We start from the raw sequence: 107,500 nt of genomic DNA, 5'->3' as shown, positions 1-107,500 counted from the left end.
CTTGTTAGCTGTGTTCTGGTGTAACTCTCGTACCTTGTTAGCTGTGTTCTGGTGTAACTCATCACCTTGTTAGCTGTGTTCTGGTGTAACTCATCACCTTGTTAGCTGCGTTCTGGTGTAACTCTCGTACCTTGTTAGCTGTGTTCTGGTGTAACTCTAGTACCTTGTTAGCTGTGTTCTGGTGTAACTCATCACCCTGTTAGTTGTGTTCTGGTGTAACTCTCGTACCTTGTTAGCTGTGTTCTGGTGTAACTCATCACCTTGTTAGCTGTGTTCTGGTGTAACTCTCGTACCTTGTTAGCTGTGTTCTGGTGTAACTCTCGTACCTTGTTAGCTGTGTTCTGGTGTAACCCATCACCTTGTTAGCTGTGTTCTGGTGTAACTCTCGTATCTTGTTAGCTGTGTTCTGGTGTAACTCATCACCTTGTTAGCTGTGTTCTGGTGTAACTCATCACCTTGTTAGCTGTGTTCTGGTGTAACTCTCGTACCTTGTTAGCTGTGTTCTGGTGTAACTCTCGTACCTTGTTAGCTGTGTTCTGGTGTAACTCATCACCTTGTTAGCTGTGTTCTGGTGTAACTCTCATACCTTGTTAGCTGTGTTCTGGTGTAACTCATCACCTTGTTAGCTGTGTTCTGGTGTAACTCTCGTACCTTGTTAGCTGTGTTCTGGTGTAACTCATCACCTTGTTAGCTGTGTTCTGGTGTAACTCATCACCTTGTTAGCTGCGTTCTGGTGTAACTCTCGTACCTTGTTAGCTGTGTTCTGGTGTAACTCTAGTACCTTGTTAGCTGTGTTCTGGTGTAACTCATCACCTTGTTAGCTGTGTTCTGGTGTAACTCTCGTACCTTGTTAGCTGTGTTCTGGTGTAACTCATCACCTTGTTAGCTGTGTTCTGGTGTAACTCTCGTACCTTGTTAGCTGTGTTCTGGTGTAACTCTCGTACCTTGTTAGCTGTGTTCTGGTGTAACTCATCACCTTGTTAGCTGTGTTCTGGTGTAACTCTCGTACCTTGTTAGCTGTGTTCTGGTGTAACTCATCACCTTGTTAGCTGTGTTCTGGTGTAACTCATCACCTTGTTAGCTGTGTTCTGGTGTAACTCTCGTACCTTGTTAGCTGTGTTCTGGTGTAACTCTCGTACCTTGTTAGCTGTGTTCTGGTGTAACTCTCATACCTTGTTAGCTGTGTTCTGGTGTAACTCATCACCTTGTTAGCTGTGTTCTGGTGTAACTCTCGTACCTTGTTAGCTGTGTTCTGGTGTAACTCTCGTACCTTGTTAGCTGTGTTCTGGTGTAACTCTCGTACCTTGTTAGCTGTGTTCTGGTGTAACTCATCACCTTGTTAGCTGTGTTCTGGTGTAACTCTCGTACCTTGTTAGCTGTGTTCTGGTGTAACTCTCGTACCTTGTTAGCTGTGTTCTGGTGTAACTCATCACCTTGTTAGCTGTGTTCTGGTGTAACTCTCGTACCTTGTTAGCTGTGTTCTGGTGTAACTCTCGTACCTTGTTAGCTGTGTTCTGGTGTAACTCTCGTACCTTGTTAGCTGTGTTCTGGTGTAACTCATCACCTTGTTAGCTGTGTTCTGGTGTAACTCTCGTACCTTGTTAGCTGTGTTCTGGTGTAACTCTCGTACCTTGTTAGCTGTGTTCTGGTGTAACTCTCATACCTTGTTAGCTGTGTTCTGGTGTAACTCTCGTACCTTGTTAGCTGTGTTCTGGTGTAACTCTCGTACCTTGTTAGCTGTGTTCTGGTGTAACTCATCACCTTGTTAGCTGTGTTCTGGTGTAACTATCATACCTTGTTAGCTGTGTTCTGGTGTAACTCTCGTACCTTGTTAGCTGTGTTCTGGTGTAACTCTCGTACCTTGTTAGCTGTGTTCTGGTGTAACTCATCACCTTGTTAGCTGTGTTCTGGTGTAACTCTCATACCTTGTTAGCTGTGTTCTGGTGTAACTCATCACCTTGTTAGCTGTGTTCTGGTGTAACTCTCGTACCTTGTTAGCTGTGTTCTGGTGTAACTCTCGTACCTTGTTAGCTGTGTTCTGGTGTAACTCTCGTACCTTGTTAGCTGTGTTCTGGTGTAACTCATCACCTTGTTAGCTGTGTTCTGGTGTAACTCTCGTACCTTGTTAGCTGTGTTCTGGTGTAACTCTCGTACCTTGTTAGCTGTGTTCTGGTGTAACTCATCACCTTGTTAGCTGTGTTCTGGTGTAACTCATCACCTTGTTAGCTGTGTTCTGGTGTAACTCTCGTACCTTGTTAGCTGTGTTCTGGTGTAACTCTCGTACCTTGTTAGCTGTGTTCTGGTGTAACTCTCGTACCTTGTTAGCTGTGTTCTGGTGTAACTCATCACCTTGTTAGCTGTGTTCTGGTGTAACTCTCATACCTTGTTAGCTGTGTTCTGGTGTAACTCTCGTACCTTGTTAGCTGTGTTCTGGTGTAACTCATCACCTTGTTAGCTGTGTTCTGGTGTAACTCATCACCTTGTTAGCTGCGTTCTGGTGTAACTCTCGTACCTTGTTAGCTGTGTTCTGGTGTAACTCTAGTACCTTGTTAGCTGTGTTCTGGTGTAACTCATCACCTTGTTAGCTGTGTTCTGGTGTAACTCTCGTACCTTGTTAGCTGTGTTCTGGTGTAACTCATCACCTTGTTAGCTGTGTTCTGGTGTAACTCTCGTACCTTGTTAGCTGTGTTCTGGTGTAACTCTCGTACCTTGTTAGCTGTGTTCTGGTGTAACTCATCACCTTGTTAGCTGTGTTCTGGTGTAACTCTCGTACCTTGTTAGCTGTGTTCTGGTGTAACTCATCACCTTGTTAGCTGTGTTCTGGTGTAACTCATCACCTTGTTAGCTGTGTTCTGGTGTAACTCTCGTACCTTGTTAGCTGTGTTCTGGTGTAACTCATCACCTTGTTAGCTGTGTTCTGGTGTAACTCATCACCTTGTTAGCTGCGTTCTGGTGTAACTCTCGTACCTTGTTAGCTGTGTTCTGGTGTAACTCTAGTACCTTGTTAGCTGTGTTCTGGTGTAACTCATCACCCTGTTAGTTGTGTTCTGGTGTAACTCTCGTACCTTGTTAGCTGTGTTCTGGTGTAACTCATCACCTTGTTAGCTGTGTTCTGGTGTAACTCTCGTACCTTGTTAGCTGTGTTCTGGTGTAACTCTCGTACCTTGTTAGCTGTGTTCTGGTGTAACCCATCACCTTGTTAGCTGTGTTCTGGTGTAACTCTCGTATCTTGTTAGCTGTGTTCTGGTGTAACTCATCACCTTGTTAGCTGTGTTCTGGTGTAACTCATCACCTTGTTAGCTGTGTTCTGGTGTAACTCTCGTACCTTGTTAGCTGTGTTCTGGTGTAACTCTCGTACCTTGTTAGCTGTGTTCTGGTGTAACTCATCACCTTGTTAGCTGTGTTCTGGTGTAACTCTCATACCTTGTTAGCTGTGTTCTGGTGTAACTCATCACCTTGTTAGCTGTGTTCTGGTGTAACTCTCGTACCTTGTTAGCTGTGTTCTGGTGTAACTCATCACCTTGTTAGCTGTGTTCTGGTGTAACTCATCACCTTGTTAGCTGCGTTCTGGTGTAACTCTCGTACCTTGTTAGCTGTGTTCTGGTGTAACTCTAGTACCTTGTTAGCTGTGTTCTGGTGTAACTCATCACCTTGTTAGCTGTGTTCTGGTGTAACTCTCGTACCTTGTTAGCTGTGTTCTGGTGTAACTCATCACCTTGTTAGCTGTGTTCTGGTGTAACTCTCGTACCTTGTTAGCTGTGTTCTGGTGTAACTCTCGTACCTTGTTAGCTGTGTTCTGGTGTAACTCATCACCTTGTTAGCTGTGTTCTGGTGTAACTCTCGTACCTTGTTAGCTGTGTTCTGGTGTAACTCATCACCTTGTTAGCTGTGTTCTGGTGTAACTCATCACCTTGTTAGCTGTGTTCTGGTGTAACTCTCGTACCTTGTTAGCTGTGTTCTGGTGTAACTCTCGTACCTTGTTAGCTGTGTTCTGGTGTAACTCTCATACCTTGTTAGCTGTGTTCTGGTGTAACTCATCACCTTGTTAGCTGTGTTCTGGTGTAACTCTCGTACCTTGTTAGCTGTGTTCTGGTGTAACTCTCGTACCTTGTTAGCTGTGTTCTGGTGTAACTCTCGTACCTTGTTAGCTGTGTTCTGGTGTAACTCATCACCTTGTTAGCTGTGTTCTGGTGTAACTCTCGTACCTTGTTAGCTGTGTTCTGGTGTAACTCTCGTACCTTGTTAGCTGTGTTCTGGTGTAACTCATCACCTTGTTAGCTGTGTTCTGGTGTAACTCTCGTACCTTGTTAGCTGTGTTCTGGTGTAACTCTCGTACCTTGTTAGCTGTGTTCTGGTGTAACTCTCGTACCTTGTTAGCTGTGTTCTGGTGTAACTCATCACCTTGTTAGCTGTGTTCTGGTGTAACTCTCGTACCTTGTTAGCTGTGTTCTGGTGTAACTCTCGTACCTTGTTAGCTGTGTTCTGGTGTAACTCTCATACCTTGTTAGCTGTGTTCTGGTGTAACTCTCGTACCTTGTTAGCTGTGTTCTGGTGTAACTCTCGTACCTTGTTAGCTGTGTTCTGGTGTAACTCATCACCTTGTTAGCTGTGTTCTGGTGTAACTATCATACCTTGTTAGCTGTGTTCTGGTGTAACTCTCGTACCTTGTTAGCTGTGTTCTGGTGTAACTCTCGTACCTTGTTAGCTGTGTTCTGGTGTAACTCATCACCTTGTTAGCTGTGTTCTGGTGTAACTCTCATACCTTGTTAGCTGTGTTCTGGTGTAACTCATCACCTTGTTAGCTGTGTTCTGGTGTAACTCTCGTACCTTGTTAGCTGTGTTCTGGTGTAACTCTCGTACCTTGTTAGCTGTGTTCTGGTGTAACTCTCGTACCTTGTTAGCTGTGTTCTGGTGTAACTCATCACCTTGTTAGCTGTGTTCTGGTGTAACTCTCGTACCTTGTTAGCTGTGTTCTGGTGTAACTCTCGTACCTTGTTAGCTGTGTTCTGGTGTAACTCATCACCTTGTTAGCTGTGTTCTGGTGTAACTCATCACCTTGTTAGCTGTGTTCTGGTGTAACTCTCGTACCTTGTTAGCTGTGTTCTGGTGTAACTCTCGTACCTTGTTAGCTGTGTTCTGGTGTAACTCATCGCCTTGTTAGCTGTGTTCTGGTGTAACTCTCGTACCTTGTTAGCTGTGTTCTGGTGTAACTCTCGTACCTTGTTAGCTGTGTTCTGGTGTAACTCTCATACCTTGTTAGCTGTGTTCTGGTGTAACTCTCGTACCTTGTTAGCTGTGTTCTGGTGTAACTCTCGTACCTTGTTAGCTGTGTTCTGGTGTAACTCTCGTACCTTGTTAGCTGTGTTCTGGTGTAACTCATCACCTTGTTAGCTGTGTTCTGGTGTAACTCTCGTACCTTGTTAGCTGTGTTCTGGTGTAACTCTCGTACCTTGTTAGCTGTGTTCTGGTGTAACTCATCACCTTGTTAGCTGTGTTCTGGTGTAACTCTCGTACCTTGTTAGCTGTGTTCTGGTGTAACTCTCGTACCTTGTTAGCTGTGTTCTGGTGTAACTCTCGTACCTTGTTAGCTGTGTTCTGGTTTAACTCATCACCTTGTTAGCTGTGTTCTGGTGTAACTCTCGTACCTTGTTAGCTGTGTTCTGGTGTAACTCTCGTACCTTGTTAGCTGTGTTCTGGTGTAACTCATCACCTTGTTAGCTGTGTTCTGGTGTAACTCTCGTACCTTGTTAGCTGTGTTCTGGTGTAACTCTCGTACCTTGTTAGCTGTGTTCTGGTGTAACTCATCACCTTGTTAGCTGTGTTCTGGTGTAACTATCATACCTTGTTAGCTGTGTTCTGGTATAACTCTCATACCTTGTTAGCTGTGTTCTGGTGTAACTCTCGTACCTTGTTAGCTGTGTTCTGGTGTAACTCATCACCTTGTTAGCTGTGTTCTGGTGTAACTATCATACCTTGTTAGCTGTGTTCTGGTGTAACTCTCATACCTTGTTAGCTGTGTTCTGGTGTAACTCTCGTACCTTGTTAGCTGTGTTCTGGTGTAACTCTCATACCTTGTTAGCTGTGTTCTGGTGTAACTCTCGTACCTTGTTAGCTGTGTTCTGGTGTAACTCTCGTACCTTGTTAGCTGTGTTCTGGTGTAACTATCATACCTTGTTAGCTGTGTTCTGGTGTAACTCTCGTACCTTGTTAGCTGTGTTCTGGTGTAACTCTCGTACCTTGTTAGCTGTGTTCTGGTGTAACTCATCACCTTGTTAGCTGTGTTCTGGTGTAACTATCATACCTTGTTAGCTGTGTTCTGGTGTAACTCTCATACCTTGTTAGCTGTGTTCTGGTGTAACTCTCGTACTCTTCTCTGTGTCTGGCACGCTCGGGCTCCTGGACAAAAAGCTCTCTGTGAAGTGTTTGGTTGGAAAAACCACAGCGAGGCCGAGCGGCTCCACAGAATGTGAGTCAATACAGGAACATGACTTTAAAACAACACTCAGCGCCGAGGGCCAAACTGTGCACGACAAGTCCTGCTTTAGACCGGTTTTAGACCTGGTTTAGTCCTGGTTTAGACCTGGTTTAGTCCTGGTTTAGACCTGGTTTAGTCCTGGTTTAGTCCTGGTTTAGACCTGGTTTAGTCCTGGTTTAGAGTTGACATGAACCTGGTCTGAAGGACACATGTTACTCATATTATCACCAGAGGTGGGTAAAGTATTTAGTAATAGTAACTTTACTTCGAAGTGTCTAAAAAATTGCAATATTTCTGTTTCTTTTGTTCATTTCATGAATGAACTTGATCCATGACAAGTCATGTGACGTGAGGCTGGAGCGCCACACGCTGGAGAGAGGCTGTTACTGCAGACACTCACCAGCTCCTGCTCATGTGCATATGAACCTAACACATCCACGATATGAACACGGAACGCAAACATATCACATTTCACATGATTAATGTAAAGAGCCAATAAGACAGTGGGCGGAGCCTGTCAGTGACCAGTGAAAAGTCTGAAAAGTTTGCTCACCTCTAAAAATCCTGTCTTTCTACATTCTGGCTCTCTACTTATTCTAAAATAAAAAAAATGTGGCGCATTTGTACAAATAACACATTATGAGACAAGAATTGGCAAAAAAAATCAGATTGTAGAATCATGAAATGAGGCACAGACGTAGATGGCGACAAGGGAAGTATAAAATATGATCACGATCCTGGATAATGGATAAAAATGTGCTAATCATGACTCTTTTACAAGCCTGAAAAGCTGAAATCTTGATGAAGAGAACATTATCACACAGTTGTTTTAAGTAAAAACACAATTTATTAATTTATTTTGAATTTTTCAATTCCACAGTTGTGTTTCTGTGAGGACAGAACTTCCTCCTCTAAGAGGATTTCCCTTCACACAAAACAAACCATTTGTATCCAGGGAGTTGTTCTGTCTTTCGCCCTGTTTATCGGCACGTTTACTGGTCACATTTCTTGTCCGATCGGCGAGAACGGTGGAACTTTGGTGCTTTGTGACATCGTCATAGCGACGGTACAGGACATGGCCGTTACCCAGTCACTGGTTTCTCTCAGTCTGGACCCTCAGCTGATCCTCCAGAGCTGAGATCTGATGCAGAAGTCTGGGTCGTTCTAAGGTCATTTGAGAAATCGCGTCTGAATTGTCACTATTGATCTTTATTTGTGCAGTGAATTCTTCAGACACGTCTTCAGACACGTCCAGAATGTCCCGCTCAGAGTCAGGGAGAGCGGCGCCCTCTCGAGACTTATTCTTCTCGGTCTGGAACCTCAGCCGATTCTCCAGAGCCGAGATCTGACGCAGAAGTCCGGGACGTTCCAAGTCCAGTTTTGAAATCACCTCAGATTTGTCTCTATTGATCTTTATCTGTGCCGCCAATCCGTCCTCCACGTCTTCGAGAACGTCCAGAACGTCCCTTTCAGACTTCAAACCCTGGAGAGGATCGTCTGATGTCAGTCCCGCACTCTCTGCAGCCGCTTCCTCCTTCTGAAGCCCACATTTGTCCTCCTGAGCCTGGACCATGTTCTTTTGTGTTTCTAATGCTTTGCTCTTAGAACCAATCTGACTTTCAAGGGACGTTTCAGTCGCGATGAGCTCCTGGTTTGTAGATCGGAGCAAATCGATTCTTTGCTCCTCCACCATGTCCCTGACGACCTTCTGGTCCAGTTCCAGTTCAGATTCTGTCTCTTGCACTTTTTGCTTTAGGCGTTTGTTTGCGTTCAGGTTCTCGAGTGTCGTTTCCAGCTGGGCCATCTTGGCGTCGCCTTCTTCTTTTTTGACTTGAAGGGTTCTCAGGTGCGTTTGGGTTTCAGCGACGTCCCGCGTTGGGGATTCGAGAAGATTTTCGTCCGCGGTCAAAGTGTTGGTGGCTCCCAGAAGGTCACTTTCCTCTTTCTGGATCCTCAGCTCCTCCTCCAGGTCCTGAATCCTCCTTTCACAGTGTCTACAGCGCTCCCCTGTGGCTTGGAGGTCGTGCATCACCTTCAGCTCTGATTTGGACTTCTCAGTTTCACGCTGACACATCTCTGCTTCGTCCTGTTCTTTCTGTGACTCTAAACGTTCAGTCAAAGTTAATTTGTTTGCTTCATGTCGCTCTTTCTCTCTCAAGAAGCTGATGAGGTCCACGTCTTCACTTTGGCCCTCCTGGTTCATTAATAAACGTCTTTTGGGCTGCAGAATATTTTCCACCACGGACTTGACCGTCTGGGCAAATGTTGTGGTGTTTTTGGGGTCTGTTTGGAGGAGATTGGTTTCTTCATCACAGGTTTCGTGATAATCCCGATCTTCCGTTTCAGATGGGGCGGAGCCACTGGAACATGCCATCGTTTTGTCTTTTTCCACCTCGTAAAAGCTGCTGATTTTTGCAGTGGATCTTTTTTGAGTTACATCAACTAAAAATACTTTATAAGCCAAAATATGTAGTAACTTTTCTGTGTAGTTGTACGTCTTCTGTATTTGTACTTGTTCTGTAGTTGTACGTCTTCAATTAAAGCTTTTTCTTTTTCTTCTTTGGTGTTTCATGGCGGTTGGTATTTAGACTTTAGACTTTCAAGGCCACATCCTGAACAGTTGCCAAAGCTTCATTTGTTGTTGTTGTTGTTGTTGTTGTTGTTGTTTTTTGGCGGTTTGTATCAAAGTGTTACATTACCGCCAGACTTTATTCCTCAGACTTTATGTTGTAAAGTAATTTGTTGTTGTTGTCGTTGTTGCTGTTGTTGTTGTTGTTGTTGTTGTTTTATGGCGGTTGGCATCCGAGTGTTGCATTACCGCCATGTTGTTTTATGGCGGTCTATGGACTTTTGACTGCAATCAAAGCTCGTCTAACATGGTTCTCTCAGTCAGTGGTGATGATGATGTCATCACTTGATGATGTCAGAACCAGAACATAATGATGTCACCCTTCCCCCGGTCACATGACTGCTGGCGGCCATAGTTACCATGGCGACACTACTACACACTCGAGGAAACATTTTTAGGTCCGAGCGCCACAAGCTGGTGAGAGCTCTATTAGTTCTTTAGGCCGTGTGAACACTAACACTCCTGACTCCTGCACGCCCCCTGCATCTGATTAGAAGTAGAACAATTGAACATTACCGTTGTAAAGTGAGCACGAATGTCCCAAAGTCCCTCTATTGTCCCAAAGTCCCTCTAATGTCCCTCTAAACCACAAACGCAGGTGTAACTCGGTCAAGGACGATGGAGGAATCTGGCAAACAAGATGAACCTTTGGGCACGTTTAACTCACTCCATCAGTCTGTGCTCAAAACGTCAGCACACACACACACACACACACACATGTACACACACACACACACACACACATGTACACACACACACACACACACACATGTACACACACACACGCACACACACACACACGCACACACACACACACGCACACAGACACACACACACGCACACACACACACACACATACACGCACACACACACACACACACACACACACACACAGACACACACACACAGACACACACATGTACACACACACACGCACACACACACACACACACACGCACACACACGCACACAGACACACACACACGCACACACACACACACACACACACATACACGCACACACACACACACACACACACACACAGACACACACACACAGACACACAGACACACACACACAGACAGACACACACACAGACACACACACACACAGACACAGACACACACACACACACACACACACAGACACACACACACACAGACACACACACACACACTCTGACACACACACACACACACACACACACAGACACACACACACACACACAGACACACACACACACACTCTGACACTCACACTTTGACTCTGTTTTCCCGGTCGTGTCGTCTAAGTCTCGTCGCTCTCTGAAGCCGTTGCTGCTGCAGATGTCGGGCTGCGTGTGCGTTTCCGTGCGGGCGACGTGTGGGCGACGCGCACTCTCACAGCTCCCATTATTTCACATGTGCAGCTCTTTACGACGCAGCAGCAGGTACGGACCGGCTTTACGACCAAATGAAGTGTCTGCGTCTGTTTAGGTGCTTTGTGAGTCCAAGCTAAGGTCATTTTGAACTCGCCGCAGAAAATGTGTCGTAAAGGAGCGTGCGTATGTTCAAAATGTGCGGTTTCTACTGGTGCAATCGCTTTCTAGAGTAATAAGCCACCCAAAACACTTTTTTTCCCCATCGTTAAAGGCGTTTCCTGCTGGATTCTGTGTATTTGGAGCACAACTAATTCACATCGAGTCTTAGCGGGCGTCGGTGGCACCTGCCGTTACTCCGGAAACGAAAACGATCGTTCTGTAGATGCTAAAATACATGGTGGCGCTGGCTAACGCTAGCATTCTTGAATATTGATACAGATTTGTGCTGCTCTTTATTCTTCCATTTGGTTAAAACGCACAGAAGCTTCTGGAACTCGTCGCCTCCATCTGAGAGCGAGCGATGCATTCTGGGACATTTGATCTGTTGTTGGATTGCTGATGAGGTGCTCCCTCTGCTGGTGATCCGTTGTTGGTCTTTATTTAACCATATTTTGTCATGACACTCACACGGGACATTTTACGCACACTGTGAACCTTCTGTCGCTTCCGCCCGGGAACGACACATGGAAATGAGCTATTTACGGTGCAATGATCCTGTCGAAGCAATCAATCAATCAATCAATCAATCCTAAAGCTCATGTAGTTATGCCATTTTCAATTTGCTCTATTTTCATGGGTCTCAAGTGACGTCACACACTCGTTGCTGCTGCCATCTTGAGGACAAAAGCTGCATGTTCACTGTGGGCTGTGCCAACGAAAAGTCTCTTCTGTCACGTCCCCAAAGACCCTTTTGTCCAGAAATGTGTGACTGTGGTCAGGAGGGACCAGTGGACTTACAGAGATCACTCCAGACTGAGCTGTTTGTTTCAGGTCATTAGCAGCTAATGCTAATGCTAGTGGCTATGCTAATAAGATAAGATAAACCTTTTCAATAAACGTTAGCCCACTCACAGACAGTTTTAAGGAGCCGGGTGTTATATTTTAGAATCAGACTCAAAGTCAGTGCTTTTGAAAGCTTTGGGGGCATGTCCGGTTCAGAGGGCGTGTCCGGTGCAGAGGGCGTGTCCGGTGCAGAGCAGAGGAAGAGCAGATGGAAATGTCCACTCAAGTCTTCTTCAAGTATCAAACCTTCTCAGTTTTCACTTTTATGTTTGTCACGACTCTCGAACAGCGAGAGGCGACGGCGCGCGTGACGTCATGTGACAACAACTAAAACCCATAACGCTTTGAAGAGCATTCAAAGACATAATTGTTTTTTAATTATTAATTGCTATGGCAACTGTGCTAGATTTCCATCACTCTGAAACCCAATCAGTCTGAACCAACCATAGAAATAACTGGGACGGTGTAGCTTGTCTTAAATCTGGCGGCCATGTTGGAAACGCCCGGGCCGACGCCCACAAAGGCCCGTTTGAGGAGCCGCCCGCGCGCTCGTGTCACGCACAGTTTGTCCACACGGGGGCAGAAGACACAGGGGAGTCTTTATGACACTGTCCCGCGGATGGAAATCACAGAATCCTGGCTCGGCTTTAGAGGCCACGGGAAAACAAACCGCTCTGGCTTTGATTTAACTGCAGCGTGTCACGTTTGGGGCGTGGCCTGCTTCAAGCGCTGGAAAAAGCTCTGAAAGCGTGCGCGGGCGTCATGGAAACGCACAAGCGCCGCCGTCATACACTCAAAAGACTCACCGTTAATCCGTCTTGTGCGCCTCCTGCTGGTCCGTTTGAGTCCGAACACAATACATACTTTCAAAATAAAATGACTGTAGTTTATTTGTGTTTCAATGTGGTTTTCAAATTAGTAAAAGTTAAAGCTCAAAATGGTTCTAAAACTCAACTTTGGTCCTGTTTATGTGACTTTTTAAGTGCAATAGTTTCATTAGTTTTTTATCGAGTCATATCTTATTTTCTGTACTTTTAACAACTCTTTTTACTGTCTTTTCCTCATTTGGAAATATTAACAGCAATTAAAATAAAGGTAGATTAAAGAAAACAAGACGGATGGTCCAGGCGTTTGTCCAGATACAGGAGCAAAAGAAAATACCCAATAAAAAGTAAAAGTAGCACGCAAAAAGATTTAAATCACCCCTTCAAAATAGTACTTTAAGAGAAAAAAGTCAAATGATTTCATAGATATCTTGAGAACCGTTGGAGCGTGACGTTACTTTGTGAAACATTTGTGCTGATCAACAGTGGCAATTCCCATCGATTTGTGAGTTTTACGTTTATTTCTTATGTTTGCGCGAAGCTCGTGTTAAAGTACAAATACACAATTATTACTTTGACAGGTTAAACTACACATTTCACTAAAACACAATCATATTTCAGATTTGACAAAAAATTTACCCATTGGTTTTTACCATTTCTGTAAAGTTTATAGTTGTACTTCCTGGTTGGACGTGAGCAAATATGACACAGGTGGAGGTCATTCCACAGCTGTTACTTAGCAACCAGACTGTAAACAAGAGCCAAACTCCACATAAATTACACAACAGTTCTGATCTGACACACAATAACACCATAAAATACCTTTATTTAGTCCAACGATGGTTTAAACTGTCAGAAAAGTGTGTCAGTGTAAACTGTCTCTGTGTCGCACACTGATGACATCACAGAGGGATTCAGCTCGACTTCCTGTCACTCTTATTTTTCAACATTTCTTCACAAACTGTAACTTAACGGATTTTAAAACTGTGATAAATATTTAACGCAGGTTCTACACCATTAAACTACGTCAGAATTAGAAAAACAGGACAATTTTCACATGGAATTTAAGTAAAAAAACATGTCAATAATGAATAAAGTCAAGCGAACACTAGATTATATGTTTAAAGCATAAAATGAGAGGTTTGAAAATCAAGACAATAAAACTGAACAAATTCCTCTTCTTTCTTGCAGAATATCGTCGCTCTGCCGTGGCCCGGAGCCTCTGACCGGACCTGGCGCTGGACCTGGCGCTGGTTCAGTTCCGGAGCGTAACCCCGGGTCTCTGAAGCCCCGGCTGTCGCCCGCTCGCCAAACCGCCGCCCCTCGTTCCGCCACGATGGCGGCCAACAGGGATCAGCAGGTGCGTCACATGACCGGCTTCCCGCGCTCCATGTACCCCTTCAGCTTCAACTCCATGAGAGGCCACTCCCCCTTCGACCTGCTCGCCAGCGCTCACCTGTTCGGCCGGTTCGGAGCCGACCTGCCCAAGGAAATGGCCGCGCTGTGTAAGTCACAACACGTTTGTACGCATTTCTCACTTATGTTCACTTTTTAATAGTCTTGATTGATAGTGTTTTATGGATATGGACGTAGACAATTCTCTATCTCGATCACAATTGGCTAATGCTAACTGGAGTTAAAGTACGTCCGATTGAAAGGTAAACTATATAACGTGTTTATTTTATGGTATTTGTGTCATTTATCTGCTAAAAGAGGGCGTTTAGTGTCACTAGAATCTTACCAGAGGCAGAACAGAAATATGAACGTAAAGTCAGTTAGCCTTTAGCTTAGTTGTGTCCGTTTTACCCGCTAAAATTACACGCAACTGTTTATTATCTAAGCATAAGATTTACACACTTGCAATGACTTTTAGGACGAGGCTTTGATCTAAATGTGCTCGATGGGTTTGTACCAGCCGCAACACTGTGGGCTAATGCTAACGGTAAATGCTAACGGTTATCGTAAAAACACTGGCTCCTCAAATCATACCAGACTAGCTGAGTTGCTAACTGATCTACTAGTTTGTAAAATGTGTTTCTTGGCTTTTTTCTCCCCTCATTTTCATCCATAGAGCTGTTGTTTCACTCAAATTATCTTTATACTTTATATAGCTTTTGTAGAGCTAAACTAGCTTGTTTTTGTTAACGGTCTCTATCAGTGGTAATCTTTAGCGTAGCTGTGATGTTCCTATTGTTTATCTGCTTCTCTACAACGGTTTACTTGCTTGTATTTTTTTAAGATGTCAGCTACAAACTAAACATTTAGCAGAGTTTTAGATTTTTATATTTGTTCTTTGACGTGTTTTGAGCTTTTACGGGAGAAAATGTCGTCACTCACAGCTAAACATCAGACTGTCTCGATGTCATCTGGAGCTAATGTTTCCACACCAAAAATCTAATGTGTTCATCATCTGATTCCTGGAGAAATCAGATTATTGAATGACATATAAACAGCTGCATTTAATAAACTGCAAATATTGTCAAAATAGGACCTGAAGAACATTGCTGCACAGATACAAATACAATGTAGTGTCAAAACTAGCTGAAATATTCCTGTTTTTGTGGTTGATTTCCCCCAAAAAGATGGCTTACAATCAACAACGATTAATCAAAGTAATTAAAACAGTTTGTCCATCTGAGGTTTGTGCGGCGGAATAAAAGGTAACGAGAAAGATAACGACACAAACTTAGAGTGAAGGGGGGAAAGCATTAACCCCTGTTGAGCCATAGGGGGCACTGTTGCTCTTAATGCCACGTCGGACTCAGAGACTTGACAAGAATGTTCACGAGTCAATGGGAAACGGTGCGACACAGGCCGAACATAACAAGGGTTTTTTAATAATCCTCCATAAGCTTTATTAGACAATTTAATTGCATTGTGCTGCAGAAAACACTGATTCACTGACGCATGTCACAAGGTGTTTTTGATGATCACATTTCGCTTGTGCTGGAAAAATCACATCTAATTGTTGGATTATCTGATTATGAACTGCCACAGCAACAAAAGGTCAAAAGTCCTCAAAATGAAAAAGTCCTCATAGCATGAAACTTACAGTGCCTATGTTTAACTATTTTACAAAACCACAGTTCAAATAAATAAATCAACAATGTTACTGTTTTTTATTTATTTTTATTACGTTTTTATTTTTTAAGTTTACTTCGCGCTCGATTTCGTGCGCACTACGTGCGCACTTTCGCAGCCGTGCTTTGCACGGCCTTACGAGATTAATAGGCCTCTCGCCAGCTTGTGGCGCTCGGGCCTAATAAGTCACTCAAGTGGATCGAGTTTCATCAGAGTTTCGCTCAAATGTAAACGTGGATCTGGAGTATTTTTCCACCGCGAACACGTTGTGCTTCTGCCAGTCGCGTCTTGTTCTTTGTGATGAGGCGTTCAGGTCTGCGGAGGGGCGGCTCGTGGGAGGGGGGCTCATGTCTGGGGGGGGGCTTGTGTGAGAGAGGGGGCTCTTGTGAAGGGGGGGCTCGTGTGAGTAACATGAAGCCCCCGGCGAACAGTGGGGCCGCTCCATGTTGTTCTTTGTGTCTGTCATCGCAGTTCAAACGCACACATAGACACACTGACACACACACACACACACACACACACACACTGACACACACACACGTACGCACACAGACACACACACACATGGACACACACACACAGACACACACACACACACACACGTACGCACACAGACACACACACATGGACACACATACACACGTACGCACACAGACACAAACACACATGGACACACACACACACTGACTCACACACACACACATACGCACACACACAGACACACACACACATGGACACACACACACACGTACGCACACAGACACACACACACATGGACATGCAGACACACACACACACTCACACACATGGACACGCACACACACACATGGACACGCAGACACACACACACACACATGGACACGCACACACACATGGACACGCAGACACACACACACACACACACACACATGGACACGCACACACACACACACATGGACACACATGGACACGCACACACACACACACATACACACACACACATGGACACGCAGACACACACACACACACACACATGGACACGCAGACACACACACGTACACGCAGCGTCACATTTCCACATACCACAGCTACGGAGGCTGGCGCGGGACAATCCACAGGGTCAAACCATAGACGCTGATGAGACTCTGTAAAAACACTGAGGGGAAATGGAGAGAAAAATGTTGGAATTTTAAGTTGTATTCACTGTAAAAATGTACGAGCTGCACGTGTTAAAAAGCTTCACTCTGGATATTTATTTTAGCCATTCATTCAGTTTTCATAGTCATGTGCAATACTGTTATAATCATGTGCAATACTGTTATACTCATGTGCAATACTGTTATACTCATGTGCAATACTGTTATACTCATGTGCAATACTGTTATAATCATGTGCAATACTGTTATAGTCATGTGCAATACTGTTATAGTCATGTGCAATACTGTTATAATCATGTGCAATACTGTTATACTCATGTGCAATACTGTTATACTCATGTCCAATACTGTTATACTCATGTGCAATACTGTTATACTCATGTGCAATACTGTTATAGTCATGTGCAATACTGTTATACTCATGTGCAATACTGTTATACTCATGTGCAATACTGTTATAGTCATGTGCAATACTGTTATACTCATGTGCAATACTGCAATACTGTTATACTCATGTGCAATACTGTTATACTCATGTGCAATACTGTTATAGTCATGTGCAATACTGTTATACTCATGTGCAATACTGCAATACTGTTATACTCATGTGCAATACTGTTATACTCATGTGCAATACTGTTATACTCATGTGCAATACTGCAATACTGTTATACTCATGTGCAGTACTGTTATACTCATGTGCAATACTGTTATAGTCATGTGCAATACTGTTATAGTCATGTGCAATACTGTTATAATCATGTGCAATACTGTTATAGTCATGTGCAATACTGTTATAGTCATGTGCAATACTGTTATACTCATGTGCAATACTGTTATAGTCATGTGCAATACTGTTATAATCATGTGCAATACTGTTATACTCATGTGCAATACTGTTATAGTCATGTCCAATACTGTTATACTCATGTGCAATACTGTTATAGTCATAAGATAAGATAAGATATTCCTTTATTGTCCCACATGGGGAAATTTCATTGGTGCAACACAGGTAGATACAGAGGTAGATACAGAAGAACAGATCACTTATAGGAAGTCTGAAAAACACTTTCAGTAGAAGATCTCCTATAAACAAATAAAAACTCCCATAGACAAATAAATACATACATAAATACCATTGCATGTGATCACGACAGTAATTGCACATGAATATGTGTCACGACAGCACATAGATTGCACATGAATTCTAACAGTAATTGCACATATGACAGAATTGCACATCAGTATTAGGTTAGGTCAGTATTGCGAGTGTTCAGTACTAACAGTTTTTGTTATAAAGTCTGACAGCAGCAGGAAGGAAAGACCTACGGAACCTTTCCTTCACACAGCGAGGGTGGATCAGTCTCTCACTGAAGCTGCTCTCCAGAGTGGACAGAATGTCCTGCAGGGGGTGACACTCATGGTCCAGCATAGATGTGAATCTAGCCAGGACCCTCCTGTCCCCCACCTCCTGCACCGAGTCCAGAGCACAGCCCAGGACGGAGCTGGACTTCTTGATGACGCTGTCCAGCCTCTTCCTCTCCCTCTCTGTGATGCTGCTGCTCCAGCAGGCCACACCGTACAGGAGGGCTGATGCCACCACAGAGTCGTAGAAGGTCTTCAGGAGTGGCCCTGTCACTCCAAAAGACCTGAGTCTCCTCAGGAGGTAGAGCCGACTCTGGCTCTTCCTGTACAGTGCGTTTGTGTTATGAGTCCAGTCCAGTTTGTGGTTCAGATGAACACCCAGGTACTTGTATGAGTCCACTCTCTCAATGTCCCGTCCCTGGATGTTCACTGGTGAGGGGGCAGTGGGGTGGCGTCTGCGGAAATCCACCACCATCTCCTTGGTCTTCCCCGCGTTGATGAGGAGGTGGTTCCGCTGACACCAGTCCACAAAGTCCTGCGCCAGTCCTCTGTACTCCTCGTCATCGTCGTCCGTGATGAGTCAGATGATGGCAGAGTCGTCAGAGAACTTCTGCAGGACACAGCTGTCCGTGTCATGTCTTAAGTCTGCAGTGTAAAGGGTGAAGAGAAAGGGCGCGAGGACAGTGCCCTGGGGCGCCCCCACACTGCAGGTCCGAGTGTCAGACACACAGTTCCGGGCTCTCACAAACTGGGGTCGGTCTGTGAGGTAGTCCAGGATCCACTCTGCCAGGTCATACTCCACACCAGCCGTCTCCAGCTTGTCCCTCAGGAGCAGCGGCTGGATGGTGTTGAAGGCGCTGGAAAGATCGAAGAACAGAATCCTCACAGAGCTGCCAGGCTTTTCCAGGTGAGAGAGAGAGCGGTGCAGCAGGGAGATGACAGCGTCCTCCACTCCGATGCCAGACCGATATACAAACTGCAGCGGGTCCATGGCTGAGCTCACGGTGGAGCGGAGGTGGTCCAGGACCAGCCGCTCCAGTGTCTTAATCAGGTGGGACGTGAGAGCCACTGGCCTGAAGCTGTTGAGGTCTTTGGGGCGCGGTGTCTTAGCCACAGGTACCAGACAGGAGGTCTTCCAGACCTGTGGTACCACCCTCAGCTTCAGGCTCATGTTGAAGACATGCTCCACAACTCCACACAGTTCATCTGCGCAGGACTTAAGGAGCCTGGGGATGATGCCATCAGGTCCTGCTGCCTTCCTCACTTTAATCCTCTTCAGCTCACTCCTCACCTGTGCTGCTGTGACAGTCAGTGGTTGGCAGGGGGACCGTGTGCTGGGGGGATGGGTGAGTCCAGGCGAAGTGGGGAGCTGATGGTCCGGGGCAGATAAGCGAAGAGGAACAGATGCAGGGCATTGTCCAGCTGTGGAAGAGGGAGCATGCAGCTGTGCAGGGGGAGGGGCGGGTGACCGATCAAACCTCAAGAAGTGAGCATTTAAATCATTCACCCACTGTAGATCCCCCTCTGTCTGGGCAGGGGGGATTTTGAAGCCCGGGATGGTTTTCAGGCTCCTCCACACTCCCTGAATGTTCTTTTGCTGCAGCTGCTCCTCCATCCTCCTCTTGTAGCCGGCCTCAGCCTGCCTGATCTTCCTCCTCAGCTCCTTCTGCACAGTCCTCTGCTCCTCCTTGTTCCCTGACCTGAAGGCTCTCTTCTTCTCCTTCAGCAGAGCCTTCAGTTCACCGTTAATCCATGGCTTGTTGTTTGGAAAACACTGCACCGTCCGGGAGGGAACAATGTTCTCAAAACAGAAGTTGATGTAGTCCGTGATGCACTCTGTGATGGTGTTGATGTCCTCCCCATGTGGGTCATAAAGCTCAGTCCAGACAGTGGTGCTGAAGCAGTCCCTCAGAGCCACCTCGCTCTCAGCAGTCATGTGCAATACTGTGACTGTGAATACTTGTTTTTTTACTTCTGTGCCTAATCTTATCTTATCTTTTTTTTTTTTTTTTTTTACATTTTGATAAGCTTGGATTTATTTAATTTGTTGATATAGATTTCTGGACTTTAAAAAAGTGTATGACATCATAAGCAAACACTCAATTAAAATTATATTTTTTAAAAAGAGAAGAAAAACAGGCTTATGGCGCGTAAGTTTCAAAATGATTTTCCCATTTAGTCCAAATTGTTTTAAACTTGTCCGTTTCCACGTTGAGTCTGCGTGTGGAGTAAGACATTCAAAAAGTTAAAAATAAAATGGTAATTCTGGGACGTACGACTGTGATTGAAACCAGAAAATAATAAAAATAACATTGAATCTAGTCAGAAAAATACCAAAACAAAATCACCTCAATAAATAAACTAATAAACCTAGATTAGACTCAAATAATACGTTTTTAACGAGCTTTACAGCGTTTCCTCATCATTTGTTCCTGTTTGTTTGAGTTAATCCCGTTTTGTCCCGTGACTGGGGCTCAGAAAATACCCGTTTCCACACACCCCCTATCCCCGCCCACTCCTCTGTACTTACATGTGACTGTCTGAAGACTCCGAGTGACACGTGAAGAATAAGACAAACAAAACAAACACAAAAACAGCATAAATGACGATCTGCTGGCTCGGCCCCGCCCACTTTCCCACTTTTCAACAGGAAGTCAACGAACCTGCTTCTATTATTGTGGCATTTTTGATTAATATCGCGGTTTTACGATGACCAAAATGTTAAAGTTCAATATTGATACGTCTCCTTTAACATGAGAAACTGAATATTCTGTTGTTCCGGAGCGTTCCAGAGCCTCAGCAGTGACAGGGGCCCGGCAGTGACAGGGGCCCGGCAGTGACAGGGGCTCTGAGTCAGGCACATAATCGTCTCAAGGTGTGGATGGAGCGGGCCGCGGCGCCCCCTACAGCGCGCTCCAGTGCACTACAGACACACAAACATACAAACAAATGAATAAAAGGAGATGAATAAACAAGAAACTAGAAAGACTTTAACGTCGGCGTCTTTTGGGACTCGGAGCAGCGGGCGATCGAAAGGGGGAGGGAGGGGGAGAGATAGAGCCCCACCGGGGGGAGGGAGGGGGAGAGATAGAGCCCCACCGGGGGGAGGGAGGGGGAGAGCCCCACCGGGGGGAGGGAGGGGGAGAGCCCCACAGGGGGTTCTCTCCAGAGTTCATAAGCACCAGAAGAGAAGAGAGAGAGCGAGGGAAGGAGAGGAGGAGACGAGGGGAAGGAGCAAGGAAACGAGAGGAGGAGAGAAGGATAGAGGAAAGGACAAACAAAAGGAGAGAGAGAGGAGAGGGGAAAGGAGAGAAGGGGGCGAGTGGTAAGAGAGAAGAAAGGAGTGAGGAAAAGAGAGAGGAAATGAGAGGAGGAGGAGAGGAGGAGGAGGAGGAGAGGGGGAGGAGAGGAGGAGGAGGAGGAGGGGCTGTGCAGTGTTGACAGTGAGGACAGACGTCTGCAGAAGAACGACTGAAGGAATGAAACAAAAGAAAAGTTCAGAACGTTAAGAAAAGTTGTTTTTATGAGTTTTTCAGAGTTTTCTTTAGAAGATGAAACAGTGAAACTCATTTCTTTAATCAATTCTTTGAGACACATTAAAGCTCTGATCGCTAGAAGTAGTAGTAGTAGTAGTAGTAGTAGTAGTAGTAGTAGTAGTAGTAGTAGTAGTAGTAGTCTCTTGTCTAGTTCATTAAAGATGAAACTAAATAAAACTGTACACTTGCAGTTGGATCTCGTTCACTCAAACACTAAATTAAACCAAAAGAATGTCCACAAAATGAATCAAGAATATGTCTCAAATATGTGCAATTTTGGTGATTTTCACACATAAAAAGTCTTATTTTGAAACACATTCAGCTTTAAAAATATCCTCATAACTTCAATAATACTTCACTTTACAGAGTTTTACAGTATCTTCAGGACAAGCTAATTATTATTTACCTTTAATGACGTTTCTCTGTGTTGTTTGTTTGTTTGTTTGTTTGTTGTTGTGATGTTTTACTCTTGCGACTGTCCAAAAAGGAAAAAAACACAAATTAAATCAAAGTTAGAATCAAAAGTGAAAGTTGAAGTTTGGGGCAGCAGAGGTTTTTCAAGCCTCCGATTTGACTCCAGAGGAAAAAACCAGGGAGGGAAACGCGGCCACGCCCCCCCGGACCAATCGGCTCCGCTTCCCCGCCTCAAACCCCGCCCCCCGTGCCCAGTAACCCCGCCCCCTGCTGCTGTGAATCCCTGGTTCAGTGGAAGAGGCCCTCAGTGCTGGCCAGGGGGGCGGTCGGATCACTTACCGCTGCGTCTAGACCTGAAGACCATGTTCGACTGCCTCTACGACGTCCCGGGACAGGGCTCGTGCCTGCTCGCCAAGGCCACGCCGTACTTCACCGGCCTGGACCACTACGCCTGGACCGGGCCGGGCGCCAACGGGCTCCAGTGTGAGTCCAGCCTGTTCAAGTCGTTCTGTTCAAGTCGTCCTGTTCGAGTCGTTCTGTTCGAGTCGTTCTGTTCGAGTCGTTCTGTTCGAGTCGTTCTGTTCGAGTCGTTCTGTTCGAGTCGTTCTGTTCGAGTCGTTCTGTTCGAGTCGTTCTGTTCGAGTCGTTCTGTTCGAGTCGTTCTGTTCGAGTCGTTCTGTTCGAGTCGTTCTGTTCGAGTCGTTCTGTTCGAGTCGTTCTGTTCGAGTCGTCCTGTTCGAGTCGTTCTGTTCGAGTCGTTTTGTTCGAGTCGTTTTGTTCGAGTCGTTTTAACGTCGTTTTGTTCGAGTCGTTTTGTTCGTTTTGTTCGTTTTGTTCGTTTTGTTCGTTTTGTTCGTTTTGTTCGTTTTGTTCGTTTTGTTCGTTTTTTTCGTTTTGTTCGTTTTGTTCGTTTTGCACGAGTTGTTTGTTAAAGTCGTTGTATTAAAGTCGTTGGCTAAAGTCGTTTTATTAAAGTCGATGGTTAGAGTTGTTGGTTAAAGTTGATGGTTAAAGTCGATGGTTAAAATCGTTGTATTAAAAGTTGTTGTATTAAAGTCGCTGGTTAAAGTCGTTGTATAAAGTCGATGCTTAAAGTCCCTGGTTAAAATCGTTGTATTAAAGTTGTTGTATTAAAGTCGCTGGTTAAAGTCGATGGTTAAAGTCGTTGGATAAAGTCGATGCTTAAAGTCCCTGGTTAAAATCATTGTATTAAAGTTGTTGTATTAAAGTCGATGGTTAAAGTCGTTGTATTAAAGTTGTATTAAAGTCGATGGTTAAAGTCGATGCTTAAAGTCGTTGGTTAAAGTCGTTGGTTAAAGTCGATGGTTAAAGTCGATGGTTAAAGTTGTTGGATAAAGTCGATGCTTAAAGTCATTGGTTAAAGTCGTTGGTTAAAGTCGATGGTTAAAGTCGTTGTATTAAAGTTGTATTAAAGTCGATGCTTAAAGTCATTGGTTAAAGTCGTTGGATAAAGTCGATGCTTAAAGCTGGATTCTTTCTCAAGCTGTTTGTTTATGAGCTTAAGGAGCGAGAGCTTTGTTTACTCATCAACTTGTTTGTTGTGATTATGAATGGCTCGACGTGATTGACAGATGAGAGGCGAGTGGCGTACGGTGAGTGGCGAGTGGCAAGTGTCGAGTGTCGAACGGCGAGTGTGAACGTTCTGGAGATAAAGTTGTGTTTTGATGTCATGGATTATAAACACTTTAGCTTCAGCTTTAGCTTCTGGAGCAGTGTTAGCGGTGCGTTTTGAGACGGCGTTATGAATTGAGGGTACATTATATTGACTCATTTGAACAATTTCTTAAAACTTAAAATTTAAAACTTTGACAGTTTTAGAACAAACACATTTTCAAATTAAACTTTTCCTGCCCTGTTTTTTTGTTTGTTTTTGAAGTGTTTTTTTGTTTTGTTTTTGTAATTGTGAGAAGAAGAAAAAAAAGAAGAAATTGGATTGAATTTTTCTTTGGATAAAATTTTTCTTGCAGCAAATTTTCAAATTCTTATTATTTTTCCTCTCTGATCCTGCCCTTTTTTATTTTTTTTTAAATATTTTTTTTATAGTGAAAAAAAAAGAATTAAAAATGAAGAAGAAAACGCTCCACACAGTTTTGTATTTGATTATATGTATTAAATGAGCAGGTGGCATTTAAATATTTTATTTGAGACTTTTTGAATTGTGTTTCTGACTGTTTTTGTTTCTTATTACATATTTTTATCAGGTTAATTTGAAAAAGAAAAAAAGATAAAACTGGCATGTAATTTTATTTTAAAATATCATCATCACAAATAAGAGTTTAAAAAGTATTTTGAGAATTGATACATAATTCTGCAGGTGAAAAAAAGAAAGTACAAAACAAATCATATCTGAAGTTGTAAGACGTTCAAATTACTGCAATTTCAGCTTCAAAACTACAGCTAAACTACAACTAAACTACAACTAAACTACAACTACAATTAAACTACAACTAAACTACAACTAAAACTAAACCACAACTAAACTACAACTAAACTACAACTACAACTAAACTACAATTAAACTACAACTAAACTACACCTAAACTAAACTACAACTAAACTACAACTAAACTACAACTACAACTAAACTACAACTAAACTACACCTAAACTAAACTACAACTAAACTACAACTAAACTACAACTAAACTACAACTAAACTAAACTACAACTAAACTACTACTAAACTACAACTAAATCACAACTAAACTACAACTAAACTACAACTACAATTAAACTATAACTAAACTACAACTAAACTACAACTAAACTACAACTAAACTACAACTAAACTAAACTACAACTAAACTACAACTAAACTACAACTAAACTACAACTACAACTAAACTACACCTAAACTACAACTAAACTATAACTAAACTACAACTAAACTACAACTAAACTACAACTAAACTACACTTAAACTAAACCACAACTACAATTAAACTATAACTAAACTACAACTAAACTACAACGAAACTACAACTAAACTACAACTAAACTATAACTAAAATACAACTAAAACTAAACCACAACTAAATACTACTAAACTACAACTAAATTACAACTAAACTACACCTAAACTTAACTACAACTAAACTACACCTAAACTACAACTAAACTACAACTAAACTACAGCTACAACTAAACTACACCTAAACTAAACTACAACTAAACTACAACTAAACTACAACTAAATCACAACTAAACTACAACTACAACTAAACTATAACTAAACTACAACTAAACTACACTTAAACTAAACTACAACTAAACTACAACTACAATTAAACTATAACTAAACTACAACTAAACTACAACGAAACTACAACTAAAACTAAACCACAACTAACTACAACTAAATTACAACTAAACTACAACTAAACTACAACAAAAATACAACTAAAACTAAACCACAACTAAATACTACTAAACTACAACTAAATTACAACTAAACTACACCTAAACTTAACTACAACTAAACTACACCTAAACTAAACTACAACTAAACTACAACTAAACTACAGCTACAACTAAACTACAACTAAACTACAACTAAACTACACCTAAACTAAACTACAACTAAACTACAACTAAACTACAACTAAACTACAGCTACAACTAAACTACAACTAAACTACACCTAAACTAAACTACAACTAAACTACAACTAAACTACAACTAATCTACAACTAAAACTAAACTACAACTAAACCACAGCACAATTTATTTTTAAAAGTTACTCACTCGTTTCAAAAATGCCGAAAAGAAAAACAAAAGGTACAATAAGTATTTGATCTTAATATTTCTAAAACTCTAAGAGCGAGACCAGACTTTAAAGGGGAGTTTAAAGGGGAGTTTAAAGTTGACTTTAAAGGGGACTTTAAAGGGGACTTTAAGGGGGACTTTAAAGGGGACTTTAAAGGAGAGTTTAAAGGGGACTTTAAAGGAGAGTTTAAAGGAGAATTCAAAGGGGAGTTTAAAGGAGAGTTTAAAGGAGAATTTAAAGGGGAGTTTAAAGGGGAGTTTAAAGGAGAATTTAAAGGGGAGTTTAAAGGGGAGTTTAAAGGAGAGTTTAAAGGAGAATTTAAAGGGGAGTTTAAAGGGGAGTTTAAAGGGGAGTTTAAAGGAGAATTTAAAGGGGAGTTTAAAGGGGAGTTTAAAGGAGAGTTTAAAGGAGAATTTAAAGGGGAGTTTAAAGGGGAGTTTAAAGTTGACTTTAAAGGGGACTTTAAAGGGGACTTTAAAGGGGACTTTAAAGGAGAGTTTAAAGGAGAATTCAAAGGGGAGTTTAAAGGAGAGTTTAAAGGAGAATTTAAAGGGGAGTTTAAAGGGGAGTTTAAAGGAGAATTTAAAGGGGAGTTTAAAGGAGAATTTAAAGGAGAGTTTAAAGGGGAGTTTAAATGAGAGTTTAAAGGAGAGTTTAAAGGAGAGTTTAAAGGAGAGTTTAAAAGGGAGTTTAAAGGAGTTTAATGGAGAGTTTAAAGAGGATTTTAAAGGGGCGTTTAAAGGGGAGTTTAAAGAGGATTTTAAAGGGGACTTTAAAGGGGACTTTAAAGGGGACATTAAAGAGCAGATAAGTCACTTCCTTTTCCTCTTTTCTCATTGGAATTTCCTCAAATAAACGATCTTTTATCAAAATCACCTTTAACGAGCCTTTGACCTCATGTTTCCTCATCATTTGTTCTCTCAAAAGTCGTGTTTTGTCAGATTCCTGCAGGTTTGACTTAATCCTGTGTTTTGTCCTGCAACTGAGGCTCAGAAAATCTCTGTTTTCACCCACCCCCTGGCCCACCCACTTTTCAAAATAAAACACATCAGTAAATCTGCTGCTTGTGACGGTGAAATGTCAATATCAAGAGGCGGGGCTTATCGCTCTCTGGCCCACACTCTCTTCCACAGTCTGGCCCACAGTCTGACCCACACTCTGACCCACAGTCTGGCCCACACTCTGGCCCACAGTCTGACCCACACTCTGACCCACAGTCTGGCCCACACTCTGGCCCACACTCTGGCCCACACTCTGGCCCACACTCTGACCCACACTCTGGCCCACAGTCTGGCCCACAGTCTGGCCCACACTCTGACCCACACTCTGGCCCACACTCTGGACCACAGTCTGGCCCACAGTCTGGCCCACACTCTGACCCATACTCTGACCCACACTCTGGCCCACACTCTGACCCACACTCTGGCCCACACTCTGACCCACACTCTGACCCACACTCTGGCCCACCCTCTGGCCCACACTCTGGCCCACTGCTCTACTGTCTCTTGCACTCGCGTGTCACTTAACGAGGCAGTCGCTGTGTCCCTCTCCACTCCTCATTTATCTCGCCTAATTACTCGGATACCTGAGCGGGGCGACGGGGGAGCGACGGGGGAGCAACGGGGGGAGCGACGGGGGAGCGACGGTGCACGCGGCGGCCTAATGATGATGGATGTGAGGCTGCGGGTGACAAACGGTGCAGCGTGAGCCTGTCCCGACTTGCACCGCCGAGCTGGGCCACATGCCGGGCCCCGGGTGACGAATGTCCACCGGCCCAGATCCATCACGGGACAGTTCTGCTGTCTCGACGAGCGCTTCTTGATCTTCTTCTTCTTCTTCTTCTTCTTGTTCTTCTTCTGCTTCTTCTGCTTCTTCTTCTTCTTCTGCCTCTTCTTCTTCTTCTTCTTCTTCTTCTTCTTCTTCTTCTTCTTCTTCTTCTTCTTCTTCTTCATGCTTGTTGTGTTTCCCCCATGGCAGACCACACCCTCTGATACGACGCACACCACGCACCTTTAAGGTTACTACCTCTGCGGTTGTCGGGCTCTTGTCGGGCTGTTGTCGGGCTGTTGTCGGGCTGTTGTCGGGCTGTTGTCGGGCTGTTGTCGGGCTGTTTTCGGGCTGTTTTCGGGCTGTTGTCGGGCGGTTGTCGGGCGGTTGTCGGGCGGTTGTCGGGCTGTTTTCGGGCGGTTGTCGGGCTCTTTTCGGGCTGTTTTCGGGCTGTTTTCGGGCGGTTGTCGGGCTGTTGTCAGGCGGTTGTCGGGCTGTTGTCGGGCTGTTTTCGGGCTGTTTTCGGGCTGTTGTCAGGCGGTTGTTGGGTGGTTGTCGGGCTGTTGTCGGGCTGTTTTCGGGCTGTTTTCGGGCTGTTGTCGGGCTGTTGTCGGGCTGTTGTCGGGCTGTTGTCGGTCTGTTGTACGATCAGACTAATCGTCGACGAGTTGACTGCTAAAATAAGGGTCAGTTTCAAAAGCATAATCGATGTCTTTGCTCTTGTAAATAAACGCTTTTAATAATTCAATTTCATCCCTAATGATGAGCTCAGGAGACGGCGCGTGTGAAATGGGATTAGCCCGAGCTCCTGTGCCACGGGGCAAAGCCAGTGTTCACGCCGAGGATGAGGAGGATTTCAGAAGGACGCTTGACTTTGAAAAGGTGTTTCAAAGCGGCGCGAACAATGGAATCACTCCGGGCACAAAGGCGAGACGCTGGACTGGAGGTCGTTTACTCCAGAGAGAAAAGAACTGGAGGCTGTTTACTCTTTTTAAGAATATAATATGATGCAATTAAATATAAACGATAAACCGATAAATACAAATCTTTTTTACATTTTTTTTGTTTTACAGTTTTACATGAATTAACCTAAAACACACACAAAATTAAGAAATGTTGACCTACATACAACTATAGTATTACATCTATATTATTTCATTTGCATCACATTATATAATTAAACTATTTTAATGTAATAATTTTAAGTTGACCCAAAGCAAAAACATTATTTATTTCGGGTCAACATTTAATAGTTCTTCATGTAAAAGTGCCTCCAACGGCTGAAGTTCATCCCAAAGCTAATGTGCTAATGTGCTAATGTGCTAATTACCATGAGAGCAGCAGGGACGGAGCCAGCAGGGCCGATGTGGGCTGATGAGGGCTCATGTGCTTTTCATCAGCTGCAGTAAGTTCAATACCAGACCCGTTTGGCCCGTAGGCTTTGTTTGACAGCACCGTGCAGCATGAAATGGGAATGAGACTCGGGAAGGACATGCAACACAGCTCTGTATCCCCACGTTTAGATGTTCTATTGTTATTCCCACATGAACATAGAGCTGTGAACATGAACATAGAGCTGTGAACATAGAGCTGTGAACATAGAGCTGTGAACATGAACATAGAGCTGTGAACATAGAGCTGTGAACATGAACATAGAGCTGTGAACATAGAGCTGTGAACATGAACATAGAGCTGTGAACATAGAGCTGTGAACATGAACATAGAGCTGTGAACATAGAGCTGTGAACATGAACATAGAGCTGTGAACATAGAGCTGTGAACATAGAGCTGTGAACATGAACATAGAGCTGTGAACATAGAGCTGTGAACATAGAGCTGTGAACATAGAGCTGTGAACATGAACATAGAGCTGTGAACATAGAGCTGTGAACATAGAGCTGTGAACATGAACATAGAGCTGTGAACATAGAGCTGTGAACATAGAGCTGTGAACATAGAGCTGTGAACATAGAGCTAACCACAATAAAAGGTCTCAATTGTTCAAACGTCGAACATAGACGTGACTAAAATAGTGCAAGCGAAGTCTATTTTTGTCTCTGTAAATATTGACTTGCGGTTGCGTTGGAGGCGGGGCCAGGAGGCGGGGCCGGGACGAGGACTTTGGGGGTTTTGTGTTTTTGGGACGTTGGGCCAGTTTGTCCCGTCCACTTGTCACGGTCCAAACAACACTGCGTTTCATTCTGACACCGCAGTAACCACGGCGACATCGCTCATGTCAGCCACGCCAAATACCACAGCAGAAGAGACACGCACAATAGGGACGTGGTTCTAGGTCTGTTTAGACCGGCTTTAGACCGGCTTTAGACCGGCTTTAGACCGGCTTTAGACTGGGTTTAGACCGGGTTTACACCGGGTTTAGACCAGCTTTAGACCGGCTTTAGACCAGCTTTAGACCGGCTTTAGACCGGGTTTACACCGGCTTTAGACCGGCTTTAGACCGGGTTTAGACCGGCTTTAGACCGGCTTTAGACCGGGTTTACACCGGCTTTAGACCGGCTTTAGACCGGGTTTAGACCGGCTTTAGACCGGCTTTAGACCGGCTTTAGACCGGGTTTACACCGGCTTTAGACCGGCTTTAGACCGGGTTTGGACCGGCTTTAGACCGGCTTTAGACCGGGTTTACACCGGCTTTAGACCGGCTTTAGACCGGGTTTAGACCGGGTTTAGAAGACCGGCTTCAGAATGTTCCACAGTGTTCTTTGCTGCTTCAGAATGTCCACAGTGTTCTTTGGGGCTTCAGAATGTTCCACAGTGTTCTTTGGGGCTTCAGAATGTTCCACAGTGTTCTTTGGGGCTTCAGAATGTTCCACAGTGTTCTTTGCGGTATCAGAATGTCCACAGTGTTCTTTGCGGTATCAGAATGTCCACAGTGTTCTTTTCTGCTTCAGAATGTTCCACAGTGTTCTTTTCTGCTTCAGTGGCTGTTGTAACTTGAGACCTCTGTATTTTCCCATTCCCTCGTTTTTTTCCGCTGTTTGGAACGATCCTGAACTTCCTTTGTTCCGATGCGCTCACTTTTTTTTTTTTTTTTTGCAAAACATTGTTTTTAGGTTTTGGCCAGTTTGCTCACTCAACACATCCTTTTTTATGTTAAATTTGTGTACAATTTTTGTTTGTTTTGTTTTTTGTTTGTTTTTTGAATGTTTTGTACATCACATTTATGTAGATAAACTATAGAAGTTTGACTTTTACATTGAGGAGAAACTCAAACTTGGATTTGACTAATATTTAAATTAATGATTACATTTATAATAATAATAATAACTTTTATTTATATAGCGCTTTTCAGTGACCCAAAGACGCTGAACATAATAAAAAAGGGGGGGAGGTATTTACAGACAGGGGGGGACAACACGTACAATACACATTAATATACAGATAAAATGAACAAGACAGAAGAAGTAGAGAGAAAAAGATGGGGATGTAACAGGGGGAAGAAGAGTAGACAGTGGGGTAGAGGAGGCTAGGGGTAGGGGAGGTCATAGGCTTGGGTGAAGAGGTATGTTTTTAGGCGGGATTTGAATGTTGTGAGTGAGGGAGAGTGGCGGACAGGTTGGGGGAGGGAGTTCCAGAGTCGGGGTGCTGTTCGGGAGAACGCTCTGTCGCCAAAAGTTATGAGTCGGGTGCTGTTGGTGCAGTCAGGGTGAGAGAGGAGGAGGATCGGAGAGCTCGGGTGGGGCGGTGGGGGATGAGGAGGTCAGACAGGTAGGGGGGGGCAAGGTGGTGAAGAGCTTTGAAGGTGAGGAGGAGTATTTTAAAGTTTATGCGCTGCTTGATGGGGAGCCAGTGGAGAGAGCGGAGAACGGGAGTGATGTGATCACGGGACCGGGTGTGGGTGAGGAGGCGGGCAGCGGAGTTTTGGACCATTTGGAGTCTGTGGAGGGAATGGGAGGAGATGCCAGTGAGGAGGGAGTTGCAGTAGTCGAGGCGGGAGGAGATGAAGGCATGGATGAGGGATTCAGCAGCGGGGAGGGTGAGGCAGTGTCGGATTTTGGCGATGCGGCGGAGGTGGAAGTATGAGGTCTTGACGATGTGGCTGACATGGGGAGTGAAGGAGAGGGTGGGGTCCATGATGACACCGAGATTGCGTACCAGGGTAGAGGGGGTGATGGTCGAGGTGTCGATGCTGAGTGAAAAGGGACCAGTTTTATTGAGAGTGGATTTGGTGCCAATGAGGAGGAGCTCTGTTTTGTCACTGTTCAGTTTGAGGAAGTTGAGAGTGAGCCATGATTTTATTGTAGAGATGCAGGTTTCGATGTGGCTGAGGGGAGGGTTTTGGGTGGATTTGGTGGTGAGGTATATCTGGATGTCGTCAGTGTAGCAGTGAAAGTCCAGGTTGAGTTGGCGGAGGATGTGACCAAGGGGGAAGATGTAGCAGATGAAGAGGAGGGGGCCGAGGACTGAGCCCTGGGGGACCCCTGCGTTACTGGGGAGAGGGTGGATGAGTGACCGGAGAGGGAAATTAACTCTTGCCTGTTGGTGAGGTAGGATGTGAGCCAGTCAAGTGCAGAGCCCTCAACACCCAGTTGGCGCAGCCTTTGTAGGAGGATGGAATGGTTTATAGTGTCAAAGGCTGCGCTGAGGTCTAGTAGTAACAGGATGTTGAGGGCCCCAGAGTCTTCAGAGGTGAGGAGATCGTTGAGTACTTTGACCAGGGCTGTTTCAGTGCTGTGAAGTGGGCGGAAGCCAGATTGGAGGGGTTCATAGAGGTTGTTTGACTGGAGGTGGGTGTGAAGTTGGGCGGCGACGATGCGTTCCAGCGTTTTTGAGAGGAACAGCAGGTTGGAGATGGGGCGGTAGTTGGAGAGGTTGGCGGAGTCTAGGGTGGGTTTTTTGAGGATGGGGGTGATGGAGGCCAGTTTGTAGATGGAAGGAACATGGCCGAGGGATAAAGACTGGTTGAAGAGGGTGGTGAGATGGGGGATGAGAGCAGGGAGGCAGGCCTTGGTTAGAGTCGTTGGGAGGGGGTCGAGAGAGCAGGTGGTGGTTTTGGAAGCGGTGATGAGGTCTATGATATGAGAGGAGTTAACAGAGGAGAAGGTGGTGAGGGGAGGGAAGGGTGGGTGGTCAGAGAGAGGGGGGGCGCAGGGGTGGGGGTGGTGATAGAGTTAATGGAGACGGCAGTCATGAAGCTGTTGATTTTGGAAATTTTGTCATTGAAGGCAAGGAGGAAAGAGTTGCAGAGGTCAGTGGAGGAGGGTGGAGTGATGTCCGGTGGCTGGAGCAGCTTGTTGACGGTGGAGAACAGGGTGCGAGGGCTCCGGTGGGAGCTGTTGATGAGGGTGGAGAGGTGGGCAGATTTGGCGGCTTGGAGAGCGTCACGGTAGGAGGAGATGTGTAATTTGAAAGCTTCGGCGTGGACGGTGAGGCGGGTTCTTTTGAGGAGTCGTTCGAGTTGGCGGCCAGTCTGCTTCATGGTGCAGAGTTCAGGGGTGTACCAGGGGGCGGGGTTGATGTATGAGACGGAGGAGGTTTTCCAGGGGGCTAGGGAGTCAAGGGAGTTGGAGAGGGTGGTGTTGAGCATGACAGCATAGTCGTCGGGGGAAGAGGGGGGGGAGTCAGGGGGGAAAGCAGAGGATATGAGCTGGGAGAGCGTGAGGGGGTTGACTGACTTGATATTGCGGTAGGTGATGGTGCGTTTTTTGGGGTTGTGGGGCGAGGGTAGGGGGGCGGAGAAAAGGATGCAGAGATGATCAGAGAGTGGGAAGGGGAGGGGGTGGGGCTTAGATGTGGGTAGGAGAGAGGAACAGACTAAGTCCAGAGTGTGGCCTTTGGTATGGGTGGGGAAGTCAATGTGTTGGGTGAGATGGAAGCTGTCCAGGAGAGAGAGGAAGTCGGACGTCAGTGGGGCGTTGGGGCAGTCAATGTGGATGTTGAAGTCGCCAGTGAGTAGGAGGCGGGCAGAGAGAGAGGATACAATGGTGAGGAGTTCAGACAATTCAGTGAGGAAAGAGGGGTGGGGCTTTGGGGGACGATAGATCAGGATAGCGGTGATAGAGTTGGGGAGGGAGAAGGCGAGGTATTCAAATGATGAGATGGATGGAAGGTTGAGGTTCAGTTCAGTGATGGATGTAGATTTTTTATGAATAACAGCAAGACCTCCCCCACGCCCGGAGAGGCGGGGTTTGGCAGTGTAAGTGTAGTTGGAGGGAGTGGCTTGGTTGAGAGCATAGAAGTCCAGGGGCTGTTGCCATGTTTCACAGAGGAGAAGCAGGTCAATGTTATTGTCCAGTAGCAGTTCAGATATAACAGGTGATTTGTTGGAGAGGGAGCGGCAGTTCAGTAGTGCAAGGGAGATGGATGGGGGCGCGGAGATGGATGGGGGCGCAGGGGTGGGGGGGCGGAGGTTGCTGAGGTTGGCAGTGCGGCAGGTGGGGGTGACGGGGGGGCGAAAACTAGTCCAGAGTGAGGGGATAGGTGAGCCGTCGTTGGAGTGGTGGTTATGGGAGAGACCAGAGCCCCTGTGGATGTAGCGGGGCCGGCAAAGGATCCCAGCTGAGCTAGCTGCAGAGGCAGCAGCAGCTGGGAGACGGTGGTTATGGTTGAGGAGGTGAAGGTCAGCAGCGGTGTAGGTGAGTAGGCGAGAAGTTGGTGGAGCGGTGGCCTGGAGGCGCGGGAGTGATAGTCCGAGGAGGAGATGGAACGTAGCAGCAGATGAGAGTAATCCAGTTAGTATGTTGGCGGTGGCTAGAAGCTGGTTAACTAGAAGCTGGTGGGCAGAGAGTTGTGAAAAAGCAGCAGTGGACCGGGTGTTGAAGCTGGTGGAGTGAGTGGCGTTGGTTGCCCCAGACCTTGTCTGCACGGCAGGGAGGCCCAGCGATACCATGACGGACCTCAGCAGGTGTTAAGCCAGCTGTTAGCTGGCGGCTAGGGCAGTAGATAGTCCAGGAGTGAGGGAGGAGATGAGTGATGGACGGTGCAGTAATGTCCGATGAAGTTAAGGAACAGGGATGTAGACAGAAGACAACACAGAGACGCGGGAACAAAACAAAACAATGGAAACGACTAACAAAACAAAGACGTTGGGACAGAAGCGGCAGTCCACATACCAGACGCCGGCGTTGCTCTAGCCCAATCAAGACGCATTTGAGTCCAGTTTTGTGACCAGATCGCCCCCGTCTGTGGAGCGGGGAAAGCAGAGAAACGGGGCTGTACCTTGGTTGTATGGGGCTGCTTTTCTCCGGGTGGAGCCGGTGCCCCGCTCTCCGTGTCTGCTCCTGTGGCGGGCTGGGGCCACACCTTCGCCCAGGTACAGACCTCCGGGGCGGCGGGTGCGGGAGCGCGGAGCCGGTGTTCGGGCGTGGAAACGCCGGTGCAGCGGAGGAGAAGCGGAGCCGCGTGCGGCTCGTGGCGGTGCGTGCCGCTCGTGGTGGAGCCGGTGATCGGACGTGGAAACGCCGGTGCAGCGGAGGAGAAGCGGAGCCGCATAGAATTTATAATTGTATTCAATGATGCTTTATTCAATCCTCCCATGATTCATTTAGTTAAATATGTAAATTGTCTCATTCATTTCATTTCATTTTGGCTTCTGTCAGTGTAAATACAGTATAAACAGTGTCTTGTCCATATAAGGGCTTCTTCCTGTGTCCGGGGGAGAGCACAGGTGTGAGGAAGGTGAGGGGAGGGGAAAGGGGCGTGGCCAGGCCAGTGTTTACATAGCAACAGTAACAAGGTAAAAATGGAAACGAGAGCGACAGAGAGGCGCCAAGAAGAGAGAGAAGAGTGACAGGAAGAGAGAGAGGGGGAAAGAGAGAGGGAGGGGAGAGAGGGGGAGGGGGAGAGAGAGAGAGAGAGAGGGGGGGAGAGAGAGAGAGGGGGGGAGAGAGAGAGAGGGAGAGGGGGAGAGAGAGGGAGGGAGAGCCAGTAGTAGTAGTAGTAGTAGTAGTAGTAGTAGTAGTTGCAGTAAAGGTAAAAGTATTGTCATCGTAAAATTTAAATGTAAAAGTAAAAGCTATTTTTTAAAACAATTGAAATCATGTTGTTGTTGTTGTTCATGTTTATTTGAGTCATTCTTTCATACCATGTGGTCTTCTAGTCCTTGTACCATGTGGTCTTCTAGTCCTTGTACCATGTGGTCTTCTAGTCCTTGTACCATGTGGTCTTCTAGTCCTTGTACCATGTGGTCTTCTAGTCCTTGTACCATGTGGTCTTCTAGTCCTTGTACCATGTACCATGTGGTCTTCTAGTCCTTGTACCATGTGGTCTTCTAGTCCTTGTACCATGTGGTCTTCTAGTCCTTGTACCATGTGGTCTTCTAGTCCTTGTACCATGTGGTCTTCTAGTCCTTGTACCATGTGGTCTTCTAGTCCTTGTACCATGTGGTCTTCTAGTCCTTGTACCATGTACCATGTGGTCTTCTAGTCCTTGTACCATGTGGTCTTCTAGTCCTTGTACCATGTGGTCTTCTAGTCCTTGTACCATGTACCATGTGGTCTTCTAGTCCTTGTACCATGTGATCTTCTAGTACTTGTACCATGTGGTCGTCTAGTCCTTGTACCATGTGATCTTCTAGTACTTGTACCATGTGGTCTTCTAGTCCTTGTACCATGTGGTCTTCTAGTCCTTGTACCATGTGGTTTTCTAGTACTTGTACCATGTGGTCTTCTAGTCCTTGTACCATGTGGTCTTCTAGTCCTTGTACCATGTGGTCTTCTAGTCCTTGTACCATGTGGTCTTTTAGTCCCTGTACCATGTGGTCTTCTTGTCCTTGTACCATGTGGTCTTCTAGTCCTTGTACCGTGTGGTCTTCTAGAACTTGTACCATGTGGTCTTCTGGTACATGTTGGTGACCCTTGAGGCGAGCGTGGAAAAGTATCGTCTCTTATGTTTGTCTTTTAAATCCTTTGAGTCAAAACCTGGTCCGTGTTTCTTCTTAATGTGACGGCGGCCTTGAATCTGTTGCCGTGACGATGATGCACGACCTCTTTAGCTTCACCTGCAGCGCTTTCGGGCCCCGAACACTCATATTTCCAACAGACACGTTAAACCCGCATTAATATCTCTGAGGGCCGCGGCGGGACCTTAAAACAACCTTGAAACGGCCCAAAAGTATTGTGTCACGGCGGGACAAATGAGCAGCGCGGGACAAAAGAGCAGCGCGCGGGACAAATGAGCGGCCCTGAACCCTGGCACAGACCCTGGCACAGACCCTGGCACAGATCCTGGCACAGATCATGGCACAGACCCTGGCACAGACCCTGGCACAGACACTGGCACAGACCCTGGCACAGATCATGGCACAGACCCTGGCACAGATCTTGGCACAGACCCTGGCACAGACCCTGGCACAGACCCTGGCACAGATCCTGGCACAGACCCTGGCACAGACCCTGGCACAGATCATGGCACAGACCCTGGCACAGACCCTGGCACAGACCATGGCACAGATCATGGCACAGACCCTGGCACAGATCTTGGCACAGACCCTGGCACAGACCCTGGCACAGACCCTGGCACAGATCCTGGCACAGACCCTGGCACAGACCCTGGCACAGATCATGGCACAGACCCTGGCACAGACCCTGGCACAGACACTGGCACAGACCCTGGCACAGATCTTGGCACAGACCCTGGCACAGACACTGGCACAGACCCTGGCACAGATCTTGGCACAGACCCTGGCACAGACCCTGGCACAGATCCTGGCACAGATCATGGCACAGACCCTGGCACAGACCCTGGCACAGACACTGGCACAGACCCTGGCACAGACCCTGGTGCTGAACTGCAGGAGTGACATTGAAGGACGGGTTAAAAACAGACCACATGTTCCTGCTGAAGTGTGAAGGGCTCAAAACACGTCACAATTTCATCTAAAACATGAAAACGCTGCTAATATCTAGTTTGTACCTGACATTTGACATTCCTACACTGCAGCCACGCCCACTTTCACCACCGACACGGACGAGATCTTTTGATAAGATGTGGCTGAATCAGTCTGTTGTGGAAAGTGAGCTGAAGTGTCCTTTATCTCCCTCCGGTGTCAGCAAACACGCTCGCTTAGCTCGAGCAGAGAACGACAGAGAACGACCGAGATTGACAGAAACACATCTCTTCAATCGTTCTCCCTCGTCTGAGAAAACTACGTCGTCACATTCTTGAACATGAGAAAGAGAGTCAGAATTATTGAATTATTGAATTATTGAATGGAAAAAGTCCTCTAAATGTTGCGTAAAATCGGATGCTGAAAGCCACAAAGAGTCAGTGTTAGAAATGATCAGATTAAAGCACCCCCTACAGGTCGCACACCCCCTATAGGTCGCACGCCCCCTATAGGTCGCACGCCCCCTACAGGTCGCACGCCCCCTATAGGTCGCACGCCCCCTACAGGTCGCACGCCCCCTATAGGTCGCACGCCCCCTACATGTCGCACGCCCCCTATAGGTCGCACGCCCCCTACAGGTCGCACGCCCCCTACAGGTCGCACGCCCCCTACAGGTCGGACGCCCCCTACAGGTGGGACGCCCCCTACAGGTCGCACGCCCCCTGTAGGTCGCACGCCCCCTACAGGTCGCACGCCCCCTACAGGTCGGACGCCCCCTACAGGTGGGACGCCCCCTACAGGTCACACGCCCCCTACAGGTCGGACGCCCCTTACAGGTCACATGCCCCCTACAGGTCCCACGCCCCCTACAGGTCGCACGTCCCCTACAGGTCGCACGCCCCCTACAGGTCGCATGTCCCCTACAGGTCGCACGTCCCCTACAGGTCGCACGTCCCCTACAGGTCGCACGCTCCCTACAGGTCGGACGCCCAATACAGGTCGCACGCCCCCTACAGGTCGGACGCCCCCTACAGGTGGAACGCCCCCTACAGGTCGCACGCCCCCTGTAGGTCGCACGCCCCCTACAGGTCGCACCCCCCCTACAGGTCGGACGCCCCCTACAGGTGGGACGCCCCCTACAGGTCGCACGCCCCTTACAGGTCGCACGCCCCCTACAGGTCGCACGCCCCCTACAGGTGGGACGCCCCCTACAGGTCGGACGCCCCATACAGGTCGCACTCCCCCTACAGGTCGCACGCCCCCTACAGGTGGGACGCCCCCTACAGGTCGCACGCCCCCTACAGGTCGGACGCCCCCTACAGGTCGAACGCCCCCTACAGGTCGCACGCTCCCTACAGGTCGGACGCCCCCTACAGGTCGCACGCTCCCTACAGGTCGGACGCCCCCTACAGGTCGCACGCCCCCTACAGGTCGGACGCCACCTACAGGTCGCATGCCCCCTACAGGTCCCACGCCCCCTACAGGTCGCACGTCCCCTACAGGTCGCACGCCCCCTACAGGTCGCATGTCCCCTACAGGTCGCACGTCCCCTACAGGTCGCACGTCCCCTACAGGTCGCACGCCTCCTACAGGTCACACGTCCCCTACAGGTCGCACGTCCCCTACAGGTCGCACGCTCCCTACAGGTCGGACGCCCCCTACAGGTCGCACGCCCCCTACAGGTCGGACGCCCCCTACAGGTTGCATGCCCCCTACAGGTCGGACGCCCCTTACAGGTCGCACGCCCCCTACAGGTCCCACGCCCCCTACAGGTCGCACGTCCCCTACAGGTCGCACGTCCCCTACAGGTCGCACGTCCCCTACAGGTCGCACGCCTCCTACAGGTCACACGTCCCCTACAGGTCGCACGCCCCCTACAGGTCGCACGTCCCCTACAGGTCGCACGTCCCCTACAGGTCGCACGTCCCCTACAGGTCGCACGCTCCCTACAGGTCGGACGCCCAATACAGGTCGCACGCCCCCTACAGGTCGGACGCCCCCTACAGGTGGTACGCCCCCTACAGGTCGCACGCCCCCTGTAGGTCGCACGCCCCCTACAGGTCGCACGCCCCCTACAGGTGGGACGCCCCCTACAGGTGGGACGCCCCCTACAGGTCGCACGCCCCTTACAGGTCGCACGCCCCCTACAGGTCGCACGCCCCTTACAGGTGGGACGCCCCCTACAGGTCGGACGCCTCCTACAGGTCGCACTCCCCCTACAGGTCGCACGCCCCCTACAGGTGGGACGCCCCCTACAGGTCGGACGCCCCCTACAGGTCGCACGCCCCCTACAGGTCGCACGCTCCCTACAGGTCGGACGCCCCCTACAGGTCGCACGCTCCCTACAGGTCGGACGCCCCCTACAGGTCGCACGCCTCCTACAGGTCACACGTCCCCTACAGGTCGCACGTCCCCTACAGGTCGCACGTCCCCTACAGGTCGCACGCTCCCTACAGGTCGGACGCCCCCTACAGGTCGCACGCCCCCTACAGGTCGGACGCCCCCTACAGGTTGCATGCCCCCTACAGGTCGGACGCCCCTTACAGGTCGCACGCCCCCTACAGGTCCCACGCCCCCTACAGGTCGCACGTCCCCTACAGGTCGCACGTCCCCTACAGGTCGCACGTCCCCTACAGGTCGCACGCTCCCTACAGGTCGGACGCCCAATACAGGTCGCACGCCCCCTACAGGTCGGACGCCCCCTACAGGTCGGACGCCCCCTACAGGTCGCACGCTCCCTACAGGTCGGACGCCCCCTACAGGTCGCACGCCCCCTACAGGTCGGACGCCCCCTACAGGTCGCATGCCCCCTACAGGTCGGACGCCCCTTACAGGTCACATGCCCCCTACAGGTCCCACGCCCCCTACAGGTCGCACGTCCCCTACAGGTTGCACGCCACCTACAGGTCGCATGTCCCCTACAGGTCGCACGTCCCCTACAGGTCGCACGTCCCCTACAGGTCGCACGTCCCCTACAGGTCGCACGCCTCCTACAGGTCGCACGCCTCCTACAGGTCACACGTCCCCTACAGGTCGCACGTCCCCTACAGGTCGCACGTCCCCTACAGGTCGCACGTCCCCTACAGGTCGCACGCTCCCTATAGGTCGGACGCCCAATACAGGTCGCACGCCCCCTACAGGTTTGACGCCCCCTACAGGTGGAACGCCCCCTACATGTCGCACGCCCCCTGTAGGTCGCACGCCGCCTACAGGTCGCACCCCCCCTACAGGTCGGACGCCCCCTACAGGTGGGACGCCCCCTACAGGTCGCACGCCCCTTACAGGTCGCACGCCCCCTACAGGTCGCACGCCCCCTACAGGTCGCACGCCCCCTACAGGTGGGACGCCCCCTACAGGTCGGACGCCCCCTACAGGTCGCACTCCCCCTACAGGTCGCACGCCCCCTACAGGTGGGACGCCCCCTACAGGTCGGACGCCCCCTACAGGTCGCACGCCCCCTACAGGTCGCACGCTCCCTACAGGTCGGACGCCCCCTACAGGTCGCACGCTCCCTACAGGTCGGACGCCCCCCACAGGTCGCACGCCCCCTACAGGTCGGACGCCCCCTACAGGTCGGACGCCCCTTACAGGTCACATGCCCCCTACAGGTCCCACGCCCCCTACAGGTCGCACGTCCCCTACAGGTCGCACGCCCCCTACAGGTCGCATGTCCCCTACAGGTCGCACGTCCCCTACAGGTCGCACGTCCCCTACAGGTCGCACGTCCCCTACAGGTCGCACGTCCCCTACAGGTCGCACGCCTCCTACAGGTCACACGTCCCCTACAGGTCGCACGTCCCCTACAGGTCGCACGTCCCCTACAGGTCGCACGCTCCCTACAGGTCGGACGCCCCCTACAGGTCGCACGCCCCCTACAGGTCGGACGCCCCCTACAGGTTGCATGCCCCCTACAGGTCGGACGCCCCTTACAGGTCGCACGCCCCCTACAGGTCCCACGCCCCCTACAGGTCGCACGTCCCCTACAGGTCGCACGTCCCCTACAGGTCGCACGTCCCCTACAGGTCGCACGTCCCCTACAGGTCGCACGCCTCCTACAGGTCACACGTCCCCTACAGGTCGCACGCCCCCTACAGGTCGCACGTCCCCTACAGGTCGCACGTCCCCTACAGGTCGCACGTCCCCTACAGGTCGCACGCTCCCTACAGGTCGGACGCCCAATACAGGTCGCACGCCCCCTACAGGTCGGACGCCCCCTACAGGTCGCACGCCCCCTACAGGTGGGACGCCCCCTACAGGTGGGACGCCCCCTACAGGTCGCACGCCCCTTACAGGTCGCACGCCCCCTACAGGTCGCACGCCCCTTACAGGTGGGACGCCCCCTACAGGTCGGACGCCCCATACAGGTCGCACTCCCCCTACAGGTCGCACGCCCCCTACAGGTGGGACGCCCCCTACAGGTCGGACGCCCCCTACAGGTCGCACGCCCCCTACAGGTCGCACGCTCCCTACAGGTCGGACGCCCCCTACAGGTCGCACGCTCCCTACAGGTCGGACGCCCCCTACAGGTCGCACGCCCCCTACAGGTCGGACGCCCCCTACAGGTCGCATGCCCCCTACAGGTCGGACGCCCCTTACAGGTCACATGCCCCCTACAGGTCCCACGCCCCCTACAGGTCGCATGTCCCCTACAGGTCGCACGCCCCCTACAGGTCGCATGTCCCCTACAGGTCGCACGTCCCCTACAGGTCGCACGTCCCCTACAGGTCGCACGTCCCCTACAGGTCGCACGCCTCCTACAGGTCACACGTCCCCTACAGGTCGCACGTCCCCTACAGGTCACACGTCCCCTACAGGTCGCACGCTCCCTACAGGTCGGACGCCCCCTACAGGTCGCACGCCCCCTACAGGTCGGACGCCCCCTACAGGTTGCATGCCCCCTACAGGTCGGACGCCCCTTACAGGTCGCACGCCCCCTACAGGTCCCACGCCCCCTACAGGTCGCACGTCCCCTACAGGTCGCACGTCCCCTACAGGTCGCACGTCCCCTACAGGTCACACGTCCCCTACAGGTCGCACGCCCCCTACAGGTCGGACACTCATGGAACTAAAACGCAGTTGAGATAAATGTATATTGAATTTAGCTGAAAAAATATATACAAATGTCATCACAGAAAAGCACATTTTTAGAGTTTATAATTTCACTTCCTGTTTGTAATTGATGACATCACACTAGGAAATTACCCAAAAAACACTGGGCCAAAACTCATCTAAAGTCACAACTTTTTTTTATTTGACAATTAAAAACACATGAGAGCGACTTCATTTCGTTGAATTAATGTTTAAAGAGTCAAAAAAGTTGTTTCTTTGTGTAAATTCTGCATAAACTTTGACTGGAACGAGTGTCCCCGCTGTGATGTCACTTCCTGTCCCTGGTGTGATGTCACTTCCTGTCATTTTCAATAGATTTTTCCACGTTTTCTCCACAAATACCTGCTTGATTGGTGTAAAACTATCATTTATATGTACAACACGTATAAACACACCAAACAAAGTCTAAATTTGAGCAGGATAAAAAACATAGTCATACGTCCCTTTAACACGTGTGGATTGACGTGTAATTCTTTGACTGGGACGTCTCCAGCGTCCACGTCTCCAGCGTCTTGTCCTCTTCTCAGCCTTCTGTCAGTCAAAGTGAGAAGCGCTCGCCCCCCCGTCACCCCGCTCCTTTTGGTCCCGTTTTACGGCCCTGCTCTGTATATTTTACCACATTCTCTCAGACTTTACTGCGCGCTCCTTTGTGTGTGCGTATCGCCTGAAACCTTAGCACTCTTGTTAATGACAGACTCCGGGTTCAGGCCGAGGTCCGTGAGCAAAACCGGGGTCAGGCCCACATTTTTGGTCCGTCCGTCGAGGGGCCACGCGAGGGGTTCACTCCGAGTGTGAGGCTTGTGGTTCGTAGTAAAAGTACAAGATGCAGTAGTGGCGGCGATGCAGAATATGTCGCGGTATTTGATCATGAAAGTTCGGCGTCAAAAGGCACAAGGCTGCGCGGTGAATCCAACCGAAAAACATGACTGTAAGTGACAAAAATGTGACTATAAGTGACAAAAACATGACTGTAAGTGACAAAAATGTGACTATAAGTGACAAAAACATGACTGTAAGTGACAAAAATGTGACTATAAGTGACAAAAACATGACTGTAAGTGACAAAAATGTGACTATAAGTGACAAAAACATGACTCTAAGTGACAAAAATATGACTATAAGTGACAAAAACATGACTGTAAGTGACAAAAATGTGACTAAAAGTGACAAAAACATGACTGTAAGTGACAAAAATGTGACTAAAAGTGACAAAAACATGACTGTAAGTGACAAAAATGTGACTATAAGTGACAAAAACATGACTGTAAGTGACAAAAAAATGACTATAAGTGACAAAACATGACTGTAAGTGACAAAAATGTGACTATAAGTGACAAAAACATGACTGTAAGTGACAAAAATGTGACTATAAGTGACAAAAACATGACTGTAAGTGACAAAAATGTGACTATAAGTGACAAAAACATGACTCTAAGTGACAAAAATATGACTATAAGTGACAAAAACATGACTGTAAGTGACAAAAATGTGACTAAAAGTGACAAAAACATGACTGTAAGTGACCAAAATATGACTATAAGTGACAAAAACATGACTGTAAGTGACAAAAATGTGACTATAAGTGACAAAAACATGACTGTAAGTGACAAAAAAATGACTATAAGTGACAAAACATGACTGTAAGTGACAAAAATGTGACTATAAGTGACAAAAACATGACTGTAAGTGACAAAAATTTGACTAAAAGTGACAAAAACATGACTGTAAGTGACAAAAATATGACTATAAGTGACAAAAACATGACTGTAAGTGACAAAAATGTGACTATAAGTGACAAAAACATGACTGTAAGTGACAAAAAAATGACTATAAGTGACAAAAACATGACTGTAAGTGACAAAAATGTGACTATAAGTGACAAAAACATGACTGTAAGTGTCAAAAATGTGACTATAAGTGACAAAAACATGACTCTAAGTGACAAAAATATGACTATAAGTGATAAAAACATGACTGTAAGTGACAAAAATGTGACTATAAGTGACAAAAACATGACTGTAAGTGACAAAAAAATGACTATAAGTGACAAAAACATGACTGTAAGTGACAAAAATGTGACTATAAGTGACAAAAACATGACTGTAAGTGTCAAAAATGTGACTATAAGTGACAAAAACATGACTCTAAGTGACAAAAATATGACTATAAGTGACAAAAACATGACTGTAAGTGACAAAAATGTGACTAAAAGTGACAAAAACATGACTGTAAGTGACCAAAATATGACTATAAGTGACAAAAACATGACTGTAAGTGACAAAAATGTGACTATAAGTGACAAAAACATGACTGTAAGTGACAAAAAAATGACTATAAGTGACAAAACATGACTGTAAGTGACAAAAATGTGACTATAAGTGACAAAAACATGACTGTAAGTGACAAAAATGTGACTATAAGTGACAAAAACATGACTGTAAGTGACAAAAATGTGACTATAAGTGACAAAAACATGACTCTAAGTGACAAAAATATGACTATAAGTGACAAAAACATGACTGTAAGTGACAAAAATGTGACTAAAAGTGACAAAAACATGACTGTAAGTGACCAAAATATGACTATAAGTGACAAAAACATGACTGTAAGTGACAAAAATGTGACTATAAGTGACAAAAACATGACTGTAAGTGACAAAAAAATGACTATAAGTGACAAAACATGACTGTAAGTGACAAAAATGTGACTATAAGTGACAAAAACATGACTGTAAGTGACAAAAATTTGACTAAAAGTGACAAAAACATGACTGTAAGTGACAAAAATATGACTATAAGTGACAAAAACATGACTGTAAGTGACAAAAATGTGACTATAAGTGACAAAAACATGACTGTAAGTGACAAAAAAATGACTATAAGTGACAAAAACATGACTGTAAGTGACAAAAATGTGACTATAAGTGACAAAAACATGACTGTAAGTGTCAAAAATGTGACTATAAGTGACAAAAACATGACTCTAAGTGACAAAAATATGACTATAAGTGACAAAAACATGACTGTAAGTGACAAAAATGTGACTAAAAGTGACAAAAACATGACTGTAAGTGACCAAAATATGACTATAAGTGACAAAAACATGACTGTAAGTGACAAAAATGTGACTATAAGTGACAAAACATGACTGTAAGTGACAAAAATGTGACTATAAGTGACAAAAACATGACTGTAAGTGACAAAAATGTGACTATAAGTGACAAAAACATGACTGTAAGTGACAAAAATGTGACTATAAGTGACAAAAACATGACTCTAAGTGACAAAAATATGACTATAAGTGACAAAAACATGACTGTAAGTGACAAAAATTTGACTAAAAGTGACAAAAACATGACTGTAAGTGACAAAAATATGACTATAAGTGACAAAAACATGACTGTAAGTGACAAAAACATGACTGTAAGTGACAAAAATGTGACTATAAGTGACAAAAACATGACTGTAAGTGACAAAAAAATGACTATAAGTGACAAAAACATGACTGTAAGTGACAAAAATGTGACTATAAGTGACAAAAACATGACTATAAGTGACAAAAATATGACTAAAAGTGACAAAAACATGACTAAATAACACATATATAACTATAATTGACAAAACATGACCAATAGTGACAAAAACTTGACTTTCAGTGACAAAAACAACTAAAATTTACAATAACTTGTCTAAAGTTGCCAAACCTTGCCTAAAAGTGACAAAAACAGAACTAAAAATCACAAAAACATGACTATAAGTGACAAAAACTTGACTTTAAGTGACAAAAACAACTAAAATTTACAATAACTTGTTTAAAATTGACAAAAACTTGACTTTAAGTGACATAAACATGACCAATAGTGACAAAAAGGTGTCTCAAAGTGACAAACGTGACTAAAAATACCCTGAAGAACAGCCCCACATATACACAGTATCTTTACACGCTGAGACTTTTAGCAGAGGTTTTACTGCAGTTTTACTGGAGTCCAGATATTTGGCGTGGCTCACAAATGGCTGTGACTTTGTGTTTTTTGACCTCTCCAGGACGCAGTACTTTTACTGCGTGGGGGGATGTGTACGTGAATAGCTGCTGTGGAGGTGACTGCATCCTCATAAACAGACCGCAGTAGTAAAAGCAGCATCTGCAGTCGTAGTAACGGCGTTTGTGGAGTACTTCTAGTTTCATTCATCAGTAGTAAATAGTATCATTATGTGTACTTCTAGTTTCATTCATCAATAGTATTTACTATGATTATGTGTACTTCTAGTTTCATTCATCAGTAGTAAATAGTATCATTATGTGTACTTCTAGTTTCATTCATCAATAGTATTTACTATGATTATGTGTACTTCTAGTTTCATTCATCAGTAGTATTTAGTATCATTATGTGTACTTCTAGTTTCATTCATCAATAGTATTTACTATGATTATGTGTACTTCTAGTTTCATTCATCAGTAGTATTTAGTATCATTATGTGTACTTCTAGTTTCATTCATCAGTAGTATTTAGTATATTATGTGTACTTCTAGTTTCATTCATCAGTAGTATTTAGTATATTATGTGTACTTCTAGTTTCATTCATCAGTAGTATTTAGTATATTATGTGTACTTCTAGTTTCAGTCATCAGTAGTAAATAGTATCATTATGTGTACTTCTAGTTTCATTCATCAGTAGTATTTAGTATATTATGTGTACTTCTAGTTTCTTTGGTCATAGCTGTAACTTCTCTGTCCCTTGACCCCTCCGGGCCTCAGTACTTTGGCTTGGGGGGTGTGAGTGGGCGGCGCTGAGGGGACCGGACCCTAATAAAGCGTCCGGGACCCTGGACTCGGGCCTCCTTCCCAGGTCCGGGCGGACTTTACGGGCCGGGCTTACGAGGCTGCTCCCCCATTAAACCGATCTCAGGAATTTCGGGCCAGGAAACAGGCGCAGGGGGGCGGGGCCGGGGTGAGGGGGGGGGGGGGGGGGGGTGAGGGGGGGTCAGGGGTCAAAGGCACAGTCAATGTGCTGAGGACGGAGAAAGTGGAAAGACAATGGAAAGTGGAAGTGGCTTTATCAGAGCGAATGGAAAAACGACTTCCAGCGAAAGGAAAGAATATTTATGAATATTTACGAATAAACTGTGTTATTGTGTTAAACTCTGAACTTGTTTCTTTTTTGACATTTTGCTTTAATAATGCAGCTTCTCGCGATCAGATAACGATGAAATGTTTTATTTTATTGATTTGTTTTAAGTTAAAACAAGGACAGAGCAAAGATAAAAGTATTTAACCACAAGTTTAACAATAAATACAGTTATAAAGTTATCATAAATAAATATAATAAATTCATCATTTAACGTTTAAAATAATCCTTCTGTTCATCAAGACAATTACCACGTGCAAATACTACAACTACCAAATTCATCTCAAACACATGAAGTACTAATATCTACCTCCATGATCATGTTCAGGGTGAAGCGAATGTGATTTTAAATGTGATTAATTACAATTACGTGGATAAAATTAAACTAAATTACAAATACAGGTTTAAAAATGTACTCCAAAAAGTACAATAAACGCAAACATGTACTCGAGAGTTACTTCTGTGTGAGGATTTGAAGGATTTTGTTACTTTGATTTCATGATTTCAGCCGTTAAGAGTCGAATGAGTGTCTTTTTTACTTTAACTGTTGAAAATGTGTTGTATTCGGTTGTATTTGTTGCGGCTCATATACTTTGAAGTTCTTGTACTTTTAGAAACATGTTAAAACTCACTGTGTCGTTTATATTCAGTACGCTTTTCCTTTACTTCAGTAAAAGTAGTTATTTGTGCCGATCTCGGGTCAACAAAGGTCAATTCAAATACATTTCTTTTTTTCTAATTACAAAAAGGAAAATTACAAAAACTCACTTCCCGTATGTATTTAGTATATTATGTGAGCCTGCCACGTGGGCATGAGCCTGCCACGGGGGCATGAGCCTGCCAGGTGGGCATGAGCCTGCCACGTGGGCATGAGCCTGCCACGGGGGCATGAGCCTGCCACGGGGGCATGAGCCTGCCACGTGGGCATGAGCCTGCCACGGGGGCATGAGCCTGCCAGGTGGGCATGAGCCTGCCACGTGGGCATGAGCCTGCCACGGGGGCATGAGCCTGCCACGGGGGCATGAGCCTGCCACGTGGGCATGAGCCTGCCACGTGGGCATGAGCCTGCCACGGGGGCATGAGCCTGCCACGGGGGCATGAGCCTGCCACGTGGGCATGACCCTGCCATGTGGGCATGAGCCTGCCACGGGGGCATGAGCCTGCCACGTGGGCATGAGCCTGCCACGGGGGCATGAGCCTGCCACGTGGGCATGAGCCTGCCACGGGGGCATGAGCCTGCCACGGGGGCATGAGCCTGCCACGGGGGCATGAGCCTGCCACGTGGGCATGAGCCTGCCACGGGGGCATGAGCCTGCCACGTGGGCATGAGCCTGCCACGTGGGCATGACCCTGCCATGTGGGCATGAGCCTGCCACAGGGGCATGAGCCTGCCAGGTGGGCATGAGCCTGCCACGTGGGCATGAGCCTGCCACGTGGGCATGAGCCTGTCACGGGGGCATGAGCCTGCCAGGTGGGCATGAGCCTGCCACGGGGGCATGAGCCTGCCACGGGGGCATGAGCCTGCCAGGTGGGCATGAGCCTGCCACGTGGGCATGAGCCTGTCACGGGGGCATGAGCCTGCCAGGTGGGCATGAGCCTGCCACGGGGGCATGAGCCTGCCACGGGGGCATGAGCCTGCCAGGTGGGCATGAGCCTGCCAGGTGGGCATGAGCCTGCCACGTGGGCATGAGCCTGCCACGTGGGAAAAGCTAGAGTTGTTTTTGTGATTTCTTTTTTTCTTGTTTTGTTTTTGAAAAAAGAAAGTAAAAAAGCAAAAGAAGCCAGCAAAAAAACTAAATAGACAATGGCCTCCCAGAGAAACAAACACAGTCTGGTGGGAAAAAAGTGCATTTCACCAACAGAAGAGGGAAATTTGACACAATAAAACTGTTTTAGAGTTTTAAAAAAAGAAAAAACTCCAAAATGATTGTGAATGACGTGTGTTATGCCAAAGCAAAGGAAAGAGCCAGTTTAAAGTGTGTGAAGCAGGAAGAGTGATTAGTGTGACCCCGGATCTCAAAGTCAGACGTTTTTAAGAGAAAGGGGAGGAGCCACGCAGGTTTGATTGACAGAGACTTTAAAGAGACACAATTAGCTGATGGGCAGATGGTCTCGCTGATAAAACTGTGATTGGCAGTTCACGTTTGATTGGTCTGTCCTGCGTTTTACTGGTGTCAAGGAGAGAAAGAGGGAGAAAAGGGGGAGGAAAGAGAGGGAAAGGGGAGAGAAAAGAGGGAGAGAAGGGAGAGAAAAGAGGGTTGGCACTAGGTCATATAGGGAATTGGACAGGAAGTGATGAATCCCAAGATGGCAGCACTCGTGCGGCCCAAATCACTTGCTGTTAACCGTTTTGCTACACCTAATGGTGATAGATTTGCTGGCCCGATGGTTAGAGACACGACCTGGTACAAAGAGTTTGAGGGTTCGAGTCCTGCACGGAGCTTTATTATCTCGAGTTAAACATTTTTTTTCTTCTAGTATGTTTTGGGATGAGTTAGCTACACTTTTGCTACTACAAAGTCATGGTATAAACTAGTTTTAACCAAACGAAGTAAACCTAAAACTTAGGGTTAGGGTTAAGGTTAAGGTTAGATTTAAGGGTTAAGGTTAAGGTTAGGGTTAGGGTTAGGGTTAAGGTTAAGGTTAGGGTTAGGGTTAAGGTTAGGGTTAAAGTTAAGGTTAGAGTTAAGGGTTAAGGGTTAAGGTTAGGGTTAAAGTTAATGTTAGAGTTAAGGGTTAAGGGTTAAGGGTTAAGGTTAGGGTTAAGGTTAGAGTTAAGGGTTAAGGTTAGGGTTAGGGTTAAGGGTTAAGGGTTAAGGTTAGGGTTAAGGTTAGGGTTAAGGTTAAGGTTAGAGTTAAGGGTTAAGTTTAGGGTTAGGGTTAAGGTTAGGGTTAAGGTTAGGGTTAAGGTTAGGGTTAAAGTTAAGGTTAGAGTTAAGGGTTAAGGGTTAAGGTTAGGGTTAGGGTTAAGGTTAGGGTTAAAGTTAATGTTAGAGTTAAGGGTTAAGGGTTAAGGTTAGGGTTAAGGTTAGAGTTAAGGGTTAAGGTTAGGGTTAGGGTTAAGGGTTAAGGGTTAAGGTTAGGGTTAAGGTTAGGGTTAAGGTTAAGGTTAGAGTTAAGGGTTAAGTTTAGGGTTAGGGTTAAGGTTAGGGTTAAGGTTAGAGTTAAGGGTTAAGGGTTAAGGTTAGGGTTAAGGTTAGGGTTAAGGTTAAGGTTAGAGTTAAGGGTTAATTTTAGGGTTAGGGTTAAGGTTAAGGTTAAGGTTAGAGTTAAGGGTTAAGGGTTAAGGGTTAAGGTTAGGGTTAAGGTTAAGGTTAGAGTTAAGGGTTAAGGGTTAAGGTTAGGGTTAAGGTTAGGGTTAAGTTTAGAGTTAAGGTTAGAGTTAAGGTTAGAGTTAAGAGTTAAGGGTTAAGGTTAGGGTTAAGGTTAAGGTTAAGGTTAAGGTTAAGGTTAGGGTTAAGGTTAGAGTTAAGAGTTAAGGGTTAAGGTTAGAGTTAGGGTTAGGGTTAAGGTTAAGGTTAAGGTTAGAGTTAAGGGTTAAGGTTAGGGTTACGGTTAAGGTTAGGGTTACGGTTAAGGTTAGGGTTAAGGTTAGGGTTAAGGTTAGAGTTAAGGGTTAAGGTTAAGGTTAGGGTTAGGGTTAAGGTTAAGGTTAGAGTTAAGGGTTAAGGTTAGGGTTAAGGTTAAGGTTAGGGTTAAGGTTAGAGTTAAGGGTTAAGGTTAAGGTTAGGGTTAAGGTTAAGGTTAAGGTTAGAGTTAAGGGTTAAGGGTTAAGGTTAGGGTTAGAGTTAAGGGTTATGGTTAAGGTTAAGGTTAGATTTAAGGGTTAAGGTTAGGGTTAAGGTTAGAATTAAGGGTTAAGGTTAAGGTTAGGGTTAAGGTTAAGGTTAGAGTTAAGGTTAGGGTTAGGGTTAGGTTAAGGTTAGGGTTAAGGTTAGAGTTAAGGGTTAAGGGTTAAGGTTAAGGTTAGGGTTAAGGTTAAGGTTAGAGTTAAGGGTTAAGGTTAGGGTTAGGGTTAAGGTTAAGGTTAAGGTTAGGGTTAAGGTTAGAGTTAAGGGTTAAGGTTAAGGTTAGGGTTAAGGTTAGAGTTAAGGGTTAAGGGTTAGGGTTAAGGTTAGGGTTAAGGTTAGAGTTAAGGTTAGAGTTAAGGATTAAGGTTAGGGTTAAGGTTAGGGTTAAGGTTAGAGTTAAGGGTTAAGGTTAAGGTTAGGGTTAAGGTTAAGGTTAGAGTTAAGGGTTAAGGTTAGGGTTAGAGTTAAGGGTTAAGGTTAAGGTTAAGGTTAGATTTAAGGGTTAAGGTTAAGGTTAGGGTTAAGGTTAGAGTTAAGGGTTAAGGGTTAGGGTTAAGGTTAGGGTTAAGGTTAGGGTTAAGGTTAGAGTTAAGGGTTAAGGTTAAGGTTAAGGTTAGGGTTAAGGTTAGAGTTAAGGGTTAAGGTTAAGGTTAAGGTTAGAGTTAAGGGTTAAGGTTAAGGTTAGGGTTAAGGTTAGAGTTAAGGGTTAAGGTTAAGGTTAGAGTTAAGGGTTAGGGTTAAGGTTAGGGTTAAGGTTAGAGTTAAGGGTTAAGGTTAGTTAAGGGTTAAGGTTAAGGTTAAGGTTAGAGTTAAGGGTTAAGGTTAGGGATAGGGTTAAGGTTAGGGTTAAGGTTATAGTTAAGGGTTAAGGGTTAGGGTTAAGGTTAGGGTTAGGGTTAGGGTTAGGGTTAAGGTTAGGGTCAGGGGTTAGGACCCAGACCCATGTGATTTACATTTTCACAATTCTTTGTTTTACATTCAATTCACGCCCATTTAAATTGTTTCTCAGCGAGACAACACCAGGAACTCATTGTTTGGTCCTTGTTCACATCAAATGCAGCGTAAACTTCAGAGTGAACATTATTGATGGATCAGCAGAATTAGCGGGAGCGTTCGCCATGTTTACTACGATCGACCACCTGTTCCACCCGGCTCCCGCCATGTCGTCCTCGCCATGTCGTCCTCGCCATGTCGTCCTCGCCATGTCGTCACGGGCATTGTCCTCACTTCCTCCAGTCCAATTCCCTATATGACCTAGTGCCAACCGAGAAAAGAGAGGGAAAAGAGAGAGAAAGAGGGGAGAAAAGAGAGAGGGACGAGAGAGAAACGGCTTACTACTACAGTACTTTTACTTTTGTACTTCATTACTTTCCAACACTGGTTTCTCTTGGGGATTGATGCAAAAAATATACTATTGTGTGTCATTTATATGGATTTGAGCCTCTTGAATATGTTCACTGTCTGTCCTGTCATGAAGTACTTTAAGTAATATTTACTTTTACTTCACTGCATTTGAGACCAGGTACTTTCTACTGCACTATATATTTGTACTTAAATATATTTGAACAAAGATCAACACCTCGTTAACGTAGTTTCTCGTGTCTCGTTAACGTTGTTTCTCGTGTCTCGTTAACATGGTTTCTCGTTAACGTGGTTTCTCGTCTCGTTAACGTGGTTTCTCGTCTCGTTAACGTGGTTTCTCGTCTCGTTAACCTCGTTTCTCGTCTCGTTAAAGTGGTTTCTCGTGTCTCGTTAACGTGGTTTCTCGTCTCGTTAATGTGGTTTCTCGTGTCTCGTTAATGTGGTTTCTCGTCTCGTTAACGTGGTTTCTCGTGTCTCGTTAACGTGGTTTCTCGTCTCGTTAACGTGGTTTCTCGTGTCTCGTTAATGTGGTTTCTCGTGTCTCGTTAACGTGGTTTCTCGTCTTGTTAACGTGGTTTCTCGTGTCTCGTTAATGTGGTTTCTCGTCTCGTTAACGTGGTTTCTTGTGTCTCGTTAATGTGGTTTCTCGTCTCGTTAACGTGGTTTTTCGCGTCTCGTTAACGTTGTTTCTCGTGTCTCGTTAACATGGTTTCTCGTGTCTCGTTAATGTGGTTTCTCGTGTCTCGTTAACGTTGTTTCTTGTGTCTCGTTAAAGTGGTTTCTTGTGTCTCGTTAACGTGGTTTCTCGTGTCTCGTTAACGTGGTTTCTTGTCTCGTTTACGTGGTTTCTCGTGTCTCGTCAACGTTGTTTCTCGTGTCTCGTTAACGTGGTTTCTCGTGTCTCGTTAACTAGGTTTCTCGTCTCGTTTACGTGGTTTCTCGTGTCTCGTTAACGTTGTTTCTCGTGTCTCGTTAACGTGGTTTCTCGTGTCTCATTAACGTGGTTTCTCGTCTCTCGTTAACGTGGTTTCTCGTCTCGTTAATGTGGTTTCTCGTGTCTCGTTAACGTTGTTTCTCGTGTCTCGTTAACGTTGTTTCTCGTGTCTCGTTAACTTGGTTTCTTGTGTCTCGTTAACGTGGTTTCTCGTGTCTCGTTAACGTGGTTTCTCATGTCTCGTTAACGTGGTTTCTCGTCTCTCGTTAACGTGTTTTTTGGTGTCTCGTTAACGTGGTTTCTCGCGTCTCGTTAACATGGTTTCTCGTGTCTCGTTAACGTGTTTTTTGGTGTCTCGTTAACGTGGTTTCTCGCGTCTCGTTAACATGGTTTCTCGTGTCTCGTTAACGTGGTTTCTCGTGTCTTCCTCTTCCAGCCGTGGAGACGCAGAGCACCAGTTCGGAGGAGATGTTGCCCGGGTCGCCGTCGCCGCCGCCTCCGCCGCGCATTTACAAGCCCTGCTTCGTTTGTCAGGACAAGTCATCGGGATACCACTACGGCGTCAGCTCCTGCGAGGGCTGCAAGGTACGGGCCAACACGCACCGATGCGAGCGCGAAAGGCTGCCATCTGCTGGTGACAGGTGGTACTACAGAAAGGCGCTGTAATATTATATTCGCCGGCAAACTGTTATTTCGATTGAACAATGAGACTTTTAAAAATATATTATCAACTAAATATGAACAAAACATGTCGACATTAAAAAGTATCTGCAATAAAAAACTATTAAATTAACTACTTATTCATTTAAAACATAAATAAAACTCTATTGGTAAAAATAAATAAAATATATTCAAAAATAAATAAATTAAATTAAACAAATGTTAAAAAAAAGAATCCTAAAAAGATGGTAAAAATAAAAATCTCTTCAATGTGATTTTCATCTGTTTAAAGAGAAAGCTTTTCTGTCAATTTGAGCCGAATAATTAAATGTAGGTTTGTGATCATTTTATTTTATGTAAACTTCTGTATTTATTAAGTTAAAATAAATCATTACAAAATACAAATATAGATGGAGAATATTAAAAAATACTAATAACAATTCACATTTTTACCTCAAAATCTACAAACTAAATTCTACGAAACGAAGAAGAACAAAAAAATAATTGAAAATAGAGGCAACAAACTTGTGTGGCTCTCGTTTTAGCCACTCGAGACCTGGAGCAGAGCCATTTACATATTTATTGTGTATTTTCTTAGTTTTTCTCTGCTCGCTGTGTTAAGTTCTACACTACAAATGTGTGTGAAAGCATGGAGCAAAACGCTGAAAAACCTCGTAAAAAGCCTCCAAACGGCTAACAAAAGTGTCCTCTGGTCGACTCTTTTTGGAAAGAGAGACCTTTTGACCGGCGTTGAAATGTTCTGGTCGCAGGGTTTCTTCCGCCGCAGCATCCAGAAGAACATGGTCTACACGTGTCACCGGGACAAGAACTGCCAAATCAACAAAGTCACACGCAACCGCTGCCAGTACTGTCGGCTGCAGAAGTGCTTCGAGGTCGGGATGTCCAAGGAAGGTACGAACGCCAGACACAAACCTCAGCGGCGACACGCGAGCGCCGGCGCCGAACGCTGCGTTGTCGCGGGCAAAGGAGATGATTGGACGAGACAAAACGCAGGTGAAAACAAGACGACGAAAAGCAAGAGAAACATAAAAGAAACACGTGTCGCCAAACGCTGACTTGAGCTGGTGATAAAGCGCCGTATTTCCACAGACGCTAACTTATATGTCGAACCTTAGCGACACAAAGGTAGCAAAGCATGTTAGCAACAGCTGTTTCCTGTTTATCGCCAACATATGATATTTCCAGGTCATGATGCATCTGACATTAGCATTAGCATGACATAAAGAGAGGTTCAAACGCAGCGTAGAGGCTTTGCAGAGAAGTCAAAGAAATGAGGCAAAACTGTTCCTGTGCACGCTAGCTTTAGCCACACCCCTCACACACACACTTGAATTACTAAAACGTCTTTTTGCGAACTACTGAGATCATAAAAGTATTATTTTAAGTACGATTTAGATTTTGTTAGTTATGTTTATTATTAGATTATAGTTTAGACCTTGTTTGGTCCTGGTCTAGCCCAAGTTTAGTTCTGGTTTAGTCCTGGTTTAGTCCTGGTTTAGACCAGGTTTAGTCCTGTTTTAGTCCTGGTTTAGCCCTAGTTTAGTCCTGGTTTAGTCCTGGTTTAGACCTAGTTTAGTTCTGGTTTAGTCCTGGTTTAGACCTGGTTTAGTCCTGGTTTAGTCCTGGTTTAGTCCTGGTTTAGTCCTGGTTTAGCCCTAGTTTAGTCCTGGTTTAGTCCTGGTTTAGTCCTGGTTTAGTTCTGGTTTAGTCCTGGTTTAGACCTGGTTTAGTCCTGGTTTAGTCCTGGTTTAGACCTGGTTTAGTCTTGGTTTAGTCCTGGTTTAGTGCAGTTCTTGTTGTGTGTTCTTGGTCAGCAGTGGTCAGTATCTATTAAAACTGAGACTAAATCAGGGCCAGGTAATGCTGCCATCTGCTGGTGTTATGCTGGTACTGCACCACACACCGAGAGAAGGTGCTTGGAATCATTAAATGTATTTTTGGGAAAGTATATATTTTAAGTACAATTTAGATTTTATTTATTAAGTAGTTTTAGTTTAGTCCTAGTTTAGACCTGGTTTAGTGCAGTTTTTGTTATGAGTTCTTGGTCAGATTGGTATCAAAACTGAGACTTAACTAGAACTAAACCAGAGCTACACCAGGTCTAAACCAGGACTAAACCAGGTCTAAACCAGAGCTAAACCAGGACTAAACCAGGTCTAAACCAGAGCTAAACCAGGTCTAAACCAGGACTAAACCAGGTCTAAACCAGAGCTAAACCAGGACTAAACCAGGACTAAACCAGGACTAAACCAGAGCTAAACCAGGACTAAACCAGGACTACACCAGAGCTAAACGCTGCAGTACTCAAACATGGTTTTCGTTGGTAGCCGTCCGAAACGACAGGAACAAGAAGAAGAAGGAGGTGAAGGAGGAGCCTGTTGTGCCTGAGAGTTACGAGCTGAGCGGAGAACTGGAGGAGCTGGTCAACAAGGTCAGCAAGGCCCACAAGGAGACGTTCCCCTCTCTGGGCCAACTCGGGAAGTACACTACTGTAAGAGCCTGAACACTTATGAACACTCATGAACACTCATGAACACTCATGAACACTTATGAACACTCATGAACACTTATGAACACTCATGAACACTCATGAACGCTCATGAACACTCATGAACACTCAGGAACACTCATGAACACTCATGAACACTTATGAACACTTATGAACACTCATGAACACTCATGAACACTCATGAACACTTATGAACACTCATGAACACTCATGAACGCTCATGAACACTCATGAACGCTTATGAACGCTCATGAACGCTCATGAACGCTCATGAACGCTCATGAACACTCATGAACACTCATGAACTCTCATGAACACTTATGAACACTCATGAACACTCATGAACACTCATGAACACTCATGAACACTCATGAACACTTATGAACACTCATGAACGCTCATGAACGCTCATGAACACTCATGAACACTCATGAACTCTCATGAACACTTATGAACACTTTGAACACTCATGAACACTCATGAACACTTATGAACACTCATGACCGCTCATGAACACTCATGAACACTCATGAACACTTTGAACACTCATGAACACTCATGAACACTTATGAACACTCATGAACACTCATGAACACTCATGAACACTTTGAACACTCATGAACACTCATGAACACTTATGAACACTCATGAACACTCATGAACACTTTGAACACTCATGAACTCTCATGAACACTTATGAACACTTTGAACACTCATGAACACTCATGAACACTTATGAACACTCATGACCGCTCATGAACACTCATGAACACTCATGAACACTTTGAACACTCATGAACACTCATGAACACTTATGAACACTCATGAACACTCATGAACACTCATGAACACTTTGAACACTCATGAACACTCATGAACACTTATGAACACTCATGAACACTCATAAACACTTTGAACACTCATGAACTCTCATGAACACTCATGAACACTCATGAACACTTTGAACACTCATGAGCACTCATGAACACTTTGAACACTCATGAACACTTTGAACACTCATGAACACTCATGAACACTTTGAACACTCATGAACACTCATGAACACTCATGAACTCTCATGAACACTCATGAACACTCATGAACTCTTATGAATTTTCATGAACTCTCATGAACACTCATGAACACGTTGAACACACTCATGAACTCTCATGAACACTCATGAACACTTTGAACACTCATGAACACTTTGAACACTCATGAACACTCATGAACACTTATGAACACTCATGAACACTCATGAACACTTTGAACACTCATGACCGCTCATGAACACTCATGAACTCTCATGAACACTCATGAACTCTCATGAACACTCATGAGCACTCATGAACACTTTGAACACTCATGAACACTTTAAACACTCATGAACACTCATGAACACTTTGAACACTCATGAACACTCATGAACACTCATGAACACTCATGAACTCTCATGAACACTCATGAACACTCATGAACTCTTATGAATTTTCATGAACACTTTGAACACACTCATGAACTCTCATGAACACTCATGAACACGTTGAACACACTCATGAACTCTCATGAACACTCATGAACACTTTGAACACTTTGAACACTCATGAACACTCATGAATTCTCATGAACACTTTGAACACTCATGAACACTCATGAACACTTATGAACACTCATGAACACTCATGAACACTCATGAACACTTTGAACACTCATGAACACTCATGAACACTTATGAACACTCATGAACACTCATGAACACTTTGAACACTCATGAACTCTCATGAACACTTATGAACACTCATGAACACTCATGAACACTTTGAACACTCATGAGCACTCATGAACACTTTGAACACTCATGAACACTTTGAACACTTATGAACACTCATGAACACTTTGAACACTCATGAACACTCATGAACACTCATGAACTCTCATGAACACTCATGAACACTCATGAACTCTTATGAATTTTCATGAACTCTCATGAACACTCATGAACACGTTGAACACACTCATGAACTCTCATGAACACTCATGAACACTTTGAACACTCATGAACACTTTGAACACTCATGAACACTTTAAACACTCATGAACACTCATGAACACTTTGAACACTCATGAACACTCATGAACACTCATGAACTCTCATGAACACTCATGAACTCTTACGAATTTTCATGAACACTTTGAACACACTCATGAACTCTCATGAACACTCATGAACACGTTGAACACACTCATGAACTCTCATGAACACTCATGAACACTTTGAACACTTTGAACACTCATGAACACTCATGAATTCTCATGAACACTTTGAACACTCATGAACACTTTGAACACACACACTCATGAACTCTCATGAACTCTCATGAACACTCATAAACACTTTTGAACACACTCATGTACTACGACAGTCTGAGGACTACGAAAAGTCTGAGGAATAAAGTCTGGCGGTAATGCAACAATTGGATGCCAACCGCCATAAAACAACAACAACAACAACAACTCTCATGAACACTCATGAACACTTTGAACATTTTGAACACTCATGAACACTCATGAACACTCGCGAACACTCATGAACGCTCATGAACACTTTGAACACTTTGAACACTCATGAACACTCATGAACGCTCATGAACACTTTGAACACTCATGAACACTTTGAACACTCATGAACACTCATGAACACTCATGAACACTCATGAACGCTCATGAACACTTTGAACACTCATGAACACTCATGAACACTTTGAACACTCATGAACACTTTGAACACTCATGAACACTCATGAACACTCGTGAACACTCGCGAACACTCATGAACGCTCATGAACACTTTGAACACTCATGAACACTCATGAACACTCATGAACACTCGCGAACACTCATGAACGCTCATGAACACTTTGAACACTTTGAACACTCATGAACACTCATGAACGCTCATGAACACTTTGAACACTCATGAACACTCATGAACGCTCATGAACACTTTGAACACTCATGAACACTCATGAACACTCATGAACGCTCATGAACACTTTGAACACTCATGAACACTCATGAACACTCGTGAACACTCGCGAACACTCATGAACGCTCATGAACACTTTGAACACTCATGAACGCTCATGAACACTTTGAACACTCATGAACACTCATGAACACTCATGAACACTCATGAACACTCATGAACGCTCATGAACACTTTGAACACTCATGAACACTCATGAACACTTTGAACACTCATGAACACTTTGAACACTCATGAACACTCATGAACACTCGTGAACACTCGCGAACACTCATGAACGCTCATGAACACTTTGAACACTCATGAACACTCATGAACACTCATGAACACTCGCGAACACTCATGAACGCTCATGAACACTTTGAACACTTTGAACACTCATGAACACTCATGAACGCTCATGAACACTTTGAACACTCATGAACACTCATGAACGCTCATGAACACTTTGAACACTCATGAACACTCATGAACACTCATGAACGCTCATGAACACTTTGAACACTCATGAACACTCATGAACACTCGTGAACACTCGCGAACACTCATGAACGCTCATGAACACTTTGAACACTCATGAACGCTCATGAACACTTTGAACACTCATGAACACTCATGAACACTCATGAACACTCGTGAACACTCATGAACACTCTGCTGGTTGCAGAACTCGAGTGCTGACCAGCGCGTGCAGTTGGACCTCGGCCTCTGGGATAAGTTTAGTGAACTCTCAACCAAATGCATCATAAAGATCGTGGAGTTTGCCAAGCGTCTGCCGGGCTTCACCTCGCTGACCATCGCTGACCAGATCACGCTGCTGAAGTCTGCGTGTCTCGACATCCTGGTAAGACAACAATCATTTTATCTTACACTTATGACATGTTTATATTGACTACGATCACAGTCGACGGGTCAAATAAAGGTCAAAAATGGCGTCTGAAGGTTTCACCATAAGAACTGTGAACTCTGCATCTGAAGCTCTACAGCGCCTCCAGTGGACAATCATGTCATTATCATTATTATTAACGAGCTGCTGCATGAAGCTCAGTTTCATTTACTTACACTGGACAAATAAAGACCAAGATGTGAAAGGAACAATGTGCAGAACAATGTGCAGAACAATGAGCAGAACAATGTGCAGAACAATGAGCAGAACAATGTGCAGAACAATGAGCTCATACCCATGAGCGCTTTATTAGAACTTTACTATAATTATCTAAATGACCCTGACCTGCTACAAAGCCCAAAGTTCACCAAAACTGGAAATTTGATTAGATTTTCTGAGGAGGAGACCCCCAGACCCCCCCTTCTGACCACCCCTGTTTCACACTCCTAGAGGTGCCACTGCTCATTTTGCACACTGTTTGAACACCGTCCGAACGCCGTTTGAACACCGTTTGTACACCGTTTGTACACCGTTTGTACACCGTTTGAACGCCGTTTGAGCGCCGTTTGTACACCGTTTGAACGCCGTTTGTACACCGTTTGTACACCGTGTGAACGCCGTTTGAACGCCGTTTGAACACTGTTTGAACGCCGTTTGAGCGCCGTTTGTACACCGTTTAAACGCCGTTTGATCACTGTTTGAACACTGTTTGAACACTGTTTGAACACCGTATGTCTGGTCTGTGTCGTGGTCAGATGCTGAGGATCTGCACACGCTACACTCCGGAGCAGGACACCATGACCTTCTCAGACGGCCTCACGCTGAACCGCACTCAGATGCACAACGCCGGCTTCGGTCCGCTCACCGACCTCGTGTTCGCCTTCGCCGGTCAGCTGCTGCCGCTCGAGATGGACGACACCGAGACCGGACTGCTCAGCGCCATCTGCCTCATCTGTGGAGGTACTGCAGCCCATCGAGTGCACACAAAAAACGTCATAAGGCGCTGGTACAGCTGGCAGCCCGGTGTAAACGCTCTCTCTTCTTTCTCACACTTATTGTGCTTTATCGCCTATATTTTGTAAATATAGATAGTATATTTTTTCTATTTTACTGTACGATAGGGACACGCGCTGGAATAGTTTTTTATTCAACTGTTTTTGACTTTTTTCGGCTGGATTTGAGCGTTTTTCGTTGTGTTGTTGTGACGTGAGCTAGCTCCGAGCGAGCCCACCAGCCCCCCCACGCCCTCCGGCCGCCGCTAAAGTACGGCGTGTCGTCGGTACATGTTTATATACACGTTTATATGAAAGAGGAACTTCACGAACGATCGGGACACGCACTGGAATCGCTTTAAATTAACTTGTTTTGACTTTATTCGGCTGGATTGATTGTTTTCGTCGTGTCGTTGCGATGTGTCTTGGCTCTGAGTCCCCCGGCTCCGGCCCCGCCCCCCGGCCGGCGCCGTACCGCGTTTACACAAAGGAGGAACTCATGAAACTGCGGAGAACAGTCGTCTTACCCGGAGATCGCCACGTTATCCCGGCGGACATCCTAAGGAAAACGCAACGAGGCAGACGGGCTGGACGTAAACCCCGAGAGAAGAGAGGGACAAACAGGAAGTCGGTTCCCGACGTAGTCATGGGTAACGTGAGGTCCCTTCAAAATAAAATGACGGAAATAGCGAGCCTCATGCGGTCCCAGAGGATTTATAGGGACAGCAGCGTCTTGATTTTCACAGAGACCTGGTTAACAGCAGAAATGCCAGACTCTATTGTAGGTTTGGACAATTTTCATCTGCTGCGGGCGGACAGAACGAGAGAATGCTTGAAGAAAAGAGGTGGAGGTCTGGCGGTGTATGTGAACACGAGCTGGTCCAAACCCGAACACTGCACAGTGAGGGAGCAGCTATGTAACAAGGATATTGAACTATTGGCTATTGTCATGAGGCCATATTATCTGCCCCGGGAGTTCTCACATGTGATTTTGATCGCAGTCTATGTGGCCCCGTCTGCCAATGCTGAAAATGCTTGTGAAGCACTGCTCTCCTGCACTTGTAGGCTGCAAACACAGCATCCACAGGCTCTCTTCCTCATCTCTGGTGACTTTAACCACGCTTCTCCCTCTTCTGTTCTACCAACATACACCCAGTATGTTACCTGCCCCACCAGAGACAATAGAACATTGGACTTGTTTTTTGCCAACACCAAGGAGGCTTATTCTTTTTTCCCCCCTCCCTCCCCTGGGCAGCTCGGACCACAACCTTGTACATCTGAGGCCTGTGTATGAACCCATCGTGCGCAGGCAGCCTGTAGTGTCCCGTGAGGATGTGGTCTGCTGAGAGCGAGGAGGCTCTGAGGGACTGCTTCAGCACCACTGTCTGGACTGAGCTTTATGACCCACATGGGGAGGACATCAACACCATCACAGAGTGCATCACGGACTACATCAACTTCTGTTTTGAGAACATTGTTCCCTCCCGGACGGTGCGGTGTTTTCCAAACAATAAGCCATGGATTAACCGTGAACTGAAGGCTCTGCTGAAGGAGAAGAAGAGAGCCTTCAGGTCAGGGAACAAGGAGGAGCTGAGGACTGTGCAGAAGGAGCTGAGGAGGAAGATCAGGCAGGCTGAGGCCGGCTACAAGAGGAGGATGGAGGAGCAGCTGCAGCAAAAGAACATTCAGGGAGTGTGGAGGAGCCTGAAAACCATCTCGGGCTTCAAAATCCCCCCTGCCCAGACAGAGGGGGATCTACAGTGGGTGAATGATTTAAATGCTCACTTCTTGAGGTTTGATCGATCACCCGTCCCTCCCCCTGCACAGCTGCATGCTCCCTCTTCCACAGCTGGACAATGCCCTGCATCTGTTCCTCTTCGCTTATCTGCCCCGGACCATCAGCTCCCCACTTCGCCTGGACTCACCCATCCCCCCAGCACACGGTCCCCCTGCCAACCACTGACTGTCACAGCAGCACAGGTGAGGAGTGAGCTGAAGAGGATTAAAGTGAGGAAGGCAGCAGGACCTGATGGCCTCAGCCCCAGGCTCCTTAAGTCCTGCGCAGATGAACTGTGTGGAGTTATGGAGCATGTCTTCAACATGAGCCTGAAGCTGAGGGTGGTACCACAGGTCTGGAAGACCTCCTGTCTGGTACCTGTGCCCAAGACACCGCGCGCCAAAGACCTCAACAGCTTCAGGCCAGTGGCTCTCACGTCCCACCTGATGAAGACACTGGAGCGGCTAGTCCTGGACCACCTCCGCTCCACCGTGAGCTCAGCCATGGACCCGCTGCAGTTTGCATATCGGTCTGGCATCGGAGTGGAGGACGCCGTCATCTCCCTGCTGCACCGCGCTCTCTCTCACCTGGAAAATCCTGGCAGCTCTGTGAGGATTCTGTTCTTCGATCTTTCCAGCGCCTTCAACACCATCCAGCCGCTGCTCCTGAGGGACAAGCTGGAGACGGCTGGTGTGGAGTATGACCTGGCAGAGTGGATCCTGGACTACCTCACAGACCGACCCCAGTTTGTGAGAGCCCGGAACTGTGTGTCTGACACTCGGACCTGCAGTGTGGGGGCGCCCCAGGGCACTGTCCTCGCGCCCTTTCTCTTCACCCTTTACACTGCAGACTTCAGACATGACACGGACAGCTGTGTCCTGCAGAAGTTCTCTTACGACTCTGCCATCATCGGAATCATCAGGGACGACGATGACGGGGAGTACAGAGGACTGGCGCAGGACTTTGTGGACTGGTGTCAGCGGAACCACCTCCTCATCAACGCGGGGAAGACCAAGGAGATGGTGGTGGATTTCCGCAGACGCCACCCCACTGCCCCCTCACCAGTGAACATCCAGGGACGGAACATTGAGAGAGTGGACTCATACAAGTACCTGGGTGTTCATCTGAACCACAAACTGGACTGGACTCATAACACAGACGCACTGTCCAGGAAGAGCCAGAGTCGGCTCTACCTCCTGAGGAAACTCAGGTCTTTTGGAGTGACAGGGCCACTCCTGAAGACCTTCTACGACTCTGTGGTGGCATCAGCCCTCCTGTATGGTGTGGCCTGCTGGAGCAGCAGCATCACAGAGAGGGAGAGGAAGAGGCTGGACAGAGTCATCAAGAAGTCCAGCTCCGTCCTGGGCTGTGCTCTGGACTCGGTGCAGGAGGTGGGGGACAGGAGGGTCCTGGCTAGATTCACATCTATGCTGGACCATGATTGTCGCCCCCTGCAGGACACTCTGTCCGCTCTGGAGAGCAGCTTCAGTGAGTGACTGATCCACCCTCGCTGTGTGAAGGAAAGGTTCCGTAGGTCTGTCCTTCCTGCTGCTGTCACACTTTATAACAAAAACTGTTAGTACTGAACACTCGCAATACTGACCTAACCTAATACTGATGTGCAATTCTGTCATATGTGCAATTGGTGTTGGAATTCATGTGCAATTCATGTGCAATTACTGTGAAATTCATGTGCAGTCTCTGTGCTGTCGTGACACATATTCATGTGCAATTACTGTCGTGATCACATGCAATGGTATTTATGTATTTATTTATTTGTCTATGGGAGTTTTTATTTATTTATAGGAGATCTTCTACTGAAAGTGTTTTTCAGACTTCCTATAAGTGATCTGTTCTTCTGTATCTACCTCTGTATCTACCTGCGTTGCACCAATGAAATTTCCCCATGTGGGACAATAAAGGAATATCTTATCTTATCTTATCTTATGTGACCAATCAGAAGCAGAGTTATGAGGTCAAAGACACGGGTGCATTTTATGGATATTTATTGTTTTTTGGCGACTCAAATTAGGCTGAAAATAGCTTTTATTCTTTTACTTGAACAAGCAGCAGTTTGTTTTCTTATTTTATCTGGTAATCAATTACTTTCATTACTCAATAACAGTGACTTTTGGTGAGTAATTATAACTAATAATTACTTTTGTGAATGCTCTGGCCCAACACTTGTCATGACAGTGTTAGTCCTGTAGAGGGCGCACAGTGCTCTTTGTGTCATGACAGTGTTAGTCCTGTAGAGGGCGCACGGTGCTCTTTGTGTCATGACAGTGTTAGTCCTGTAGAGGGCGCACAGTGCTCTTTGTGTCATGACAGTGTTAGTCCTGTAGAGGGCGCACGGTGCTCTTTGTGTCATGACAGTGTTAGTCCTGTAGAGGGCGCACAGTGCTCTTTGTGTCGTGACAGTGTTAGTCCTGTAGAGGGCGCGCAGTGCTCTTTGTGTCGTGACAGTGTTAGTCCTGTAGAGGGCGCACGGTGCTCTTTGTGTCATGACAGTGTTAGTCCTGTAGAGGGCGCACGGTGCTCTTTGTGTCGTGACAGTGTTAGTCCTGTAGAGGGCGCGCAGTGCTCTTTGTGTCGTGACAGTGTTAGTCCTGTAGAGGGCGCGCAGTGCTCTTTGTGTCGTGACAGTGTTAGTCCTGTAGAGGGCGCACAGTGCTCTTTGTGTCGTGACAGTGTTAGTCCTGTAGAGGGCGCACGGTGCTCTTTGTGTCATGACAGTGTTAGTCCTGTAGAGGGCGCACGGTGCTCTTTGTGTCATGACAGTGTTAGTCCTGTAGAGGGCGCGCAGTGCTCTTTGTGTCATGACAGTGTTAGTCCTGTAGAGGGCGCACAGTGCTCTTTGTGTTGTCCAGCTGTACATTTTCATCCAAACTTAGTTCAAACTTTAATAATGTTTTAACGCCAAGAAAAAGGCAGCTGCTAAAGCTCCGCCTCTTCATAGTGATAAGCCCCGCCTCTTCATAGTGACATGCAGCTTGTTGTTGTTGTTGTTGATGTCACATGATGTGTCAGAATGAATGCAGAGTCTGAATGTTTCAAATAATCACAGTAAGCACAGAGAAGGGGGCGGGGCTAGGGGGTAGGTGAAAACACACGCTCCAGTCACAGGTCAAACGCTCCGTAAAGGGGAGTTTGTCTAACGCTGCCCTTTAACCTCAGACCGGCAGGACCTGGAGGAGCCGCAGAAGGTGGACAAGCTTCAGGAGCCGCTGCTGGAGGCGCTGAAGATCTACACCAGACGCAGACGGCCAAACAAACCACATATGTTCCCCAGGATGCTCATGAAGGTCACCGACCTGCGCGGCATCAGCACCAAAGGTACGAGCGAGACGCCACTGTCCGGCCCAGGGTCCAGAACAGGGTCCAGAACAGGGTCCAGCCCAGGGTCCAGCACAGGGTCCAGAACAGGGTCCAGTCCAGGGTCCAGACCAGGGTCCAGCCCAGGGTCCAGAACAGGGTCCAGAACAGGGTCCAGCCCAGGGTCCAGCACAGGGTCCAGAACAGGGTCCAGTCCAGGGTCCAGACCAGGGTCCAGCCCAGGGTCCAGAACACGGTCCAGAACAGGGTCCGGCCCAGGGTCCAGAACAGGGTCCAGTCCAGGGTCCAGAACACGGTCCAGAACACGGTCCAGAACAGGTTCCAGTCCAGGGTCCAGACCAGGGTCCAGAACAGGGTCCAGAACAGGGTCCGGTCCAGGGTCCAGAACAGGGTCCGGCCCAGGGTCCAGACGAAGGTCCAGAACAGGGTCCAGAACAGGGTCCTGTCCAGGGTCCAGAACAGGGTCCGGCCCAGGGTCCAGACCAGGGTCCAGAACAGGGTCCGGCCCAGGGTCCAGCACAGGGTCCAGAACAGGGTCCAGAACAGGGTCCAGAACAGGGTCCGGTCCAGGGTCCAGAACAGGGTCCGGCCCAGGGTCCAGACGAGGGTCCAGAACAGGGTCCAGAACAGGGTCCTGTCCAGGGTCCAGAACAGGGTCCGGCCCAGGGTCCAGACCAGGGTCCAGAACAGGGTCCGGCCCAGGGTCCAGCACAGGGTCCAGAACAGGGTCCAGAACAGGTTCCAGAACAGGGTCCGGCCCAGGGTCCAGACGAGGGTCCAGAACAGGGTCCAGCCCAGGGTCCAGAACAGGGTCCGGCCCAGGGTCCAGCCCAGGGTCCAGAACAGGGTCCAGTTCAGGGTCCAGACCAGGGTCCAGCACAGGGTCCGGCCCAGAGTCCAGCACAGGGTCCAGAACAGGGTCCAGTCCAGGGTCCAGACCAGGGTTCAGCCCAGGGTCCAGAACACGGTCCAGAACATGGTCCAGACCAGGGTCCAGAACAGGGTCCGGCCCAGGGTCCAGCACAGGGTCCAGAACAGGGTCCAGTCCAGGGTCCAGAACACGGTCCAGAACACGGTCCAGAACACGGTCCAGAACACGGTCCAGAACAGGTTCCAGTCCAGGGTCCAGACCATGGTCCAGTCCAGGGTCCAGACCAGGGTCCAGACCAGGGTCCAGTCCAGGGTCCAGTCCAGGGTCCAGACCAGGGTCCAGACCAGGGTCCAGACCAGTGTTCAGTTGTTTGAGATGTTGACAGTTATAAGTTCAATTTTAACCCTTTTTCGGTCACTCGTGTTTTTAGGCTCAGCAAAGACTCTAAATGTGTCTCTAAACTCAGAGTTCACTTCTTCTTCATAGTTCACCTTAGAGCTCACCACCAGTTTAAGCATAAACTTTAAAATACTCCTCCTCACCTTCAAAGCTCTTCACCACCTTGCCCCCCCTACCTGTCTGACCTCCTCATCCCCCACCGCCCCACCCGAGCTCTCCGATCCTCCTCCTCTCTCACCCTGGCTGCACCAACATCCCGACTCAAAACTTTTGGTGACAGAGCATTCTCCCGAACAGCACCCCGACTCTGGAACTCCCTCCCCCAACCTGTCCGCCACTCTCCCTCACTCACAACATTCAAATCCCGCCTAAAAACATACCTCTTCACCCAAGCCTATGACCTCCCCTACCCCTAGCCTCCTCTACCCCATTGCCTACACTTCTACCCCCTGTTACATCCCCATCTTTTTCTCTCTACTTCTTCTGTCTTGTTCATTTTATCTGTGTATTAATGTGTATTGTACGTGTTGTCCCCCCCTGTCTGTAAATACCTCCCCCCCTTTTTTATTATGTTCAGCGTCTTTGGGTCACTGAAAAGCGCTATATAAATAAAAGTTATTATTATTATTATTATTATTATTATTATTATTAGTTTACAGCTCTGAGAAAAATGTGCTGCAGTGTATGAAGGATTATACTGCAATATTCCATATACTACAATATTCCAAATACTACAATATTCCATATACTACAATATTCCATATACTGCAATATTAGAAGAAGAAACAAATTAAAGCTGAAAGTGCGAGTAACTCAAATTTTGAAAGTGTTCAGTATTGTCAACATAAAGCGTTCGTCACTCAACTTTTACTCGATGTCAAATACATTTCTGAAGTAGGAGCTGAAGTACTGTAGGAAACACCTCCTCAGCCGCTCCTTTTCCATAAAACAGCTTCATGTGAAATGTTCTCGTGGCAGATCAAACTCAGATGTTCCTCGTGTTTCAGGCGCAGAGCGAGCCATCACCCTGAAGACGGAGATCCCCGGCCCGATGCCTCCTCTGATCCGGGAGATGCTGGAGAACCCCGAGGCCTTCGAGGACAGCTCCGACTCGGGCTCCGGAGAGAGCAGCAGCAGCAGCAGCAGCAGCAGTCCTCCTGCGCCTCCTGCAGCTCCTCCTCCAGCTCCTCCTCCAGCCGTCCAGAACATCAAGCAGGAGGACAAGTCCAGCGCGTACGAGTCCCCCGCCGAGGACGAGGACGAGGAGGAAGAGGAGGAGGACTTCTGGGGCGAGGAGGAGAGAGACAGAGAGAGGCCGGAGAGTGACAGAGAGGACAAGCCGTGAGGAGGCGTGAGGAGGTGTGGCTGAGGTGGGCGTGGCGGTCACGGGCGCGGGACGGTGCGACAGGGTTCACTTCAGAGCAGAATGATACCATGTTCATTCTGCTCCTCAACATTGGGCACGGTGGCAGAGTGGCTAGCACACTCACTTCAACTGTTTGTTTCAGGTCGTTAGCAGCTAATGCCAGTGGCTATGCTAATACACATTAGCCTACTCGCAGACAGTTTTAACAAGCCTCATTTCCAACTGTCCGCATGATATATTTAGCATCAGACAAAAAGTCTGTGCTTTTGAAAGCTTTGAGGGCGTGTCCCGTGCAGAGGGCGTGTCCCGTGCAGAGGGCGTATCTGGGGGACAGGGGGAGATAAAGGACACGTCAACTCAAGCCACGACACATAATTTCCTCAACAAACTTAAACTTAGATCTTACGTAAAGACAGCTGCAGTCAGTGCGTCTGTCGTTTTCTACAAACTTAGCAGAGTTGTTAGCCTTTATATTTCTGGTGTTTGGAGCTTTTACAGGGGAAAATGCTCGTTTACACATTTTTGCGCGGCTATGCTAGTAAACGTTAGCCTACGTTTGCTCCTGTATCTGTACTTTTCCACTGGGGGGGCGATGAAACACGAGGACAAGAATAAAGACGTGCGCGAATCGCTCTAAACACAACGGCTCCTTTAAAGTCAAAACGCTTCCACCACGAGTCGCCCGTTTGTGTCGCCCCGAAAAGCATCTCGCCCGAGACTCCGCCCACACCGACCCCGCCCGCGCACAGTTCACCGGAGCCGACTTTGAACCTCAAACCCCGTCACTCCCGCGGCTCCTCCCACATCTGAAAGACTCTTCCACCTCGCGGTCGACAGGAGGATAAAAGCACTAGAGCTCGGCGGCTCGAGGGCGGCTCGAGGGCGTCGCCGGGCGGCTCGAGGGCGTCGCCGAGACCTTCAACGCCCCGTGAGCGTCTGCACCAAGAACAATTGTGGATTTGAAACGTTCAGCTGCAATAAAAAAAAACAGGGCTAACTTTGCTTTTCTGCCCGTTTCGTCCAGACTTATTCCTTTACAGAGATATGTAACTTATTTTTTTATGACGTTTTTGAGCTTGTGTTCGTTTTGTGCGTTTGGATTTTCTCGCTTTCTTATACTCAAAGCCGTGAGCGGGACTCGCACGCGCCGCGGTCTGTTTCTCCAGGTGAATCCGCAGGGTGGATTACGTTACTCAGGTGATCGATTTGAACACGAAAATGGGAATTTGAAAACGACGGATCGAACGATTGCCAATGTCTGTTACGCTAAATAAATACCGCAACTGGTGAGGAACAATATTATGTGCGACACGATCGGGCCGGACGCTCACCGGCCTCAAAACGCAAAATTTACAGGAAAATAACGTGATTTTTGTTGTAATTTCGTACGTTTGTCTGAACCAGGGAACGCCGTTACACTACACGCAACCGTAGCGATTAAAATAAGTTCGATTACTCGCTTTCCACGACAGGAAATGTGTTCTTTTGACCTCGCGTTGGGCCTTAAGAGGAAGAAAACATGTGAAAACCAAGTGGAATTACCAAAACAGACGTGCCAAATTTAAAAAAACGATTTCCGCAGCGGATCTATGCAATAAGAACGCGACAGCGCTTTGAGTGCGCGACCGGCTTCATTTTGGATGCTAAACCTGCACCAACTCGCCACAGATCAGACCTGTAACACTCGAGGCAAAGCGATAATATCGTTGTGGCGATTTCACGCGATGTTTGTTTCAGGTCAAACCGGCACAAGAAGTTCAAACGAAAACGCCACGACGACTCGACGCGCTTGCACTTCACCGGTTGTGCTGAAAGCGTCCTGTAGGTGGTGCTATATTAAGCCATAAGAAGCCAAAGCAGCTTCAGAATAAAAGTACAAAATGACCAAAGATCGTTTTTTTTACCAGAAGCTGAAATGATGAACCAACGGGTCTGGGTCGTTTGAAAGTAGATTTATCTCGAACCGTCGGAGACATTTTGTTTGTACATTTCTCGTTTGTTGTACTTGTGATACTATCTTTTGTGTATTTTTGATAAATGTGTGTTTTTTCTCTCTGATATGTTTCCTGTCTTTGAATAACTTTGTCCCGGAGACTTTCGGGACCGACGCGTTTGGAATATCCGCGCGCTAAAAGATCAATCTGTCACAATCATTTTGTCGCGGCCGTTTAATAAGTCATACATTTTGACTTTGTATCGTTTGTAGGCTGCGCAGACAAACGGTCGTTGTTGATATGTTCGTTACATTTGAGTAGAAGAAGAGTCGATATCTAACCTCCGGCTCCGTTTTATAAAGTTAATTTATGTTGCATTTGTGGCGCTTGATGAAATAAAACATCCTTTTGTTGTCAACATTGTGTTGTTGTGGCCCACTTCATTTTTATGCATTATTTTTACAGCAAAACGTTAGCGTCAACAAATGTTTATGACGCGATTAGCATGTTGGCTAACGTCGGCGCTATAATGTTAGTCATCTCTAAACGATGCTACTCTCGTTTGGTCGAGTGGTCGTCAGGCGCCAAAACGACCCTGGATTTTCATACTTTGTTCATGTTTGGTGGCTACTGCTAATGCTAACGCTAATGCTACATTCCACTTTTATGAGTTCTGACTTGTAAATTCACACAGGATAATATCTAATCTCTTAATATTTAAAGTCCATGTTATTATCCCTTCAGTTGTTCCGTCCTGAGTCACTTAGAAATGTGCCTTTATGCTAATGGTACTAGCTGTTATGCTAATGGTGCTAACATTTACGCGGAGCTTGTTTAGTATTTCCTGGTTTTTGCCGCTTGTTTTGAGCCGTTACTGTACATAGACTAAAAATTAAAGTGAATGTCTGTGATTAAATAATGCAGAACTGTAGATCAGTTTTACGGTATATGAGTTATTAGATATTATGCTGTGTTTCTCTGAGTTCCAGTTGTCAAATCGGAAAAGAAAAGAAAAACACTAACAACGAAAAATAAACAATATGAACCAGGAAAATCAGACAGTCCAAGGACTGCGTTATGACATTTACAGTTTACAGTTTAGCGCATTGTCTGAGAGTGACGTTAGCTCTGCGTTGACGTTAGCATTAGCATTAGCATCACAGAGCATTTAATCAAATCAAATCATCAAATCAATTTATTTTTGTAAGGCCCAAAATCACAACAACAGTTGCCTCTGAGGGCCACAGGGAGAAATGAATCAACAATGTCTGTGGTGGCGATGGAGTCAGACAATGTCTGTGGTGGCGATGAAGTCAGACAATGTCTGTGGTGGTGAGGGACGATGTCCCAGGGTCCTCTGTCCTTAGACTCTCCTTCTCGGCCAGGAAAAACTACAAAAAAAAACCTCTTTGGGAAAAAAGCGTAGAAACCTGGAGGAGTTCCAGTGAAGGAGAGATCCGACTCTCACAGACGGACAGACGGACACGAGGGAGACTGGAGCTGGACCCACTCTTCAGGCAGATGAGGGACCGTCTGAGTCGAGCTGGACCCACTCTTCAGGCAGAAGAGGGACCGTCTGAGTCGAGCTGGACCCACTCTTCAGGCAGATGAGGGATCGTCGGAGGCGAGCTGGACCCACTCTTCAGGCAGATGAGGGACCGTCCACACAGGGCAGGGACCACTTCACCAGGGGAGGGGCATCTGGGTCCACAGGTCCTCAGGAGTGAGAGAAAGAAAAGAAGGCGGTGAACAGTTTGCAAGTGGAATCAAAAAATAAATATTGTTTGATAGCATAAGTAGTCAGAAGAAGAAGAGGATAGTGCTCAAGCTGTCATACTTCCCCCAGCACAGTTACTCCTAGGGCAGCGTAGCTGAAGCTGTGGGTTTATCTTTCTGTTCCTAACTACTCTGACCATAAGCGATTTCGAAGAGGAACGTTTTAAGCCTGGACTTAAATGAAGAGACTGTGTCAGCATATTTAACATGGGTCGGGAGCTGATTCCATAACACAGGAGCTTGGTAGCTAAACGCTCTACCTCCTACAGTACTTTTAGAGACTCTTGGCACCACCAGAAGGCCAGCATTCTGAGAGCGAAGAGCTCTGTTTGGATGATATGGTTCTATAGCATCTTTGAGGTAGGATGGGGCCATGTCATTTATGGCTTTGTAGGTCAAGAGTAGAATTTTGAATTTGATTCTGGACTCGACGGGGAGCCAGTGAAGAGACTTCAGCACTGGCGTAATGTGCTCTCTTCTTTTTGTTCCTGTTAGTAATCTTGCTGCTGCATTTTGAACCAGTTGAAAGCTTTTTATGGAGCTTTTAGGACACGCTGCAAGCAGGGAGTTACAGTAGTCTAATCTAGTCGTTACAAATGCATGGATAAGTTTTTCGGCATCACTTTTAGGCAGGATTCTTCTGATTTCGGCGATGTTGCGCAAATGGAAATAGGCTGTTTTACAAGCTTGATTTATATGAGCTTTATATGAGAGCTCCTGGTCAAATAAGACTCCAAGATTTCTTACAGTAGAACTGGAGGCTACACTGACATTGTCCAGTGTGACTATCTGCTCAGATAGAGCGTCTCGTAGATGCTTAGGGCCAAGCACAATGACCTCGGTTTTTTCAGGGTTAAGAAGCAGGTAGTTTAGTGTCATCCAGGTTTTTATCTCCTTCACACAAGTACTAAGTCTGTCTACTTGATCGCTCTGATCAGGTTTCATTGATAAATACAGCTGAGTGTCATCTGCATAGCAGTGGAAGTTAATGTCATGCTTTCTGATAATGTTGCCTAATGGCAGCATATAAAGAGTAAACAGAATTGGACCGAGTACCGAACCCTGTGGCACACCGTAAATTACTTTAGAGCTTGGTGAGGAGCTCTGGTTTACATTAACAAATTGGTACCTATCAGATAAATAGGATTTAAACCAGCTGAGGGCTGTTCCTCCAACACCTACATCACATTCTAACCTCTGCAGTAGAATGTTGTGGTCAATGGTGTCAAACGCTGCGCTCAGGTCCAACAGAACCAGGATTGAGACCAGTCCATCGTCAGCGGCTAATAACAAATCATTTGTGACTTTAACTAGTGCAGTTTCAGTTCTGTGGTGGGCTCTGAACCCTGACTGGAAAACTTCAAATAAGTTATTGTCCTGCAGGTGGCGACAAAGCTGTTTTACTACAACTTTTTCAAGGATTTTAGAGACGAAGGGAAGATTTGAAATAGGTCTGTAGTTTACCAATAGGTCGGGGTCTAGATTAGGCTTTTTCAGAAGAGGTTTAATGATGGCATGTTTGAAGGACTGTGGAACATAGCCACTTTCGACTGAAGTATTTATTATATTAAGAATAGGGTCTATAATTAGGGGAAGAATGTCTTTGAGGAGTCTGCTTGGAATGGGGTCTAGGACAGAAGTTGAGCTTTTAGAGGACATAATGGCTGAAGTTATCTCTGCTTGATCAACAGCTGTGAACCTTTCTAAGTTTACAGGTGGATTTATATGGGACGTTAGATTTAAAGCTTGGGCTACTTCAGGGCTAATAGCGGGGGTAATTTCATCTAATTTATCTCTGATTGTTTTTATTTTATTATTAAAAAATAGGAGGAAATCATCAGAGCTGAGTGTAGCTGGGATTGAGGGCTCTACTGCACTGTGACAGTTTGTTAGCCTAGCTACAGTGCTGAAAAGGAATTTAGTGTTACTTTTGTTGACTTCTATTAGATTTGAATAATATCTGGTTTGGGCCTTACGCAGAGCCTGCTTATAGGACAGCAGGCAACTTTTCCATGCTTTTAGGGATTCTTCGGTGTGAGAGCGACGAAATAATCCCTCTAACTTTCTAACTCTTTGTTTATGTGAACGCAGTTCTTGGTTGTACCATGGGGAGGCGCGCTTTGGCCTAATGACCTTCTGTTTTAACGGCGCGACAACGTCAAGAGCAGACTTCAGAGAATTCATGGTCAAGTCGACACATTGATCACTTAAACTGGGACTAAAACTGTTCTCAGCAGGATCACATGACATGTCACTGAATATTGGCTCTATTATTTCTTTGAATTTTGAGATAGATTTTTCAGATATTGTCCTTTTCATTATAACTTTATTTTGTGGGACTGGATGATCTTTAAGAATAAACTGAAAGGTAATTAGGAAATGATCTGACAATATAGGGTTTTGAGGGAGGACAATGAGGTCACTAATCTCTGTTCCATACGTTAGGACAAGATCCAGAGTGTTCTTGTGAGTGTGAGTCGGTTTATTTACATTCTGAGTGAAACCAATGCTGTCTAACAAGGCGCTGAAGGCATTACTGAGAGCGTCATCACTCATGTTCACGTGGATATTAAAGTCTCCAATCAAATTTAAAACTGCAGCGGCTCAAGAACTATCAATATTTTACCCGTGTGATGTTAAACTTGATCCAAACGCAGGAGCAGACGTGTTGGATCGTCTGACTTGGATAAATGTCGCCCGAGTTTCTGAGAAGGAATTCCACGATGTGATTTTCGGAACTCTGAAAGTCCAAACTCCGAAGACGACGGGAACGCAGCAGCAGTAACACACAACGTTAGCAAAGTGTTTAACTTTAGTCTGAAAACACAAAGTGGATTTAAAGAAGACATTTTCTAAAATGTTCACTTGAGTTTTCAACAAAAAGGTGAGTGTGAAAAACAGTTGGCTAATGCTAATGCTAGCTTTTGATTTTAATGTTACTAAATTAAAAATAAACTAAAACAAAGTCACGTTCTTAATGTTATGTTGCCCTGAGTGACTTAAAGATTTAAAGTCAGGCTTTTTATTGACACTTATTTTCTTTCTTAATGTGGTAAAAGTAATAATTAAAAAGTATTCATGTAACAGAGTACAAGTTTTACAAGTTCATGTAAAATGTGTGCATATTAGTACAGCTCAGTGAGAATGAACAAAGTTTTAAATAAGTTCAACATTTTAAAAAAAGTATTAAGTTTAACAGCTTTTTATCAACTATAATTTAGCTGCAACATGCAATATTATCTTTCTTGTGATTATACACGTGTTTAAGCATGTTTCCTGCAGGATGCTTTAGCTTTAGCTTCAGCTTCAGCTTTAGCTTTAGCTTTAGCTTCAGATCTGAAATAAACACATTTCAGAAGTATTTAACAGTTCATTGTTGCAGGTTTGTTTTCTGGATTATTTCCTGAATATACTTCATACTTAGGCTTGTACTGGTCATAACTGTCAGTGTTAAATGTACTGCAGTATTTCAGATATACATCGTCCCTTAATCATTTCTCCTTTTCACCTAAAAAAAAAAGCTAAAACAGCTGATTATAACTTCAAACAGAAAAAATATAAATAATCTAGTAATTATCAAGAATAAATGAGTTTAGTTGTTGTAGTTTAAGTTGCATAAAACGCCTTAAGTGTCATTGTCCCATCGAACCTCCTGCTCGCTTTGTCTCGACTCTCGTCCAAGAGCAGATTGAGAACGACTCTTTGATGATGTCACACCTTTTCCCGACCGCTTTCTGCGAGCGCCTGTTCAGACTGCTTGTGTTGAAGTACCGTATTTTCTGCACTATAAGACACACTTAAAAGCTCAAAAAACAACACTGCCTTATATGTGGATGAATTCTGCTTATGCTTCATGACATCAAAGCGATTTTTGTTTCGTTTTGTTTCGTTTAATGCTCCATATATATGAAAAATTATCGAAAATGGACCATTCATTGACAGTGCGCCTTATAGTGTGGAGAATACGGTAAATGCAGCATAAGAAACATGTTCATCTGACGTGGGTCTTTGAAAAAGAGATCAAACCAAATTGTGATGCTTTAGAATTTATTTGACAGTAACAAAACAGAACAAAGTTAGAAAACAGCTTGAAGCTCCTGCATCGCGTCACATGAAGCACGACAAACGACAAACACGATTCAACTGGACAAACAGAATACAACACAGATACCACAGTTTCCTGTAATAAACAATATTAATATATATTAATGGATAACGAGGTTTCCAACACACATCACATAGTTCTAGAATTTGAAGCTTCCCACGATAAATACATTCAATATAATACTAATATAATAAATTAATATAATAATAATAAGATAATAAACTAATATTGTGCCTTTAAACATGTGTTACTTCAATTTGAATTCCGTCTCAAACAGAACAGTCTTTCTTCTCTGTGGGCTGTAACTCTTCCCTACCCTGACCCCGCCCTTCCATTACACCGCCCTACTCTGACCCCGCCCTACCCTGACTTACCTTGACCCTGCCTTACCTTGACCCCGCCCTACCCTTACACCGCCCTTCCATTACACCGCCCTACTCTGACCCCGCCCTACCCTGACTTACCTTGACCCTGCCTTACCTTGACCCCGCCCTACTCTGACCCCGCCCTACCCTGACTTACCTTGACCCTGCCTTACCTTGACCCCGCCCTACCCTGACCCGCCCTTCTCTGACTCTTTCACGTGGCGCTTCATGTGGCCCTTCAGCTCCGAGCGCTTAATAAAGCCTTTCTGACAAACTGAGCAGCTGAAGGGTCTCTCTCCTGTGTGTATGCGTTGATGGTAACTGACTCCAGACAAGTGTGCGTAGGATTTATCACAGATTAAACACCTGTAGGGTTTTTCTCCTGTGTGTAATCTGGTGTGTATGCCTAGAGCGTCCTTACGGGAAAAGGCTTTATTACAGACTGAACAGCTGTAGGGTCTTTCTCCTGTGTGCATCCTCTTGTGCAGCTGTAGGTGATACCGCTTGGCGAAGTCGGTCTTGCAGATGGGACATCGGTGAGGTTTGTCTCCGTCATGTTTTCTTGGCCCCATGTGTGTTTTCATATGGAGATACGCCGCCTCACGGTCCATAAATCTACTCTCACAGATTGAACAGCTGAAACGTCTCTCTTCCTTGTGTGTTTGTTTGTGTTTGTATAGTGAAGACAATGAGGTGAAGGGTTTCTGACAGCGTGAACAGCTGTATGGTTTTTCACCTGTATGTATTCTGACATGAGTATCGAGACAACTCTTACGGGCAAATGTTTTCTTACAAGTTGAACAGCTGAAAGGTCGCTCTCCGGTGTGAATTATAACGTGTCTTTGTAAATATGATTTTTTCATAAATATCTTTTCACAAAAAGTGCACACGTGTCCTTTGTTTACACTTGCACTCGTCTCTGCTGCAGTGTATTTGGGGGATCCTCTGATCTGGATTTGGTTGCCGTGGTCACCATCAGCGTCTGTCTCCATCTGTGCAAATGAACAGCTGAATGGAGCTTTCCAGTCTTCATCATTGTCAGAAGAGTGCTCAGTGTCTCCCTCTTGTGGCTCTGCGCTGAGGTCCTGTCCCTTTGGTTCCTCTTTGTGCTCAGTTTGTGTTTGTTGTTGCCGTGACGACTCTTCTGTCTTCACACAGACAGATCTGGACTCTGGGACAGACCTGTCAGTCAAAAACACAAAACATGGCTCAGATGTGTGTAAATGAGGCCTACAGTAGAACGTGGCTCAGATGTGTGTAAATGAGGCCTACAGTAGAACATGGCTCAGATGTGTGTAAATGAGGCCTACAGTAGAACATGGCTCAGATGTGTGTAAATGAGGCCTACAGTAGAACATGGCTCAGATGTGTGTAAATGAGGCCTACAGTAGAACGTGGCTCAGATGTGTGTAAATGAGGCCTACAGTAGAACGTGGCTCAGATGTGTGTAAATGAGGCCTACAGTAGAACGTGGCTCAGATGTGTGTAAATGAGGCCTACAGTAGAACATGGCTCAGATGTGTGTAAATGAGGCCTACAGTAGAACATGGCTCATATGTGTGTAAATGAGGCCTACAGTAGAACATGGCTCAGATGTGTGTAAATGAGGCCTACAGTAGAACATGGCTCATATGTGTGTAAATGAGGCCTACAGTAGAACATGGCTCAGATGTGTGTAAATGAGGCCTACAGTAGAACATCGCTCAGATGCGTGTAAATGAGGCCTACAGTAGAACGTGGCTCAGATGCGTGTAAATGAGGCCTACAGTAGAACGTGGCTCAGATGTGTGTAAATGAGGCCTACAGTAGAACATGGCTCAGATGTGTGTAAATGAGGCCTACAGTAGAACATGGCTCATATGTGTGTAAATGAGGCCTACAGTAGAACATGGCTCAGATGTGTGTAAATGAGGCCTACAGTAGAACATGGCTCAGATGCGTGTAAATGAGGCCTACAGTAGAACGTGGCTCAGAGGTGTGTAAATGAGGCCTACAGTAGAACGTGGCTCAGATGTGTAAATGAGGCCTACACTTGCAGCTGTTCTTCCTCCTGTTTGACGCTCTGTTCCTCTGGCTCCTCTTTAATCTGTGGAGTCGGAGTCAAAGAGGGCATCTGGACACCTGCAGGACTCAGGGAGGGCATATGGACACCTGCAGGACTCAGGGAGGACATCTGGACACCTGCAGGACTCAGGGAGGACATCTGGAAACCTGCAGGACCCAGGGAGGGCATCTGGACACCTGCAGGACTCAGGGAGGACATCTGGAAACCTGCAGGACCCAGGGAGGGCATCTGGACACCTGCAGGACTCAGGGAGGGCACCTGGGCACCTGCAGGACTCAGGGAGGGCACCTGGGCACCTGCAGGAGAGAATGGGAAACTACAGGTCAAACTTCTACAGAGGCACACAGAGGGAGGGGCCCAGCACACAGAGGGAGGGGCCCAGCACACAAAGGGAGGGGCCCAGCACACAGAGGGAGGGGCCCAGCACACAGAGGGAGGGGCCCAGCACACAGAGGGAGGGGCCCAGCACACAGAGGGAGGGGCCCAGCACACAAAGGGAGGGGCCCAGCACACAGAGGGAGGGGCCCAGCACACAGAGGGAGGGGCCCAGCACACAGAGGGAGGGGCCCAGCACACAGAGGGAGGGCCCAGGCATCGTGGGGGTCTGGGGAGGTGGTGTATCAAATTCTTTGAGAGGATTGGTACCAGGAGTAGATGGGGAAATGCTCGGGGCGCCCTTTGTGCCCTTCGTTATGAATAAACTTTCCTCCTTTTATGATTTATGATCAGGTTTTGGGTTCATGTTTTGGCAGGAACACTTTAGTTTTTCATTTTAAATATTTTCATTTCATGTTTCTGTGACTTTGCTATATTGATCTCAAGAGAAATAGTTTTTGGAACATATTTTTGAATGTAAGGATAAAGAGGGCAGATATGGAATGGTTAAAGGAACTGTTAACGAAAGGGTTTTTACTCTATTGAATGTGTATGCTCCACCAGGGGCGACATTACCTTCTATATTATTGTTATAGACATGATTGTAACCAGGTGCGGCCCGTATATGGACAAGTTCTATTTTCTTTGTAAATCTTGTGTGTGTGGCTTTTATTCAGGAGGGCTGTACAGCACGATAAGTACAGTGCTCTACATTTAGAGCATGTTCATCCACCCTTTGTTTAAGGAAAAAATGTCAAACGACATTAAGACTTATCTGGAGGAAAAGGACACTAGGGAAATGTCTCCGCCTCCTTTGGGACGCTTCTAAAGCAGTTTTAAGAGGAAAAATTATAGCCATTGCCTCAGCAAAAAACAAATTGAAAAAACGCTAAATTACCTGCAAGAAAAACTAAAATTGCTGGAGGTAAACGTGCCAAGAAGGGACGTCTTAAAATGCCACAGGGAATTAAAAAGAGGAGAAATTAATGACCTGACTTCACAGGAAAATAGTTATGAGAGCGGATGACAATTGTCTAGTTTATTAGCCTGGAAACTGGACTGTGCCTCATATAGACCTATTTCTATTCTGAATGTGGACTATCGTTTATGCACCTCAATTATGTCCAAAAGATGAACAAATACTCCCAAACTGAATCCACAAAGATCAGGATTTATTAACAAACACAAGACAACATAAGGCGATCCTTACACATAATGAGCCAAATATAAAAACAACAACATAAAGTTGTAATAATTAGTTTGGACGCTGAGAAGGCTTTTGATTCTGTAGCTGGACTTATTTAACTGACAAAGACATTTCAATTAGACTTAATCATATTAAACATTGGGGGTCTTTATTTAAATCAATGGTCACCTGACAGACCGACTGACTCTGGAGAGAGGAGTGAGACAGGGCAGTACTCGGTCCCCCCCTTTGACATTTAGAAAGTCTCATATATTTAAATGCTCTTGCAGATCGGACAGCTGTAAGGTTTCTCTCCTGTGTGTGTTTTCATCAGGATATAGTGTCAATAAATCTACTCTCACCGATTGAACAGCTGAAACGTCTCTCTTCGTTGTGTTTGTTTGTGTTTATATAGTGAAGACCACTCAGTGAATGACTTCTGACAGCGTGAACAGCTGTATGGTTTTTCACCTGTATGTATTCTGACATGAGTATCGAGACAACTCTTACGGGCAAATGTTTTCTTACAAGTTGAACAGCTGAAAGGTCGCTCTCCGGTGTGAATTATAACGTGTCTTTGTAAATATGATTTTTTCATAAATATCTTTTCACAAAAAGTGCACACGTGTCCTTTGTTTACACTTGCACTCGTCTCTGCTGCAGTGTATTTGGGGGATGGACCTGAGTTTTGTGCCGCGGTGCCTCTGGCTCTGGTCTGGACTTGGTTGCCGTGGTCACCATAAGCCTCTGTCTCCATCTGTGCAGATGAACAGCTGAGTGGAGCTCTCCAGTCTTTCTCATTGTCAGAAGAGTGCTCAGTAGCTCCCTCTTGTGGCTCTGCGCTCAGGTCCTCTCCCTGTGGTTCCTCTCTGTGCTCAGTTTGTGTTTGTTGCCGTGACAACTCTTCTGTCGTCACACAGACGGAACTGGACTCTAGGACAGACCTGAAAAACACATCAAACACTGTTGGAATTGAATTGTTCAAAAGAGGACATATCAAAGGCTGCAGTTAAACACTGAATTATTAAATTACTTAGTGGAAATAATTTATATATATATATATATATATATATATATATATATATATATATATATATATATCAATGATCCCCACACTTGGATCATTGAATGTAGTTGTACAACATCAATGGGGCTTTAAGGACCTTCATTAGGAACTCGATGAGGCTGTGGAACACTTGCACAACTGTCCCTCAAATGTGGCCTATATCGTGGTGATGCGCTGTCCTCACTGCTGTTCTGCAGAGGTCTGAACCCCCTCACTGCTGTTCTGCAGAGGTCTGAACCCCCTCACTGCTGTTCTACAGAGGTCTGAACCCCCTCACTGCTGTTCTGCAGAGGTCTGAACCCCCTCACTGCTGTTCTGCAGAGGTCTGAACCCCCTCGGCCAAGTAATCCAACGACTGGCTATGGATACGACTAAGGAATGGAGCAACCATCAGTCACCTCCTCTACATGGATGACATCAAGCTTTGTGCTAAGAGCGAGCGGGACATTGACTCCCTGATCCACACCACCAGGATCTACAGCTCAGATATCGGAATGTCATTGGGACTAGAGAAGTGTGGGCGATGGTGACTAAGAGAGGGAAGGTGGTCCACACAGAGGGGGTCTCACTCCCAGAAGGATCGATAGCAGACATTGAGGACAGTTACAAGTACCTGGGAAAACCACAGACAAATGGCAACATCGAAGAGGTAACAAGGAAAGCGGCTACGGCCAAATACCTACAACGAGTGAGGCAAGTCCTCAGAAGCAGCTCAATGGCCAGAACAAGTCCCGGGCAATAAACAGCTACGCCCTGCCAGTGATCAGACCCTGCCACGCCCTGCCAGTGATCAGACCCTGCCACGCCCTGCCAGTGATCAGACCCTGCCACGCCCTGCCAGTGATCAGACCCTGCCACGCCCTGCCAGTGATCAGACCCTGCCACGCCCTGCCAGTGATCAGACCCTGCCACGCCCTGCCAGTGATCAGACCCTGCCACGCCCTGCCAGTGATCAGACCCTGCCACGCCCTGCCACGTCCTGCCAGTGATCAGACCCTGCCACGCCCTGCCAGTGATTAGACCCTGCAGGAATAAACAGTTGGCAAAAGGAGGAGATACAGACCACAGATGTTAAGACACGAAAGCTCCTGACCATGGAGGGTTCCATCCAAAATCCAGCACCCTAAGACTGTACACTAGCACTCTAAGACTGTACACTAGCACTCTAAGACTGTACACTAGCACTCTGAGACTGTACACTAGCCGTAAGAAAGGAGGCCGGGGACTAGTGAGTGTGAGAGCCACTATCCAGGATGAAACGTCCACGATCCATAAGTACATCAAGGACAAGGCTCCTACAGATGCCGTGCTCAGTGAATGTCTCAGATACTGGGGAACAGATGATGATGAGGTGCTGGAGAAGGGACCATCATGGGGGGACACGCCCCTACATGGGAGGACACGCCCATACATGGGAGGACACGCCCCTACATGGGAGGACACGCCCCTACATGGGGGGACACGCCCCTACATGGGAGGACACGCCCCTACATGGGAGGACACGACCCTACATGGGAGGACACGACCCTACATGGGGGGACACGCCCCTACATGGGAGGACACGCCCCTACATGGGAGGACACGACCCTACATGGGAGGACACGACCCTACATGGGGGGACACGCCCATACATGGGAGGACACGCCCCTACATGGGAGGACACGACCCTACATGGGAGGACACGACCCTACATGGGAGGACACGACCCTACATGGGAGGACACGCCCATACATGGGAGGACACGCCCCTACATGGGAGGACACGACACTACATGGGAGGACACGCCCCTACATGGGAGGACACGCCCATACATGAGAGGACACGACCCTACATGGGAGGACACGCCCATACATGGGAGGACACGCCCATACATGGGAGGACACGCCCATACATGAGAGGACACGACCCTACATGGGAGGACACGCCCATACATGGGAAGACACGCCCATACATGGGAGGACACGCCTATAAATGGGATGTACCACTGGAACATAACTGTGTGGCTGATCAGAAAATCCTCCCAATGGCTGGAAAGAGCCGGTCTGAAGGACAAAGGCCCTGAACACCAGATCAACAGAGGCCCAGATCTACCACACCAGACAAGACCCAAGGTGTAGGCTGTGCAAAGGGGCCCCTGAGACCATCCCACACATAACTGCAGGGTGCAAGATGCTGCAGGGACAGCACACATGGAGGGCCACCTAGAGGCTGGCATAGTGTACAGAAACATCTGTGCAGAGGCTGGAGACCCCAAGGACAAAGTGGGAAACACCTCCAAAGGTGGTGGAGAACAACCGAGCCAAGGTCCTCTGGGACTTCCAGATACAGACTGACCGAATGGTAATGGAGAACCAACCGGACATAGTGGTGGTCTCAAGGGTCAGAGGAAAGCCGTGGTGGTGGACATTGCAGTGCCATGAGATGGAAACATCCGGAAAAAGACCACGAGAAACTAGAGAAATACCAAGGCCTCAGAGAGAAGCTGGAGAAGGTCTGGAGCCTGAAGGTATCGGTGGCGCTGTAGTGACCGGAGCACTCAGGGCAGTGACCCCCAAACTGGAGGAGGGGCTACAGCAGATCCAGGAAAAACATCAGACATCTCGGTCCAGAAAAGTGCAGGAACAACAAAGACACTGAAGAACCTTCAAGCTCCCAGGGGCCTCTGGTAGAGGACCCCAGCTTGAAGGGGGAGAAATAGAGACCGCCCACAGAGGAGGAGGAAGAATTTTTTATTTTATTTTATATATCTATAGATATAGATAAATAGAAAGTCACAGATTATACACTGTGTTGTCCACAGCCGGATCCACGGATCAGGATTAACCCAACACACACTTGTCCTGAATGTGAAGAATAAAGTCAGATGCCCACTTTTCATAAAAACTATGTTTTTGGCTTCTTCACACGTGGGCAGCTGTAGAACATGGCTCAGATGTGTGTAAATGAGGCCTACAGTAGAACGTGGCTCAGATGTGTGTAAATGAGGCCTACAGTAGAACGTGGCTCAGATGTGTGTAAATGAGGCCTACAGTAGAACATGGCTCAGATGTGTGTAAATGAGGCCTACAGTAGAACATGGCTCAGATGTGTGTAAATGAGGCCTACAGTAGAACGTGGCTCAGATGTGTGTAAATGAGGCCTACAGTAGAACATCGCTCAGATGTGTGTAAATGAGGCCTACAGTAGAACGTGGCTCAGATGTGTGTAAATGAGGCCTACAGTAGAACGTGGCTCAGATGTGTGTAAATGAGGCCTACAGTAGAACGTGGCTCAGATGTGTGTAAATGAGGCCTACAGTAGAACGTGGCTCAGATGTGTGTAAATGAGGCCTACAGTAGAACGTGGCTCAGATGTGTGTAAATGAGGCCTACAGTAGAACATGGCTCAGATGTGTGTAAATGAGGCCTACACTTGCAGCTGCTCTTCCTCCTGTTTGACGCTCTGTTCCTCTGGCTCCTCTTTAATCTGCGGAGTCTCTAGGATTTCCAGGTTCAGACCAGGACCAGGACTCAGGGAGGACATCTGGACGCCTGCAGGACTCAGGGAGGACATCTGGACGCCTGCAGGACTCAGGGAGGACATCTGGACGCCTGCAGGACTCAGGGAGGACATCTGGACGCCTGCAGGAGAGAATGGTATTAAGTTGATCCAGTTTGTCTCGTTTACTGCTGTCGTGTTCAAAGTTAAACTAAAGTAAGTCAAACTAAAAACACTGGTCCAAAGTCACGCTCTTTCACCACTAGATTAAAACACTTCATCAGGTTTGTACCGTGAAGGATTCTTCTCCTTTATCTAAAGCTAACGTTTGGTAATGTTTAGAGACATTTGAGTAAAAATACTCTTTTACGACACGATGAGGGAGAACGATGGTCCTCATCATTCATTCTGTCCCAGTGACTTTGGGCCTTAGGCGGGTTCACCCTGGAGATGGGCTCTCACATGCATGTGGTTGGAACCCACGGTAACACGGGGAGAACATGCTTCTTGTTTTTCTGAAACTGCCCAGATGATACATCTGAAGCTTTTCTAGAGTGGAACCCTCCTGGACAAATGAGGTATTACACCCACTTGTCATATACCGCTCCAAAAACTAAATAAATCGATCAATCAAATCTCATTGTGAAGTCATTTTTTGACGGTCCCATCCATTAGGGACACGTCAGGGGTCCCCACCGTGAGGACAGTTCTGAGCTCTCAGTCTCGACCAACTGCATCTTCTGTGACCACCCAGGGACGAGCCCCGGGCGCAGAGCGGCAGTGTAAGGCACTGCTCTGTCGCTGAGCTCCTGCCCGCTCTGACACATATGAAGTGTCAGATTCAAGGCAAAAAGAGACTGTGTGTCCCTCGTGTCCCTTGTCCAAATAATGCCAAAAAGTAAAATCTCAGAAAAACTATTTCAGGCGTCAGACCAAATAACTTAAGAAAAATAATAAATCACAAATGACACAAATAAACAAATAAGCATATAAAATGTGGACTGCAAAACATTAGGTGACTTTCCTCCAAATCGCTTTTAGTTAATTAATTAATTACTGATTATAACATAGATCTTCTAGCTCTTCAGAGCCCACCACAGCAGGGTTCAGAGCCCACCACAGCAGGGTTCAGAGCCCACCACAGCAGGGTTCAGAGCCCACCACATCAGAGCCCACCACAGCAGGGTTCAGAGCCCACCACAGCAGGGTTCAGAGCCCACCACAGCAGGGTTCAGAGCCCACCACAGCAGGGTTCAGAGCCCACCGCAGCAGTGAAATTGCACTAGTTAAAGTCACTAATGATTTGTTATTATCTGCAGACGATGGACTGGCCTCACTCCTGGTTCTGACCTCATCGTTTGACACCATCAACCACAACATTCTACAGCAGAGGTTAGAATGTGATGTAGGTGTCAGAGGCCCCGCCCTCAGAGGCCCCGCCCTCAGCTGCTTTTCATCCTATTTATCTGATAAGTACTAGTTTGTTAATGTAAACCAGAGCTCCTCCCCTTGTTCTAAAGTAATTTATGGTGTGCCTCAGGGGTCTGTGCTGGGTCCAGTTCTGTTTCCTCTTTACATGCTGCCGTTAGGTCACATGATCAGGTCACATGTCATTAACTTCCACTGCTCTGCAGATAGCACTCAGCTGTATTTATCAATGAACCTGATCAGAGCGATCAAGTAGACAGACTTAGTGCTTGTGTGAAGGAGATAAAAACCTGGAGGACACTTTATGATCTGCTTCTTAACTCTGATAAAACGAGGTCATTGTGCTGGTCCTAAACATGTACGAGACGCTTTATCTGAGGAGATAGTCTCACTGGACAATGTCAGTGTAGCCTCCAGTTCTACTGTAAGAAACCTCAGAGTCTTATTTGACCAGGAGCTCTCATTTAAAGCTCATATAACATCAAGCCTGTAAAATAGACTATTTCTACTCCATATGAACGGTTCTTCATCTGCCTGGAAGAACTGGTTATCTGCCTGGAAGAACTGGTTCTCCTCCTGAAGAACTGGTTCTTCTCCCGAAGAACTGGTTCTCCTCCTGAAGAACTGTCTCCTCAGTTTGTCCGTCTGAGGGAGTCAGATCTCTCCTTTACTGTGGAACTCCTCCACGTTTCTACTTTTTCCAGAAGAGGTTTGCTAGTTTTTGTTCCTGGCCCAGAAGGAGGGTCTGAGGCCGGGGGGCAATTATTTTTCCTCTGAGGGCCATATTCGAATCGAGTTAAGTGGTGGAGGGCCAGACTGTGTTAATTGGTGTTACAAGCACTTTTTTGTAAAATATTGGCTATTGACTTGAGTATTTATTTTATTTCATGCAACTTCTATTAAGGACACAAGTGCAGACACATGTTACATAGAAAAGACAGTTAAAGAAGAGAAACTAAAATCTTAAGGGGCCGAATTAAAACAGGCCGAGGGCCACATGTGGCCCCTGGAGCCACAAATGCCCAGGTCAGGTCTTCTGGTCTGAGGACCGAGGGGGCTTTGTCTAAGGACAACACTGGGACATTGCCAAGTCTCTATATCGTCTAATCTGCTTTTTCACTGTCGCCTCAGAGACGACCGCGGATGTGATTTTGGCGTTACAAAAATGGAATGGAATTCTCCTAAAATCCTGTTTCAAAGTGTAAACACGCATGTATTTCTCACCGGGTCTGAGGAGCACGACTCTCGGGCTCAGGACAGACTCCAGCAGCTCCTGGTTCCTCTGGTTCTCCTCTTTGGAGCGACACAGTTCCTCCTCATACTCCGCGATCGTTCTTTCGAACAGCGCAAAGATCTCTTCCGCAGCCGCAGTCAGCCGCTCCTGCACCAGAGCTCTCAGCGTGCGCCTTTCACACATTTTACTCACTGTTTTTAGCTTTAGCTCCGAGCTAACCACCGTGAGACCGACGCACAACCCGTGCTGCGCATGCGCGAGTCTGAAGCCCGGGTCACGGCGTCGCCTGCTGGATCAGAGTGGTACTACTTTATGTCTTTGAGCAGGTCTGTAACAGGACAAAGCAGGTCTATAACAGGACTAAAGCAGGTCTATAACTGGACTAAAGCAGGTCTGTAACAGGACTAAAGCAGGTCTGTAACAGGACTAAAGCAGGTCTGTAACAGGACTAAAGCAGGTCTGTAACAGGACTAAAGCAGGTCTATAACTGGACTAAAGCAGGTCTGTAACAGGACTAAAGCAGGTCTGTAACAGGACTAAAGCAGGTCTGTAACAGGACTAAAGCAGGTCTGTAACAGGACTAAAGCAGGTCTATAACAGGACTAAAGCAGGTCTATAACAGGACTAAAGCAGGTCTGTAACAGGACTAAAGCAGGTCTGTAAACCAGGTCTGTAAACCAGGTCTGTAACAGGACTAAACCAGGTCTGTAACTGTATTTTCCCCTATAGTGTTATATAGAGTGGCTTTTATGCAGTTTACTCATTTTGTGTAATTAACTTTCTTTTCTTATATGATTTTAAAATTAACGCTAACATAGTTTTTTTCAATATTATTAACTGTTAAAGTGTCAGATTTGATCCAGTAAAACTCAGATATTTCATTCCTAGAACTGAAACGCTCCTCTTTAGTTAGCGAGCTAACAGCTGTCTACTTTAGCAACTTGTTAAAAGATTAAGCTTCAAATTTCATTTCATATTTTTATTTTTTACAAAAAAACAAACTGTCCCAGGCGTGTGGGTCATATGCAGAGGACAAATGTCACTTTAACTTGAACAACAACGATGGAACATTCCAAATAAATTTAAGTTATTGATCAATTTAAGTCAAGGAAGGAGTGTGAGATCGACAGTTGGATCGGTGCAGAAGCTGCAGTGATGCAGTCGCTGCATCGACTGTTGTGGTGAAGAAGGAGCTGAGTCCAAAGACAAAGCTCTGGATTTACGGTCACTCTACGTTCCTGACCTCACCTATGGTCATGAGCTTTAATGACCCAAAGGACAAGATCGCGGATACAAGCGGTCGAAATGAGTTTCCTCCGCCGGGTGGCTGGGCGCTCCCTTAGAGATAGGGGGAGGAGCTCAGTCACACGGGAGGAGCTCGGAGTAGAGCTGCTGCTCCTCCAGCTGAGGTGGCTCGGGCATCTGTTCCGGATGCCTCCTGGGCGCCTCCCTCGGGAGGTGTTTCAGGCATGTCCCACCGGGAAGAGGCCCCGGGGAAGACCCAGGACACGCTGGAGAGACTATGTCTCTCAGCTGGCCTGGGAACGCCTCGGGATCCCCCTGGAGGAGTTGGAGGAAGTGTCTGGGGAGCAGAAGTCTGGGAGTCCATGCTTGGACTGCTGCCCCCGCAAACCGGCCCCGGATAAAGCGGAAGAAGATGGATGATCAATTTAAATGTGTTCTGCATTCTGATTAAGAAAAGCTTTGAAATTTAAAATGTTTACAGTCATAAAACTCTCAAAATCACACCAAACTCTATAAAATGCTGATATGTAGAACAGAAGTGACCCAGGAACAGTGTTTCTCTCCGTCCATGTCGTGCGGCGTGGACGGGTGACGCCGCTGCACGGTCGCCGCGGTAACGCTTCACTTCTCGTGGGGTTTTCGTGTTCTCGCGTCCGAGCTCGAAACTTTCGGCCTCAAGTTCATAAAGTGTTCAAGACTCAAAATGTGCTTTGTGCGAGCTCTTTGTCCGTGTGTGTTCCTTTAACGACCCTTTAAGAGAAACGCGCTGGTACGGACTGATCAGCTGTAAGGTTTGTCTCCCGCGTGCGTCCTCATGTGCAGCTCCAGGTCAACGCGTCTCACAAAGCCTTTCTCACAGCTTGAACACCCGTATGGTCGCTCTCCAGAGTGCCTCTTCATGTGCATCTCCAGAGTAATCTTCAGAGCAAAGGTTCGAGCGCACATCGAACACCTGTAAGGTTTTTCTCCCGTGTGTGTTCTTACGTGCGGTTTCAGGTTTTGTTGGTGTGTAAAACGTTTATCACAAAATGGGCAGCTGTATGGTTTTTCACCTGTGTGTGTTCTTCGGTGCGCAGTTAAATTACATTTTTCCGAGAATGTTTTCCCACAGATTGAACAGCTGTATGGTTGCTCTCCTGTGTGGATTTTAAGGTGTCGACGCAAATTGTGTTTTTTGCCAAATCTCTTTTTACAAACAAAGCACTGGTGTTCCTTGACCTCGGCTCCTTCGGGTAGTCCTGACATGTTTACACTTGCACTCGTCTCTGCTGCAGTGTATTTGGGGGATGGACCCGAGTTTTGTGCCGCGGCGCCTCTGGCTCTGAACTGGACTTGGTTGCCGTGGTCACCATCAGCCTCTGTCTCCATCTGTGCACCTGAGCAGCTGAATGGAGTGATCCAGTCTACATAATGGTCAGAAAAGTGATCCACGACTCCCTCAGTCTGCGAGTAGAAATGTGGCTCTGCGCTGATGTCCTCTCCCTGTGGTTCCTCTTTGTGCTCAGTTTGTGTTTGTTGAAGCCATGACGACTGTTCGGTCGTCGCGCAGACAGAACTGGGCTCTGGGACGGGCCTGAAAAACACAAAACAGCATTTGAAAAGATCCAAAAGGCAGACGGCTTTAAGAATGGTTTCCATGGTGTACAATATTATGTATAAATCTTTTAACTCTGTAGTTCAGACCTCTTCAGTGTTCAGTGTGTCAGTAAATGAGGCCTACAGTAGAACATGGCTCAGATGTGTGTAAATGTGAGAGATCCACCCTCGCTGTGTGAAGGAAAGGTTTCGCAGGTCTTTCCTTCCTGCTGCTGTCAGACTTTATAACAAAAACTGTTAGTACTGAACACTCGCAATACTGACCTAACCTAATACTGATGTGCAATTCTGTCATATGTGCAATTGCTGTTGGAATTCATGTGCAATTCATGTGCAATTACTGTGAAATTCATGTGCAATCTATGTGCTGTCGTGACACATATTCATGTGCAATTACTTTCGTGATCACATGCAATGGTATTTATTTATTTATTTGTCTATGGGAGTTTTTATTTATTTATAGGAGATCTTCTACTGAAAGTGATCTGTTCTTCTGTATCTACCTCTGTATCTACCTGCGTTGCACCAATGAAATTTCCCCATGTGGGACAATAAAGGAATATCTTATCTTATCTTATCTTATGAGGCCTACAGTAGAACATGGCTCAGATGTGTGTAAATGAGGCCTACAGTAGAACATGGCTCAGATGTGTGTAAATGAGGCCTACAGTAGAACATGGCTCAGATGTGTGTAAATGAGGCCTACAGTAGAACATGGCTCAGATGTGTGTAAATGAGGCCTACAGTAGAACATCGCTCAGATGTGTGTAAATGAGGCCTACGGTAGAACATGGCTCAGAGGTGTGTAAATGAGGCCTACAGTAGAACATGGCTCAGATGTGTGTAAATGAGGCCTAAAGTAGAATGTGGCTCAGATGTGTGTAAATGAGGCCTAAAGTAGAATGTGGCTCAGATGTGTGTAAATGAGGCCTACACTTGCAGCTGTTCTTCCTCCTGTTTGACGCTCTGTTCCTCTGGCTCCTCTTTAATCTGTGGAGTCTCTGGGATTTCCAGGTTCAGACCAGGACCAGGACTCAGGGAGGACATCTGGACACCTGCAGGACCCAGGGAGGACAACTGGACACCTGCAGGACCCAGGGAGGGCATCTGGACACCTGCAGGACCCAGGGAGGGCATCTGGACACCTGCAGGACCCAGGGAGGGCATCTGGACACCTGCAGGAGAGAATGGGATACTACAGGTCAAACTTCTACATGAGCCTTATGTTGCGTTAGCGCCACCTGTCGTATATTAAACTCCTCCTCCTGACCTACAAAGCCATAAATGACATGGCCCCATCCGACCTCAAAGATGCTATAGAACCATATCATCCAAACAGAGCTCTTCACTCTCAAAATGCTGGACTTCTGGTGGTCCCAAGAGTCTCTAAAGCACAGTAGGAGGTAGAGCTCCTGTGTTCTGGAATCAGCTCCTGTCCATGTTGAAGAGGCCGACACAGTCTCTTCATTTAAGATCAGGCTTAAAACGTTCCTCTTTGAAATGACTTATGGTCAGGCCAGTTAGGAACAGAAATATAAAGCAACAGTTTCAGCTACGCTGCCCTAGGAGCAACTATGGGGAAGTATGGCAGCTTGAGCACAATCCTCTAATAAACACTTATTCTATCAAACTATATTTAATTTCACTTGCAATCTGTTCGGTGCCTTTTCTTCTTCTAAATAAATTGAATTGAACTGAATTAAATTCGGCTGGCCTGGGAACACCTCGGGAACGCCCCTGGAGGAGTTGGAGGAAGTGTCTGGGGAGGGAAGTCTGCTTCGCCCACAACCCGGCCATTCTGACTGTGATGAGGGGGACACAGGGGGAGGGGCTTCTCTAGTCTCCAGGGCAACAATGTGTGACACTGTTTAATGTACGTGAATGACACAAATCAACATGGCTTTAATACTTTGAGGCCTCAGAGGAACAAAAACAGATGCTTCCTGTTATTTGTATGTTAATGATCAAAGCACCACGTGAGGCAGAGGTTACTATAGTGATAGTATTATTACTATAGTGATAATAATATTATACTATCTGTGGTGGTGTAGTCATAATGCGAGGGCACTCACCGGGTCTGAGGAGCACGACTCTCGGGCTCAGGACAGACTCCAGCAGCTCCTGGTTCCTCTGGTTCTCCTCTTTGGAGCGACACAGTTCCTCCTCATACTCCGCGATCGTTCTTTCGAACAGCGCAAAGATCTCTTCCGCAGCCGCAGTCAGCCGCTCCTGCACCAGAGCTCTCAGCGTGCGCCTTTCACACATTTTACTCACTGTTTTTAGCTTTAGCTCCGAGCTAACCACCGTGAGACCGACGCACGACCCGTGCTGCGCATGCGCGAGTCTGAAGCCCGGGTCACGGCGCCGCCTGCTGGATCAGAGTGGTACTACTTTATGTCTTTGAGCAGGTCTGTAACAGGACAAAGCAGGTCTGTAACAGGACTAAAGCAGGTCTGTAACAGGACTAAAGCAGGTCTGTAACAGGACTAAAGCAGGTCTATAACAGGACTAAAGCAGGTCTATAACAGGACTAAAGCAGGTCTGTAACAGGACTAAAGCAGGTCTATAACAGGACTAAAGCAGGTCTATAACAGGACTAAAGCAGGTCTGTAACAGGACTAAAGTAGGTCTATAACTGGACTAAAGCAGGTCTGTAACTGGACTAAACCAGGTCTATAACAGGACTAAAGCATGTGTAACAGGACTAAAGCAGGTCTGTAACAGGACTAAAGCAGGTCTATAACAGGACTAAAGCAGGTCTGTAACTGGACTAAACCAGGTCTATAACAGGACTAAAGCATGTGTAACAGGACTAAAGCAGGTCTGTAACAGGACTAAAGCAGGTCTGTAACAGGACTAAAGCGGCTCTGTAACTGGACTAAAGCGGGTCAGCGGGTCTGTAACAGGACTAAAGCAGGTCTGTAAACCAGGTCTGTAACTGGACTAAAGCAGGTCTGTAACAGGACTAAAGCAGGTCTATAACAGGACTAAAGCAGGTCTGTAACAGGACTAAAGCGGGTCTGTAACAGGACTAAAGCAGGTCTGTAACAGGACTAAAGCAGGTCTGTAACAGGACTAAAGCAGATCTGTAACTGGACTAAAGCAGGTCTATAACAGGACTAAAGCAGGTCTGTAACAGGACTAAAGCGGGTCTGTAACTGGACTAAAGCGGGTCAGCGGGTCTGTAACAGGACTAAAGCAGGTCTGTAACAGGACTAAAGCAGGTCTATAACAGGACTAAAGCAGGTCTGTAACAGGACTAAAGCAGGTCTGTAACAGGACTAAAGCAGGTCTGTAACTGGACTAAAGCAGGTCTATAACAGGACTAAAGCAGGTCTGTAACTGGACTAAAGCAGGTCTGTAACTGGACTAAAGCAGGTCTGTAACAGGACTAAAGCGGGTCTGTAACAGGACTAAAGCGGGTCTGTAACTGGACTAAAGCAGGTCTGTAACAGGATTAAAGCAGGTCTATAACAGGACTAAAGCAGGTCTGTAACAGAACTAAAACAGGTCTGTAACAGGCCTAAACCGGGTCTGTAACAGGACTACAGTCCGGGCCACAGTCCTCGAAGAGCTAAAGGCTAACTGGCGACAAGCGCTAATGAGCAGCTGCCATTGACTTGAATGGACCGCCATCTTTGGCCCTGGAGCTTGGGAGGGACCGGCTGGTCCGGCCACTTTTAGTAAAACAGTCTTTTATTTCAGGCTTCAATGGTCTAAAATGAAGAAAACAATAAAAACACACGGGACAAACAATAACACAACTGGCATTAATCGAAATGGACATCCCCAAAACACATGACTTATAACTGTAAGTACACTTCAGATGCCCAACTTTGTACAATACATTTATAATGGTTCAATTTTCCACTCGGTGCAGTCGGACCAGACTCCACCACCGGGCGGCACACGCACCACCGGGCAACACGCAACCGGGCGGCACGCGCACCACCGGGCGACACACGCACCACCGGGCGACACACGCACCCCCGGGCTGCACGCAACCGGACGGCACACGCACCACCGGGCGGCATGCAACCGGGCGACACGTGCTGACTTAAACTGAGAAGTAGCGACCCGGAAACAAGGAAAACCTTAACCAACCTTTTCTTTTGATAGTTGTTGAGTTTTGAGTATCAATTACACGTTTTTTTTTACATTGTGATATGAATCTTGAAAAAGTTTTGTTCCATTCATAAAATAACGAGAATTCCAAGAGTTTAGAATGAATAGAGAATTAGGGGTATAGGGCCCCTAATAAAGTATAAACCGAACAAAAGGGGGGACCAGGCACAACCCTGCCTCACTCCTCTTTCTAGAGTCAGTGGTTTCTCTCAAGTGACTGTTGTTGGATTACTTCTTGGAGAGTCAGGGTTTGCTTCCTGCGCACCAGAGTGGCTTCCGTAGGGGCAGGAACACCATGGATTCCGTGTTGTGTTTGGAACCTGATATCCAGCTGGCCAGGGCTCAGAAAGAAAAGGTTATTGCGGTGCTCTTTGATGTGGAGAAGGCGTACGATATGGTTTGGAAAGATGGGCTCCTCATTAAGTTGCGGAAGTGTGGTGTGAAGGGTAGACTGTTTAACTGGGTCCGGAGCTTTCTGTCTGGCCGGCGTATTCAAACCAGAGTGGGCGCAGCTTACTCTGGAGTCTATGAGGTAGAGAATGGGATCCCGCAGGGGAGTGTGTGTAGCCCTATCTTGTTCAATGTTATGATTAAGGACATCTTTGACGACGTGGATGGGTCTGTTGGGAGGAGCCTTTATGCCGATGATGGCGCTCTGTGGGTGAGAGGAAGAAATCTCCGGTTTTACGAGGCGAAACTGCAAAGAGAAAGGTGGAGCAGTGGACTCTGAAGTGGGGGTTTAAACTGTCCGTACGGAAGTCTCAAGTGATTTGTTTCTTCTATGGGCATAGGGACGTCTCCCTTCGACTGCATGGGCAGGTACTCGAACAGGTCAGGGAAGTGAGGTTCTTGGGGGTCACTTTTGACGAGAGGCTTAGTTGGCGACAGCACATTGATAAGGTCAGTGGTAAATGCAAAAGGTGAATAACTTGCTTCGTTGTCTATCCGGCCAGGAATAGGGGGCCAGTAGAAGGTCGCTCCTGGGTATTTATCGGGCCATCATGAGGGCGGCTATTGATTATGGCTGTATAGCCTACATGTCTGCAGCTGAGAATAACTTAAAGAAGCTTGATGTGGAGCAAGCCCAGGCCTTGCGCATCTGCTGTAGGGCTTTGAGGACCTCCCCTGTCTCGGCACTGCAGGTTGAGTTGGGGGAATTGCCGTTACGGCTCCGGAGGCTAGAACCTCTGCTGGCTTACTGGGTGAATGTGCAAGGTCATACGAGCTCTCACCCGGTAAGGGACTTTCTCAGGGTTGATGGGGGACAGAATGAGGCTGACAGTATGGTTTTTAGCCAGATAGGAAATGCGAAAGCGCGGCTTGCTGGGGTTGGTGATCTACGTGTGAGCCCGTCGGTGGCTTTGTCTACTATAGCTCCGTGGAAGTTTGTCCCGTCTCCTGTTGATGTTAGCTTGCATGGCAAACTTAGAGGAGTCACTGGGAGGGCACCGCAGTTTGCTGTTCAGGCGCTCATCGATAGGCACTCAGATGATGTGTTTATTTATACCGACGGGTCTAGGGATCCTGAGTGGGCGTACTGGCGCTGCTTATTTTGTGCCTGACCTGGGGCTGGCGGTCAAGAAGAGGTTAACAGATCGCCTTTCTGTTTTCACATCGGAACTCATAGCGATACGGCTGGCATTGGAATGGGCGGAATCTGCTTTACAGTGTTGCGGCATTGTGGTGGCCTCTGACAGCCTTTCTGCGTTGCAAAGCATTAAATCTGGGAAATCGGATTGCAGACAGGATGTGTTGAATGGCATCTTCTGTCTGATGCTCTCCCTGTCCAGGAAGGATGTGAGGGTTTCCTTCATTTGGGTTCCTGCGCATGTGGGGGTGGACGGTAACGAAATGGCTGATTCACTGGCTAAACGTTCCCTTAGGCGGCCATCAATTGATGTGGCGGTTGAGTTAAGCAAATCTGAAATCGAGCCCATTATCAAGAGTCATGTGGTCGGCCTTTGGCAGGAATTTTGGAGCCACTGTGATACTGGACGGCATCTCTGTCACATACAGGGTAGTGTGGGTCCTTGCGGGTCCATGGGCAGGAACGCGTGGGAGGAAAGGGCCTTCGCCCGCATGAGGATGGGCCATACTGGACTCAATTGGTCACTGAGTAGGATAGGCAAACATCCGACCGGTCTGTGTGGTCACTGTCGGGTGCCAGAGACTGTCGAGCACGTGCTGATTCGCTGTGAGGCTTATGATAGAGCAAGGGCGGGGTTGGCCTTGTGGTTTCGGAATAACGTTCTGGCGATCCAGTCACATGGTTTGTGTGAGGCTGTAGTTGCTTGCTTATACAGCACAGGGTTGGGTAAACGTTTATAGAGTTGGGGTGTGTTGGAGACTGAGCCGAGGATGAGGAGCAAGAGGATGTTCTAACGCGCTTTGAACTCATGGGCCTAGAAACGCCAAAGTGATGTTGTTGTTGTTGTTGTTGTTTTTGTTGTTTTATGGCGGTTGGCATCCAAGTGTTGCATTACCGCCAGACTTTATTCCTCAGACTTTGTCGTAGTCCTCAGACTCTGTCGTAGTCCGTAAAAGTACTCCTTCCATTGCTTTGGCGTTACAAAGCCCATGAGGTCATGATGTCTTTGTGACTAGAATAGTTGTTGTTGTTTCAGAGACCAACCGGCAACAACAACGGACTACGACAAGGTCTGAGGAGTGGAGTCTGGCGGTGGTGTAGCACTTGGATGCCAGCCGCCGTAGAGCAACAACAACAACAACAACTACGACAAAGTCTGAGGAATAAAGTCTGGCGGTAATGCAACACTTGGATGCCAACCGCCATAAAACAACAACAACAACAACAACAACAACCGGCTTTATTCCAGGGAGACTCTTCTTCATCTTCCTCTCCTTCTTTGACGTTCGGTGCTTCCACCGTACAGCTTTATTCTTCAGGCTTCATTCTATAGGCTTTAATATGTCCACTGATGTCGCCCCATCTCGTCACCCCGATCACTCTGACTCCCCACAAGCAGACCCCCATCACTCCGACTCCCATTCAGCGCCTCTAGCCCGCCTTCCACATCTGCCCAATCAAGCTCCTCCGTTCCAAGGAACCTCCCTGCAGCCCCAGCAATGATCCCGATCCCTTCAGTTCTGCTCTGAGTCCGAGCAGCACAGTTTACAACATCCACCATAAAGAGTACAAAATCCTCTCTATCCACAACCAGGGTATTCTCATTAATTCTGGAACCTGCACACTTGGGACCTCCACTCTTGAAACCTTCACACTTCTTGGGAGCCACGCTGGCCTCTCTCATTTCGCCCTGGCTGGGAGCAGCGCTGGCTCCTCTCTCTGTATTTACTCTAAACTCGTTACTTGAAACTTTCTTGACTGCATCTGCATAGGATATACCTTGAGAGACCTTTATTTTCTGCACCTCAGCAGCTCTTTTGCTAAACCTGCATCCCCCGTAGGCAGAGCTATGTTCTTCCCCACAGTTACAGCACTTCAGTTTTGCACCCACGTCACAGTGCTGGAAGAAGGTCGTCTAAAGGATACTACAACAACAAAGACGTCCCATGACCTCATGGGCTTTGTAACACCAAAGCAATGGAATAAGAACTTTTAAGGGCTACGATGAAGTCTGAGGGGAAGAAGAACGTCTATAGGATACATTAACAAAGACATCTCATGACCTCTTGGGCTTTGTCAAAGCACTGGACTAAAGCCGGTCGGACTCTGAAAGATACCAAGCAACAAGGTTGAGTTGGGGGAATTGCCGTTACGGCTCCGGAGGCTAGAACTTCTGTTGGCTTACTGGGTGAATGTGCAAGGTCATACGAGCTCTCACCCGGTGAGGGACTTTCTCAGGGTTGATGGGGGGCAGAGTGAGGCTGGCGGTATGGTTTTCAGCCAGGTAGACTGGGTAAACGTTTATAGAGGTGGGGGGTGTTGGAGACTGAGCCGAGGATGAGGAGCAAGAGGATGTTCTAACGCGCTTTGACTTCATGGGCCTAGAAACGCCAAAGTGATGGAAGAAGGACTTCTAAAGGATAAAACGACAAAGACATCCCATGATCTCATGGGCTTTGTACTTCCAAAGCACCGAACGTCAAAGAGGGCGAGGAAGGTGAAGAAGAGTCTCCCTGGAATAAGGCCAGTTGGTCTCTGACACAACAACTATTCTAGTCACAAAAACACATCATGACCTCATGGGCTTTGTAACGCCAAAGCAATGGGAGGAGTACTTTTACGGACTACGACAGAGTCTGAGGACTACGAAACGTCTGAGGAATAAAGTCTGGCGGTAATGCAACACTCGGAGGCCAACCGCCATAAAACAACAACAACAACAACAACAACAACTGGAAGTATCAAAGCCTAAAGAATGAAGCCTAAAGAATAAAGCTGTGCGGCGGAAAGCGCTGAATATCAAAGAAGGACACTCTGAAAGATGAAGTCGAAAGAATAAAGTCTGGTGGTAATGCAACATAATGTCTGTGTCTCTGTGTTGGCCCTGCGACAAGTTGGCCACTGTCCAGGGTGTACCCCGCCTAAGGCCCGAAGTCACTGGGATAGGCTCCAGTCACCCGCGACCCCGAAAGGGAACAAGCGGTAGAAAATGGATGGTAATGCAACACTTGGATGCCGACCGCCATAAAACAACAACAACAACAACATCAACACTGGAAGAAGAACTTTTAGGACTACGACAAAGTCTAAGGAATAAAGTCTGGCGGTAATGCAACACTCGGATGCCAACCGCCATAAAACAACAACAACAACAACAAGTGACTGTTAATTTAAATTCTCAAAGTTGGACACGTCATTTTTTACTTTTCTGAGGTAACGACGGGTCAAGATTCAGTTTGAATTAGTGCTAAAAATACACATAATTTGCCTGAAAATGTGTTGAAAGTTGGGAAAAAGTTGTGTTTCCTGTTGAGTCATCGTAGCGGTTCTCCCAGGGCAAACCACGCACCCTATGACTGTATCTATGGAGACAAGCAGGTGACACCACTTGGCCAAGTTACAGGTCAGATCTGTGGAGCGGCGAGTCCACGCACAGCAAGAATGAACGTTTTTATATAATATTGAGTAAACAAACAAAAAAACGAGGTCCAGACAAAGCCATAGCATCTCCATGGCAATAAACAGGGAGCAGACCAACAAAAGTTACAGTTTAATGAGAATAATTAAATATTATATGGCCTACAAGAGGTTGTGAGTCCTGATATTTTGTGTAAGTATGTACTGAATTACAAGTACGGCCAAAGTAAAAGTACAAACACTTGGAAAAATACTGGAAACTCCACTATCTTTCCTCCGCAGTTACGCCTCTCAGCGGCAGCAGCGGCGACTGTCGTGGTAATCCGCCTCCTGCCGCTCCCTCTGCCGCTCCTGCCGCTCCCCCTGCCGCTCCTTCCGCCCCTCCCGCTCCTGCCGCTCCTGTGTCACGGTGCCAGCCGCGAGAGAGAGAGAGAGAGTGAAAGAGAGAGAGTGAAAGAGAGAGAGTGAAAGAGAGAGAGAGAGAGTGAAAGAGGGAGTGAAAGAGAGAGAGAGAGAGAGTGAAAGAGAGAGAGAGAGAGTGAAAGAGAGTGAAAGAGAGTGAAAGAGAGAGTGAAAGAGAGAGAGAGTGAAAGAGAGAGAGAGTGAAAGAGAGAGAGTGAAAGAGAGAGAGAGAGTGAAAGAGAGAGAGAGAGAGAGTGAAAGAGAGAGTGAAAGAGAGAGAGAGTGAAAGAGAGAGAGAGAGAGTGAAAGAGAGAGAGAGAGAGAGTGAAAGAGAGAGAGTGAAAGAGTGAAAGAGAGAGAGTGAAAGAGTGAAAGAGAGAGAGTGAAAGAGAGAGAGAGAGAGAGAGAGAGGGAGAGAGTGAAAGAGAGAGAGAGAGAGAGAGAGGGAGAGAGAGGAGGCGACAGACCGGGAGCACGCACCGATCACCGCCGCGCACTCACGCCACGGTTCAGCCCCAGACGCTCCGCGGGCGATGACATTCACGCACTAAAACCGGGGGAATACGCGCGGGAAAAAACATCAAAATGACGGTGGACTTTGAAGAATGTATCAAGGATTCTCCGCGGTTCAGGTAAGAAGACCGCATCGCGCACGGGGGAAACGCGCAAAAACGACACGGCGCAATAACGACACGGCGCAATAAACGTGCCGCGGGCTGATTTCACGCGTGATCCGTGCTTGACCGCGGCATGAAGAGCGTGGAAATGTTCCGTTTCACGCGGCGGATCGGCCCGTGACATGTTCAACAAGAGGGCGTCGCTGCTGCGCGCGCGCTCATCGCCGCGTTCCGCTCAAATCAATTTCCCAACGCGACACATTGTCATAAAACACGTCTCGTTTTTCCGTGATTCGGCGTGATTCGTGCCTCATAAACCCAACATCGGCCCGCGCGCGTCTACGTCTGGAACACACGTGACATCTGTTTTCACACCGTTTCCATTTGACCGTGAGACGCGCGGATGGAGCGATCTGTGGACGCGGATCCCGTGATTATTGGAGGACATTTTAGCCCAAAGATGACAGCCCGGAGCAGAACCGACAGCCGGTGCGGGGAGGATCCATTTTGTCGGGGCAGCGCGCGCTCACGGGTCCACGCGCAGCAGATTGGACGTGTTTACGGTGAACGGGATGTGACATTCCGGTTTGGACGCGCGCGGCTCGAGGCTTTTCCCATTGAAACGGCGTGACAGTGGTTTATTATGGGGCGGTCAATGGGGGGATTCTCCAGTGAAGACGAGCACAATAGACTCTTTTATGTCTTAATTAAGCTCAAATCATCTGTCATACAAAGCACATTTTTAAGTTTTAGGGCAGTGATCCTCAAGTCGATTAATCGGTCGATGATGTCTTTATCAGTCGACTAATTATTTCACTTATATTTATATGTCAGAACAGCAGAAGGGAAATGATGTGTGGAGTTGGTGGAAATTTAATTGAAGTTATATTGCGCTATAACATAAAAAGACACTGTTTACGTTCCTGTAAATAGTGTTTTTGAACCACAAACACACCGAAAAACAGCATTTATAATAAAGACGGAGGTATTTTTCAATCAATATGTCTAACAATACCATTTGTTCATACATTTTGTCTCATTTTCTCTCGTTATTTGGTTAAAAATGTAATAATTGGACCTTTCGACTGCTACAATCTGTTACAAAAGTGTGTGATTTGTGCGTATTGTGTGTATGAAACAGACACATTGGACTGTATGAACCGGGCTGGATGTGTTTTGTCGTAAACGTGTGGATAGTGTTGAATCGTGCAGCTCGGACTGAATATTGGTCTCATATTTCTAACTTAATAACAGTTACATTTATAGAATATATTCTCAGGTCAGATCTGGTGTCTTTACGTGTGAAGATTAAAAAAACATCTGTGTTGTTCTTAAATTAACTCTGGATTAAAGACGTGTTTGAGATTTTTCGGTTTGATTTATTACTCAAACCAATCATTAAAATTGACGTCAAAACCTAAAACAAATAGAAAACATACAATAAATGTGTTTTTAACCTGGTTTTCTGACGCTTTCACCAAAGAAGTGACTAATGGTTTCAATTACGTGCCGAAAGAATCGAGATTATAATTGAGCAGCTCTGATTTAAATGATCTTTGCTCATGATCTGAAGTTTACACGCCACAAACATCATCACTTCTTTGATAATTGTCGATTTTTACACTTTTACTGTCTTCAAAACACCAACAACAGAAATAGTTCTTTCCTAATGTCCTAAATCTGCAGTTCATAAGCTTTTTCCCCGACTTTCAGAGTGTAGTTTGAAGCTAACGGACATTAGCATGCTAACAGCGCGCAGCCGTCTCATTTTGACTCCGTTGTAGCGTGTTCGTCACACGTCTCAGAGTCTGTACTGTTTATTACTGACCTTTGAGTGCTTTTCCATCAGATAAAGTCAGAGAAAGCTTCATTGTTCAAATATTTATTTTTAAGGGTCATTAGAATATATTTAGCTTATTTTACCTGATCAAAGAGCGACAGCAATTTGTGTTCTGCGGAAAAAGATAGATTTGTATGTATTATCTTTGTCTATTATTGTAAAAAAAAAAAATTGTGCAAATAAATCTTTCCAGTAAAGTTTACATGATTCTGCTCTTTACAGTTCATTTGCCAGTTTGTTTTGTGCAATATTACACCATCACATACGGCTCGTTTTAGCACATTTATGATGAACTGCACCTAATTATGTAAGAATACTGGGATTAGACTGAGATCAAATCTGGAGCCCGGTTCACAAGTGTCGTTTGCAGCAACTTTTACACGATTTTTAAAGCTTATTGTGCCAAAAACCTGGTGAATAAAACATGTAAAAGCCTTAAATCAACACATTCTACTGAGCTCCTGCAACTAAAGGAACACAATGGAGGAAGAAACTGTGGAAATGAACTGTAAAGAGCCTGAAATGTAGTTTATCTTTGTCCTTAAATGAAGCCGTATATAACAAAACCTGTAAAAAACGTATCAGATTAAACATTATCGACCCGCACCTGGTCAAGTGGCTTTTAAAGAGTTAAAATGGAGTAAATTGAGCCTAAAAATCTGCTAAAATCTGAACATCTGAGTCATTTTGCACCTTCAAAAACCCTCTGGAGATGTTTGTGTGAAAGACTTGTACATATAACGTTTACTGACACTGACAGAGGCTAATACTGTAATAAACACCTCATTTAGTTTGTGTTTTCACGCCGTCGGTTTCCGTGTGAATACCCGCCGCCTTCATCGCTGCGGTGCGGAGTGGTGCATGCTGGGATAAGCCTGAACCGTTGAACCTTTTGAGTCGCGTGTACATTATTTCAGCTGGATCCTCGGAACAGGAAGCGACGCCGGTTCACGTTCCCATGATCCCGCAGACACTGGAACCTAAAGGGACGCGAGGAACCCTTGAAACGCTCGGCAAAGATGTCAAAAAAATATATACATCCAAGCTACAACTAGTATCCATTAAAGGTGGCGCTGAAATTACATTAGAGCTATAAAAGCACTTGAGCGACGAGCCGTAAAACTCCAAAAAGCGTGGACCACATGTGTAATAGTGATTTTCAAACCATTTGTTTTGCATTAATCAAGGAAATTGCAGTTTGGATTGTGCCAGATTAAAGGGCCCATGACAGGTTTTTATGATGTTCTAATTTTGACTTTATTTGGTGTATTTATACCTGTTGTACATATAAATGATAGTTTTACACCAATTGAGCAGGTATTTGTGGAGAAAACGTGGGAAAATGTGTAGAAAATGACAGGATGCAGAATTTACCCAAAAAAAAAACACTTTATTTGACTCTTTAAACATGAATTCATCAAAATAAAGTCGCTCTCATATATTTTTATTCGTCAAATAAAATAAATTGTGACATTAGATGAGTTTTGGCCCCGTGTTTTCTGGGTGATTTCCTCGAGTGATGTCAGGGTTAGGTCTGAATGCGGTCTGAGTGAGTTCTGAAGGAGGTCTGAAGGAGGTCCGAGTGAGGCCTGAGTGAGGTCTGAGTGAGGTCTGAGTGAGGTCTGAGTGAGGTCTGAGTGAGGCCTGAGTGAGGCCTGAGTGAGGCCTGAGTGAGGTCTGAGTGAGGCCTGAGTGAGGCCTGAGTGAGGCCTGAGTGAGGCCTGAGTGAGGCCTGAGTGAGGCCTGAGTGAGGTCTGAGTGAGGCCTGAGTGAGGTCTGAGTGAGGTCCGAGTGAGGCCTGAGTGAGGTCCGAGTGAGGTCTGAGTGAGGTCTGAGTGAGGTCTGAGTGAGGCCTGAGTGAGGCCTGAGTGAGGCCTGAGTGAGGCCTGAGTGAGGCCTGAGTGAGGCCTGAGTGAGGCCTGAGTGAGGCCTGAGTGAGGTCTGAGTGAGGCCTGAGTGAGGCCTGAGTGAGGTCTGAGTGAGGCCTGAGTGAGGCCTGAGTGAGGCCTGAGTGAGGCCTGAGTGAGGTCTGAGTGAGGCTTCTTCCTGTTCTCTCTTGTTCTGTCACTGGTGGATCAGGTCTGGACTCGTCTCGTTCTGACTGACTGACAAAACTATTTCAAGTTCGACAAGAATGAAGTCATTTAAAATCACCTCTTCATGATAAGACTTTACACCGGGACTAATACAGTCCAGGTTCTGCTTGAATTTATGCACTTTTTATCTCGGAAAGTCGGGATTTTGATGTGACCAATAATCGAATAACAGCATTTAATGGGCCCTTTTCACCATCCGGTTGCCTTAAAAACGCGGAGCTCCACTTCCTGCACCTTTCATTCCTTATGAAGCTGAGGCTGGTTAAAATAAATGAATAATAATGAAACAAAGTGAGTTCCAGAGTGATAACGACTGTCACATGTTCAGCGCTTTACGTCCCGTGTAAACACTTCACCTGGAGATGTGCTAATGCTAATGCTAATGCTAACATACAATAAATGTCATCAATAATGTTCAAATAACAGCACAAACTGAACTAACCTGTCACAAAAACATTCTGTGAACTTTTATCAAGTTTGTGTGTTTTATATTTAAGCTAACGTGTGTTAGCCTTTAACTCTGAGACAAAAACACTTTTATAAACACGGAGGTTTCCCCCGGTGACATATTTGCAGCAGTGATCATCACTCTGAAACTCGCTCTGTCACAGCTTTTTATTTTACTTGATTTGAGCAAAACGAGAAGTGAAGATCCAAACTTTTACTGCGACAGGAACTAGACAAGAACAGTGTGGAAAGAGCCTATCGAGAGAACCAGGAAGATTTGTTGTCGTTAGCCTTTTATAAAGCTAAATATTAGCTAGTTATTTGTTATCTTGCTATATTTACTTTAGCTAACGTTACATGTTAATGAAACAGCCGTGTCTGTCTTTCTTCTGCTGCAAATCTACAGTTTTTTTCTGAAATTAAAACCCTAAACAACTCATCTGACCTGGCCCCGCCTCCACAGCAGGTGAGGTCATGTGACCAGGTCGAGCAGCAGCTTTTACCACTTACACTACATCCTCAGCTTTGGCCTCATTTATTTCACTGCGTCACATTTAAACCTGTCTTTATGTCTTTGGATCATGGCGCTTTATGATTCGGCGATAAACAGGAAGCGGCTGATGCTAGCGTGCTTTGCTAGCGTGCTTTGCTAGCTTTGTTTTGCGTTCTCTCTTATCCAATCACCTGCCCGTGGTTGGAGCTCCTCGTTAGCTAAACGTGCCGCCTCGTTTCGCACTAACCGCACGATCTTCTCCGGCGTGTTCCAGATGAAACGCAGAGTTCAGAGAGAACATACTGTACGACTGTTGTAGCTCTGGATCGCGTCTATGCGGCGGCAGCGCGACCTTTCGTTGACCCTTTAAACCTGAACTGGGATTGGACAAAAAGGTCCGCCTCCCGCCGTTTGTATGAATATTCAAGGCCGACCCCCGCTGTGACCAGAGGGGGGCGCTTTGATGTCCGCCGCGTCAGAAGAAACACTTCTAAAGAGTTCACAGCGACTTTCACACGACGGAACATCTTTGATTATGAATTCTGTGGAAATGAACGGTCGCCGCGGTTACAGAGCACAACGTACAATCTTTATGTAAAATAAGAACATTCTATACTAAACATACACAAACATGTTCTGAAACGATTCTGGTGTTCGTTTCACACGCTCTTGTTTGACGCAACGTTAAAGAACTACAGAGAACTACATAGACCATGATGCTTTGCTCCATTTCAGACACAGTTGTTATGTAAGTCGTATTCACACCAAAGTCTTGTCATGGCATTTGTTTAAAACTTATTCCAATTTGTTTATGAATTTATTTTTTAATTATACCTTTCAAACAGGGTGAGAGAGGAGAGAGGGGAAGGAAGGAGAGAAAGAGGAGAGAGGGAGGAAGGAGAGAAAGAGGAGAGAGGGGGAGGAAGGAGGGAAAGAGGAGAGAGGGAGGAAGGAGAGAAAGAGGAGAGAGGGGGAGGAAGGAGGGAAAGAGGAGAGAGGGGAAGGAAGGAGAGAAAGAGGAGAGAGGGGGAGGAAGGAGGGAAAGAGGAGAGAGGGGAAGGAAGGAGAGAAAGAGGAGAGAGGGGGAGGAAGGAGGGAAAGAGGAGAGAGGGGAAGGAAGGAGAGAAAGAGGAGGAAGAAAGGAAAGGAAGAAGGGAGAGTGAAGGGAGGAGAGAGAGAGAAGAAAGATGGAGAGAGGAAGAAAGGACAGAGAAATAAATGTGGAGAGAGAGAGAGAGAGAAGGAAATGAGATGAGAATGGAGTGAGTAAAGATGGAAG

The 107,500-nt window shown here is 46.4% G+C and overlaps 3 protein-coding genes across 5 annotated transcripts in view; 2 read left to right on the top strand and 1 right to left on the bottom strand.

The window, feature by feature from the left end:
• The first annotated feature begins 13,599 nt into the window (after positions 1-13,599).
• LOC140365205 (retinoic acid receptor gamma-B-like) lies at positions 13,600-69,334 on the top strand. Of its 3 annotated transcripts, none has more exons than XM_072451490.1 (8): positions 13,600-13,795; positions 53,918-54,066; positions 54,912-55,155; positions 56,490-56,653; positions 60,385-60,561; positions 61,359-61,563; positions 66,550-66,708; positions 68,986-69,334. In XM_072451490.1, exons 1-8 carry the CDS (start codon positions 13,627-13,629, stop codon positions 69,321-69,323), a joined length of 1,605 nt encoding a protein of 534 aa, XP_072307591.1. In that variant the 5' UTR covers positions 13,600-13,626; the 3' UTR covers positions 69,324-69,334. The 3 variants fall into 3 exon arrangements, with proteins under 3 accessions (XP_072307591.1, XP_072307590.1, XP_072307592.1); XM_072451489.1 differs by having other exon boundaries at positions 13,601-13,795; positions 54,912-55,053; XM_072451491.1 differs by lacking the exon at positions 13,600-13,795 and adding an exon at positions 22,202-22,305 and having other exon boundaries at positions 54,912-55,053.
• An 8,375-nt stretch (positions 69,335-77,709) lies between these two features.
• On the bottom strand, positions 77,710-93,526 carry LOC140366263 (uncharacterized). The gene is given in 9 exon segments (XM_072452929.1): positions 77,710-78,706; positions 79,555-79,885; positions 80,863-80,912; positions 81,513-82,094; positions 85,626-85,746; positions 88,346-88,641; positions 90,364-91,173; positions 92,131-92,251; positions 93,269-93,526. Coding segments are annotated over 9 exon segments (3,501 nt in total). The 5' UTR covers positions 93,462-93,526.
• Positions 93,527-100,765: 7,239 nt separating this feature from the next.
• Positions 100,766-107,500, top strand: part of LOC140365198 (arf-GAP with coiled-coil, ANK repeat and PH domain-containing protein 3-like) — a 55,903-nt gene continuing 49,168 nt past the window's right edge. The window contains 1 exon segment of the mRNA XM_072451477.1: positions 100,766-101,360. Coding sequence (XP_072307578.1) covers positions 101,314-101,360 — 47 coding nt within the window. The 5' untranslated portion in view covers positions 100,766-101,313.

Source organism: Eucyclogobius newberryi, unplaced genomic scaffold (genome assembly GCF_026437365.1).
Source record: "Eucyclogobius newberryi isolate DKJ021-1_F unplaced genomic scaffold, fEucNew1.0.hap1 SCAF_19, whole genome shotgun sequence".
NCBI lineage: Eukaryota > Metazoa > Chordata > Actinopteri > Gobiiformes > Gobiidae > Eucyclogobius > Eucyclogobius newberryi.
This window is presented reverse-complemented; position numbering and strand designations above follow the sequence as displayed.

What these genes read in the sequence shown, in the direction of transcription:
- LOC140365205 (XM_072451490.1), top strand. Translation starts at nt 13,627, where the DNA reads ATGGCGGCCAACAGGGATCAGCAGGTGCGTCACATGACCGGCTTCCCG. An exon ending in AACTCGGGAAGTACACTACT is followed by an intron (nt 56,654 to 60,384) that starts GTAAGAGCCTGA and finishes TGCTGGTTGCAG; the next exon opens with AACTCGAGTGCTGACCAGCG. An exon ending in CATCTGCCTCATCTGTGGAG is followed by an intron (nt 61,564 to 66,549) that starts GTACTGCAGCCC and finishes CTTTAACCTCAG; the next exon opens with ACCGGCAGGACCTGGAGGAG.